This window comes from Diplotaxodon limnothrissa, linkage group LG10, assembly GCF_057381915.1.
Source record: "Diplotaxodon limnothrissa isolate DT_005_m linkage group LG10, D_limnothrissa_male_GT1.1, whole genome shotgun sequence".
NCBI lineage: Eukaryota > Metazoa > Chordata > Actinopteri > Cichliformes > Cichlidae > Diplotaxodon > Diplotaxodon limnothrissa.
This window is the reverse complement of record NC_140605.1, coordinates 34,692,648-34,796,222: the sequence shown is the minus strand read 5'-3', so window position 1 is coordinate 34,796,222 and position 103,575 is coordinate 34,692,648. Positions and strand designations below refer to the sequence as shown.

At 43.3% G+C, this 103,575-nt stretch overlaps 6 protein-coding genes across 11 annotated transcripts; 4 read left to right on the top strand and 2 right to left on the bottom strand.

The window, feature by feature from the left end:
* Positions 1-4,214: 4,214 nt before the first annotated feature.
* Positions 4,215-6,003, top strand: LOC146624812 (uncharacterized). The gene is made up of 2 exons (XM_085364155.1): positions 4,215-4,570; positions 5,220-6,003. Exons 1-2 carry the CDS (start codon positions 4,215-4,217, stop codon positions 5,491-5,493), a joined length of 630 nt encoding a protein of 209 aa, XP_085220281.1. The 3' UTR covers positions 5,494-6,003.
* A 10,062-nt stretch (positions 6,004-16,065) lies between these two features.
* siah2l (seven in absentia homolog 2 (Drosophila)-like) lies at positions 16,066-42,027 on the top strand. 2 transcript variants are annotated; one of them, XM_085364751.1, is made up of 3 exons: positions 16,066-16,627; positions 38,034-38,213; positions 38,804-42,027. In XM_085364751.1, exons 1-3 carry the CDS (start codon positions 16,181-16,183, stop codon positions 39,173-39,175), a joined length of 999 nt encoding a protein of 332 aa, XP_085220877.1. In that variant the 5' UTR covers positions 16,066-16,180; the 3' UTR covers positions 39,176-42,027. The 2 variants fall into 2 exon arrangements, with proteins under 2 accessions (XP_085220877.1, XP_085220876.1); XM_085364750.1 differs by lacking the exon at positions 16,066-16,627 and adding an exon at positions 22,629-23,141.
* Positions 42,028-45,255: 3,228 nt separating this feature from the next.
* On the bottom strand, positions 45,256-49,801 carry rbmx2 (RNA binding motif protein X-linked 2). Its single transcript, XM_085364154.1, has 6 exons — positions 49,742-49,801; positions 48,788-48,903; positions 47,724-47,775; positions 47,522-47,651; positions 46,023-46,206; positions 45,256-45,935 (listed from the first exon to the last, which is right to left on the bottom strand). The coding sequence occupies exons 1-6, from the start codon at positions 49,744-49,746 to the stop codon at positions 45,526-45,528; spliced, it is 897 nt and encodes a 298-aa protein (XP_085220280.1). The 5' UTR covers positions 49,747-49,801; the 3' UTR covers positions 45,256-45,525.
* Positions 49,802-50,071: 270 nt separating this feature from the next.
* ap4m1 (adaptor related protein complex 4 subunit mu 1) lies at positions 50,072-70,548 on the top strand. Of its 2 annotated transcripts, none has more exons than XM_085364749.1 (16): positions 50,072-50,364; positions 50,864-50,922; positions 51,135-51,220; positions 51,643-51,749; positions 51,873-51,969; positions 53,151-53,261; positions 54,463-54,540; positions 55,066-55,128; positions 55,339-55,405; positions 56,373-56,426; positions 59,036-59,142; positions 59,485-59,576; positions 63,001-63,045; positions 63,550-63,600; positions 65,376-65,493; positions 66,581-70,548. In XM_085364749.1, the coding sequence occupies exons 2-16, from the start codon at positions 50,865-50,867 to the stop codon at positions 66,770-66,772; spliced, it is 1,326 nt and encodes a 441-aa protein (XP_085220875.1). In that variant the 5' UTR covers positions 50,072-50,364; position 50,864; the 3' UTR covers positions 66,773-70,548. The 2 variants fall into 2 exon arrangements, with proteins under 2 accessions (XP_085220875.1, XP_085220874.1); XM_085364748.1 differs by having other exon boundaries at positions 50,861-50,922.
* Positions 70,549-70,987: 439 nt separating this feature from the next.
* Positions 70,988-93,294, top strand: LOC146624808 (arrestin red cell). 4 transcript variants are annotated; one of them, XM_085364745.1, is made up of 17 exons: positions 70,988-71,196; positions 80,395-80,425; positions 81,422-81,482; positions 81,627-81,671; positions 82,581-82,678; positions 82,766-82,864; positions 83,886-83,945; positions 86,147-86,214; positions 86,584-86,719; positions 86,791-86,875; positions 86,961-87,033; positions 87,244-87,381; positions 87,463-87,546; positions 88,329-88,352; positions 88,584-88,660; positions 88,771-88,825; positions 89,331-93,294. In XM_085364745.1, the coding sequence occupies exons 1-17, from the start codon at positions 71,174-71,176 to the stop codon at positions 89,416-89,418; spliced, it is 1,245 nt and encodes a 414-aa protein (XP_085220871.1). In that variant the 5' UTR covers positions 70,988-71,173; the 3' UTR covers positions 89,419-93,294. The 4 variants fall into 4 exon arrangements, with proteins under 4 accessions (XP_085220871.1, XP_085220870.1, XP_085220873.1 ...); XM_085364744.1 differs by having other exon boundaries at positions 89,328-93,294; XM_085364747.1 differs by lacking the exon at positions 88,329-88,352.
* A 3,610-nt stretch (positions 93,295-96,904) lies between these two features.
* Positions 96,905-99,479, bottom strand: taf9 (TAF9 RNA polymerase II, TATA box binding protein (TBP)-associated factor). Its single transcript, XM_085364153.1, has 7 exons — positions 99,387-99,479; positions 98,668-98,749; positions 98,381-98,517; positions 98,061-98,195; positions 97,902-97,983; positions 97,696-97,809; positions 96,905-97,460 (listed from the first exon to the last, which is right to left on the bottom strand). Exons 1-7 carry the CDS (start codon positions 99,420-99,422, stop codon positions 97,303-97,305), a joined length of 744 nt encoding a protein of 247 aa, XP_085220279.1. The 5' UTR covers positions 99,423-99,479; the 3' UTR covers positions 96,905-97,302.
* Between the last annotated feature and the right edge of the window lie 4,096 nt (positions 99,480-103,575).

The following is a 103,575-nucleotide window of genomic DNA, read 5'->3' as shown; positions in this document are numbered from 1 at the left end:
TATTTTGTTAAACCCCTTGAATTAAAAAAAGTCGAAAAACTGTCAAAAGCCCGTGCTGTAGCATAAGTTTTACATGACTGCACAAGAACATTTTCCAGCTATTCAAAGTTAATGTTTTATATTATTATTGGCAATTTAAGCAAATATATCCTGTACATTATGTCTTAATCCACTATTTATTTATTTATTAGATTTATTTTAAATTTAATCGCTTTACACAAATCATGGTCTCAATACAAAATGAAAACGTTGCGATTATACATAAAAAAAAGAAAGAAAGAAACCCCCCTCCCTCCCCACCCGAGGCTCATGTAAAGAGAAACAGAACAAAACAAACAAAAAATGTACGTCACACATCTGGAAAATACGTTTTTATATAGTCAATAAATGGGTTCCAAGTCGCAGAGAATTTTTGTTGTGATGAGAGAACTCCAGTGGCAAAAAGAAAAGCTCCTCCTTTAACCACTGTATGTATGAAGGAGCCTTATCAGACTTCCAGTGGAATAGAATGAGTCTACAGGCAAGCAACGTAGCAAACGCTATGGCATTTTCCTGAGATTTACTAATTTCATATTGAGGTGGCATAACTCCAAAAATGCCAATGAGGAAATGAAGCACTAAATTTTGCGCACTGAGATAATACTTTGAATATATTTCCCCAGTAATTATCCAGGTTCGGACAAGACCACATCATGTGACCCTCATTTGCTGGATTATGTCCACACCTGGGACAGGCAGGATCGGCTTCTGGGAAAAACTTTGAAAGCCTCTCTCTTGTATATTGAAGACGATGAAGAATTTTAAACTGAATGAAACCACGGCGAATGCAAAGGGAGGAAGTATGTATACGATTCAAGCAAGATCTCCACTCATCATCAGATCAATCCACCCCAACGTCTTTTTCTCAATTATTTTTAGTTTTTTCCCAAGTAACAGGCCTTAAGCTCTGCATCAGTTTGTATATGACGGAGAATCGCCTTTTGCCAAAAGGATCCATTTCCAAAATGGTATCCACTTGATTTTTAGGAGGTAGGTAGGGGAATGAAGGAAACGATGTTTTTGCTAAACTTCGTATTTGCAGATATCTAAACATATGTGAGGTTGGTATATTGTAATATCTCATCAGAACATCAAAGGTGTTAAAAGTTTCTCCTGAAAGTAAATTGTAAAAAAAACTTCAAACCATTATTGTGCCAAATTTGGAATGCTTTCTCTGAAACGGATGGCAAAAAAGGGTTAAAAGCAACAATGAAAAAATGACTAACCTGTTGCAAACAGAAGCACCTTCTGAATTGAAGCCATATTCTAACAGATGTTCCTACAACTGGATTTGTTATTTTCTGTTTTTGATTTCGAGCTACGGATGAGGTTAGGAGGGGAAGTGGATTAGACATCAGTTCCATTTTTACCCAAGCCTCACCCTCGCTGTTCTCATAAACATATTTCCAGTGCAATAATTTGGTGATATTAGCCGCCCAGTAGTGGCAACCCTAGCCCACCAGCCTCTTTTGGTACTTTTGGTAAGTGTCAAAATTATGAATCCGCACCTCCATCATTGTGCGGGTTATATTTATTCCCGAATATTTAAACGTTTCTTTTTCTAATTTAAAGGGGAAGGCAGAGATCTTGCTCTATGTTATTAATAGGGAACAGTGGGCTTTTCGATTAGTTACATTTGTATCCAGATATGCGTCCAAAGTGATCTAATACCTTGAGCAGTTTAGCGACTGATGCAGTTGGATTAGATTTATACAGCAATAAGTCATCTGCACACAATTATACTTTGTGCATTGTCCCACCCCTAGAGATTCTGGCAACCTGATTGTCCTCCCTAAGAGCCATAGCTAAAGGTTCGATTACTAAGTTGAAAAGATAGGAAGATAAACTACAGCCTTGCCTGCAGCCTCTACTAAGCTGAAAATTAGCAATTTTTATACTTGTATTACAGAAATATAATTAGATTTTACACACTCTGGCCTTGATCCAACCCATGCAAATTACATTAGTGCAACAAAAATGCTTAATCGGAATAGAAAGCCATTTATTAATGTGGAAATCCTTCCCATGATTATTTTAAGTTCATTTAAAGAGGTTTTTTTTTAGTGTTCAAAAAAGTCTAGAGTCTGGTTACCATAAAATGTTAATGGTTTTAAATTAACTTCCACTCCATCCTATCTTTACCAGGGTTGCAGGGACCTATCCCAGATGTGATAGGGTGAGAGTCAGAGTACTGCACAGTAGTGATGGGATTTCCGGCTCTCTTTAGAGAACCGGCTCTTCAGGTTGTTTTATTGCTTTATTGATTTATTATTAACAATAATATAAAATTATGCACAAAAAGAATTACTAATGTAAAAAAAAGTGGTTTTATTTATATATGTTTATATATAAATATATGCGGTGGTCCCTAGAGACAAGACACGTACAAACTCCAAAACACATTTCTAGCATGAACTGAACTTCCAAAGCAGAGCTACTAGATCACTTAAATTACACAATTGAAAGCATGTGTGTGTTGTTTGTGTATTTATACACAGGCACTCATATATATTCAAAAATTAAAAAAAAAAATGTTCATTTACCTGTTATTACCACACACCAAATCTGGTCGTTGGTACTTGCTGGCTTATGTAGCCACGAGGTAACAAAAGCTCAACACTGCCCCCTAGCATCGTGGAGCACCTCCGTTGTGTTTTGTTTTGGAGTTTTTACATGATTTGAAGTTTGTACGTGCTTTGTCTGTAGGGGCCACCGTAAATATACTTTTATTTATTCACTCCATATAAAATGTAATAAATAAATCATATAATACAAAAATCAACTATTCACATTTCAACTTTTAACTATTTTAATTTTCAGCTTTTTCCTTTTAAACTAATTTAAAGTGAAACAACACAAAACACTGCAAACCACAACACAATTAAATATAAATTATAATATGAAAACAAAAAGAACATGCATATTCTCTGTCATATGGACCTGCATGAATAAACTTTCTGAATCCTTTATCATCTGCAACCGAAAATAGTTGTGGATGATTACTATACCTTTCTAATGTTGTTGTCCCTGCCTCTCTTTCTCTCTCTCCCTCCCTAACTACTGCCCCTCCCCCCTCTGCCCAGCGCAAAGCACAAGACTCACGTGCGGAGTGAAGCGGGAAAAAGTGCGAGAGAGAGAGAGAAAAAAAATCCACAGCTCGCGTCGTTCACGTCAAAGATTCGGCTCTAAGAGCCGTTTCGTTCGCGACCGACACATCACTAGTGCACAGGTCACCAGACAGCTTTAATCCTCCATCCACTGATGCTTATCACTGAACATCCTGCCTGCCAGTACTGCACAGCGTCGGGATTTTCTTCAGAAGACGTTCCAACGTCTCTGTTTGAATGTATATATAGAGAAAGGGCCCAGAGTGATGGCTCTAAACACAAACCTGTACTATTGAAATGGTTGATGATGCATTTTGTGACCTTAAAGTCATCATTTGGTTTCTTTAATGTGAGGTTTTACATGAGTTACTATATTAGTGTAGTATTATTACTGCACAAATCACATGAGCACAGATGCAGGACATTGACACTGTGAACACATAATTTGCTCAAAGATAATAAAGTATTCGGATTCTTTGCTCATGGTCTAATCTAATAATAAAAAATAAAAAAATCCATCATATGACTTTTTCAAAGTCAGCAGACTTCACCGACAGCATAGTTAACTTTGCTTTGCAGCATCAGTACTTCTACATCTTAATGCGCAATTTTTATAATTAATTATCCCATTAAATTGCAACTGTTTTACTTTTTCCTCCATTTCTTTCATTTACATGATGATATAATATAAATTTCTTATAATAAACATTACCAAAGTCTTAAATAATGAGGTCATGTCCAATAATCCCTGTGAGCTAGAAGCTCTCAACACTCAGTTTCAGGCACGTTTTCGACTCTTGGCTCTGTGTGATGTCACTGTGAGTGAACATCCTTAATCTGAAAAATTCTAAATCTGTCATTTTTGCATATTTAATGCAGCAAAGGCCCACATTTTAATTCAAACTACTTCCTTTTCTCAACCTAACCGATTAGTTTTAGTCCCTAAATAAGTGATTAAGAATCAACTAGCTAGCCGGTCGTCACGCTACAAGAGCGTCTCTCAGCATGGGCCCGAAAAAAGTTCTGTCAGCCGAGGAAGGAGACGATATTAAGAAGTCGCTGGAGTTTATGACAGAGCAGATTTCTACTGTCAAACTGCAGCAGAAAGCCATCCTGGACCTGGTCGAGGAAGTTAAGGCTCTCCGCATCCAGAACGCCGAGAAGGATCGGCGGCTGGCGTACCTGGAGAACAGAGTGGCGGATTTGGAGCAGTACACCCGGATGAACGATGTTATCATCACGGGGCTTCGCATCAAACCCCGGTCATACGCCCGGGCGGTCGCCACTGACAATGTAGGAGGGCCAGGAGAGGAAGATGTCAACTCCACGGAGCATCAAGTGGTTACCTTTCTACGGTCCAAAGGTGTGGAAGTGGATTATAACAACATTGAGGCTTGCCACCCTCTACCCCGAAAAAATGACAGTGACAAACTGTTAGGCGGGGCTGTGTGCAGGCAGGAATAGGACCCAAGGTGCAGACTCCGGAGACAGACGTGAACTCAAAAAAGGCTTTAATTCTGAACGCAACATGACATAACTTGAAAAACTCAAAATAAACTTACACCGGTGGACAGACAAAACACACAGCAAAATAAACGGTAGATCGCGACACAGACACTAAGAAACACAGGGCTTAAATACACAGAGGGAGCAATCAGGGAATGTGTAACAGGAGGGAAACACAGCTGGGGCAAATCAGGCCTAACGCGACAAGGGGAAGCAAAACCAAACACATTAACATCAGACATGGACTTTCAAAGTAAAACAGGACACGCATAACGCAGACTGAACAAAGACACAGGCTCATAAGCAGGCACTACAAAGGGAACAGAGACGTGGGAACAGGGCAGACACAAACACTGACTGGATGTGGGGATACAGCAGAAAGGGGAGACAGCAACATGGAACACAGACAGAAAACCAGAACACTAAAACTCTAACCAAACCCACCCAGAGAACCTAAACTAAGAATAATCCTAAAACCCATAAAGCAAAGCTAGAATATAATGAAATAACAAAATCAAAGAACCAAAAACACAAAAACACTGGGTCAACGACCCAGGGACCCTAACACAAACCAGCCATCATTGTGAGATTTGCAAACAGAAAACAGAAAACAGCACTGTTAAAACAAGGAAAGAAACTGAAAGGATCCGATGTCTTCATGAACGAACATCTGATAAAAAGAAATGCGGACATTGCCAGGAAAGCACGTTACTTGAAGAAACAGGGAAAAATTCAAAATACATGGACCACCAACTGCAAAGTATTCATTAAACTCAATGGAACACCGGAACAAGCCAAAGTGTTGGTCATCAGAAATATGGAAGAGCTGGACAAATACTGAGGTCAACTTACTCTGGAGGTATGAATACACATGTGACGTGACACACAACACAACACATGGCACAGTCCAAAAGAACTTCATCTGCATCCGGCAACAATATCAACATGACTCATTGGAATTCTCTTTATGATAATCTGGAACTGAGAACATTTCGATACACAGACCATAATGTTCTAGACTTAGAAAAGGATATAGACCCGGAAAATAATTTCTTCTACAACATCAGCTGTAACTGCTGCTACTTCACTGATGAACAGTTTAAGCACACCATCAACACGGAAAATAAATTATCAATAATCCATTTTAATAGCAGAAGTCTGTATGCCAACTTCAACAATATAAAGGAATATCTAAATGAGTTGACAAATCCATTTGGAATTATTGCCATTTCTGAAACATGGATCAATGCGGAGAAAGGAATGGACTTTGGACTGGAGGGATATGAAGTGAATTTTGTAAATAGAAGGAACAAGAGTGGAGGGGGAGTAGCTGTGTATGTGGATAAAAACCTAAACTACAAGGTGGTAGAAAGTATGACAACTGTAATTGATAATTTACTAGAATGTATAACAATTGAAATTTATAAGGAAGAAGAAAAAAATGTAATAATTAGCTGTATATATAGAACACCTGGCTCTAGTATTCAAGTATTTAATGACTTCATAGAGGAAATATTCTCTAAAACAAATCAAAAAGTTATGTTTATCTGTGGTGATTTTAATATTGACCTGTTGAATCCAAAAAAGCATAAAATGAGCGACGAATTCCTAAACACTATGTACAGTTTGAGTTTACATCCTAAAATAACCAGGCCTAGCAGAATTACACCACATTGTGCCACCTTACTTGACAATATTTTCACTAACAATATGGAAAACAACATTGTGAGCGGAATATTAATTAATGACATCAGTGATCACCTACCAGTTTTTGCAGTTTATGACACTAATTATAAGAAAAATCAGCATGAAGAACAACTGAGATACAGACGTGTAAGGACAGAAGAAACTATGACTGCATTTAAGAACGATCTATTAAATCAGGACTGGGACAATGTGTACAAAGAAGCTGATATTGATATTGCATATGGCATATTTTTAAGAATATTCATGGAGTTGTACGATAAAAACTGTCCAACAATAAAATACAACAGAAAGCACAAATATTCAGATAGACCATGGCTCACTAAGGGTTTACAAAATGCATGTAAAAAGAAAAATACACTCTATAGGGAATACCTAAAACAAAGAACAAAAGATGCTGAAGATAAATATAAAAAATACAAAAATAAGTTGACCAATATTATACGTGTATGTAGAAAGGAGTATTATAGTAAAATATTGAACAACAATAAACATAATATGAAAGGAATATGGGATGTTTTAAACGGTATCATTAAAAATAATTCTGGACAACAAAGTTATCCACAATACTTTATCGATAATGGCAATATTATGGAAAACACTGCTGATAAGGTCAACAGCTTTAATCATTATTTTGTAAATATTGGACCAAAACTGGCAGAACAAATTCCTGAGTCACTGCCATCAGTAGACTGTAGTGAAAACCTGATTGATAGGAACCCTAACTCAATGTTCCTCACATCAGTGGAGGAAAAAGAAATAATTGACATTGTACACATGTGTAAATATAAAACATCTACTGATTGTAATGATATTGACATGAAAATCGTCAAGAAGGTCATTGAAGGAATTGTAGGACCTCTAACATATATTTGCAACTTATCATTTCAGACGGGAAAAGTGCCAAACAAAATGAAAATAGCTAAAGTTGTGCCGCTGTATAAAACCGGGGATAGACGCCACTTCACAAATTACAGGCCTGTTTCTTTACTACCACAATTCTCCAAAATCCTAGAAAACCTGTTTAATAAACGATTAGACAAATTCTTAGATAAATATAAATTACTCTCTGACAGTCAATATGGATTCAGATCAAAAAGATCAACATCTCTGGCATTAATCGAATCAATTGAGGAGATTACGAATGCTATAGATCAGAAACAGTATGCAGCTGGAGTATTTCTGGATCTCAAGAAAGCATTCGACACAATCAATCATCACATATTAATTAATAAACTGGAACGGTATGGGATCAGGGGGGTTGTACTGCACTGGTGAAAAATTATTTAAGTGACTGGAAACAATTTGTGAAGCTGGGTGTCCATTCCTCATCATGCTTGGACATTGCTTGTGGTGTTCCACAAGGCTCTGTACTGGGTCCAAAATTATTTATTATTTATATAAATGATATTTGTAAGGCATCTGATATATTAAAATTAGTATTATTTGCAGATGACACAAATATTTTTTGTTCTGGGGGGAAAATAAGGAGCTGCTGGATACAATTACTTCAGAAATGTGCAAAATTAAAAAATGGTTTAACAGGAACAAACTATCGCTAAATCTAAGTAAAACTAAAATTATCTTATTTGGGAATTCCCTTAGAAATGCACAAGTGCAGATTCATGTAGATGGTGTGGAAATTGAAAGAGTACTTGAACATAAGTTTCTTGGTGTGATTATAGATGATAAATTAAACTGGAAGTCTCATATAAATCATATACATAACAAAATTTCAAGAAGTGTCTCAATCTTGAGTAAAGTAAAACACATTCTGGACCACAAACACTCCACATTCTCTATTGTTCCCTGATTGCACCGTATTTGAATTACTGTGCAGAGGTTTGGGGCAATACTTACAAATGTTCGCTATCATCAATCTTTATATTACAAAAAAGGGCCATAAGGATAATCCATAAAACTGGTTACAGAGATCATACAAATCCACTATTCTTAAAATCAAAAATTCTAAAATTCACAGATCTGGTTCATTTTCTCACAGCACAAATTATATATAAAGCAATAAATAACCTGCTTCCTGACAATATTCTAAAAATGTTTTCTAAAAGGGAACGGGGATACAATTTGAGGGGGGAATTAAATTTAAAACATCCTCGTATCCGTACAACATTAAAATGTTTTTGCATCTCTGTGTGTGGAGTGAAGCTGTGGAACAGACTAAGTAAAGATATGAAGCAATGTCCAAGCATGGCGCAGTTTAAAAAGCGGTTTAAGGATATGGTTTTTACAGGGTACAGGGAAAAGGTAGAGATTTGATAGGGTGTTCTTGTCTAATATTTTCATGTGTGTGCGCATGCACGGGTTTGTTGGTATGGGTATATATATATATATATATATATATATATATATATATATATATATATATATATATATATATATATAATTGTAGGTTGTGTATCCTTGAGGTGTTAATGGGGTTATTGAAAATGTGTATATGTGCGTATGTGTGTATATACGTATGTATGGATAGATAGAAACATATACGTATAGACATAAAAAAAATACACATGACATATAATGTAATTGCAAGGAGGTATTTCTGTAGTCTATTGATACTAGATAGTGGAAAAGGGGTGGGATTAAATAAGCTTATGCTTCTTCCTGCTCCTTTTTGAACATAGACGTTATTTGGAGTTGTGGTTGCTCGTTTTCCTTTTGTTTGCTTTGTTCATTTGTCTCTTTTAATTCTACTTTTTTAATACTTTTTCAACATGTTCAAAATAAAGATTAAATCAATCAAAGATACAAAAGTACCAGTGGTGTCCTGAAAAACCTGCAGTCTCCCACAGCTCCAGCTCCATAATTTATTCTCGTGGTAGCTTTACATGATTCAAAGTTTAAAACAATCCATGATAATCTTATATGGGCCTGAGAGCAAGGCCCCCAGGTTTGTCTGAAATAAGCTGTTTTAGTTTCTCCCCATTTAAGGCAATCCTTGCTTTAAGCCAGCTTTCTTTTGATTGGCTGCCCCTCATAAAAGAATCTTAAATAACAGGTGGGCGGGGCTTCTATTATCACTACCAGAGCTGTGTGCCTGATCTGATCATATAAGGATATTCTGCCCTTATGACATGACAGAGCACAGTGAGGAGAAAGCAGTGTGAAGCTGAGTGTTCAGAGCAGCGTGAGGGTCACAGGGGTTACCGCCCATACGCTGATGTCATTATTAGTAAGGCTGAGCAGAATATACAGCATACAACACAAAGCAGAACATGCACAAGACGCACGGTGTGAACGAGTCTGTCTGGTCTGTTAGTTCCAGAAAACTTCTTCATATTTTGTTTGTAAAACATTTTTTACATTTTAAGGTCCAATTTTCAATCCAAACAATGTTTTGGTCTCAGAGCTTCTCTTCTGCTCTCACACTGATGTCTCAGAGAATGAAACGAATCATAGAAGCAAATGTTCACTGTTTAATGAACAAAGACACAGATGGTTATTAATAAAGCCTGGGAGGTCATGCTTACAGGGTGTAGGGCTTTAAATATCAGTCATTTTAAAGGAATATTCCAAAACTTAAAGCTTTTGTTTATCATATTATTTTTATATTTTAGGGCACTTTCAGTGTGCCTCTTTGAATCCAATATGATGGGCATATATAAAGTATTTTTGGACACTTTGGGAATGAAACAGTGAACTAATCATAGATAGAAATCTTCAGATTCACCGCTAATAAAATATCACTTGGAGCGATTTGTAATGGAGGAGAATGGAGCGTGTTCAGAGGTTCAGCAGCAGCACAGAGATCAATATCATTAATTCTCAGCTATATCACCGTTCACATACAACACTGAACACTGTTTAAAAAAGCTCACACTTTCCCCACTTTAAGAAAACATACAGTAAAACCCTGAAATATCAACATCAGTAACAATAATGAGAAAAACACTCACTGTGTTCATGGTTCTGCACTTTAAAAATACCTGAAGTGAAGCTGAAAAGGGGTTTTACCTGGCAGGATGAGGAGAAGCACGAGAGGCGCAATTGATCCACTGCAGAGGAACTTCATCTCGTTCTGATAACTGTTATTGACCCGGCAAAAACAGTCTATTAGTAACAGTGCAAACACACATCAGAGTCCGACCACAGAGCAGGGAGGAGGAACCTCACTGAGACAGAGAGAGAGAGGGAGGGCTGATGATGCAGGTCAGTGTGTTTGCTGTAGTGCGGTGGTCCCTGTATGGGGGCTCAACAGTGTCACAACAACTTCTGATTCCTGCTAACCATGTTGGCTAAAAATCCTCCTTAAGGTGCTATGATGACATTTTTGTTAACATGTTACAAAACCTTCAAACATCAGATTAACAATTTGTAGCTCTTAAATATAATTTTGCACTTTTACTGATGTTACAGTTACACTTTGTATTGTTGGGTTAACCAACAACATTCTCAGAATGTCTCGTGCAGTTTACTGATTCATTTATTTATCTTTCTCTGCTGTTTTTTCCCTTTAACATCATTTTTTAAACTGTTTTCATTTTAAGGTGGCAGAGGTTTGGTTTTATTCAAACTATAAAACAGACATCCAGGTGAAAGAAAACTAAATGGTGTCAACCAAAATGACAAATTCCATCCTTCCAAACAATAATCCACAAGCCAGCGATCAGTGTCACACGAAGCGACGTCCAGGATGAGCAGGATGGAGGAGCTCAGTGCATCGATCACATCTCCAGCTTGTCTGACAGTTTGTCCTAAATGTGCGGTTACATTTAAAAACTCATCACAACTTTAATATTTCAAGAACCTCAAAATCTGCTGTGTGGCGTGTGAAACCCACTTTGTTGGCCCACATGTGTATTTGGTGTGACTCGTGTGGAGAGCCGACTGAAAAAATAAAGTCTGAGAAGTGATGTGATGACATCAGGAGGAGATTAGCGGATTAGCAGGAATTAAATTGGCAGACAGAGACGTGGTGATGAAGTCAGAGGTTAAAGTCTGTTCTTTGGAACAGAAGTAAGGAAAAAAGCAGCATATTGTCCAGTTTGGTTTGTGGTTTTCTCTTTGTTTACCAGTGACTCAGTGGAAGTTTAAAACAATGATGTCAGTTTCTACAGAAACATCTACAATCTTCCAGTTTGTGCTCCACTGAAATGATCACAGACGATCGTTCATGTGAGCCCCAGAAAGGTTAGTGCTCTGATCTTTGGTAGTTTGTATTTCATTTCATGAAATGTAAGAGGGTTCATTATAAAACAGCTGAATACAGCAGCTGATCTAAAACCTGAAACATTTCACATTTAGTTTTACTAAAGAAGCTGCAGATCAGGAGTGTGTCTGACATGTTCAGTTTTCATACTCCAGCAGTAGGTTTTAAAAAGCACTGCAGAGATCTCCCAGCTGGCTTTGCTCAGCGTTTTTGTCTTCTCAAGCTGCTTTTGTTGAGCGAACTCAAAAGCATCTGAAGGTTAATTGAGCTGGGACGCTGCTGACAGCTAATTCTTATAACTCCTCCTGGAAAATAAAAGTAAAAGCCTTTCAGGTGGGCCGAGGGCCAAAGCCGGCCTGAACCGGCCAACAGAAACCAGTTATGGAGCCAAACTTTAACAATGCGCACTGATACTGGGAGCAGGTGTTACCAGACCAGTGTGATGGAAGGCTCAGGTATCCCTCCACACAGTCTGATGTGCCAAAGTCCAACTCACACCTGAGCTCACAGAAATGATCTTTTTTTCTTTTTATCAGTTACAGTTTTCATTTAAATCAGTGAAAACAGGGTCAACAAATCAATTTAAAACCTTAATACCTCAAAGCTCATAAATGTGAATAAAGATGTGAATTTATACATTTTCCTCCTGTGCTTTACAGCTGGTATAAATCCTCATGTTATGGATTAATGGGCAGCACGGTGGTTAGCACTGTTGCTGCACAGCAAGAAGGTCCTGACCATCAGGCCGGGGTCTTTCTCTGTGGAGTTTGCATGTTCTCCACGTGTTTGCGTGGGTTCTCAACATTGAAAATAATGATTTGGACATAAAGGTGAATTTATTTATTTATGTAGTTTATTTTTCCAATATTCAGCATATACTGACTGAAGTGCACCATCTTGTGGTGCAGCTTGGTATTACATGTCAGTAGAGTTCAGATAAGATAAGATAAGATAAGACAGTGGTGCCCAAACTTTTTATGCTACCCCCCCCCCCCCCCCCCCCCTTTATTTTAACAAGAAAAATGTTCGCCCCCACGCGCGCACGCACGCACAAACACATCCTCCAACCACACGCGCCCATATTTTGCTCCATTGCGGTTTATTTCACACCTCAAACATTTAGTGAACAGTTAAGCAAATACAAGTGACCTGCTATAAATTACAGGTAGTAAGAAAATAAACTCTTTTACGCTGCGTCCGCACACACGGGTATTTTTGAACACGCAGCTGTTTCGTCCACGTAAACGGCGTTTCGAAACGGAGATTATTTAAAACTCCTTTTTTGCGTTTATGTGTGGACGAGGAATACAGAGTTCGTCACGCAACGTCAAAGGTATGTTTTTTCACGTCACGCTGTGGCCACGTTATTGTTTACATGAGAGGAATAACAGAATGGCAGATAGAGACGAAATGCTGTTAATCTGACTGTCTGCAGGTTTTACACGCAGTTACTGTCCCTCTGTTTACAAAGGCAGAGGCGTCACGCTGTGATTATTTTACTGTTGTTTGTTTGTTTCCTTGCACTGCTGTAACTGGAGCCTCGTCGTCTCGTCTCTGTGTGCTGGACTGTCTGTAGCGGAGATGACAATAAAGTTTACTTTGACTTCGGCAGCGAGCACGCGCACCGAGGGCTCTCGCGCTCACTCGTGTACAGAATTTCGAAAAAACATCGGTGCAAATTATGAGTCTGTATCATGATGTCTGCTGTTTTCGTGTTTGTTGTTTTGTTTTTATTTTGTTTTATTTTGCGGGTTGGTTATAAGACGCTGCTCCAGCCGGTCAGAGACTCCCCGCCGCCCCGCCCTCTCCTCCCTGCGCCGCAAACAGCAGGCGCACCCCGCAAACGGAGGGCGCCCTTACTCCCAGCAAATGGGCGATAGAAAACCGATCGGTGCCTGTGCCATTCCCAGTATGCGCTGGCTGATGTCGGGGCAGCATGAGTACAAGCATTTTTTTATTTTTTTTGCCGATGCCCGTGATGCCTCCCCGGGCAACCGCCCGTGTCGCCCGTATCTAAAACCGCTACTGCTTTACTGTATAAAGAGCAAACATCTCCAACATGTCAGGAGCAGTGAGTCATTACAACAAGTGTTTGTGAACTAAAGATCAAGAATGTGGGATCCTGTTTGTCCGTGATCTAAACAGCCCAGCGCTGCTCCCGAAGACGGGGAAACTGATCCTGCAGGGAGACCTCCCTCTGCACCTGTGCAGGTGAAACCAAAGGGCAGATTTGCTTCACCATATTTTCTAGTCTTTGTCTTAGAATGAAGTTGGTTTGGAAACATGTTCAGCGATGCTTCATCTCCTGCTTTGCGTTTGTGTGGGAGCCCCGTGCTGGCAGTGTCCAAGTGTTGTTTTTATTTTATTTTTTTCCCTTTTCATACCGCGACCCCCCGCAATGGCTCGGGGCGGGCCCCACACTTTGGGAAGGTCAGAGATAAGATAAATCAAATTTTATTTGTCTCACACACACAACCATACACAGTATGACATGGGGGTGAAATGCTTGTAGCTGTACAATGCCCGACCATTAAATGACAGAAGAAAAGTTTTACAATATTTACAATTTACAGTTTACTACAAAATTTACAAATTAACTTCTGAATTTACAGTAAAGAATGTGCAAATAGCAGAAGAGATTATAAAGTATTATAAAGATTATAAATTATAGGATTATAGGAAATGTGTGGTGATGTGTGGGAGAGTCCAGTCTTACACCTGGTTCAGGGCCCGAATAGCCTGGGGGAAGAAGCTCCTCCTCATTCTCTCTGTTTTGGCCTTAAGGGAGCGAGACCTAGATGACCTTTATTAGTCCCACAGGTGGGACATTTGTTTCCTTACAGCAAAAGTGCAAAGTTATGTAGCAGAAATTAGAAAACACTGGAATGCAATAAAATAAAATACTATATAGAATAAAATGGAATACAAATGCTATAACTGAGTAAGAACATACTAAAGTACAACTTTGTCAGAAAAAGAATTTCACATATAGCAGTCTTATTGCACATGTGTGGGTTGATTTTGATGATTTTATAGATTTTTATGATTTTATTTCAACAGAATGTAAAAATGTTCTGGATATAAAATGAAAACTGTAGTTTCCTTATTTGGAGTTGTGGCTGCTCGTTTTCCTTTTGTTTTGCTTTGTTCATTTGTCTCTTTGAATTCTATGTTTTTCAACATGTTCAAAATAAAGATTCAATCAATAAAAAACTAGTTTTCTCAGATTCTTTTGGCAGCTTTGCTTTGGAAAGTTTAAAACTATTTTTAAATGTGGAAGTTTTGCGGGGGTGAGATGGAGACGGATGATCTGCTGTGTCAGTCCCCAAAGGGAGCAGTCGAAAGACAAAGAATAATATTGATTCCTATTATCGATAGCTTCACATTTATATTCCCGTCTTTCTCTATCAACAAAATAAAAACTACTGCTGCACAGCAGCTGTAAATATTCTCTGATTTTTATACTTTTCTCACCATCTTGTTGCTAAGATTTCAACTGTTGTTCTAAAGTCGCTCATTTGGGGAAATAAATATGAAAAGTTTTTCTTTCTTTCGTCCTTTATACAGTTTCAGGGTTTTTTTGTTTGTTTGTTTGTTTGTTTGTTTGTTTTACCTTCGGTGGAGTCACTGCTTATTGAAGTGAGAATAAATTCAGATTTGGTTTCTATAAATTCAAACACATCCACACATCTGGTTTGTCTTTGTTGCTCCACTCCACAAACAACATGCTGACACTGAAACGTGTGCAGCAGCTTTAATAAAACAAGTCCCGAGCCTAATGTGACCTGCACGGTCTGCTGTGACATGAACACAGAGGAAGGAACATCTGAAGCTCATCTGAGAGCTTTTGTGTCTCCGTTTATTAACATCCGCTGGATTTGAAGATAATGAGGGCAAAGAAGGCGGTCGTGTCAGTCTAACATCCAGCAGAGGGCATCAGCGAGTTTCAGGTGATTTGAGCAGGGAGCGTAAACTTCTAAATTAAACCCTTTTTGGTGTAATTGAGTCATTCATTTACAAAAAGAAGCATAAATATTGGGTGGTGGGTTTTCAGGGATGAAGGAAACTGCTCGTGCTTGAGTTCTGTTAATTCTTAATTTATTACAACTGTTTCCGTAGTTGTTTAACTTTGTAGAAGATTATGAAACTCACAAAAGTTTGCAGCAAACAGGAGACTGTCACTTTGGCCACCAAGCAGGAGCAGCCCAGCGCGGCTACAACAGGTCAGCTCTGCTAGGACCGACACAAAAGCCGTTTCCGACCACGCTGAGGTGCTTAATTATCATGATTCATCATTTTAGGGGGAAAAAATCCCACAAAAAAGTGTTTTGCTCAGTTACAAAAAGAATAAAACAACAACAAAAAGCAAAGAAGAGAAAAACATTAAATTCTCACTTCATTCATTTTTTTTAATATTTATAATTAAATAAGTTTCCAATATTCTCTCCTGTTCTATTGTATATATTTGTTCTTTTATGCGACGCTGTTTGTTTTTCTTTTGCTTTCAAGCCGAACACGATTCCACTCTCTGATTGGCCGAGCGGCTTGTCAATCTTTGACGTAGCGGCCAATGGCAGGAGCCGACAGGCGATACAAACTAGCAGCCGCCATGTTGTGTCTCCGGGGGCCTCGAGGGACGTCCGGTAGTAAACAGTAGATGACGGTACCGCCTGTTCGGCAGCTCTCAGGAACGGGACCGCAGCTGGAAGCTATGAGTCGTCCATCTTCAGCCGGAGGTGGGGGACTCGGGGCCGGGAAAGCAGGCGGAGGGAAGCACGGGGGAGCGGCAGGCGCCTCTGTTGCCGCAGCGGCCGCCGGCGTGAGCTCCGTGGCCGGGTCGGGGTCTGCTCCCCCTTCCTCCACCGTGTCCATGCCGGCTACCGGCCTCGTCGGACAATCCTCGGAGCTCACGGCGCTATTCGAGTGCCCGGTATGCTTCGACTACGTCCTGCCGCCTATCCTGCAGTGCCAGGCGGGTCACCTGGTCTGTAACCAGTGTCGTCAGAAGCTGAGCTGCTGCCCGACCTGCCGAGGCCCGCTCACCCCGAGCATCCGGAACCTGGCCATGGAGAAGGTGGCCTCCACACTGCCGTTCCCCTGCAAGGTAGACCCACAGACACAAACCGGCCCAGCTGATACTCACACACTACATCACAACTCTCTTCACTTCAGTTTGTGCACAACTTCCTCCACGCACACCTGTCACGTGACGTCATCAGAGCCAAACTAGAATTTCGATTGATTTTCCAGGAAAACGTCTGACACACAGTCAACGGAGTTAAAGGTCAAAGGTTACTCCAGAAAATTGTGATTTATTTATTTATTTTTTACGTGCTGAGTTCACTGCCTGTAGTAATAATCGGACGTTGAAGCATCACTGCTTAGTTCACTGCGTGCAATCAGTGAAGGAAAGTCATGTCACAGAGTTCATTATGTAATATAGAAAGAGTATTAGGACGACATTAAGAAAAAATATGATTGATCAATTTGAGAATAAAACCAAAATCTCAAGAAAAAAGTCAAATTAGTTATTTTGTAGAGGATTTGTTTGCTTTGAAACATCTTCCTATCATATCTTGTGATAACGTCCATCCTCTTTGTTGCAGGTGTAATCATCGATATCCTGGCATTTGTTCATTGCCATTTCATTTTGTACAAATTTGGCCAACGCTTCCACGATTGTGTGTTTGTTCTTTTGTTTGATTGGTCTTTCCTTTCTTTTCAGTGTCCTTATGCCTCCCACTGCACTGTGTTCATGTCCTAAAGGAACTAAAACACATTTTAAAGTACACATTCGCAATATCATTTGGTTTTATTCTCAAAAATATCAATGATTTTTATTTTCTTTATGTGGCCCTAATACTCTGTCAGAGTAATACAACCAGGAAAGTCCAGAGTCTGTTTAGTTCAGTAACTGTAATAAACATAGTTCAGCCAGCAGTGATGAGTCCACTGATTAATCAGGACTCGTCACTCTGCTGATTGTTTCCTCTGTTTGTCTAAAACCTGCAGATAAAAATGGATGACTGGTGTTTTAATCTCCTGCATACCAAAGTGACTGTAGAGTGAGAATCGTGACCAGGTTTTAAATAACATGTCCAACAAGTGTGCAGCTGTCCACATACCTTTGGCCTCGCAGCGTGTCGACTGATTGGAGCGGCGGCTCTGGTTCCATTACACGCACATTAAAGTTGAATTGTGTGTCGGCGGCTGAAAACTGAGTCCTGACTCTGACCCTGAGGAGGAAGAGGAGGTCTGATATGGACACAGTTTCCAACCTGCATAGTACAGAAAGACTTGATACAAACTGAAAGTAGATGTTTCACAGCTCGCTCAGCTCAGCAGGCTGGTTACAGGACAGACTGCCCTCTGGTGGTGTTTTCATGCAGTGCACGTGACCTCAACAGAATATGTCCCCAAGAGTTTAGGGGAGAAAACATTAAATTTAGCTTAATTTGAGTTTATTGAAGCTGTAAGTGAAGATCATGCATAAAATTTGGCTGGTCGACGAGCGTTTCGTCATCATTTAGATTTCAACCCACGAGAATCTCCTCACCACTCGTACACGTCCTGCTGCCCTGTAATCATGTTGTGTCGTTATACCTCCTGCAGACAGCAGGCTCATGCTCATTTGTTTCACTGTTGCTGTTAAAATATGTTTTTTGTTTCTGTTGTGATGATCTTCCTTGTCTAATGCTTTTTGGTAAGTGTCTGCAGGCTGGTGTAGATGTCAGCCATACAAATCATTTGGTCACAGATGTTTTGGGTTTTTTCAGGGGAGGTTTGTGTTTTGAAAAGCCCGAAAATTCTACGTAGGACCCAATATTTACTGAGCTGTTCTCTACAGTAGGAGGAAGAACTGCAGCCTTGATGAGGTAGAGAGGACATGAAACTCTACATATAATGGCTGATTTACACCACTAAGTCCTGCTCTCACACCTGACATATATTACACTGTCTGTGAAGCCGGATTTAAGAAATAAGTGCTTAAAGTTTTAAAAAGATGTTTGGTGCCATCTTCTGTCCGTACAGAATGTGACGTCATGTGGTTGGTTGGCTGGTTGTGGCTAACAGACTAACATTAGTTTATGTTAGCTAAGTCGTGACAGTGATGCTATTGGCTTTCTGAATAGCAGCATGAGGTGTAAACATCCTGTAGTCTGGGTACAGAGCTGCCAATAATGCGCTCTGCAGTCAGACTGTGGCAGTTTCCATACCAGACTGTGATGCCGCTGGTTAGGATGCTCTCCATGGTGCCTCTGTGGAAGGTGTTAAGGATGGGTTTGGGGAGGCAAAACCTTCCTTAGTCGTCTCAGGAAGTGCAGTCGCTGCTGAGCTCTTTTTGTCACCGATTTGGTGTTGCTGGTCCTCTGTGATGCAAACACTGAAGAATCTGGTGCTCTTCACTCTCTACTGCGACACCAGCAATGCTGAGCTGGAGATGGACAGCCTTGGTCTTCCTAAAGTCAACATTGAGACATAGATTATTGTCCTTGCACCAAAGTGCCGTTGCACATCCTCTCTGTATGCAGCATCATCATCGTCCCTGATGAGTCCCACCACTGGGGTGTCATCTGGAGACTTGATCATTTGGATTGTGTTGGAGCTGGAGGTGCAGTCGTGGGTCAGCAGCGTGATTAGTGGGCTCAGCACACATCCCTGGGGGGTGGAGGGCGTCTATGCTCAGTGTGATGGTGTTGGATCTTATATTTCCAACCTGTACTGTCTATCAGTGAGAATGTCCAGGATCCATTTGCAGGTGGAGGTGTTGAGTCCGAGCAGGTCCAGCTTGCTGATCAGCTGTTGGGGGATGATGGTGTTGAATGCTGAGCTGAAATCAGTGAACAGCATTCTTATGTGGGCGTTGCGTTGATCCAGGTGTGATAGAGCTAGGCAGAGTGCCAATGAGATCGCATCACCCATTGATCGTGATATGCAAACTGTAGTGGGTCCAGTTTGGGGGGGAGCTGCTTCTTGATGTAACTCAGGACTAGTTGCTCGAAGCACTTTGTGATGATTGGAGTAAGTGCTTCTGGGCAGTAGTATTTGAGCTCCGAGGCTGTAGCTGTCTTTGGCACAGGTCTGATTGGGGGGGGGTTAAAGCACTGTGGCACAACAGCTTGGCTCAGGGACATGTTGATGACGTCTGCTAGGACAGCGGTCCCCAACCCCCGGGCCTTCGACCGGTACCGGTCCGTGGGTCGTTTGGTACCGGGCCACGAGAGTTGAGGCTCAGGTGTGAAATGTCTGGTTTTCAGGGTTTTTATCGGTTTCAGTGTTATTTTGTTATCGTTTTTATCGTTTACTCGGTTTTTCTGGGTCTTTTCACGTGTGTTATGAATAAATCTTCTTTTTTTCAGTACCGGTACTAGTTTCATTTTGTTGTATTTATCCGCAACACCTTAAAGGCCGGTCCGTGAAAATAATGTCGGGCATAAACCGGTCCGTGGCGCAAAAAAGGTTGGAGACCGCTGTCCTAGGACATCGGTCAGCTGGTCAGCACAGGCTCTGAGCACACGTTCGGGTATATTATCTGGTCCAGCAGCTTTGTGTGGGTTGACTTTAGCGAGAGTCCTTTCACTCGGGCCGTGGACAGGGACAGCACTTGGTTGTCTGGCGAGGGGCTGGTTTTCCATGCTGGCTCATTGTTTTGAGTCCCAAACCTGGCATCGAATGTGTTAACTGCGTCTGGTTGAGAGGTGTTTGGATGTCCCGCCACATTCGCTGAGAATCTCCTGACCAGGCAAAGAGATCACTGACTTTCTTTGAGCTTGATGTCCTTGGTTTGCTTGGTTGAAGTCCCCAGCGATAATGAAAAAGCCCTCGGGGTGGAGAGATTGCAGGTCCCTGACGGCCTCGTACAGCTCCCATAGCGCCTCCTTAGCATTAGCGTCAGGAGGAATGTACACTGCCACAATAACGATGATTTTGAACTCCTGCAGCAAATGATAAGGCCTGCACCTCACTGCCATAAATTCAACACACGAGCAGCCCCGCATGCTTTTTCAGATGTGGGATCACTTTAGTGCTGCAGCAACGAGTTAATGTTAAACTGAGGATGTACTGCCCACTTTGCCGTCTGTCTCTCTTTAGCAGTAAGTTGTCTTTACAAATCGGATGTGGCATGCGCTGCGTCAACGCTAACTAGAGCGAAGAACCCAAAATTTGCGCCGCGCTTGTGAGTACACAAGCAGATCGATCAGTCCCAGTATTAACACTGTACACTAACACAGTAGCTTTATTACAAAATACTAAAACACTGGTTTGATGAGTAGGAACTTTATTGTATTTAAGCAACTGCAGAGAGCAGCAAGGATCAACTGTCAAGCTAGTCATGCACATTTCTGCTGATATACTGTGTGCCATGGTTTTCAAATAGGGCTGCCACGATTACGTCGACTATCAAAATCGTCGACGACTGATTTAATAGTCGACGCGTCGTTTGAAGGTTTGTAAGATCCCAAAAGACGCAGGAATAAGTAGCAGGATTTAAGAGTGTAATAACGGACTGTGACAGAAGATGGCAGCACTGCGTGTACAAGGATGCCAGCTGCCATTAAATATATATTTCTCTCATTTTTACTGGTGACTGGTAGGAGGTAAGCTGCTGATTTCTCCAGGAGGTGGTTGTGTGTGAAGAACGTATTTGGCAACATTCAGTCGTTGGACAAACAGGAGGAAGTTCTGTGTAACTCCTTGAAATACAACAAGATAAATACACAATCTAAACTGAGGCATAAACATCAATCTTTACTGTGTGTCTTTGAGGCTTTACGTTTAGTGTGAGCCAGTATATCAGCACTCTGACGTTTGCTCTGCGCTTTGATGCAGAGCTTTTGTGCTGCTGAAAACAAGATGGTGTGATGATGTAGACGTTATTTAATCTTGGCAATAATTTTACCGTCCTACCTGAAACCTGTCAGGTCAGTTTTACTGGCACATGGACATTTTTATAGACTTTTGGAAAAAAGCTTTAATTTTCATGTTTTTAAAGCTTCTACAGTTGATCTGACAGTGGTGCAAGATGAACAAATCTGAGAAGGCTTTGTATTCAGAATGATTACAGATGTCAGGAGTGAATCAGCGCTTTGTAGTGGTTTTCTTTGTGGATGTGAATCCAGCAAACAGCATTTTGCATTGAATTTGTTTTAAAGAGCTGTCAGTGAGGAGGCAGACACCAGGAACAGACTTCAGGCACATCAAATAATAAAATCAGTCAGGTTTTGCCTGAAGTGTCGTGGATTTTTGCTAGGACCAAGTCTGTTTACATTATACATTTACACTGCTATGCTGATGACACCCAGCTCTATCTGTCCATGAAGCCAGATAACACACACCAATGAGTTAAACTGCAGGAATGTCTTAAAGACATAAAGACCTGGATGGCCGCTAACTTTCTGCTTCTTAATTCAGATCAAACTGAGGTTATTGTACTCGGCCCTGAAAATCTTAGAAATATGGTCTCTAACCAGATTCTTACTCTGGATGGCATTACCTTGGCCTCCAGTAACGCTGTGAGGAACCTTGGAGTCATTTTTGACCAGGACATGTCCTTCAACGCACATATTAAACAAATATGTAAGACTGCGTTCTTCCATTTGTGCAACATCTCTAAAGTTAGAAATATCCTGTCTCAGAGTGACGCTGAAAAACTAGTTCATGCATTTATTTCCCACGTGTGGGACTAATAAAGGTTATCTTATCTTATCTTATCTTATTACTTCCAGGCTGGACGACTGTAATTCATGGGGATTCAGTTTTCAGGCCCCTCTTCTGTGGAACCAGCTTCCAGTTTGGATTCAGGAGACAGACACTATCTCTACTTTCTTTGTATTACTGTAAGGTCTTTACCTCACAGTATAAAGCACCTTGAGGAAATTGTTGTTGTATTGGTCACACACTGTGTCACCAGTGTGTGAATGGGTGGATGACTGCATGTGTAAAGCGCTATACAAATACAGGCCATTTACCCTTTTTACCAATATGTTGCAAAAGAAATAAAATTGAATAGAAATTATTTTATTTCTATATTCACAACAAAACAAAAGAGTGAAGACAGAGGTCCTGTGTTTGGTCTCTCTCACACACACACACACACACACACACACACACACACACACACACACACACACACACACACACAGTGCATGCAGAGCAGTGCTGACAGATGCTTGGAGGAGGAGGATGGCACTCGGTTAAGCGATACTCCCCTTTTATTCTCTCTCTCTCTCTCTCTCATGTTTCCCCGCCCCCACTGTGTGTGTGTGCGTGTGTTGTGTGCGCGCACACGCTGCAGTGTCTCAGTGTCGGTTGGAGGACGCACGTTTTTCTGCTGCTCAGACAGTGAGAGGGAGAGCTCCGAGAGACATTCACTAAAAACCAGAAACAGTGATCGAGTGTGTGTCGGTGTTATTCACCGCCGGTCAGTCAGACGGACGCCACACAGCTCACTCAGTGTGTGCGTGTGTTTAGGCCCTGCGTGTTTTGTTTTTTCGTCACCACAGAAGAAGAAAACAGCTGCCCGTGTTTTCTTTTCTGCTGCTGCAGCAGGAGAGAGAGAGCGGGCGAGCGAGGTTCAGCTGCATTACGGCTGCGTCTGTTTGATCCGACAGGTTCTGGTACGTTTACCGATCGATTATCGATTGATTTGAGTCATCAGGTTGGTTTGAACCGATGTTGATGTTTTACCGCCTGAACTGGAGACGAATGCTGTTGATCAGAACAACGTATGAAAATGTTTTTGTTTGTCAAAGTAATCGATTACCTGATTCATGTTGGTGGTGCAGCTGTGGGTCTGATTGATTAATCTGCCAGTTAATTTCCTCATTAATTAAAATGATAATAAATGTGTACAGTGAAGCAGCAACAATGAGTATTTGATTGTCGATTGTGTTACTGCTTGTTGCTCTTCAAGCCAAAAAAAGCCAATGAAAAATATTTCTATTTCTACTTCCTCCCATGTTAGAGACGTTTCACTGTTTTATGTTGTTTGTACAGCATTTGTGGTTTGACTCGGAGGCTCGGTGTTTTCACAGATTTAAAAAAACAAATTTACAGCAAAAACAGTTGAATTAAGCGTTACACTGAGGTGGCTGTTAGTGTGAATCGGCATATAATAATAAATAAAACATAAATAAAACTAAACTGAATCAATTTCATCTACATTAGATGGAAAACAGCGAGCACGTAAGTCTCTTTTGGCTGCTCCGGTGTTTCTTAAATGGCCCCCACATGTTTTGGTTTGGATCTTCCTCCACTTGATCCGGACTTGGGACCAGCACTCGGAGTACTCTCGTGACCCGGATCTTGTATTTGTGTCCGGGTCTCAAACTGGTATGCACAGTGAATGTGTTAATCACTGCAGCAAAGAAAACGCTTCATTCAAAAATGCTGTAAAATCACTGAGTGTCTTTGGGCAGTTTAAACCCAGACGATGAAACGTGAAAATAATTGGCAGATTAATTAACAATTAGAATAAACATTCACACTGAACCACAGGGTGGCGCTGCTTAAACAAATTGGGGGGTAGCTGACGTGTGACGTTGGACAGCAAACATTTTTAGTTTAAAATATTTACAAGTTCTTTTATTTAATAATTAAAAATAATATAAAACATTTTATTCTTTCTGCCAACAAAGCTCATGTTCATACCCTCTCAAACTAAACACTAAACCTGTGTTTTGAGTCACAGTGTGCTACGATTTCACCACAAAAACATTAAAAAAGTTATACATTTAAAAGTGTATGAAGAGTTTTCAGTAAATGAAAACGGTGCCTAACTGACTCTAATATAAAAAGAAAGAGTGTTGGTTTGTTGGTCTCGGTGTTGGTGTTTTGGTTGCTGCCATGTTGGACTGTATTTGGACAACAGGGTGTTACGTTAGCAACTAACGTTAGCTAGCCTGGCTGTAATGGTGCCTCACAGACACAGGATACCTGCTAATTAATGCTCAGATACTGTAGAATTTAAGATAAGAAGAACTTTATTTATCCCGAGGGAAATTCTTTTGTCATACACATGCTCAATGCAGCAGAGGAATAAGATATACAATATGTACAATAGAATACAAGTATACAGTAGGATAGTGCAAAATATAATATCAAATAACTGTAGCAAGTAACAATATAACTATTGTTACTTGCTACCATATCTAGTAGAATTAGCCTCACACGGGCCTGTTATTGGATCATTGCATTAAAAATGCTCAAATAGACTCACACAGCACAGAGATCCAGTCCAAGGATTCTGCAGTTAGCTGAGGTGAAGCCTAGCAGCAGCTAGCACCTGTCTCATCGTCCACCTGTCAGGAAACTTAATGCAGTTAGCAATAAAGACCTAAAGTGTTTCTGCAGCAGGCTCTTTGTATGTGTTTATTTCTATAGTCTATCAAGATCAGCAGCATCGCTATAGCCGGCCTGTCGCTGTGATTTTTGCTAATTTACTGCTGGCAGTGGCTGATGTGTATCTGGCCTTATATTCACAGACCATGTCATTTCTTTTTGTTCTTTGATAAATCACAACAAAAACAGCCATCATCACTGAAAATCACTCAGATTTTTATTTTAAATAGCAATATGGCTCTATAAACTCACATGGTGCGTGCGGTGAAGGCTAACGCTGCTCAGGCGCCGGTTTCCACACAGATTCCTCACAGTGAGAACAAAACCATGGAAGCAGCCTCCCAAACCAAAGGATGCTGAAGCACACTTTACAGTCACAGGTGAGGGTTTGAGTCTGAACATGAGATTTGTGGACAATTAGAAAAATATTTGTATAAAAAAAATGTCCCCATTATTTAATCCAACTAACATGAGGTTGTTTCATTTATCAACGTTGTTGATAATTAATGTGTGTTCTTTGTTTCATACTTTGAAATCTTTTACTGAGAAGAATAAGCAAGATGTTTGAACCCATCAGCTTGGTTTTATTTCATGGTCCTTTGAAGTTGATCATGAAAACAGAAGAGGTCTTTTTTTTTTTTTTTTTCTAAACGCACCATTCTGTTAGAAAATGTACTGATTAATAGCTTTACTATGGTTTTGGATACTTGGTGTGACTATAAAGGTGCTCCTGTACTGTAAGCATGTATTCAAACCAAACTCATTGTGTTTGTTTTCAAGACTCTGCAGTAAATCTGAGAGCTCACACTAAAGCAGACTGAGGCCAATCGTCTGACTTGGTGAGTTAAACAGAAACCAAACATGGTCAGACGCTCGTCCGGTCTCTGTCCTCCTGTGAACTTCTGATCACTCTGCTATATGATCTCCACGTGGCTCTGCAGTCTGTCTGAACAGCTGCTGCTTGTTTTGTCTGGTTCAGTATGGTGAGCCCAAAGGGACAAAAGACTTGAGAAATCAAAGTTAAATTTAGAGTTGGAGCCTCTGAGTTTCCAGGACAAATTTCAAAGAAAGGAATTGCACACATGGAGCATGTGCAGAAAAACTTTAACTAAAGTTTTGATTCTGACTTGTAGTGTTTAAAAGAGTGAGAGACTTTTATGCTGGTGAGCTGTCGGCTTCAGCAGGAGTCAGCTTTCGTCATTGTCCATAGTGATGAGTTCAAATGTCTTGTTTTGTCCACCCAACAGAACCAGAAAATACTCACTTGTCTTTCACAGAAGACCAAAGAAACCTGGAAATATGAGCTGAAAAGATCAAAAACAGTTACTAGAGTCGACTAATCAGTAAAATTGTTGCAGCTCTAGCCTGTGCCGATGCTGTGCCCAGCCTCCTGCCTACCTCTGCTCAGAGAGTTGGCTCACTGGCGCTGCCTTCTGGGCTGGCATCACCGCCATGGGGTTGGTTCAGCTAGTGCTGCAGGGCTGACTGCTAACACCGTACAGCAGCAGCAGCATGGGTCAGAGGTCAGGGACAGAGCCCGTCGACCTGTCGGACGCACCAAACCCCTGCCGGGCAGTCAGGTGAGTCCTGAATGATGCTGGCGAGCTTTAACGTACGGCTGCGTCAAGACAGATTTTCAGTTTATTTTAATTTTAAAACACATCATCACATTTTGTTTATGGATGCCCAGACATAATTCAATTCAATTTTATTTATACAGCGCCAAATCACAACAGCGGTCGCCTCAAGGCGCTTCATATCGTACAGTAGATCGTACAATAATAGATACAGAGAAAAACTCAACAATCATATGACCCCCTATGAGCAGCACTTTGGCGACAGTGGGAAGGAAAAACTCCCTTTAAACAGGAAGAAACCTCCGACATAACCAGGCTCAGGGAGGGGCGGGGCCATCTGCTGTGATTGGTTGGGGTGAGAGAAGGAAGACAGGATAAAGACATGCTGTGGAAGAGAGACAGAGGTTAATAACAGATATGATTCAATACAGAGAGGTCTGTTAATATATAGTGAGTGAGAAAGGTGACTGGAAAAGAAAAACTCAATGCATCATGGAAATCCCCCGGCAGCCTACATCTATTGCAGCATAACTAAGGGAGGATCCAGGGTCACCTGGTCCAGCCCTAACTATATGCTTTAGCAAAAAGGAAAGTTTGAAGCCTAATCTTGAAAGTAGAGATAGTGTCTGTCTCCTGAATCCAAACTGGAAGCTGGTTCCACAGAAGAGGGGCCTGAAAACTGAAGGCTCTCCCTCCCATTCTACTTTTAAATACTCTAGGAACAACAAGTAGGCCTGCAGTGTGAGAGCGAAGTGCTCTAATAGGGTGATATGGTACTACAAGGTCATTAAGATAAGATGGGGCCTGATTATTTAAGACCTTGTATGTGAGGAGCAGGATTTTGAATTCTGGATTTAACAGGAAGCCAAAACAGGAGAAATCTGCTCTCTCTTTCTAGTCCCTGTCAGGACTCTTGCTGCAGCATTTTGGATCAGCTGAAGGCTTTTCAGGGAGTTTTTAGGACTTCCTGATAATAATGAATTACAGTCGTCCAGCCTGGAAGTAATAAATGCATGAACTAGTTTTTCAGCGTCACTCTGAGACAGGATATTTCTAACTTTAGAGATGTTGCACAAATGGAAGAAAGCAGTCTTACATATTTGTTTAATATGTGCATTGAAGGACATGTCCTGGTCAAACATGACTCCAAGGTTCCTCACAGTGTTACTGGAGGCCAAGGTAATGCCATCCAGAGTAAGGATCTGCTTAGATACCATATTTCTAAGCTTTTCAGGGCCGAGTACAATAACCTCAGTTTTATCTGAATTAAGAAGCAGAAAGTTAGTGGCCATCCAGGTCTTTATGTCTTTAAGACATTCCTGCAGTTTAACTAATTGGTGTGTGTTATCTGGCTTCATGGACAGATAGAGCTGGGTGTCATCTGCATAGCAGTGTAAATGTATGCTATGTCTTCTAATGATACTGCCTAAGGGAAGCATGTATAATGTAAACAGAATTGGTCCTAGCGATGAACCCTGTGGAACTCCATAACATAATGTAACATGTGTCATGTTTTAAAGAGCACAAAAACTTTACACTTCCTTGAAACGTTTGTTGAGTCTTGTTATGAATCAAACGCACCTCACGTAGTTCAGTTTGAGGCAAGATGGCTGAAAGAGAAGCTCGATCTACAAGTTGCAGTGATGCGTGTCCATGTGTCTTTCACGTCGTAAACATCTGACTATACTAGAGACAAAATCTGAACAATGTCCTCTGAGCGAGCGTTTGTTACACTAAACAAAGTAGGGAATGAACCAACACTGAGCTTATGGACTGTCGTGTACACCAGAGCTTTTTAAAAGCTTACTGTAAAGTTGTGCTGCACGTGAAGCCGGATTGCAACAGTTCTCGCCGGTATCGCTGAGCTGCGTCTGCACGAATTTCCTCGCTCGGTGGTTGGATCCTGTAGCGTTGGTCGTCCTTTTTGTTGCAGTCTTGCGTCTTTCCGCCTTGAACTGTGAGGTCCAGTTCATGTGTTGCTTCACTGATCATGGTCGCAGAGTATAAGCGGGAAATACCAGCTGCAATGCAAAGGGTGAAGCTGGTGTTCATCCAAAGGACTGGGGCCTCGCTGCAACATCAGTTGAATATGTCTTTGGCAATTAACGCATCTGCAGAGGTGCACCTTTTCATGTCAGAGCTAATACCATACCAGTCGCATCGTTTTTTCCTCACAAGGTCTTGAAAAGACCACGAGCATCATCTGATTCTGCAGCGTACTGGCGGTTACATCGGCCTACAGACCAACTGCTTCATTCGACTAAATCTAAACCGCAAGTGAACTAAAGAAACACTTCTTTCAACCAGAGGCAGGAAGACTGTCTGAAAGTATCTGATAAGGCAATGGAGGTTAGTTGATGTGCTTTAGCTTACTGCAAAGTTGCGGCTGTGAGAAGTGTCGGTAGAGCAAAGGTGCTATGGCGTATGTCTTAGTCTAATAATAAGGTGAAAGGGTCTCTTCTTGACTGCAGGTGTGCTGTGGGTTTACAATGTTTGAGCATGACTGCTTTAGGAGGCTTTATCAATGTCTTAGGATGTGGCTGCATCTCTCATAGAGATAATCACTGAGGTATACACATTTTCATAACTTCTAAGATATGTGCAGAGTTTGATAAGCTTGTCAGGCTCCTTGAAGAGATGACTAAAAATAAAAAAGAATAAAGGGGTCTAAAAATAGGCTTTGTTGAAATGGAGAGACAAAAGCCACCTTTGTGAGGCGAATGACAAATCCAGAGTTGGTTAAGCGAACCAGAGTCCCAGCTCGTATTCAGATGCCGTTCACTGTGCACATATGTGTCTGTAATCACAAGCAGCATCCTCAGGCAGGTGGTGAACAGCCGGCAGGAATACCAAAACCATTATCCTGAACCACAGCGCCCTTCATCGTCTCACCAATCCCAACAGAACAGATTCATCAGATCTGCGCCGGCTGAAGCAGCAGCACAGCCAGGAAAGCACTCAGCTGAGCCCAGCACGATCAATACCAATCAGGCTGAAAGGATCAGAGAGGCTGAGCGAGACGTGCTGCTAAACGAGTTGGGGGTAAAGAAGCCTCCCTCCTCTGCAGTCGGGTTTTTATTAGGAACAAATGGGTCCAGTAAGTTTGACTGAGATCGATGATGAAATGAGGTTAATGGATGTGAAGATTTAGCTACCCTAAAAACCAGCCTTGATGGTCGAGGGTGGAGTTTGATACCTCGGCTGCACAGAGCTGGTTTTCTCTTTTATGGCTGACTCATAATCAAAACATGACTCAGCAAATAAAAAAAAAATACTTTAAGACCTCAAAGATGAAATTCATCGAACATAATGAGACACTTATATTTACAGTGCAGCTTTTCACTGCAGCTACCTGAGCACATGTTGGCTTTAAAGGAAATGTGCTGGTTTGAATCACATCTATTTATCTGCTTCACACACAAGTTGTCCGTGGTGTTCCACGGGGTTTGTGCTTCGACCAACAGGTTTTTCATCATCCATGCTTCCTCTGTGAGAAAACCCTGCATACATTTGGTTTGCCCGTAACTCTCAGTACTGTCATGCTTTTAAATTCAACAGTTTACTCTACAGTTTTGGTTTTCCTGTACATGACAGATGTTGATTCATCAGATTCACAGCAGACTAATGCAGAGATGTTCAGCCTGTGTTGGTCAGGACTGCGAGGTGTTTCCTGACAGCAGGTTGTGCCGTCGGAGTCCTGATGAGACGCTGCACAGGTTTTGTTCTAAATCCTCTGCTAAAGCAATCTGGATAAGAGGATTCCTGCCTGCTGTGTGTTTGGCACAAAGTGACAAAATGTTCTGACCTGTTCTAAATCGAGTCCTGAAAATTGATCATGGAAATCAGGTCGTTCTTTTTAGTTCTGCTTAGGGCTGCTCAATTAATCGAATTTTAATCACGATTACGATCTGGGCTTTCAACGATCATTAAAAATGACTGAGCCGATTATTAGCCCCTCCCTCGTGGTTTACTCTCGCGCTGCTCCATGTGGCAAATCAAGCGCACCTCTCTGCATTTCGAACACGTGTCACAACAATTAAGAGCAGCGGTCCCCAACCTTTTTTGCGCCACGGGCCGGTTTATGCCCAGCAATATTTTCACAGACCGGCCTTTAAGGTGTCACGGATAAATACAACAAAATAAAACTAGTACCGGTACCAAAAAAAAAGAAGATTTATTCATAACACACGTGAAAAGACCCAGGAAAACCGAGTAAACGATAAAAACAATAACAAAATAACGCTGAAAACCGATAAAAACCCTGAAAACTATACATTTCACACTTGAGCCTCAACTCTCTCATACCAAACGTACCGGTCCGAGGCCCGGGGGTTGGGGACCGCTGATTAAGAGGACCCGAGGGAGTTCGGAAAGCTAAGCAGAAGTTATTTGGAGAGGAGAGTGACTGCTGTTGGTTGAAAAGAGAGGTAAAAAAAACTTCAGTGGTGTGGAAACATTATGGGCTCGCACAGTCAGAACTCATTTTTCATTTATTTTTTATATTGCAAACATTTGCACTGTTATCAGTATTTGCACACTATTTTATATTATTTTTTGACAATCTTTAAAGTCATTATCCAACACATTGTTATTGTTAAATAAATATCGTCAAATAATCGAGATCTCAATTTCAGTGAAAATAAACGTGATTATCATTTTTGCCATAATCGAGCAGCCCTAGTTCTGCTGATATCTGCGTTTTGGCTTCAGAAGGTGGTGGACATGTTTTCTGGGTTTTGGACAACAGATGAATATTCATATTACAATTTTATTTTTTATTTTTTATAGGTTGTAGTTAATAAATCACAATTTCAACTAAGTAATCATTCCAAATAAATAATCTAAACCCAGGACAAATGAAGAACAACTCATGTAAGTTTATAAATTAGCTTACAAGTTAATAATTCAGAGAGCTGCGCTTGTTACATCTGAACCAGCAGTTTGCTTTAATGAATAGAAGTCGGTTAATGTGGCCTTTGTGTCTGCTGCCCTTTCCAGGAAGCCGCTGCTGTGTTTTGACCCGCAGATCGTAAATATTTAATCACTGAGTAAAGCTCCTGCTGAGCAGCGATCGAGGACTTCGCCTGCAGTGGCTTCATGCCTGCTACATTATTCTGATCATTAATGCTGTCGAGGCTATTTTGTGTCCCTTGGTTATCGATTGTTTCTAGAGTTGAACTGTCTCTTTGGTGGGGTTGCATTGAGATGACATCCATACACCCAAACTCTCAAGTTACTAAAAGCTCTATGAACAAATGGGATGCTGTAATAGTGTTACCCACAGGAAGTGGCTAGTCGGCGTATTCTTCGCCAACTGGTCAACCCATCATAGCATATTTAAGTTTATCACTGGTTAATTTATCATCTGCTCTCAGTTTAGATCCAGGTAACCTGGATACCCCAGAAACATCCATAGGAGGCTTCAGTATAACCTTCAGTTGGGGGGAAAATTCAAACTACGTTACGCAGATTGTCTCTCAGAAATGGGAGTCTGAAGGAAGCTAACGAGCCAGATCTGGTTGAATTTGTCTGAAAAGTCTCATTTCATTGAGAGCTTTTGTTTAAAGCCTGGACTTAGTTGAGAAACTGAGTGAAACTGTCAGTTTGCTGGTTAGTCATCGGTTACTGGAAAGAGGAGCTCTAGTCCTCACAGGCTTGAACTGGACTCCTGGTCATGAGTCTGATGCTGTCTCCTGACCTCGCAGCAGGTTGTGCTGCCTGTTGTAGTAGACAAGTGTTTCACCAGATCTGTGTTAACACAAACAGGAAGTGGTTCGTGTTATACATTAGTGAATAAATGGATGATCATCCTGTTTTCTCCTCCTGCAGATGTGTAGGTGTGCTCCTTATCCATCCTGACAGCCAGACCCTCTCCAGCAGTCGCCTTCCAGACGTTAATCTACTTATCGTGCTGCCGACTGAGATAATGCTCAGTCTTTGACAGCAGTTCTTCAGGCTTAGCCAAAACCGGTTATATCCTATTTTATTAACAGAGCGTGTTTGAGGTTTGTTTATTGTGTTTAGGCAGCAGAGTGATGCTTTACAGCTTAAATGATTACTACACTGGCCAGAATGCCTCAATAATGAGCTTCAACAAAGGCAGATCTGCTGTCAGACATTTTATCCTCACTGTATTATAAGCACACATTAGCAGAAATCACAGCGTCTTGTTTGGCGTGAGAATGTTTCGTTGGGTGGAGACTGTAGCGGCTGAAGCTCAGGAGGCTAAATATGTTCCACTTTATCACCAAAGAGTTCTCTGAGCGTCCTGAGGGTAACGACCTGCTCCCCAACCTTCAAGAACAGCAAAGCTTCAGAAGCTTTTTTTCTTTTGCATTTACACCAGTTGCATTGAATCAGTGGGAATGCTGGTGTTTGGCGTGTCACTGACACTGAGGACAACATGATCAGAGCTGTGAGTTTGGTCCGTTTCATTTTCTCAGCTCTCTCAGCCACAGCAGACCTGCTCCACTCGAGGACCAGAGATCCAAAACAAGCTTGAAACTCCCCACGCCAAACTCAACCCACCTCATTCCCAATGTAGCAAAGCGTGAACGTGAAGCTGTTAATTCACCGGTTGCTCTGCATTCCTCCTTGACCTCCAGCTCTGAGCTGTGCGTGACTCATAACTTAACAAGAGTTTTAACGACTGTTAGAAAAATTAGCTAATTTCTAAATCGACTGTCAGGCAGAGCCAGGACTCGCTGGAGGAGGCTTCCCTGCTTGGACCGCTGCCCCGGTGACCTGGCCCCAGATAAGCGGGAAAAAAAGGATGGATGGAACTCCGACACTAAATATCAGTTACTCCTAAACTTGAATTGTACTTCTGCGTCGGGTTTATGGCTTACACCAGAACCAGAACCCCAGTTTAACCCTAACCTAAAACCTTTTACATAACCTGATGTGCATCTGACTACACATTAGGCCGACACATACCACGGCAACTTGGATGGCGTGAAACGTTGCTGTGTGGGAGTTAAAAGGGTTTTGTGGTTAATGCGTGAGTTGGATTTAGATTTGCTGCAGGAGTCTAAATGAAGTCTAGAGACTGAGGAAGGAACTAAAAACTAGAGATACCACTTTTTTATGTCCGATACCGATACCGATATCATAAATTTGGATATCTGCCGATACCGATATGAATCCGATATAGTGTTTTTTTTTAATCAACAAAACTGTTTTTTAAAATATCTTGCTGCAATTTGCAAGTCTGCAAGTTCATACTCAAGTTTAAAACAACAACTACACTAAAGCTATTCTGTTATACCTGTATGCAAAAAAAATATTTCATAGTTCAGCAATACTGATCAATCTAATAAACTTAAACCTACACCATCCTCCCTATTCTGGTATTTTAAAGAGTACTTAGCGTAAATATTAAGCAACCTAACTAATAGGGTTCCAACTCCCAGCAACAACAAAAATAAATAAATAAAAAATAGGGAACCACCCCTCACGCTCCACCTCATGATGCTTAATCGACGTAATCAACCTTAATTTGATGCAGTGTGAAAAAAAAATGCACAGAAATCAATTATTTTTCAAGAAATATTAAATAGATTCAACATCTTTCTTCAACAAAATTGCAGACTGCACAGATGGTACCTTCCCAAAGGAAAAAGTACTATAGCTTACTAGGGTATATATATTAGACTTAATAGTCACTATATACAGTAATTGACTTCTATTCATTTTACATCAAATTAAAACTTTGGGTGTCAGATAATTATTTATTAAAAGCTCGACATTTTAAATGAGAATAAGAAAGAAAAGTATGTCTTTGTGCCCCCTTTTCCCTGTTCATGCCCTATCGGCCCCCCTGGCTAAACTTTGCTAGATCCGCCCCTGCACAGTTACCAGCCGTCAGCTACGTAGAAAAAGATCCTCGAGTAGAAAGTAATATTAAATACATTCTAACAACAGCTGATCAAGCTTAAACGTGCTGCTGTTGTTCAGCCGCTGGTTTCCTCTTTCTGGTGCAAAGTGGGCCAAAAACAAACCAGAGTCACGGACTCGCGACAGAAAAGCCGATCAGCTGATCGTTAAGCAGTTTCATGATTGAAGTAGCAGCAAGAAGAGGCAGTCGCTCCATATATCCTCGTTAAGCTTAACGCAGGAATGCTTTACAAACATTCAGAGATGGACTTACACACTTGCTTTACTTCTCTCGGGGATAACTTTGTCGGAGATGAAATGCCGGGTTGCTAGCGAAGCTCCAAATGCTATCCAGACCACCGACAGGTCCCGCATGCCACAGCCGCTCTATCACGTGATGCATACTGCTCCGACGTGCTAACGTTCTGAGGTGAGTTACGGCGTGTTGCAAGTTTTGTGAGGTGCTTTCGTGATATTTAATGGATCGGATTACATTTTTTATTTTTCTCCGATATCCGATCCAGTAATTTAGGTCAGTATCGGACCGATACCGATACGTAATATCGGATCGGTCCATCTCTAGTAAAAACTAGAGACGGACCGATCCGATATCACGTATCGGTCCGATACTGACCTAAATTACTGGATCGATATCGGAGAGAAATAAAAAATGTAATCCGATCCATTAAATATCATCAAAGCACCTCACAAAACTTGTGACATGGCGTAACTCGGCTCATAACCGTAGCACGTCGGAGCAGTGTGGTCACGTGATAGAGCGGCTGTGGCGTGCGAGACCTGGTTGAGCATTCGGAGCGTCGCTACCAAACCAGCATTTCATCTCCGAGGAAGTGATCCCAGAGAAGTAAAGCAAGTGTGTAAGTTCATCTCTGAGTGTTTGTAAAGCATTCCTGCGTTAAGCTTAACAAGCGACTGCCTCTCTCTCTGCTGCTGCTACTTCAATCATGAAACTGCTTAACGATCAGCTGATCGGCTTTTCTGTCGCGAGTCCGTCTCTCTTCTTTGTTTTTGGCCCACTTTGCACCAGAAAGAGGAAACCAGCGGCTGAACAACAGCTGCACGTTTAAGCTTGATCAGCTGTTGTTAGAATTTATTTAATATTACTTTCTACTCGAGGATCTTTTTCTACTGCTGATGTAACTGTGCAGGGGCGGATCTAGCAAAGTTTAGCCAGGGGGGCCGATAGGGCATGAACAGGGAAAGGGGGCACAAAGACATACTTTTCTTTCTTATTCTGTCATGTCGAGCTTTTAATAAATAATTATCTGAATCTTACACCCAAAGTTTTTTTTTTTTTTTTACATACAGGTATAACAGAATAGCTTTAATGTTTTGTTTTTTAAAACTTGAGTATGAACTTATACAAAATGCAGCAAGATATTAAAAACACACTATATCAGATTCATATCGGTATCGGACATGAAAAAGTGGTATCGTGCCATCTCTGCTAAAAACCAAAGTCCCTGAAAAACAGACCAGTTCTTGCTTGTGTGAACATATTCATTCATGATGGACACAGAAAAATTGCCCAGCTGATGGGAAGAGGAGGAGCAGAACATAAAGTTCAAGAAAAACTTTGTGTTTGGTGTGAACGTACTGATGGTTCTTAAGTCCTAGAGAAACACTCAGTCATACTTTACTTTGTACTTTTGTGTTGAGTCTACGGAGTATCCTGGTGGCGATCGTGGCTCAAGAGTTGGGAGTTCGCCTTGTAATCGGAAGGTTGCCGGTTCGAGCCCCGGCTCGGACAGTCTCGGTCGTTGTGTCCTTGGGCAAGACACTTCACCCGTTGCCTACTGGTGGTGGTCAGAGGGCCCGGTGGCGCCAGTGTCCGGCAGCCTCGCCTCTGTCAGTGCGCCCCAGGGTGGCTGTGGCTACACTGTAGCTGCCATCACCTGTGTGTGACTGTGTGTGTGAATGGGTGGATGACTGGATATGTAAAGCGCTATATAAATACAGGCCATTTACCATATCCTGAAACCCTTACGCAGAGCTTACTCCATAACCTGACTTGCACTCTCAGTACAGCTAATGTCATGTTGGCACAGCCCACAATTACTGTGATTATTTCCTCACATTTCCAGCTGCTTCTGTCACCATTTTTCACCTTGATCGGCAGAATGGATCAGTTTGAACTGACTAATGTATAGTATGAATGTAATGTAAGTGCTACAGTTGAACCTTGTGTAGGCTACACCGATGTAGAAGTTGAGCTTAAGAAGAGTGGACTATCTCCAAGACTTAGAAGAACTATGGAAAAAGGTCTCAAAGTTTGAAGAATCTTAAAATGAGATCATGCTTTAGCTGAACAAAGTGGCCAATGAGACCTGAGAGGTGCTTCCTGAAGTTTAAAAATCTTCGGGGCACATGTCTGCCCCATTCCAGCACCGCGTTAGTAAGACTGGGAAAGATATGACATTGAACATCAGAGACATGGCACAGATGTCCGTTCTGCATCTGGGATCCTGTTTTCTGTTCAAAGCTACTCTCCTGCATATATTTGATGTATAAATAATGGATCCATATCTCGATGATGTGCTGTGACAGCTGGGTGCAGAGCGTGTACTGTGTGGTGTTCTGGTGTCAAACCACCCAATCAGCAGTCATCTTCTGAACACGCCGTTCTCGTCTGGATGTGTCTTCCCTCATGTTTATGGATGCTCTCCCAGCACGCCGAAACCAGGGGGCGATGTTCAAACGGCATCGCTAACGACATCGTCCGCTTCCCCCGAGAGCCTTCCCGTCTCCCTGAGCTCCTCACCGCCTCGCTGTTTTCATACCTCATTTACTGCCTTCCTCATCACTCCCCCCCCTTCATGCCCCGCTATAAGCTCCGTCTGTCTGTAGTCAGTCTGTTGTTGGAGATGAAACGGGATGAGGGAGGGAGAGTCTCACCGCTGTGACCTTCAGCGTTTCAGAAAATGAAGGAGACAGCTGCAGCCATTACAGTAACGCACTCCTGTCTGCATAAAGGCAGCAGCCATCGGCTGTCTTTATATCCCAGCTTCTTAATTCATCCAGAAAATTTAAATTACTCCTCATTTAATGTCCTCTGAGCCGAGGCAACAGTTCAGACATTTATCAGGAGGAAAAATGTGGAAATGGCAAAACATCAGTACAGAAGCATCAATGAACCGTTGAAATGAAAAGTGGTTTGTGTTGGACCTGGACTAACATAACAATGTTTCAGTTTAGTTTTTAAAACGAACCAAACTAACAATGACTAAAAATATTACAACTTTTCTGTGTTTATTCTGTTTTAAGCACACAGCGTAGTTTTAACTGTAGAAAGTATAAATGTTGTTACTTCCTTAAGATGAGTGTTTACGCTGAACCTGGATGGCGAGGGCCGGATCTCAACAAGAAACCGTACGATGGCAGAAAAACTGTACGTTAGCCAGTGAGCATAACCAGTCTTTGACTCTTAATGGACTTTTATTAAGTATGATCTGAGTGAGTCCATGAACTCATCAAAGCGGTAACACCGGTCATGGCCAAGGGTAATTTTCCCCGTCATGTTACAACATTGAAAAGAATGCAAGTTTAAGGCACTTCCACATTAGTTCAAGTAGATTGTCGGTGAGAGAAAAGGGTCAATTTCCTTGATGTAATATTCATGTGAGATGCGACTTTCCTTCAGCAGCTGATGTTTCAGGTCGAGCGTGCCTCTAACTGTGTTGTGTGTCCTCCCTGCAGTATTCGTCAGCCGGCTGCCCGCTGTCTCTTCACCACAGCGAGAAGCCCGATCACGAGGAGGTGTGCGAGTTCAGGCCGTACACCTGCCCGTGCCCAGGAGCCACCTGCAAGTGGCATGGCTCACTGGAGGCCGTCATGCCTCACCTCATGCACGCTCACAAGTCCATCACCACGCTGCAGGTCAAGATCCAAACTTTGATTCTACAGACACACAGTATGGGGTAGAAACACGGGCAAAGTGGGAACCATCTTTGTTTGCAGCCTGTCCTTCTGACTGTTTCTGCACTTTGGGGCTTTAACACAATGCATCCACAATGAATGTCGAGCTGTCATGTCAGCGTTCCAACCGTTAACCAGTGTAAGGCCCTGCATTCAGTATCAGTGGAACCTCTGAATCAAACAAAAGCGCCGTTTGAAGTAACCAGCAGATTTAACTACTCACCAACTGAACATGCAGGATGTAGTTGGAACGCAGCTAGGAGAGATTTCAGGACATCCTACACATCAGGTCTACAAGCTGCTGAGACAAACAATGTAAATTATTAAGGAATCCTCAGCAGCGAAACAGAGAAACACGGCACTGTGTAGAAACGGGATCACAAGTGTTCTTAACTGTGTGACGTTCGTGTAAGTGAACGTTTCACCTTTTCTGCTCACGTCTCTGACACCACAGCACTTCTTGGTTCTTCAGCTTGTTTTCCTCATGATTTCAGGTGTGAAGTGTGAAAACGTTGAGTTCTTCCTAATCGGTACTTGTTTCCGTGCTGCAGGGGGAGGACATCGTTTTCCTGGCGACGGACATCAATCTGCCGGGCGCCGTCGACTGGGTGATGATGCAGTCATGTTTCAGCCACCACTTCATGCTGGTGCTGGAGAAGCAGGAGAAGTATGAAGGTCACCAGCAGTTCTTTGCTGTCGTGCTGCTCATCGGCACCCGTAAGCAGGCCGAAAACTTCGCTTATCGCCTGGAGCTAAACGGCAACCGGCGCCGGCTCACCTGGGAGGCCACGCCGCGCTCCATCCACGATGGCGTGGCCGCCGCCATCATGAACAGTGACTGCCTGGTCTTCGACACCTCCATCGCCCATCTGTTCGCTGACAATGGTAACCTGGGGATCAACGTCACCATCTCCATGTGCTGACGGAGCCGAGGGGAGCCTCCTGCCGAGGGAGGAGTTAAGGAGGTGCAGAGTGCACCTGCTGACAGCCTCAGTTGGAGTCGTTCGAGGAGTCGGCTCAAACAGTCAGCAGCAGCCCTTTGACCTCTGTGGTCAGCTAACGATGGACGTGGGGCAGAATGTCCTTTGGTTACCTGTCTGGAAACGAGGGCGTCACCTCGAGCCTCCAACACTCTCCTCGATGGAGGAACGGTCGGATCTGCTGGTTCGACCGCAGCCAGGACGTCTGGCCTGGTTAGAGATTAAACTCCCGAGGACTCGGTCCTCATTGGTGGAAACAAACACTTCTCTCTGCCGAAGCGGCTCCCTCTTCCTGCGTCGGGTTAATCGGCTTCCTGTCAGGCCGGCGTGTTCACAATATTCTGCTCTGCAGTTCTGGTGCTATCAGACTGAGTTTACGTTCTTCACCAGCAGAGGCCAAATACACCACGACTGTTACGACATTCACAGTTAATGGTTCAGGAAACGCTCTGATAACGTTCACGTCTGATTAGTTGTTTACAGAGAGATTCTGAACATGCAGAGTTCAGCCGTGGCTTCTTTATTGGTTAATGTGCAGATTATTTATTGTTTTGGCTTTTTTGTTGAAAGGAAGTGGAGAATGTAAAGATATTTGCTTTAGTATCACATATAACAAAGAAATCATCCAGTGATTATAGGACAGAGCGGAAAATGAGTCTAACCTTGTTGCCAACAGACCAAAAATATTCAGGAAATATTATTCAAGGTGAATTTGACTTATTTCAATAATCTCTGTGCACTGAAGGAGTTGGTGAAAACTATCTACATGTCCATAGAGGTGAGGCATGTGAACATGTTTATTTCTGCTGTAACGTTTTAGTATGAAAGAGGATAAATGTCATTTTAAGACTGGAATTTAAAGCAAAATGAGGAATTAGACACTTTTAATCCGAGGAAAATGTTTGTCTGAGTCGTTAGTTTTCTTTGTCACGTGTCAGTAAATTAAAAACTGTCATTCTCATTCTCATTGGCTGTTTCCTCACACTTTTTTAAACCTTTTTGATAAACTCAGTAAAGAAAGGGCCGTGGGTCGGGCTGTCAGCTGTGTTTTTAATATGCACGTATAGAAAATGATCTGCAGGTTAATCCGTCTGTGTTCATAAAAAACAAATACTGTGAAAAAGCTCCACAGACCTGGAGTCAGCTGGTGGAAGAAGGCTGCCAGCAGTTCAGGTAAAGCAGAGTAATGTGAACACCAACATTCTGACTGAGAGGTTGCCGGTTCAGATCCCTGCAGCTGCAGATGGTGACTGATGGCGGGTCTCTGACTGGAGGTCGGCCTTTGACCTGAGCTGTGCTCAGTTAATCCTCAGACTTTCTTTAATCTCTGATAAAAGCAGTAAAATGGAGGAATAATCCTCCCGTCCCTCCTCCTGCAGTCCGTTTAGCCGCCAGCGCCTTACTTTTCTACCGCTAACCACCTCCTCCCATTCACCCGCTTTCTAAAGGGGCCTTGGTGCTGATGTGCTGCTTCTGGGAAACAGAAAAACGCAACGATGTGTTCAGAAGAACGGAGAGCTGCTCGTCTGCTCAACGCCACAGAGACACGACCGACACAAACTCGTGTATTTATGTGGAAATGTGGGTTTTAAAAACTAAATTCCTTCTCGTGAAACCGTCATAGCAACTGACCAGAAAGATACCTCTGACCACAGACATGTCTGTAACTGAACCGCAAAGCCCTCCGAGCTCAGCGGCGTTTCCTCTGTGTTCATGAAGATGAAGAAAAGTCCAAAATAAGCCGATTTCTTCCCATCATTCATCCAAGTGTCTCATCCAGCTCTGGATTTTCTTTAGAGAGTAGCTTTGTATGATTCAGAGTTACGTCTTATTCTGATTGGCTGACTTCTGCTTTTGAGCTGTAGTCATTAGATTTCTGTGCTTGTAGAAAAACACACCCGGCTCCTTCGTACCTGCTCGATGATTATCGTGTTTCTGTGGTGTGTTATGCTTGACTGGTGGGTCGTGAACAGAAAACTGCAAATTTGAGCTTATTTGTCATAAAACTTGTCACATCCCACATTTCCAGAGTGGGCAGGAAAAAGGCTTATTCTAATATGACTGCTGTATGTGCACACAGTAGAAACACAGAGCAAACACTGCTGTCTCTTTGTCTCCAGGTGTGGTTACCTCGACACGAGTGTCCCGGTTTCAGGGTCCCGTTTTTCCGTTTGCGGATCATTTTGTGATTTTTCAAAGTTCAAAGTTCAAAGTGCTCGCTGCAGTTTGATGTGAATCTTTGATCACAAACAATGAGAGCAGGAAACATTCTCCCAGTGTTGGAGTGACGAAGAAACCTTTTTACTCTTCGGATGAAAGCACGTTTACTTCCACATAGCAAAGAAGTTTTATGGCACCATAAGAAAAATGCTGACTGACACACACACACACACACACACACACAGTGCAAAAGTCTTGAGCCTCCATCATGTGTTCATATTTGAATGAGGGTTTTCCAGCCTCTGAATGCCAACAAAGAATCAGACTCAGTTTTAACAGCCTTGGAAATGAAGCATGAGGACGCACAGGGAGGTCCACAACCCGGGACGCTCGTGTCCACAGACACACTCAACAATAATCACTTTCACGCCGACTTTCCATGAAATATTTTGAGATATTGTAAATGAAGCTAAAGGGACAGTCTATTTTCTAAAGATTTATTCCTCCCACTCTTTGTTTTCACACGTATTTGTGCTGCTGTTTGAGATTTCCAGAGTACGTTTTCTACGCTCACGGTGATGTTTCTGTTGTAAAGCTCAGTTTGTGATGTTTCTGTAATAAACAGGTTTGTTTACGCTGACCTTCATGTTGCTATTCCTCCTTCCATTAATAAACTGAACTTCTCCTCATCGTTTGGAGTACACCAAAATATTTTAACATTTCAGTTCGAAACCATCAGTAAAAAAATGAGCATCAAATTTTTTACCATATTTGGAAAAGAGGGTGGTGTACGTATTAAACTGGCTTCACTTTGAACTTAGGCTGATGCTGTGTACTTTCAGCTAGAGACACGATTTAGTCTTTAAGAAAATACCAGGACACCAAATATTAAAGTTGTTTTCATCTTTTTCACATTTTTTGCTGCTTTTGCTCAAAGTTTAGGCTTTTTTTTGTTTTATTTTTTTAATTTTTTTTTAGGTACCTGCTAAGTGCCAGAAAGACACTGTAGTTTGAGGACGTTCCCTCAGGAGCAGGTTCAAGTTCTCTCTGAATCCATCCTGTGACCATATTTATGACACAGTAACAGAAAAAGAAACTTTTGTGCAAAAACTCGCAGTTCAAAAACTATTTTGATAAAAGATACGATCTTGAATTTGGAAGGACTGGGTCACAATCCAAATTTCACAAATTTATTTGCTCCAGAGTGACAGGAAGTGGAGATGTTGTCATGGCAACAATTCTGAGGACTGAAGCTCAACTGACAGCTGAGCTTATTAGAATCTGACGGAGTCTTCAACAGGCACCTTTACTCAGTTTAGCTTACAGCAGCAGTTTCTTCAAGGTGCTTTGTATTGTAAGGTGAGGAGTCTACAATAATAAGGAGAAAACCCCCAAAATCAGACGACCCTGATATTAGCAAACACTTGGCAACAGTGGGAAAGAAAAACTCCCTTTTAACAGGAATCTCCAGCAGAACCAGGCTCAGGGAGGGGCGGGGCCATCTGCTGGGGGTGAGGGGAGGACGACAGGACAAACAGCCAGAGATTAATAAAAAGTTTAAGTCATGTTATCATCCATCCTTCCAAGTACAGATGGATGATTCAATGCAGAGAGATCTATTAACACAGTGAGCGAGAAAGGTGACTGGAAAGGAAAAACTCAGTGCATCATGGGAATCCCCGGCAGCCTACGTCTATTGCAGCATAACTAAGGGAGGATTCAGGGTCACCTGGTCCAGCCCTAACTATATGCTTTAGCAAAAAGGAAAGTTTGAAGCCTAATCTTGAAAGTAGAGATAGTGTCTGTCTCCTGAATCCAAACTGGAAGCTGGTTCCACAGAAGAGGGGCCTGAAAACTGAATCCCCATGAATTACAGTCGTCCAGCCTGGAAGTAATAAATGCATGAACTAGTTTTTCAGCGTCACTCTGAGACAGGATATTTCTAACTTTAGAGATGTTGCACAAATGGAAGAACGCAGTCTTACATATTTGTTTAATATGTGCGTTGAAGGACATGTCCTGGTCAAAAATGACTCCAAGGTTCCTCACAGCGTTACTGGAGGCCAAGGTAATGCCATCCAGAGTAAGAATCTGCTTAGATACCATATTTCTAAGCTTTTCAGGGCCGAGTACAATAACCTCAGTTTGATCTGAATTAAGAAGCAGAAAGTTAGCGGCCATCCAGGTCTTTATGTCTTTAAGACATTCCTGCACTTTAACTAATTGGTGTGTGTTATCTGGCTTCATGGACAGATAGAGCTGGGTGTCATCTGCATAGCAGTGTAAATGTATGCTATGTCTTCTAATGATGCTGCCTAAGGGAAGCATGTATAATGTAAACAGAATTGGTCCTAGCACTGAACCCTGTGGAACTCCATAATTAACCTCAGTGTGTGAAGAGGACTCTCCATTTACATGCACAAACTGGAGTCTATTAGATAGATATGATACAAACCACTGCAGTGCAGTACCTGTAATACCTACAGCATGTTCTAATCGCTCTAATAGGATATTATGGTCGACAGTATCGAACGCTGCACTGAGGTCTAGCAGGACAAGCACAGAGATGAGTCCACGGTCAGAGGCCATAAGAAGATCATTTGTAACCTTCACTAAAGCTGTTTCTGTGCTGTGATGAGCTCTGAAACCTGACTGAAACTCTTCAAATAAACCTCTGCAGATGATCTGTTAGCTGTTTGACAACTACTCTTTCAAGGATGTTTGATATAAAGGAAGGTTGGAGATTGGCCTATAATTAGCTAAGACTGCTGGGTCTAGAGATGCTTTTTGAGTAAAGGGTTAACTACAGCCAGCTTGAAGGCCTGTGGTACATAGCCGATCATTAGAGATAGGTTGATCATATTTAAGATCGAAGAATTAATTAATGGCAGGACTTCTTTGAGCAGTTTTGTAGGAATGGGGTCTAAAAGACACGTTGATGGTTTGGAGGAAGTAATTATTGAAGTTAACTCAGAAAGATCAACTGTTATGAAAGTATTGTAATATCAGTGGCATTGGATTTGGTATTTTCTCTAATGGTTAAAATGTTATTTTACTAGTTAATGTTAAAGGAATAGTTGGCTCAACAGCATTTTTGTCAGCCTGGAGACGAACCTGATGTTCTTTTCATCAATCACTGATGAAAAGAACATCAAGATATTGGAGCTTTACAGAGGCCCGTTTTGTTGAAGAGCAAGTTCTACCAGGGACTCACGTACTTGTGATCTGAGGCATTTGTTTTCAGAGGACCCAGTATCCAGAGTCCTTGCACAGAAGGTGTAAAATTATTAACATGATCAATCTCTTTGCGAGTTCAGGTAGCTGCTCTGAGCTGTGGTGGTACACAGCTACAAGAAATCCTTTAACTTAGTGACAGCACTTTCAGAAAGTCGTCTGCTGTGATGACGTATGTTACCCACTGCTGTGGAATCCATTATTGTAGATTTTAATGTTATTAAGAAATAAATGAGGGCTTCAGGGATTATTATTAAATGATGTTCAGTTTCTATGGCACAAATGCCAGAACAGGCTCCAGAGTAGACCTCATTACTGTAGTATCTCTACATTAAAATATGTGCTTTGAGGTGACTGTTGGTGCTGCATCAATAAACTAATCGATCTAATAGATTAAATGTACTGTTGATGTTATTTTCCGCATTTACACGAATGTTTAAATCTGCCATTGAAATTATTTTTCTGAGCAAAGCACAAAATCACAGAAGTCTTTTTCATTTATGCGACTCTTTCCAAATGTAAACAAACTGAGGCATCATCGTGATGTCACCAGGACGGGCTTAAAATGAGTTCATGCCAAAACTAGAAATATTGATTTATTGTAAAACAAACATCAACGTTTTGTCAGACAGACGTGTGGACTTCAAGCTTTTCACGTAAAGTTTAAACAGAAGCTGAACTTCAGACTCGCTGTGGTGCGATGAGCCAGCAGTGACACCAGTGCTGGGCTGAATGTTTCAGAGCTCACACAGGAGCCAGAAGCATTTTCATTTAGGAATAATGCATAAAAGGCTGACATGAACGAAATATCAAATGAATATCTAAGAATGGACTAAAACATATTCATCTGTGTTGATTTCAGCTTGGATTTAAACATGTCTGTCTCCCATGTTCTTCTTCTACCTCCTCCTGTCATCGTCTCTGTCTCTCTCCCTTCGCCTGTCATCTCTGTCCCGATCTGCGTCTCTTCTTCTTTCTCTTTCCGTCTCTCGTCTTCTATCATTATCTCTGCTTCTGTCATTCTCCCTCTCGTGACCCCTCTTCTTTTCTTCCTCTCTCTGCCGATCTGCGTCTCTCCTCCTCCTCTCCTCCTCTTCCTCCCCTCTCAGTCTCTCGTTGTGTCTCGCTGTCTGTCCATTCGGTTGTCCTCCTGGCTTTGGCGGCGGCCCTCTCTGGTTGTATTTGTCGTACCCGGCGTCCTCTTTCTCCTCTTTGACTCTGACTGAAACAGGAGGTGGTGATGAAGAAGAGGCTCTGCTCTTCCTGTCCTTCTTCTTCTCCTTCTTCTTTTTCTTCTTCTCTTTCTTGTCTGAAACAGAGAGCGCAGAATGAAGATAAATAAAAATCCACCTCATCTTGTGTCAGGCGGGTTTCACACGACAGGATGTGACATCACCTTTCTTGGGCTTCTTCACAGGTACGGCGTACTGCTCGTCATCCTCAGAGGAGGGGGAAGACTCGCCGACTTTGGGAGCGCAGCCCTCCTCCCTCAGATGCTTGGTCACGTCGTCGATGTCCTCGCCGTCTTTGGGGGGTCGGTAGTCTTTGACGTGGTCAACGCGAATCGTGCGACCTTTGATCTGACAGCACAAACCAACAGTCAGAGATCAACTCTCACTGGAACCTTTAAAGTCCTGAAGTCAATCGAACAACCAGCCACCGCGTCACAAACAGCTGATAGTTTACGTACATTAACTTCAGCTTCACACGTTGAATATTTGCAGACTCACACTTGACAACAACATTAACAGGAATTAAAATTCATCGTTCAGTCTCTGAGCCAGGGCTGAGACTGGCCTTTACTAACTGCCTTCATATGAGTATTTAAATAAGTCTGTCATCTGCTGCCTCACATCCATGTAGGAAAATGAGGTTCATGATTGTTTCTCTAGTCTGACATCATGATCTGGCTTCTTTTAATAGAAAAATCAAAGTAAAAACACTCCCAGGAAAAAGGTTTTCTGTCAACACAGGAGCTCGAACCCTCTGGATGTTTCCGTTTTCTGATAATTTGCTGGAAAAAAATGACAAAAAAGAACTGCATTCTGGGTCATGTGACCATGTGGGATAGATGTCGGCTCACAACAAGCTCGAGGACATGAACGTTTAAATCTACATGAGTCAGGTGGCTTATCATGTAGCCACGACTCCTTCAGGGCCATTAAAACAACATTAGTGTTCACCTGCTCCTCATCATAGTTCGGACAGACCACGCTGATGACACAACTTTACATCCGAAATTTTACAATTTCTTAAGAAACCTGGATCATCATCTCTGCAGCTGTTCCCTGTAAAACTCTAGTAAAGTGAGTAAAAGGGATGAAGCACAAAAAGGCCCCGCGTGCCCGATACCCTCGAAAAACCTTCAGGATCTAAAGTCGTTCTGTCAGTGTGAGAGCGAAGTGCTCTAACAGGGTGATTATGGTGCTACAAGGTCAGGCTTTGCAGCGGGTTTCTAGGACGTCCTGATAATAATGAATTACAGTCGTCCAGCCTGGAAGTAATAAATGCATGAACTAGTTTTTCAGCGTCACTCTGAGACAGGATATTTCTAACTTTAGAGATGTTGCACAAATGGAAGAAAGCAGTCTTACATATTTGTTTAATATGTGCGTTGAAGGACATGTCCTGGTCAACAATGACTCCAGCATTTCTTAAATCATTAAACTGTAGTTTAACTTTATTTGTGTCATCTGGTGGCTGGATAAATACAGCTGGGTATCATCTGCATATCAGTGAAAGCAGATGTAGTGTTTTCCTGTGTAACACAAACAGTATCATTAGACACACAGGACTCTGTGGACCTCCATGACTGACCTCTGTGTCAACAGGAACAAACTGCAAGCTACGAGTCAGACGAGATTCAGAGCAGCGCAGCAGAGTGTGTCCTTTCACCTTAATGCTGTTGAAGTTGTCGACGGCCAACACGGTGCTCCTCTGGTCCTCATAGCAGATAAAACAGAAACCTTTGGACTTTCCGGTCTTCTTGTCACGCACGAGGTTGATGTTGACGATCTCTCCATACCTGACAGGACAAAGTGAATCTTGGTGCTCCCCATCTGTGAGTAGTGTAGTTAAGAAATGATGAGGTACTTACTGAGAGAAGACACAGATCAGGTCTCCTTCAGTCAGCTCGTATGGAAACCCTCCTGCAGAAAACACAACATCCAAAACGCTGCTTATTCATTCTCCAAAAACCTTTCATTACTTCATCACTAATGTCAGCAACATAAACACTGCAACAACACAAAACATCCAGCAGATGCACACAAAACAACACTGCTGTTTCCAGTATAAACACCTTTATTAAAGCTGAAGATACCATGGTTGGTAATGGTTCAGAGTGTTTCATGTAAAAGGAATATTTCCAAAAAGCCAAGTCTTCATCAAACCCCTTCTCCAGAGGTGTGACTATGAAACAGCATTTGTGGTTTTTAAACTAGCTTCACTTTGGTGTTACAAAAGTGGTTCATTATTACCACCTCAGTAACTTATGCTTATGACGCACAGCTAACCTGCTCCAGAGCACGTGATGTTCAAGATTATAGGTCAGCTGGTAGGAACTCACCATCACCTGACCAATCAGATCTCTGAACAGCAGCTTCACCATCGCTGGAATCACTCAGAGTACAGATTTTAAGGCGGTCTGAGGGTTTTTGTATTCGATTTTAAGTGGGAATTTTCCACACAGACTACACGATCTGAGATGTCTCATGGATCTTCCAGATTGAGTGAAGTCATTTTCCAGAGATCTGATTGGTCCATAGGGACCATTTTTTGATACCCGTCGATCATTTATCTGGAACATATGAAATATCGGTCTATGAAAAACCTCTTAAGCTCACTAATACATGACACGTGGAGCTTAAGCCGATCAGGAAGAGTCAAAAAGTTTGTGCTGCAGAGACAGAAACTTTGAAGCAGAAATGACAACCAATGGGAGCACAGGACATCCCTGACTGACCAAGGACCTTGGCAGACTGGTGACCACCTGTCAGCCAAGAGGCAAAGGATGGTGAATGATTCAGTCATGTGAGGATGTGGCTTCTAAAGAAAAGCCTTTACTTCCTCCCAGTTTACATTTTCCCCTCAACTTTAAACTAATGATTATTTTCATTATCTGCTCATCTGTGGATTATTCAGTTTGTCACGCAGTCTCACCAACAAAGACCCAGGCGCTGTCTTTGTACTCGCTGTGCCAGGAAACGGACTCGTTGACCCCGAGGCTGGCTTCACGCTCGTTCAGCTCGTTTATCAGCTTTACCTTCGTTAGAGGACTGAAAACAGAGAGAAAACAAAGTGTTTCCTTTTCAGAATCCTGGTTCATAATCTGTAATTAATATGTGACAGTCATCTGCTTTCATCTCGTACAACCCAGCGTTTAAGTTTTATTTCTGCAAGGCTAAATTTGAGGATTTGGAGAAGAAACATGAGCTTAATCATATGAGTTTATAATAAAAAGGCAAAAATATAAAAAGACATAAGCCATAAACAGTAAAATATAAAAGAAATGTAATTTAAACCTAAACATAAGGCACAAACAGAACTGATTTTAAGACCACTGATTCCAGATATGTGGAGCGCAATGACGTCTGTTTCTACAGACCAAACTCCATTCAGATTATGACTGATTTAAAGCCCCGTGAACACACTGACAGGAACGCAACACGGGTGTTTGTGCTCTGTGAAGCTCTGATTCGTTTTTATTTTAGTGAGCTAACACACATCCCGCAACGGTAAAGAAAATCGCCTATCGCCAAAACAGGAGGCGATGATCACCTCTTCAAACTCTGGTCCAAGCTTCATTTTATGCTATTTTACTGAATGCCGAATTGAAATAAGGCTCCTGTAATTGTATAATAACCGCAGAAAGTGTGTCTGATTATTTTATGGGGAAAAGTTGGTGGAAAATAAACATAAAATCTAAGGTTTTCTGAATGGATTCTGGGAGACGAGATTGTACATGAAGAAGTACTCAAACAATCTTCATGCTGGCGCTTTTGGTAGCGAATAGTCATTTTCGAATGGCTATAATCATTACCGAATAGTTGTCATTGATCAGTAAACGATAAAAAAAACTTAAATTAAACGCTTAATAAGAAAATAATTACTTACTTCATGATCGACTATACGGTTTGTACATCAACGCTGTGCTGAAAATGGCTAATCTCAGGCAGAAACAACTTCCGTTTGAATTTCCGCCTCTGCTAGTGCTGCCCCCTGCTGTTAGGATGTCTTTAAAACGAGCTACATTTACACGGCTAAATGTCTAAACTGTCATTAGTGTGAGTGACACTAATTGATATTGATAGAAAGACGATGTAGCTATAAAGGCTATTTATGGGGTTACATTTCTAAATATTTTAACTTAAATTATCCTCCCGCACTGCTGGCGGCGCTGTGCGCTAATTGCGAGGTGATGACGCGGTTTGTAAACACTAACCTGTCAACTGAGATGCTCTTGTGGTGTGTGTGTGTCAACTACCCGGATAGCCGGGATCTAGCTTACAAACGAACTTTTTTAAATTTTAATTTCACCTTTTAACATCTTATTTTTGCCGTTTTGAGTTAATAAATGCTGGGTTAGCTCACTCGAGTTCCCAGTTACGATCAGTAAATTAGCTTTCCTTGCCAGTCATGGCTTCCTAGGGATTAAAAAAAAAGGGTTAAAAGAAACCTTTTTACTTTTTTATTTATTTATTTATTTTTACATCTGTTTCCCCGGAGGCCATCTGTGGGTGAGTAAATCAGTAACTGCTATTAACCTCAGCTTTACAAAATGAGCGTGAAAAGCTAATTTCCGCATGCTAATGGCTTTAGACTGAGGTCGCTTACAGTTTCCGTCATTTTAAAATATTCTTTCACTTCTTCTAGCACATGCACGCATTAAAATCACATTTAAGGGTTTCTCGGATTATTTTGGTTCTAAAATCAAATTCGGCATAAGAATCATTAGAGCTGATTAAGGACGAAATATTTTATTGTCACCTGGGTGTTTGCATGAGGAGCTCTGAGGCTTCGATCTGCCTGAGGAAATCAAATCGTGGCCTCAGGTACTTAAAGTCTCCTCTTTAAAAAACAAACAACTTTTTCCTGATTGTACTTGATTTTATCTCCTTTTCAGTGTTTTTATTTAGTTACCGAGTTCTGTCACTTTTTGTTTGCAACATAATTAATTCATATAAGTAAATAAAGACGATTATTATTTTCTCATTTCTCCTGTGTGTCTCTCAGCAGGATGATCTCTCAGGTCTTCATCTTGTCCTCGAAGGGGGACCATCTCATTTATAAAGACTGTATCCTTCTGTTCCCACAGCTGGAAACAGCTCAGGACAAATGAAAGCTGTATGAATAACTGTATTAGTCCCCCATTAAGTAAACTTGAATTGTAAATATATTTCGGCAGTGCCGGACCTCCATACTGTCGGCTGTATGGGGACAATTCTGAATCTGAAAATGTGCTTTATTTATTTTGTGTGTAAACATCAACCTTGACCTGACCCACCAGTCCGTGGAGGAGCTGGTAACGACATTGTCAGTATTTTCTACGAGAAGGTCACGGCGCTGACCGGAGACCAGCCTCCGGTCGTCATGGTAAATAAATTATGGCTTCTTTTTATTGAGACACGCATACCTGCTGATTAATGCTCAGGACCATCCAAACACACAAAGTGGAGCTCAGACTTTTTGAAGGGTTTGTTAGAACAGTTAACCTGACAGCAGTTAGATTATTGGTCCGTGTGAGTGACTCGGACTCCACATGATGTTCTGGTGTCTGTTTTGGTTCATTTTATGTGTTTCCATGACGTGGTCAGCGTTCCAGCTGCAAAAGCTGTTGCAATGCAGCAACATCTGCTCTCTGTCCGGACTTTGTCCAGTCAGCTCATAATTAAAAACATTTAAACCAACAATGAGCAGCTTGTTCTCAGATTTCAGAAGAAGGAGTCATTATGTTTGATTATAATGCCAGTTATTTTCTCCTCATGTCTGGTTAAACATCTTTTGTTTTCCTGCAGAATCATAAGGATATTTACTTCGTCCACATCAGGCAGGGAGGACTGTACTGGGTCGCCACGACCACGGCGGGCTCCTCGCCGTTCACCATTACCGAGTTTCTCAACAGGTATGAGGTCATCCGTAAGCTGACTGCTTGTGTTTGAGGATGGCTGTGACCTCAGACAGTTTGAGGCTCTGCACCTGATGGTGTTACAGCTCCTGAGCTGACTGAGCATGCTCTTTGTTGCAGGTTAGCAGCTCTGGTTAAAGATTACTGCGGCAGCCTATCAGAGAAGTCGGTGCAGATGAACTTCGCCCTCATCTACGAGCTGCTGGACGAGATCGTGGTGAGTCTCCGTGCTGCCACCCTTTTGGCTACAGGTGGTGCTGTAAAGTTTTAATATATGTAAAGAAGGACGTAGCCTCAAACCTGCACTCTTACAGATATCCACCTGGGGAAGACTCTGGTCTGATTGTGAAGAAGTCTTTGTGAAAATGAACGTATCGCACTTTTTCTGTGACCTCTGTTAATGCTTCACTGATGAGTTCATGATCTCATTAATTTCCCATGAATTTTCTTCCAATTATCCAAAGTCGTTTTTCACATCGGACAAACTTATATGAAAGTTTTCCCGTTGGTGTGGAAGCAGTGTGGAGCTCGTTATCGCTCAGGTTTACAGCGAAGAGGTAAAAACATGAGCTGTGGGTGGAGCAGCATGTTTTCCTCTTCTGTAGTGCAGATTTAGCACCTCCTGCTCCATCTCTCTTAGAGGGAAACAAGCATTTAGGCTACGCTCACTCTGCTCAATTCAGATTTTTTTGTCTGCTCGTTCACACTACAAATAAAATGCGACAGCAAACGCGCTCTAGTGTGAACGCTCAAAGCGCCGCATGCGCAAAAGAAGACGTCACACACAACGCGCTCTGTTTAGACCCAGACCAACAGCATGTGTGACTGATGGCCTTAATATAAAGAGTTCGGACTTCACGTTTCCCAGTTTTTGCTTTAAGTTATTTTGTTATTTACATAATAATGTAAATAACCTAATAATGATCCTTATTGCTGTTTTAGAGGAGCGCTGCTTCAAAGGATAGCTGCAGATTATACAGTACAAATAAAATGTTCACGTTTCTCCAACGTTGTCTTCCCAACAGTTTCACTGACATCTACATTGGATGGTCAGGAAGCGTTCGCGATGTCTTCTCTGGCGCTGATAATCGGCGTCTGTCTTGTGTCAGTGACGTAAAAGACGCATTTAATGCGACGTGACCGTCAAACAGCAGTCGCTTTCTGAAACATCAGATATGTATCGATTCAGTACCACATACGAAAGTGACCCAGATCGGATTTGAAAATATCGGATTTGTGTCGTTCACACTGTCATACCATGATCGGATAGATGGTCGCAGAGGGTCAAAAAATCGGCTTTGATGCGCTTTCGCCTGCAGTGTGAACGCAGCTTTAGTCACATTTTCGTTTGATGAACCTCTGCTCGTGTAAACACCGTCCTCTCCTTCTGTCTGTCAGGACTACGGTTACATCCAGACGACTTCCTCTGACGTCCTGAAGAACTTCATCCAGACCGAAGCCGTCACCTCCAGGCCGTTCAGCCTGTTTGACCTCAGCAATGTCGGCCTGGTACGGTAGCACCGCCTCGCTTGCTTGCTTTGTTTTCTTGACATTAGCTTCGAGGGGAACCGCAGCCATCTGTCCTCAGGAGGCATCAAAGTCACATTTTTGTTTTCAGATCATTCAAGGTGATTTGGCCCAGAGGAATAAGAACTGTCATAGCAACAGGATTAAAAACAGGAGTTTCGGCTGAATCAGGTGTTCAGGACGTTTGCTTCACAGTCAGAGGCTTTGGGCTTTTTTTCTAAGGCAGCAGAAAACAAATATGTGAGCCGAGGTCCGTTCGTGCTTTGTAAATCTGTCCTTAGACACACGGATGGATGTAATTTCCTCCAGCTGTCTGGTCTTAATGAGGCTCTGGCTGAACTGCAGACGATGTTAGAGTCGTCTAACCTGCCGAAGAAAATAATCTGAGCCATGTTTTTAAGGTCGGTCTTCTTGGTTCCATAATGTCTCGACACAACTGCCTGTTTTGTTTTCTTCCTCCAAATTTTGAGGCTTTAAGGACGGATTACTCTGTCAGCGCTGGGCTCCTCCTCAAATCTGTGACCTTAAGTCCGTGCACCCAGGGCTGGACGTTACGGGAAGACGGGTTTGACCTCCTCAGTGCACGACTCTTATTAGCTCTGCTGCTGAATACAAGTTTTTCTTGTTGTTTTATGTTTCTGAGCACTCCTGGTTTCCCATCAGCCCCTGTGTCTGGTTTTTGTTAAACATCCAGGGAACGCGTCTGTGCCGATAGTAAACTGGGCTGTAAAAGTTAATTATGTCTTGTCTTCAGTCTGTTTGACTGTTAGCAGCTCTGTGAGTTAGTAAGGTTGTGCTCGTCTGCCTCAAGAAGGCAAGTTTGATTTATCGTCTTCACCTTTATTTTAGAAAAGAGAGTTTATTTGAGAGCAGGAGCATCACATCACCAAGATTTACTGAGCAGTGGCAGCAGCGATGATCAGACACCAGGAGAAACTGAGGGTATTTGGGGTGGAGGCGGGTTGCAAAGCAGCTGGCAGACAGGCCCGCTGTAAAGTTTACTGTTTTAGGGGAAACACTTGTCTGTTTTTGCCTTTGAGAGCTAACTGTGCTGGAACAAAGACCTCAGAGCCTTCGTGGAGCTTTAATGGATTTTTATTTTTAGTGTTCATTCTGCAGTCAGCTGACAGTCTGCATTCACCGCGTTGTTTACCTTGTTTTTCTTTGTTTGCTGTCGTTGCAGTTTGGAGCAGAGACGCAGCAAAGCAAAGTGGCTCCAAGCTCTGCAGCCACCAGACCAATCCAGTCCAGCAGAGAGCAGGTAAAACCCGCACACCTGTGGGAGGGGAACACCTGAGCGAGAGGACGCCGACAGCCTGACAGACGAGTGAAGAACAAGCTGCTCTCGTTTCAAGTCTGTGGATGATCTGTGGGCTCGTTGCCCTGGAGTGGGCTTTTATCTTTTAGATAAACAAGCCTCAAAAAATGAAGGCGATCTATATTCATATACATGTTTTTGTTTCTGGTGTAAAAATGTTGATATTCTTTCATTTTTCCAAGAAGATGAGCTGATTAGTTTAAGACGAAGGTTAAATCAACATTCAGAACGCCTAAAGCCGAGGGTGAGGCAGTCGTCGTTCACCGAGATATGAGTTAGTAAAAGTTCAGTTAGGTCCGTTTTTATGGGAACGGATTTGCTCCGTTTTACAAGCAGGTTTGGAGGTTTGAAACTGACTGTCAGATTTCAGTAAATAGTCTGGTCCCAGCTGGACTGAAAACTTCCTGGAAAAAAACAGAACTTTTCATGTCCTGGCTTCTGATCATCTGGTCTGTGTGTGTTTTCCAGGGAGGGAAGAGCGAGATATTTGTGGACGTGATTGAGAGGATGACGGTCGTCATCGGCTCCAACGTGAGTAACATCAGCGTGAGAAGAACAGTCACACCCGAAAAGCTTAAAAATGGCCAAAAGTGTTTGTGGTTCAGTTTCAGACTCGCAACAAATAAGACTGAATACTCTGAGGAATGTGTTAGTGTCAAAAACATTTAATTACAAAAGATTTCTGAGGTGAATCAACCAAAACAGAGAACTTTGTGCAGAGCTGTTGGGTTTGTGCTGCAGGGACTTCTGATGAAGGCAGATGTGGAGGGCGAGATCAGAGTGAAGTGCTACATGCCGAGCTGCTCAGGTGAGACAGCTCAAAAAGAGGTTCAGCGAGCCACCAGGTGGTGTCTATGGAGGGTTCAGTCAGCTGGTCCCGTCCACTCAGACACATCCGTTGTCAGATGTGTCTGAGTGGATGCACTGAAACTGGATTTCCAAGGATCAGCAGTGGTAAAGAAAAGATGAAGCATCGTATGTCCTCCAGTGAGTTGGAGGATTTAAAGTCAGTTGATGCTCGCCGTCGACTCAGTTCCTGGCGACCGATTTTACTCGTTTAAACGAGAGGAAACAATCAGTCTTCAGTTTTGCTGAGATGTGAAGTCGTACCAGCAACTTCCCATCAAACAGAGAAACGCACAGCCAATCAAACACAGCTGTCATTAAGGTTGATGATGTCATAGGTGGCGCACGCAGCAGCCAGTCCAATGAGAAAAGGCTGCGTCTCGTTTATTCTGACTGGTGTTGATGCACTTTTTGTTGTTGTGTTTATTATTATAATGTGAACAAACGCGTCATAATGAGCCAATAAAGGTAAACGTTGAACTTTGAGCACAGGTCAGGTTTCCTCAGTCGCAGCTAATCGTCACACTCAGCAGCAGTAAAGACATCACAGCATGACAGCAACGACAACACTGCTAACTTAACCTGAACGTGAACAGTCCAGGTTCATGTTCTCGTCCAGCAGAACCGCGACCCAGTCAGGAACCATCTGCTTCATGAATGCTGCTGTTCGCTCCCTACACAGAAGTTCGACTCCCCCCCAGTATCTTCTAAAGAGAAGTTTTCGTTTATTTCCTTGTTTAGCTCTCCTCATATCTGAATTAAACTAATCCAGCAGCACCGAGTGAACCAGTACAACAAAAATGTGCATTACAATATCAAAATAAACGTCTTATACGTTAATACTTGTGATTTGTTTCTTTGTCTCTAAAATCTGAAGCGATGTCATCTTCTCGTCTCAGTTTGGTGTGTCTGTGCCGTCTCTTTAACAGAGATGCGAATCGGACTGAACGAAGAGTTCAGCATCGGCAAGTCTCAGCTCAGAGGTAAAAACGCACAATCACATCGCAGCCTTTCATTAGTTTATTGTATTTATGTTATGTTGTCATCACAGAGTAAATAGAATAGAATAGAATAGAATAGAATTCAACTTTATTGTCATTGCACATGCACAGGTACAGGGCAACGAAATGCAGTTTGCATCCATCCAGAAGTGCTTTAGTGATATAGATATATTACAATATATATTAGCAATAATATAGATATGTGAGTATATTACAGAAATGGGTCTATTATGGTATGTTATAATGTACACGGTATGAAGTATGTTGTGAATATTCTATAACTATAAGTATGTACAGGCTGTAGTGAGTACAAGCTATGTACAGGATATGAACAGGATATAAATATGAAAAACTATACAGAATATGAAATAAATAACTTTACAGAATCTGGGATATACAGCTATACAGAAATGGGAACTATGCAAGTTGTAAACAGTTGTAGGATTAAAGATTATCGAATGTACAGAATGATTATTTACACAGAGCTATACAGTAGTGCAGTTAAGATAAGTGAGGGTGTAGATAGTTTCTACAGAGGCTATATAAAGTGCTAGTGGTTGTGAGTGGTGGTTCAGTCCATGTTATTATTGTGTATTTGAGGGTACAGTTGTCCATTGTGGGTGTGTGTATGTTCAGTCCATGAGTTTAACGTGGGTCAGATGTCAGGAGGCAGAGTTCAGGAGTCTGACAGCTGTGGGGAAGAAGCTGTTCCGGTACCTGGTGGTCTTAGTCCGGAGGCTCCTGTAGCGCCTCCCAGAGGGCAGGAGGGTGAAGAGTCCATGTGATGGGTGACTGGGGTCTTTGATGATTTTCCCAGCCCTTTTCAGACACCGCTTCCTGTAGATGTCCTTTATGGCAGGAAGTGGTGCTCCGGCGATGCGCTGGGCAGTTTTCATGACCCTCTGCAACGCAGAGCAGTTCCCGTACCAGACTGTTGTACAGTTGGTCAGGATGCAGCACATATGAAGTCCACGATCTGTGTTCAGTAGTGAACAGGCAGAAGAAAGGCTGCTATAAGCCCGGCCTACAGATTTGACATTAAAACTATTCTAACCTGCGAAGAAGAAAGAACCAGACAAAGATGGACTGCAGGGATGTGAGTTTGTACCAGTGAAGGGGATAAACAACAGACAACTGTGTCGTCTGCACAGAAACAGGATTTAACTGATATTACTTAGATATGAAGAAGAGCAGCCATCCGCTTCTCAGGGTCGCTCACATTCACTCCCACATTCATTCAAACTACACAGAAAGACCCCAGCATGATGGTGGAATTGAACTCAGGACCTTCGTGCTGTGCGCCAACAGTGCTGCCCATGAAGAAGAGCAGTGCTGCCACACTTCTAAGTGACAAGTAATTTGCTTTCAAAGTTTTTCACTATTGTTTGCAGTTCTGTAAGAACTGAGTCAGCAGCAACTATAACCTCCTTAAGCAGCATTACTTTGCAGTGACGGTTTTCTGTGTGACTGTATCAGGCTCTCACATCACTGTGGGGCGGTTTTGGTCCACTCTGTATTCTAGTTGTTCGTTCATGCAAAGCTCTCTCAGGTCTGGACTTTGACTGGACCATTGCAGCTTGATTGGTTTATTTTTCAGCTGTTCTGTTGGAGATTTGCTGCTGTACTTGGGATCATTGTCCTGTTGACGACCCAGTTTGGTCCAAGCTTTATCTGTGGGACTGATGGCCTCACATGTGACTCGAACACTCTGGTATGCAGAGTTCATCTAATCTATGGCGCTGTGTTCTTTTTACAGAGAAGAGGATTTCTCCTACAGCCCTTACAATCTGTCGTGATCGTTGACTGTTAGCATGCTAACTGAGGCCTGAGCAGTTTCTCTGAGCATTACACGCTCTGAGCTCGGGGTGAAGTCCTGACAGGACGGTCTAATGCTGCAGACCAGCAAACTGACCTTACAGAGGTGATCACACTCAGTGGTGTGATCAGTGATTATCAGCACCCGGGTCAGACTTTCATAGTTATTTGTGTTTCTGACCTGATTCACACGAACTGTAATACACCTTTCATGCTGAAATGTTGCAGCCGTGTTTTTGTTCAGCGATCAAATCAAAGTGAAGTGTGAGTAGAAAGACAAAGTGAGCCGTGCACGATGTCCGTCCTCATAAACACAGAGCAGCGTTAAACGTGCTTCATCCTGTCGGTGTTATTAAAAACAGCACGGCTTCATTTCCTGCTGCTGTTTGTGTCGTTGCTTTTCACAGATGCATGTGTCTTTATTTTGGTATTTATTTGCTTATTAGCTTCACGGTGGATTTAAAGGTTTGAAAGTCGGCACGTACTGAGCGGGGCTGGTTAAAGAGTCCGGACTGCGGCTGGCGTCAGTTTATGGTTATGACTGAAAATGTTGGAGCGGATCTGAGCAGGAAGTCGGGAGACTCTGGGAGTCCCCGAATCCTGAAAAGTCTGGATTCAGATTAGTCGGTGATGTTTTTCAGACAACATCGTGACCCAGTTTTTTTGTGGGTCATGATGTTGGATCCACATCTGGATGGACTCCCATCACTAAGGCGAGAGGATGTGCAGGTTAAAATGAAGGGTGTGTGTGACCTGCCGTGTTTGTTCCTGTTCAGGTTACGGAGCCGCCGTTCGGGTCGACGAGTGCAGCTTTCACCAGGCGGTGCGGCTGGATGAGTTTGACAGCCATCGGATCCTCCGACTGTGTCCCAGCCAGGGAGAGGTGATCCTAATCCTACAGTATTACATACAGAGAAACCCAACAATCATATGAACCCCTATGAACAAGCACTTTGGCGACAGTGGGAAGGAAAAACTCCCTTTTAACAGGAAGCGACAGCTTTGCCTGCAGGAAGAGAGCTTGCTCCTCAGCACCATCAGAGTCAGCATGAAGGCGCTGCCTGAGCACTCACCTGTTGTAGTTTCAGGGTTACGTCAGCAGCGCGCTCTGGTTTCTGTAACACACTGAAACGTTTCACTCACATCATCAAATCAGACTGAACTCTGAGCGTGTGCAGTTTGTTTCTCGACTGCTCCTCATGCTCTTCATCTCCTCCTCTTGCAGCAAACTGTGATGCAGTACCAGCTCAGCGACGACCTGCCGTCTGCGCTTCCTTTCCGACTCTTCCCCACCATCGAGAGAGACAACGGAGGAAGGTAGGACCTTCAGACACATCGACACAAACTACATGAGGTTCAGAAACCTGCAGTTCCTCTAACGTCCAGCAGAGGCTCCAGCGGTGCACTGTCTCCTCAGACTCCCCAGTTAAAATGTGGCGTGGCCTCCTTAAACGATTCTCATAAAACCTGTAAGTTAAACGAATACTATGCCAACATGAAACAGGTGAATGCTGAGTGACGGACACATCGCTCACTCAGCAGCTGGTTGCAGGGTGAGGGTTGTGGTTGCACAGTTGTGCCAGCAGAGGGCAGACAGTCTGAGCAGGTGTTTCACCTCCTGCAGGCAGGTGAGGTTTGATCTGTGAAAGGGTGAGCTCCGGCGCCCCCTTTCAGGTATATTCGCCTGATTCTTCACCCGTTTGTTCACTCCAGGCTTCCCTGAGCTCAAACTGACATTTATCAGCCATAAAGGGAAAAACGTGCTGGAAAACAGGAAGCAGGCTGCTCCAGCAGTTTTCAGCCTACACCCTGTTAACAGGCTTTCTTCCATCGTTTCCTGCTGCTTTAGTGCAGCTCGCCTTCTATTCCTGTGGCTGCGGCCGCCAGCTTCATCCTTTATAGCAGGTCGGCAACCTTTCTGATGATGAGTGCCATCTAAAGTTTCCTCAGAGGTCAGTGTGCCATATGACTGCATTATCAATAAATTTAATAACGCTCTATAGTAACAGTTACACACTATATAGATCAACTTTACAGAATTATATTTGTTCAGATGTTGGCAGCTGTCAGCGAATAGTTATCAGCTACTTTGAAACAAAAAAAGACTTTTTATCCATAACAGCAAATGAACTGAACAACAGAAAATACAAATGCTGTTTATGGCCTCCTCACAACAGTGATAAGAAAAGTAAACTGGGCCAATATGTTTGTTGATACAGAGACACACATGTTACTGTGATCTCTGGTCTCCGAGTGTCCAGCATTCAGAGGCTGCCTGAGGACTCATGTGAGAGAAAACCTGCTCACACAGACATGTAGAGCCAAACACTGTCAGTAAGGCCTCTGCAATGTTCTGAAGACAGGTAAACCTGTCAGGTAGTGACGTCCAGCAGGTGAAAGCTTTGAATGAAAGCCAACGCTGTGGTGACAGTGATGCACAGTCTTGTTGGTATATGTATGATTTCTATACATTTTACGTCAGATAAAAACTTTGGTTGTAAGATTCAGATAATTATTTGTTAAAAGCGAGACATTTTAAATGAGAATAAGAAAGTATGTCTTTGTGCCCCCCTCTCCCTGTTAATGCCCTGCCTGCCCCCCTGGCAACACTTTGCTAGACCCGCCCCTGCACAGACAAGGATCCTGGTGTTATTTGTCTCTCAGAAACACTTCATAACTTCAACTCATCCATGTCACCTAAAAGGTAAACCTGTTTCTCCATCACCTGTTCAGCTCTGATGATTCAGTAAGGACATCTCCTGGTTTCATGTTTCCCTCTCACCACATATCCAAACCGACATCATGACCAGCAGCTTTACAGCTGTGGCTCCAGCAAACATCAGCTGATACTAGAAATTAATATTAAATAAATTCTAACAACAGCTGATCAACGTGCTGCTGTTGTTTAGCGCGACATCAGCTGGTTTCCTGTTTGTGGCGCAGAGAGAAAAGCCGATCAGCTGATCATTGATCAGTTTCATGATTGAAGTAGAAACAGAAGAGAGAGTGAGAGGAGAGGCAGCTGTGCAGCAAAGACAGAGTAACTCCAGCTTTGTGTCTTTTTCCATTCGAGCTGAAGTCCGGCACAAACGGTTCCTTTCCACCTCAACACGAAACGTGTAATATTTTCTCTGAATACGAGACGATTCTGTCTTTTTACGGGACGGTTGGAAACTCTACTAACTGACCTTAGGAATAAAATAAAGTTCACTATCAGTAACGTCATAGCACCACCCACCTGTATAGAAACTCCGTCATGCTAGCTAGTAGCAGTACGAGTTATTGCAACTGACTGTAAAAAGTCAGCATAACGAAAATAAACTCCATGTAAACTTAGTTTATATCTGACCCAGAGACAGCAGGTCATAACTTCTTACCTGAAGTTCAGTTCACCTGACACTCGGACCAGCGGCCGCTTCAGGTCTCTGCTCCTGCCTCCCCTTCCTCTCATCCACCTGCTGGCCTCTGTGGAAGCTCCGTGATGCCACCACCAAACAACTGACTTATTTTTACATGTTGACCAGATCCTGACCAATCCACCACCTCTCATTGTTTATACTGTTACCAAAAAAAAAAAAAAAATCACCATCGGGCCAGTCCAGCTATGGTTGTGCCATCAGTTAACCCAGGGTTGCCGGCCCCTGCTTTATAGTAACAACTGCAGCCTCAGTGTGAGAGCTGTGAGCACAAAACTGTCCATCATCAGGCTGACAGCAGATTTACCCAACAGGGCTGTGCAGTGCTGACTGTCACACCGTAACCATGTGACTGTATTTGGATAAGAGGGGGAATACTGAGCCATCATTGAATCCCAGAGAGTGGATTCTGTTCATCATCATCATCCTGGTGACTCTTCAGTCTCAGCTGACTGCAGCTTTCCAACCTTATAAACTCCACATTTGCATAATGAGTGAAATAACTCCACTGATGAACAATGGTGCCGTGAGCTCAGTTTCATGATCAATAATATGCAAATGATTGTTGATCATATCAGCTAAAGCTGCCTAACTTCAGTTTGCAGCATCCCATCTGCAAACTGATGCTAAAAAACGTCCAATTAACATCCCAGAATTTCACCAGACCTGGAGCTCAGACTTCCTGAAAGGTCCGTTGGTCCAACAACCCGACAGCAGGATTATTATAGAAATGCTCCAAAAGCACCGACGCGCCCCTGATGGAAACTTTAACCCTTAATGCAGTTTAAACACATGAGTTATAAAATACAGGTGTGAAATGATGAGCAGAGAATGAAGAGTTTGTGTTTCAGGCTGTAAACATGTTTGTTTCTGGTGTGGGGACCCACTCACCGCTGTAGCCTCTAGTGGACATTAGAGGAACTGCAGTATAGGACTCTAGCTCCGTAGCTCAGGAACGTGTATTTAAATTGTAACTGAACTTAAAACTGAAGCATAGAATAAACTGATTATTAAAGCTCGTTAACCTAAAGTTAACCTGCTGACCTGCCAGCCTGTCTCTGTGTCTCTTTCATTTTATCAGCGTACAAGAAAACCTTCTGCAGTAAAGTCACATCACAGTTTACTGGCAGGCTTTGTGTTTCAGTTTTCGGTGACTAAAACTTCTCTGTTTATTTTATTTCTTTAGTTTTGACCTTGGGGAGATCAGCTTGTTCACTAACATCACACAGGAGCTCACAGCTTTACTCGGCACCATCATGGTTTTGTTGTAGCTGGTTTTATTAACTCTGGGACGTTCTGTGTGAACGAGTTTCTCCTCTCTGCAGGCTGCTGATGTACATGAAGCTTCGCTGCGATCTACCACCAAAGAGGTCTGTTTGCATCCCACATATTTGCACAGAAAGCGCTTCAGGTGGAAGCAGCAGACATGTTTGCTTGAGGCCGTCTGCAGGTGCAGCAGGTGTGTTTGAATGATTCACGTGTTGGAAACGACACCAGCTGCTGTCGGCCAGACGCCGCTTTAAAGGGCCAGCGCACCAAATTAAAAAGGAGAGTTCAATCTGGGGAAGCAGTCAGCAGGGGCTCACACAATCCAGAGGCATGATGGGAAGTGTAGGATCCAGTCTTTTTAGAGTTTGAGGATATGGGAGTCTCCTTCCTTTCTTCTCAGCTGTTTAAGATAAAGAAGGATTATTGTGATCTGAGGAGGGAACCGAGCAGAATAATGCTACTTTGACTGAATCACTGCTTTGGAGAAAAAGCTCTAACAGCTTTTTTACGATCACTGTAAGCAAAGCGAGGACCGAGCTGAGGCGTCAGTGCAGCACTCGGGTGATAATGACAGATGATGATGACGTCATTGTTTTGTTTTGCAGCGCCGCCATCAACGTGTGTGCCACCATCCCCGTCCCCAAAGGCTCCGTGAGGTGAGGCGCTGCCATTCAAACCAGCTGCTGCTTCTCATGGAAATCAGTCTGTATGTAAACGCAGCGCCGGCGCGTCGATTTCAATGTGACTCAGTTGTTGTTGTTCTGCCCGAACAGGAAGCTTAAGGCCAGACGAGAGTTCCTCGAGCCTGTGAAGAAACCGCGGCTCTTCTTAGAAGTGTTTTAAATAGAAAACAACATTAGCAAAGTAGGAGGGGCGGTTCTTATTTGTTAAGGAAAGTCATGGAAATCAAAGTCAGCGATGTGTGGAGGGCCTCGAGACACAGTCCTGCTGCGCAGTCACAGGTGACGTACAGGCAGCAGGGATGGTGTTGGTTTAGGTTCTCACGTCATGTGAAGTCCAAACCAGTAAAATCATAAAGACATCAATTTACTTAAAAGCCTGTCAAACTCAGCGCAGATCACATGATCAGATCCCTGTAATCCACTGATCAGAAGGATTACAGGGCCGCTTTTTAATCACTGTGCCGTCATGTCAATGAAACATCAGGGATACTGATCGTAAGTCAGGTTCAGAGGGCCAACAACGAGACAAACCCTAAACAGGAACGCTGTGACAGGACACTTTGCATTTGGCTAGTCTCAGTGTCACTGCTGCTAGCAGGAGGTGATACCTGGACCCTGTGGAGGGTGCACAGGTAGTCCAGCTCTTTGCTGTGTCTCCCAGCACAGGCTCAGGTCCTTAACCATCAGCAGGACCGGCATCTGCTGCTTTGTGTCAGAGCGGCACACATCCCAGCAGGTCGCTGATGCTCAGAGATCAAGGTTCTTTATTTGTCACATGCATAGTTATATAACTATGCATGTGACAAATAAAGAACCTTGATCTCTGAGCAAACAATCAGAAGAGGGTGGCCCGAGGGCTCGACGTCCTCTGGTGCTCAGTGCCCAGCACCGTGGAGCCCGACTTGCACTGAACCATAGAATAACCACAAGCTCCACACAGAAGAGTCTGGCAGCATTCAGGCCGCGGGGCAGAGGGGTCGTGGTTTCTCGCTCCATCCAGCCGTAAATCTTCCAGCAGCAGGCGTGAGCTGAGGTGGTTTCTGTACAGCTTGTGTTGATGTGGCAAACTCGCAGCGATGAAGTTTTCATCACAAAGTTTTAAGAAAAATGTTTCAGAAGTTTAAAGCTTTAACCTCCTAAGACACGAACTCTTTCACGGCATTTTTAATCTCTCTTTGCTCTTTGGCCTGATTGGGACCCGATGAATGTAAAAACAAAGAATTACCTGACTTTTGTTTTTGATGAAAATGAGATCCACGTATGAGGACATTCGTTTTAAATTTTGATAGAAGAGTGGCAGCATAACGTCCTCGTCAGTGGATATCAGGCCCTTGTAGAGCAAAATTAGTATTTTGGTCTCCAGACGGCTTTGAGCTGCTTGAATCAGAATGAAGTCTCATCTGAGGCCTTGCTTTACAAACTGCTGCCGACAGCTGCGAGTGATTGATGAACGTTGCGTCCTTCCTGTTGGACGTTATGCTCGCCGTGACTGGAGAGCTGAGGTCAGTTTAACGACCACAGAGTTCAGTTATGGACGGAGCAGCATTGTGGAAAATGACGGTTACATCAGCTGAAAGCTGCCGTCAGGATTACCAATCAAATCATGTCTGAAAGCTTCTCCGCCTCGCCGCCGCACACTGAGATTATGTCTGTAACAGCAGCCAGGTGACCTCTGACCTCTGGCGGGGGTGGTTTGCAGCAGGTTGTCAGGTGTGAATGAAGCCGCTCACGTTTGTTTGTTTGCTCAGTTTGTCGCAGGAGCTGAGCAGCCCGGATCAGAGCGCCGAGCTGAAGCCGCAGAGCCGAGCCGTCGTCTGGCAGATCGCTCGCTTCGCTGGAGGGACACAGCTCTCAGCGCTGTTCAAGGTAAATGGCCTGTATTTGTGTAGCGCGTCACACACACTGCTGATGGCAGCTACATTGTAGCCAGAGCTGCCCTGGGGCGCCCGGACAGAGGCGAGGCTGCCGGACACTGGCGCCACCGGGCCCTCTGACCACCACCAGTAGGGTGGAGTGGTGTCTTGCCCAAGGACACAACGACCGAGACTGTCGGAGCCGGGGCTCGAACCGGCAACCTTCCGATTGCAAGGCGAACTCAACTCTTGAACCACGATCGCCCCGTGTGTGGTGACCACATGTCTGGAAATTTGTTCATACTAACAATCAAATACACAAAGTCTTGTGATGCAGGTCAAAATGAAATTTTCAAACACATAAATGTAGTTACAGACGGGCGACACTCAACCGCTTCCTGCAGCTTCACAAAAACGAAGCGCAAACATGGCCGCCATCACAGCAGTGACAAAAACGATCGGGAGTTCCAGTTACACGTTATTCTTCGTGCTTCACGCCCTCTGTTACAGCGTGCTGATCGGTCAGAGATTTAGGAAAGGACCTCCTCCCTCAGTGGCACCTGCCTCCAAACAACAGGCAAAGTGGTCATGTGATCACTGAAATCAAGATGGAGGATGGTGCAGTGATGTGTCTAATCCTAAGAGACGGTTCAGGTTTTAGATTTGTGCTTTGATTGAAGGAAACACAGTCCAATTGGAAAAAGCCTGAACAAGTATGGCGTGTTTTCACATGACTGCACAGTCCCGTGAAAACACGCTAATCTGATTCATTACCATCAATGTGATTAAAAAGTTCCAAGAAAACAGAAATATTAATAGAGGAAACGTTTAGCTTTACTTCCGTCACGCTGGCTAAACGCCTGCTCACACGGGCCTAAAGGCTGGTAGTGACCGCCCGGCAACCACCGGTCGCTAGGGACAAAAATGAATTTACCGAGAGGTTTGCGAATGTTTGTGCGAATCTCCAGACAGGTGTGAGGTGATACTGAAAGCCTCGGCTGCCTATAGTTTGTGTGAAAGATAACAAGTTATCACATGAACATATAAATTATTAACTAACGAGCACCCCCACCCCTCACCTCTGCCCCCCCTGTTTTCAGCTGGAGGTCCCCAGCCTCAGCTCGGCCTCTATGTTGGAGGTCGGTCCGGTGGGTCTGAGCTTCGAGCTGCCGAAGATCACTGCCACGGGGCTGCAGATCCGCTTCCTGCGCCTGTCGCCCATCCAGCCTGGCCCCTTGCAGCGTTGGGTCCGATACGTCACCCACTCGGACTCCTACACGATCCGGATCTGAACATTTGGATTACCTCAGCGATGATCTTACTGACTGATCACAGGACTGGAGACGAGACACGTGACATCAATAACGCAAATGTGATTCTCGCTGTTTCATCCTTTTGTGACTCTGTGTTTGGTGGTTTGTGCAGAATCGGAGCTATGTGCTGATTCAGTTGAATCATTTCTGCTCGGTGACCAGTTCCACTTCTCTTCGTCCTCCTTGCATTTAACCTTCTAGGCATGACATAAAGTTGAAATTAAAATTGAGCTTTAGGACACTGTGTAGCTCTTTGTTTCCTCAGGGTGGATGGATGGTGGCGCTGATGATGAGGATGTAGGCATCCTGGAAGTGAAGAGCCAGCTGTTACATTTCCATTCAGGCCTTTATAAACAATCCCTGTTATTAGTTCTTGTGTTCTTTTTGCTCAAGTTCAAACTAAAGTTTAAACTAGTGAATTCCTTCACCTGCTGTTCATGCTGATGTTCAGGAGCTAACTGGTTTAATCTGACATTGTTTGTCTTTGCTAGTCCTAAAGTTTGGGAAAAAGAAGGCAGCGTGACTTCTTTATGTTTGTAAAGACATGCCACGTCTCATCCAAGGAGCTCCTTCAGTTCTAAAACAGGAGAGTCCTAGGTATTTAACCTGTTTGGAGTTGATCCTGACAGTCGCTGGTATGGGTCATTACCATCAGTGGGGGTTGAGGGCGAAACCAGCTTGGCACATGTGACGAAGCCTCTGCGTAGGTCACCGGTCTTACTCTGCAGAAGTCAATGACTTCGTAAAGAAAGCTGTTAAAGCTTTTTCTCCAAAGCAGCGATTCCCAAAGTCAGGAGTGCTGCAAAACCAGAAAATCCCGATCTCAAACCTCCACTCTGATCAAAGTGTGAGAGAGTGAAGCATTTACATGACAATTTTATTCAAAATCAGTCTGTTGGCTATAAACTGCTAATGTTACCCATTAGCAGTTTATATGCAAAGTGTTAAGGCTAACGTGACCCATCTGTCACTAGGACACAAACTTCTCCTGCATTTCAAGTTCACATAAATTAATATAAATATGTAATTGTAGTTTGTAAGTAAATTAAAACTGAATTTCTATGACACCTGCAGTACCGTCACGGCCCACAGGACGAGAAGTCGTTGGCCCCCTGGTGGCCATTAAAAATGGTAAATGGTAAATGGCCTGCATTTGTATAGCGCTTATCTAGTCCATAGGACCCCAAAGCGCTTTACACTACATTCAGTCATTCACACACACATTCACACACTGGTGATGGCAGCTACATTGTAGCCACAGCTGCCCTGGGGCGCACTGACAGAGGCGAGGCTGCCGGACACAGGCGCCACCGGGCCCTCTGACCACCACCAGTAGGCAAACATGGGGTTAGCCCAAGGATATTTGGCATGCAGCCAGGAGGCAGCCTGGGATCGAACCACCGACCTGCTCTGACCTGCTCTGCCACCTGAGCTACAGCCACCCCATGAAAAGAATACAGTTTAAGGCACTTCTGGTTTCACTGTTAGAAAACCAACTTTTGGGGCTTATTCAGGATACAATATTTCTGTTCACAAAGAACCAACTGTTAGCTCTAGATGAATCGAGTAAAGTGTCTGTCTAGCTTCAAATAAACGTGTTAGTCCTTAAAGTCCAATGAAGAACGTTCTGATCCAAACCTCATGTTGTGCAGAAACTGGAAGGAGAGACCGTTGAAAGCAGATGTTGTTAGCACATGTAGGCAGCACAAGAGCTACCTTTGAGCTACCATCTCGTGTTCACGTGGAGGGTCCGCCACATGGAGTGCCATTCCAACCCAATTAGTGTTAAGTGGATTATGAAGCCCTCGAAAACCGAGTGAGTGTTTGGCGATGCTTGATGCGTGACCTGTGACTCCACTCCTCTCGAGCGCGCCGCCTGTTCAGTGTCAAATGTAACAAACCTCCAGATATGAGTGGCGTGCTTTTATTCCCTTGGTAATTAATAAGAACTTTCAATAAAATGGAAATTTTGTTGGTGTATCTAAGGACAGAATTTCTGAAGTAATGCAATTAGTTCAAATAACTATAATTTTATTATGCTTTCCCAGAAGAAGGGAGTGGGGTTTTCCCATTGCTCTTGCTGTGACATCGCCTTTAGTCTGAGAGCAGAGAGTTCATCAGATGAATGAAAGTTTCCTAAAATGCACCGAAGCCAATAAACCAACAGACTAAGCCTGGAGTGAAAGTACGCAGCCTTAAGCATCAAACTTTAACTGATATCAGTGTGTTAATAAGATTAATAGAAATATGGTATAAACACCATGTTTCCTACGGAGCTATCTGCTCTTTACAACAAGCTAACAGTGGGTATGTGTTTGATATGTCAAGAAATTAAACAGGATCAACAGCAAAATCTATTTTTCATTCATCCAGGTGACTTACCTGGATGACCTCATCGAGACCATTTTTTAATTTATTTTGGGATTAAATGTTCTAAAAGTGACACATGAACAAATTCCTGCGTCGTAAGAAATAAGTTGTTGCTTTATTGTACGCCTGCATTCGTGGTTAGAAACTTCAATGATGAAACATCCCAGTTGATGCTCGGTGTTCTGCAGCTGATAATATCAGAAATTAGTTACAAAATAGTTTGAAGTTGTGAAATGCGTGTTAAGTCTGGAACGAGGTGACAACATCTAATCTTTAACTGCACAAGCTGCAGGCTTAACTTGCAAATGTCCTGCAATGATGTCACAGGGCAAACGCCTGCATGTCCTTTTACAGCGCAAACACTGTTCCTACAGCGGCTCAGAAGAACATTAACATCTATGGAGGAAATATGGAAGCTCGTCTTTAACACTACATTTAAATTTCAATCTAATAACTCAAAACTAGGGTTAGCCTGACACTCGGTAACTCAAGAAATGTTGTTTTAATAAGTCCAAATTTGAAGACAATAGCCCAAAATTGTGATTTACAGATTAAAGCCTGAAACCGTGTAGTTTATTGGTCAGGCACTCGGATAAGCTGAGGTGAAGCCCAGCAGAACAGGTTGGAAAAATGAAGCACGTGTCTTAAACCCGTGTTCTACCTGAAGACCAATAGATGGCGATGACTGTGGTTGCATAAAAAGACCTCCAGTCTCCTAGAGGCTTGTCACATGATGTCAGTCTGCATTCCTCCAGAGTGGTCTGCAATATTGGAGGTGATACACATTAGGGCAAAGTATGTATTCCCTCAGTAGTTGGTGACGGTTCCTGGAGGTTGTTAGCGTATGCCTGGTGAAATCGGTTGCAAGGAGCACGCTGCGACAAAAACGTCTTTGTGGTTGCTTCGGTTGCCTGTAGTTTGCATGGAAGATGCCAATTGTGGGCAAACGCTTTGCTAATTACTGATGTGGTGACGGTGAAACCTGAAATAGTGCGATGCAAATCAGAGAAGGGTCGCCTTCAAAGTACAAGTGATGGCTCAGAACCACGCCGATATGTGTCAGAAGGCACAAATTCCACTTTGAAGGTGAATCTTCGACATTTCTATTTGTGTTGCTTTTTTCACAGCTTTGCAGACACACGGATGATTGCAGCAACTTGCTAGCAACCAAAGCAATCGCTGATGAGTTGGGGAATACACTTTTCGCTCACGACCGACCAGCGGTTGCCAAACGGTTGCAGACCAGTCTGTAAGGACATCACGTCTCAAATGACGGACAAGTTAAAACCATGTGGTTGGTGATCATGTAGACGTCTATGGGAAAAAGTCATTCGGAGTTTTTGGGCTCCGCTACTTGTTTTGTATCTTTTTAAATAAAAAAATTACGTCTGTTTGGTACTTTTGTCATACTGTGTTTCCTGGTGTGTTATTGGGAAAAAACATCAGCTACAGTAAAGATCAGCAACTCCCTGATTTCTGTATCGCTTCATAATGTGGAGGACTCCTGGGGGCTCCTGAGGATCCGGGAAACCTGAAGCCTTGTGGGTAATACGGCCCTGGATTGCGGTGAACCTTAAACATGTCAGGCTGTTTAATGTGAATCATCTCCTGCTCTGTTTACCATTGACTGGCCGGTGGTAGCAGCATGTCTGCGCTGCACCGCAGTTTAGGAATCATTTATGCCAAACTATGAATGGACCTTGAAGTAGCAGTAAACCCTCGGTCAGCCTGTAAAGCAGCTGGATTAGCCCGCTGCTGTTTCATTTCGCAGCGGGTCCTCACAGAGACAGCAGAGCGCACACAAACACGCAGAGGGGAGGGGGAGCTGCTGCCTTTGCGGAAGCCAGTGGAGAGCCGAGGCGGCGCTAAATCAAATTACCATACTAACTAGTTCTCTGTGCGCCGATGTGAGGGGAACAGCCTGAAGAAAAGCCTCCGTTTTAAAGTCAAGACACCTACGAGTCCGGCCTCATTTTGTTGGGATCTTCCTGCCGTCCGCCTGCAGAGGAGATGGGGGACAAGGCGGGCACCAGGTAGGACGGCTAGGCTATAAACGGCTAGCTGCGGGTTAGCGTCGGTTCTCACGCACTTCGCTAGCAGTCGTGCTAGTGGCCCAGGCGGAGGAGTTTCTCCTCTCAGCTCGAGCATCAGAGATTTACCCGCTTAATTAGCTAGACCCGGGCCGAGACCAGCGAGCGAGCCCTCTGGTTCTGGTCCGGAGCTCTCAGAGCGATGACCTCGTTTGCAGGAGGCGAAGTTAGCACAGCAGGGTGGGGTTAGCTATCCGCGGCTGTGGTGGAAGGGACGGCGTTCCAGCGTCCGCTCAGAAATCTGTCAATTTTCAACATCCCGCTAACGTTTCCGTTTGACTGAAAAGCACACCAAAAATGATCAACTGTTAATGCCCACCGCTTAATCTAGCACAAAGAAAAAAAATCGGCACCATATTCGTGTAATTCTACACCACATTTGGGTGTTTTAGAGAGGAATTCCCACGGTGTTTGTCCAGTAAAAGACCGCTGAAACCTTAGTGGGCGGTATCGACATGTAACCTGCAAAACAGCATTTTAACTCGAGATTTGTTTAAATTATGGAGCTTGTTCTTGTTCGATTCAGTTCCAATGTTTACAGTCAGCTTTTATGAAACGTGAAATATTAGTGTTGTTTATTCTCGTTAACCAGGGGCGAAATGTTAAAATGAAGTGTTTTTGAATGGAATTTGGTACGGAGGAGCGTATTGGTGGGCTATTTAGGTTCGCTTACCTCCATCACGGGCTTATTTCGGGTTTCTGGTACCGCAGGTTCATGCCAGTTAGCTGTAAATGTGTTTTAAAGAGGGTGGAGGTTTCGTTTTCGGACATTTGTGAGTTCTGGTTCCTGTTTCGGGTCGATCTACTCGGTGTGTAGGCACAGCACAACGACACAAAGTGATTGTGGTTTCTATAAAGCTCAGGATGCCCCCCTTCCCTTGTGTGTTTACACCCCCAGTTAATTGGGTTAGCACTGCTGTGGATCAGCGTTCCTTCCCGTGTTTTCGCCTTTATTTCTTCTTCTGCAGATTCCGATTAACAGAAGAGACCCAGAGGGCTTAACTGCATTAATCCAACACACACAAATAAGACTAATGATGAGGAATAACTGTTATGTTTTTGTGCAGCTCATCAGACCCCGTCCTGTTGTAATGTGGCAGGAATACAGGGCCTTTAAAGTCAGGTTCAGCTCTTTCCTTTACTCCAGCACATGTAAGCTGCTGAAAATGACATTAAAGTGCTGACTGCTTCAGGCTGTTTACATCCACATCCTGCCTGTTTCTCCTCTGTGAGGTCAAGGTTTGTTGGATGTACAGCTTTCATGCACACGATCCGTTTCCTCATGTGTAGCAGCTTTTTGCTATAAAATGCTGATCATCGCCGCTGTTTTTGATGGATTTTCCTCTAACTGGGGGGGGGGGGCGAGTCAGCCCAGCCCATTCCACTTGCAACTTAACTTTCTTTCCTGCCAGTTACTTCCTGTTAGGAAGCAGGTGGAAAACTGGGAGGAGAGGAAACGGGCAGGAGGAAAGACCAACGTCATAGCTGTTGAAGAAATGGCTCTCACTGACATTCACGCTCGAGCTGCTGTTAACAGATTATACATCGAAGCTGCATGTCGAGTGGCTCTGTGGCACTTCGCCTGTTTGCAAAACACCAGCCAGCAGTGGAAAGTTTTTCTCTTTGACCTTTCACCTTTTGTACTGACAGCTGTGAAGCTTCTCTCCTCGAGTCTTGTACGACTAGATTAGTAAGTGTGGCTGCGAGGTGTAGCGACGAGCCCAGCTAGAACCAATCACATCCTGATATTTTGTCTGTGTGTTACATTAAAGACAAAAAGGCCTCTCCTTCAGAGGCCACGGCTCAGGAAAACTGTTATTTCACGCTTTGCTTCCAGTTGTTTACCGTGTCAGGTGTTGCACAGCTAAAAGAATCCGTTTTAATTGGCTGTTGTATTGAGATCATCTTCAACACCTGTGTCAAGGACGTGAAGCCGTCACGCTTTACCAGACTCATTCACAAAAACAGCAATTTTATGTCACAAAACACGTGAGCTGCTTGTTTACAGCTCGCTCAGCTGCTTAGTTCTTGCTGCTGCATGACTTTGGTGTTCCTAATGTATTTAGTCATATCGGAAATGGTGCGTTGCATAAACTCGACCCTGTTTTCATGTAAGAGTCGCTGGTTTTGTAAGAGGAGTCTGGTGCTGACTTTGTCCCTTGTTGCCACATTTTTCGTGTAAACAGGTTGGCGTGCTCTCAAAGCTGCAGCTGTTTTTGTGCTCAACGTGAAGTTTAGATGTCTGGAATTATTGTCACAGCTCAAACGTCTAATTATTATTATTCATGTCTGGTTGTTGTTTTTATTACTATCAAAAATGGCTGACCCAGGCCTGACCCTCTTCATGCTGCAGACACAGATGAAAGTAGCAGTGTGTATTTGCTCTGCATGCAAATGCAAGCAAATCATTTCTTTTTGAAAAAAAACAAAACTGGTTGTGTTATTTTTAGCTGGAAACAAACAGTGATGCACTTCCTGTTCTTCATCCTGCTTTTAATTTGTACAAACGTACGAAACACCGACCAGGTGTGAAATGTCGTACATCGGCTGGAGATGTTCACACGCCCAGAAATCGAATTCAAAACCAACTAATATATACACGACCGCAGGTTTCTTACTCAGGGCGTCAGACTGTGCTCAAAGGCAGAGGAAGAGTCCGACTCGATGGCCTGTATGAAGCTTTAACATGTGACCTCAAAGTTGGTTCGTTCAGAGCGCCGCTAAATACACGAATGTTTCTAACGTCGGGTTTTTTCAGGGTAAATGTTAAAAAGGACCAAAAAGCCGCAAAAAGTCCATTTTTGACCTGCCAATGATAAAAGCTGATCAGAAATATCAGGAAATGAAGAATAGCTTTAATGCTTACATCCCATGTGGCTTTTTAAAGCTCCGCTTCGTTCTCCAGGCGTAAATATTTAATGGGAGACATAATTGCAATATTTATTTATTCATTTTGAGGGACTTCCTGCGGCCTGAAGCTCCAACATTGGAGCGACGCTGATCGATTTCAGATTAATCAGAATAGAGGTTTTGTGTTTTTTTTAGAAGCAATGAAGAAAAATAAGCTGTGACTGTTTCAGGCCTTAGTGGCTCCATAAAGTGTCCAAATTATACATTTTTAATTCATTTTATAAACAATAAAATGATTCTTATGTCACATAAACGTGAATTTGGTGATAAAAATAACTGTTAGCTGCAGAGCTGATTGAGCGCTGAGGGGATGGAAACAGCAGATACTGCAGTACTTTTTCCTGCTGGTGTAACAGGAGCAACTGATGCTGGATCAGGACATTTAAAGGAAAATAATCCTCAACACAAAGCTCAGATATTCACTTTATTGTTGAATATTTTTTGACAAAAACGTCAAATCTGACTCTCAGAAAATGACACAGACGGTTTGTTGTGTTGGCGTTTGTGTCTGAAGCTCAGTTACAGGTCTGTAGTTTAATACCAGCCGCAGAAATCCCTCCCTTTCATCACTTTTCTCCCCTCATTCTGCACTAATTTTAGTTTTTCTAGGAGCAGTTGTTCGACTAATTGGCTGATTACTAATGAAAACAGTTGCAAAACCGCCCACAGTTTAGTCATTTAATCTGAATCAGCAGTTTGAAAGAGGAAGAAAACAGCCTGGAGATGAACGTCTAGTTTGAGTCTTGCAGAATAACTTCCTGGTTCCTCGCTCAGCTGCAGAGTTTAAAATTTAACTTTCACCCTGTTTCGTTGCTCCGGTGGTCAGACCAGTCTGAGTCCTGCTTATCTGCAGCTTCATCGTTACAGACTCAGCTGAAGGCATCGGCCTGACAGGAAGGGCGGGCTGAACTGCCACAATAAGAGCCTGCTCGTGCGCTTTGTTCCTGGGATTATTTCTGCTGCCACTAAACTGTGTGTGTTGGGTGTAAATCCAGAGGAAGGTGTAACTGAGGCTGGCATGCATGTGAAGGCAGGCGGCCCTGAAACGCGAGTGTCTGTGGGCGGCAGGCGCTGCAGAGGAAGTGCAGCGACGGTGGCGTCCGGCAAACATGAGGAAGTTTTGTCAGAGTGTGAAACGCAGCGAGCATCACGCTCCTGCCGCTCTGAGTGTTTGGCTAATAAACAGCACGAGACGCCGCCGCTCACTGAACTGTGACCGAGAGGAAACCTGGTTTCCTCGTGTTGCGGTCCGACCTGCTTCCTGTCCTCCACCTGCTTGTACAGGTACTGCAGCGGCTGTGGTCACGCTCGTGATTTAAAAAACAGTCATTCATGGAGCATGAATTTGAATTTGTGTCGTTTGGAGCTTTTTAAAGCTGCTCAATTTTGGTTTGCAGTCCTTTCCCCTCCCAGGAGCTCGCTGGTGATGCTGAGCCTTCTCCAGCATGATGCTGCACCATGCTGCAGATCATCAGATGAAGATGTAGGGTTTATGGCTGCAGACTCCCAGCTCTCAGATTGGTGCATGGAGGCGTTCTAAGCCCATCGCTCTCCCGTTTCAGCAGCTGAAGCTCCGAGTGTTCTCTGGTTACAAACAATTAAGAAGAGAAAATCTGCACTCAGACTCTTCAAATCATCTGAAATGTTTTTAACACCAGAAGCTGGGTAACACGATCCCGTTGTCACATGGCAACAGTTCATGTTCAGACATGAAGCTTCACGTCAGCTGTTTGTCTGAGCGAGCGCCGTCCCTGCAGACCTCCCCCCTGCAGGTGGAAGCGCTCGCTGCGACGCTCTCCTGTTTACGGGATCTCTTTCCCTCGACGCCAGCTTCAGCCTCACGTGGTCGTATCATCCGCTGCTGCTTCTCTCTGTTTCTGACACAAATACAAATGAGAATATTTGAGTTTTGGGGCCACACTAAGTCTCACTGATGGGTTTGAAGCTTTGCTGAAACATCTGCGTGTATTCATTTTAACCTACTCATTAGTGCGTCATCCTCCTGGTTTATTAATCACACCAAAAGTGAGCTGTTTTTAAATTTCCTGTTCATATTAAACATGAGCTCGGTGTCTGCAGCACGCTAAACACCGCTTGTTTTTTTTTCTACTCTGGGATCTGTATGAAGTCACAGAGAAGCACAGAAGCCCCACCCACTGTCCAAAGCATCTGTTTATGCTTGGAGCCAGGATGAAGGGGGTTGTTTGCCCCTCAGCTGACTTCCAGAAGTTAACCAGTCAGATGAAAGCTTGTTGGAGGGTGAACTAAAGGGACTGCAGCAGGCTCAGAGTAAAGAGGAAGGATTATTTCTGAACTGTGACTCATGTAAAACTGCTCTGGTGCAGTCCCAGAATAAAAACGTGGAAACGAGCCACAGAGGTCCCTTTACCTCGTTCAGCCACAATAAGAACCAGCAGTTTAACATGAAACCAACATGTCCTCCAGAATGTAACCATTTCTACCCACTGACTGCAAAAATAATAAAAATAATATGAAGGTGCCTAAATTATAAAGACCACAGAATAAAAATGCAGCGATCGCTGAATGAATCGCAGGAGCTGCAGCGACGCTCAGCTGAAGCACTACAGCTGGACTCCATGATGGACGAGTGTTTCTGCTCAGCCTGGACACAAACACTGTCGCTGTAACTTCGTCAGTCCAGGAAGCATTTCAGGACGAGGCGTGTTTATATCTGCGCAGCAGGGCCCTTCATCACCTCAGATTTAACGTTGGAGTCGAGAACAAAGCAGGCCTGCTGTTCGTTAAGGTTAGCAGCTCACAGGGACGTTTACGACTTCATCCTGCGAGGACTCGAGCGAGTTTCTCCTCCTAGTTTCTCTGCCTGCAGAGCTCAGAGTTAAAATACTGGTCCATAACACACTCCAACCACAAGCCCACCGTCTGCTCCTCAGCAGGCTTCCAGAAGCTGACCAATTAGAAGAAAGAATGATGCAGGGTCTTACAAGTTATCCAATTCTTACAGCAGCCCGCAGTAACCAGCTGATGGGCGAGCAATGAGCGGCCATGACGCTAAAAGGAGCCGTGGTCCCAGAGGTCCACTGTGTGGTTCAGCTGACACACAAACTCAGAGTTTAAGGTGGAATTAAAGGTAAAGGCAGCGAGCTGAAATTAGCAGCAGCTAAAATAAGTCGATGAGCTCCAGCCGTGCTGCTGTGATTTGTAATGGTTTGAGAGGCGCTGGCAGGCTGCTGCCATCATTGTGGTGTGATCTGGCAGCCCTGTGGGCCTCTCTGCAAGGTGCTGATAACTGGTATTGGCACAAAGTTTGGAAAACGTGCTCTCAGATAATTGGGATGGAGGGTGACCCACTTAGCTCCAGCTTGTTCCTCCTGCTTTTAGTTTGTTTTCTGACGGTGAAGTCACAAAAATGCTCCTGAAAGGAAACAAAATGTATTCATTTATTTCATATCTGAAGCCTCACTGAACCAAATAACTTTATTAGTAAGAAGCAGCAGACGAATATGGGCAGAAGTGACAATTTAGACTCGTCAGCAGTCCAAACACCATCCGTGTCTTTAAACAGTCGTGTGTGCAGCAGCAACAAACACACACTTGAGTCTTTTTTTGTTGTGCTTTCCTGGGACCACTTCTACACACTGACCTCATTATTGGGGACTGTGGCCACCAACATTCACCAACGGGAGCAGGAAACACGTGAGCGGACGCAGGCCCATTATAGTCCTCACACCCTGCCATGTCTGCCCCCTTCCTCCTTTGCAGCGTTTGCGTCTCGTCGAGTCATCGTTCCTGAAAATTAAATGAGATTTCTTTGGGCTGGATGTGCAGAGGTGCCGACACAGGTGGACGTGTGAACCGCGGCGCCTGCCTTGGTTCCACCTGTTTCCTGTTTGAAGTGTAGAATAATTAGTTGATTCTGGCCTAAAAAGTCACTTGGAGCGTTTTGTTCTGAGCAGTCGAGCTTTGTTTTCAGCAGGTTTGTGTAAATACCAGGAGAAAGAAATGCACCAGGTTTAGGCTACGATTAGTAAACAGTCTCAATTAGTGAATCTCGCTCTTGTAAAATGTCAGTAAGTGAAAATAAAAGCAGAAACAGCTGATGTCTCTGACCTGGGGTAACTTTCTGTGCATGAATGTGCAAAATGACCACAGTGACTCTAATTTATTCATATATGGTAACATTTTAAATGCTTTCTTCAACTCTGTTAAATAAAACAGTTTCTGGATTATTAGTCTGACATCAGTCGCCTCTGGCTTCGAGAAGCTGTGACCATCCTCTGCTGTGGTGTTTGAGGGTAATCGATAAAGAAAACGATTGCTGTTATCGGCCCTAATTGGGAAGCAGATCTGGAACGGCGTGGCCTGAAGAGGCGTGGAGCTGAGCTGTGCGTGCGGTTCATATCTGCAGCTCATTACGACGTGTTTTTGTTCTTTCTGGATTCAAAGCTGCAGATTAAAAAACACCACAGTCGTAAATAAGCCTCGAGCGCCAAAAATCGGAGCCGCAGAAACCTGTAAATCAGTTTTAATTCATGCTTTGAAGTGATCTAAATTTAACCCGAGTGTGGAAAGCATCAGCGGCTGTGACAGGAAGCAGGAGCTGCTGTGAAGCAGGACAGCAGCGCCTCGTCCTGGCAGAGGATGATGTCTGAGGCGGCGAGGGCCTGGAGGAAGTGACGGCTTCATACAGATGCTGAGAGCCTCGGTGCTTCCTCACACAGCTGCTGAACTGTGGGCATGTTTGGTTTTCAGGCCTTAAAATGAGTTCAGCTTTTCAAGGTGTGTTGGCACCTGTGGTGGTTTTTCATCACATCACTTGACTGAAAAGACTCCAAACGGCCATCTGCTGTCAGCCACAGAGGCCACGCCCCTAATTTCCAAACTGGATGCAGTTCAAATTGATGAGTTCTAAAAACATTTAGCTGCAGTTGTTATGATGAAGAAAATGAAAAGTTAGAGATTTTAAGACCTTGCGGGGTCTGACTGAGTTCTGAAGCCTCAAGTGGACATTAAAGGAACTGCAGCGGCGTCCTTTTCCAGCTGACTGATAAAATTCAGCAGCGTGAAAAGCAGCGTAACACACGGGATGTGGCATTTCTGGTTTGCACTGTGGGAGGACACCAGAGTGGGTGGAGCTTCATCACTGTGAGCAGGATGCTTTTGGCACTTCCGTCATTGTCCGAGGTTAAACTTTGGTCCTGCTGCGGTTTGTGTTTGCAGAGCAGAACGAAGACCGCGGTCACAAACTGAAGGTTTAGTCCATCTGTGCTCTCTCTGCAGGTTATTGTCAGAAAAGCCGCGGTTCGCCACACCTTTCAGGGTTTTCCATTAGGTCATAGTACCAGCTACTTTTTTAGCGATCTGAGCAGGTGGTAAAATGTGATGTCATCAGACTGCATGCCTGGCAAGTAGCATCACTCAGTGAGCATCAGGTTCACCAAAATCAAAACCGCCATCTTTGAAACCCGGCAAAGCTGTGACGACAACCAGACACACCCAGTAGTGCTGGACTGCAAGTGATCCGGGGCGGCGCTGATCGAAGAGGGGCCGAAGTTTACTTTGGTTTATTGACATCAAGATCGTGGGTCCAAGCTGCGCCTGGGACCGGTTTTGGGAGATTAGTTTTTCTTCGATGCTTCTCTTCTCTCTTCCACCACTTTTTAATATCAGTTAGGAAATGGGCAGTCCGCTGCCACCTTGTGTTTTGGCAGTGAAACTGCAGCCACGCTAAAGCCTCACTCTTTCAGCTGCGGCTCAGGTCTAGACTCAGTCCTGGTGTCGGTGTGTTCAGCTGTTCTTGTAATGATTGTTGAGATCCTGCGGCGTGTTTCTGGTGGTTCAAAGGTTTGTAAAAGTTTCAGTGGCATCGCGCAGACTTGGACTCGAGTAGTTTAAGTGATCGTGTTGGTTAACATCCACCTGTTTCCCTCTTAAAGCAGTGCGGTGACATCCCATAATAACCCTAGGTCATGTACACTGTTTTTCATCAAAACCACTTCCCCCCCCACCCCCAACCATCGGTTTCAAACAAGGCCACTGTTTATTTCGACACAGCAGGAAGCTGCCACACTTCCTCGGGTTATTTTTCACAGAATTGTCTCACCCACACGCTCTCGATGAGCTGCAGCGGGTCTGAAAACCTGTTTGAATCGACCGCAGCGCTCTTCGTTTAGCGACAGGGTTCAGCCAGAAAAAACGAGCTAACCTTCTCTTTCTTTCCTCCTCTCTGTCTCCTCTTCCCAAACCTCTCAGAGTTTTCAAGAAGTCGAGCCCCAACTGTAAGGTGAGTCCACGAGTTTGTTCTGCAACATCTGACACTGTGAGGAAGCAGTAGAAAGCACTCTTCTCCCTCTGCCACCTAAAACATGAAGCTTTGTTCATACTGACCCTTCAGATCGCAGCATTTCACTCAAACACCAGAGTAAAAACCACAATCATAGAATCAGGGCGATTAAAAGCAGATATACAGACGTAAGGGCAGAAAAACGAGCTGCCAAAGGGAGCGACGCAAAGCACTCATTATGTGACAAAGATGAAGCAGGCAGAGCAGCTCCACAGTGAAGTCAGGTAGTAAACTGGGACGTCACCAGTGTGACCAGTTCATCCAGTTTTAGTTTAAACATTTGTTAAGAAGAGAGTCGAGATAAAGATTAATATTCAGTGTTATGCAGTCGTTCCTTTACTGTTGCCTCTAAATTCACTCCCTGTCAGAAGGTTGTGGTTCAGTGTGGTTAAACACTCGGGCAGATCCTGCTTTACTCCTTTGATATAGTTACATTTTTCTTTTTTAAACTTCCTGTCGATGGGGAAGTTTAACATGAGCTCACACGCTGCATGCTGTTAGCAGATTCTGTTCTTTTAGGACTTCGATTAGAGAGCGTCCCTTCTCCCGGACTTCTGGCTTAGGGGTCGCTAACTTCCAGGTTGGTCGAGAAATAACCTGGAAGTTAACCTGACACTGGTCTCCACCTGTGTGAGGTGTTTTTACAACGTCCTGCAGCAGCTCTCTGGAAGGTTGGATGCTGTAGCCAGTGACCGCCTTTGTACTCCAAACCAAAAACCTTCCATTGTTGTACTTGGAAACAATACAGAGAGCAGCAGTTTATAAATAAGTTATTAACAGCACATCGTCTGCAAACGTGTGCACAGAGCTGGTGATCTTTGTGTGGGGACCAGGAAGAGGTCAAAGTTATTCCAGTAGGATTTATCCAGTTTTCACTGAGCTGTTGTGATCACACATCTGGATTAAATAAACTAATCCTGTGATTGGTCTGTGCAGTTGACGGTTTACTTGGGAAAGCGAGACTTTGTGGACCACCTGGACCACGTGGACCCAGTCGGTGAGTCTGGACTCGTTTGTGTTTGTTTTGGAGTTTTTAGGGAGCACGGCTGCTGTGGTGCAGTCCTGTATTTACAGGAGTCAGAGATCCTGATCAGGTAAACCGGTGACCTTCGTGACTGTTTGTCTTCCTTCCTGCCAACAGATGGCGTGATCCTGGTCGACCCAGAGTACCTGAAGGACAGGAAAGGTAGGCGAGAACACCTGCACACATGTACAGGAACACACTGAGACTTCACTGCAAGATCTAAACGTTAAGTCTATAAAGCAAATGTCTCATCAGCCAATCATGTGGCAGAGTGTGCTGAAGCCAACTGTGCAGCGACTTTGACTTGTTGCCGTGTGTAAATAAACGAGAGTAAAAGCCTTGCGCTCGTGTTGTTTCATCAACTTCCTGCTGACCTTTCTGTGCAGAGCTGAAGCCTTTGATTAACGACTTCCTGTTTATTTCTCAGCACGTTCATTTATTAAGGACACAAACGTCTCATTTTTGTCTGTTTACTGTTAAACAACTGTTTCAGAAACGTTGAATACAAAACAGGCAGAATGACCTTTGTTTACATAATAAGCAGTTTCTGGACCTCTGACTGTGTGTCAATAGTTGGAAAAACAGGTAAATTACTGTTTGCCTGAACGTTGTTTTTAATGTTGCTACACAAACATCACCCAACAAAACCCAGAACGCAGCTCAGCTCTTATCCTGCGTCTGCTTTTCCACTGCTGGCAGTTTGTGCTGTGCAGATAATCGCTGTGAGCTCTAAACAACCAGTTTATCACAGTCTCTTACACTCGTGGACCTGCGTGATGTCACAGTGAGATGTCAGAAGTCCTGTTGTTCAGTTGCAAAGGGCAGCCAATCAAAAGCATGATGCCTCAAAGGGGGAGGAGCTTCATCTCTGTCATGTTCGGCATGAGCTGTAAGGTTATTTTGAAGTGTGGCTCATGCAGAGCAGCAAAGGTCCACTTCACCTCTTCTGTAACGACGCTGTTTTGCTGTGTCGATGATTTTTAACAGTTTTAATGTTTTATTGTTGAATTAAACCTGATTTTAATGAATGACTCATTTAAACTGCAAACAGCCTCTTCTTCCTCCCCACAGTCTTCGTCACGCTGACCTGTGCGTTTCGATATGGACGCGAGGACCTGGACGTGCTCGGTCTATCCTTCCGGAAGGATCTGTACATCTCCACCTTCCAGGTGAGCTTCATCAGCCTGCGCCTGAGCAGACAGTTGAGTACTTTTAAAGGTCGGACGTTCTCACTGTCGTCTCTCTCTCGGCGTCAGGCCTTCCCTCCGGTGCCCGAGGAGCGGAAACCCAACAGCCGGCTGCAGGAGAGGCTGCTGAAGAAGCTCGGCCAGCACGCACACCCCTTCTACTTCACCGTGAGTCACTGCTCCTCCTCAGGGCTCCGTGTGTGGAGCTCGTGGTGAAGACGCCACGTCTTTATATGGTGTTTGAAGTGAAATGCGCTCCATGTGAGTCTGTGGGCACTGACTCACTGCTGGAGCCCCTGCTGGTGATTAGAGGAACTGCAGCTGCACGGCGCACTATCGAACCTTTCTGCACCGCACGTGTGCAAGATGTATAAAATATGTAAGAAGAAGAACGGAGCTGTTTAACCAGGTGGGAGCTCAGGGCCTCGATGTAAACATTTAAAGATGAGCATATTGATCTTTGCCATCAGTTCATTAGCCTGTGTTTACCCAGCATCCATTAGTGTCTGAACGCCGTCTGCTGTGGCCTGAAAAAGCAGATCATTTATAGCCCGCTGACCTCGTCTGTCGGCTCTTTCCTCGGGCTGCTTCAGCCCGGCGTCAATATCAGGACGAGCGTCAGACGTGTCTCGTGATGTTTGCTGATCGCCAGCTTCCTGAAATAAACAAGGAGATGCAAATGAGGAAGACTTTGACTTCCTGTTAGACTAGAAGTGACACACTGAAGGGCGTTTCCATCGGAGCGCAGTTCCCTGTAAGATCAAGAACCCTTTGAGGAACTCAGGAAGTCGCTCATTACACTCATTTGTTCTGGCTTCCTCCTCCTTCACATACGGTGGAAATTTAATTTCACTTTTTTACCTTCCTGGAACTTTTTGGTTGAAAGGGGTCATCACACCTCCTCAGCAGGGCATTTATGAGGGAGGACGTCCTGCAGCTCTCAAACTGTGGCGTTTACTCTTAATGTGCACAGATTATTTTACTCGATAAAGCACGTCTGAGAAAATATCTGAGCTTTATGGGAGCCTCGGATTCTTTACGAGAGTCGAGCTGAGCCAGGGCTGCTGGGAGTTTAAAGGTCGGCGCTCTGTGGGAAGCTTCATAAAAACGGGCTCTGAGTTTGTGGTGTGGAAACAACGAATGAACAAACTGTGATTCTGACGTTCTCGTTCTTCTTCTTGTTTTCCAGATTCCTCAGAATCTCCCCTGTTCAGTCACTCTACAGCCCGGACCCGAGGACACCGGCAAGGTAACCGAACCCCCCCAGCTGTGAAACGGCAGAGCACGGATGTCGTAAATTAGCTGTTCCCAAACGTCACGCCTCAGTTTGAAATATAAATCTCTGTCTGGGTCCACCCAAACCCACCTGCCCGAGGGGATTTACAGGCCGGCCTCAGGGGGTCACATAGTAAATGTGAGGGTTACGTCAGGAAGGGCATCCGGTGGAAAATCTGTGCCATTCATCCGCTGTGGCGACCGCTGCGAGTTCAGGGAGCAGCTGAAAGCACCGCCTCCTGCTTCTGATCGTTAACTCGATGCTTTAACGATGAGTTCAGTCTGAAACTGAAGGACGAGAAGTTTTCAGGTCCAGTAAATGATCTCAGAGCTGGAGCACCATCTCTGATCTGATTGTTCTCTGTGGAAGTCTGACGGAGGGTCTCCGCCCTGTTCACGTTGCATTCAGCGCCCCACCCTGCAGCTGTTTCAGCAGGACAATGCTCACGCCCACAGGGTCGGAGCAGAGCGGGCTCTCTGGGTCGGACGGCGAGCCACGCACGTCCCAGTACGCTACATCGGCACAACCAGTAACTGCTGCACCCATCTGGTTCCTCCACAGCAGGTCAGCAGACGGGTGGATGTCCAACGTCACGTTCAGAGGAGGTTTAAATAGATTTTAAAGACGTTTAACAGCAGTCAGATTTAAACCCCACAGTCTGGTTTATTAGATCAGGTTCCTTTAAAGACTTGATGGAATTTAAACTGAATTATAAAACCTGGCAACTCAATTCTTATTTGCGAAACGAGGAAAAAACAATCAGACTAACCAACTAGTCTGAAACTAAAACACTCAGATTTTAAGTCACAGCTGAGGGAGAACAGTGCATTGAGTGGTCCACGCTGTTCGGCATTTATCAAAATCATAAATCGTCCCGACATTTTTTTTCTTCTTCTGCTTCTTCTACTTCTTTTGAAGTGGGAAAGCCCAGACCTTCCTCCCTCCACTTCCTCCAGCTTATCCGAGGAAACGTCGAGGTGTTCCAGGCCAGCGTGCCCAGGTCTACGCCGAGCCTCCTCCCAGTAGGACATGCCCAGTGGGAACACGTGACCCAGGCGACAGCCTTAGCTGGCTGCTGTTGATGTGCAAGAGTAGCAGCTCCACTCACAGCCCGTCCACCTTCTGGAGAAAGCTCATTTCTGCTGCTGGGATTTGTCCTCTCATTCTAATAGAGTTCACAAAAGCTAACATGAAAGGATTCATGAAGCGCCATCTGGTGGCAGATGACTGCATAACATTTAGGACACAATAATTTACCAGCACCAGGGATCAATGAAACTTTTAACAGTTAGATTAAACAACTAGTGACAACAGCGGTGATTGGTCCACCAGTTGCACACATCCATAATAATAATAATGATAATGATGATAATGTGTCTTATTATTATAACAGCAGCATAACCTTTGCAGCTGACAGGTGGAGCCACCTGCAGCACGAGATGATGATGCAGCCTTTTACTGTCGTGAGATTAAGAACCTGAATGTGAGACAGGTGTGAGGCTGAGCTCTCCTCCGCTCAGGTTACTTCAGCTTGTACAAAGATGAATATTCAAACCCTCCTCTGTCCTGCAGCTGCGTGTTCGACTCTGAAGCGTCGCCGAGTTTGCGTGCGTCTGCAGACTTCCTGGCTTTTAGTTGTTGATTTTCTGCGTCGGCTGATGTTTCCCCGATCAGGCCCTGAAACAGCGGAGCAGTGGATCTGAGCGCTCGGTCAACTAAACAACTTGTTTCCTGTCAGTGAGGGAACAGTTCCCATCACTGCCTTTTTTCTTTCTGCAAATGCAGCATTCTGATGTGCAGCGTGTCCTTCAGGCCTGAAGACGTGCAGACCTTTTCTTTCTCACACATTTTGGCTCCTGAAACCTATTTTATTCCTGATTAACAGCCTGACGTTCAGGAGCTTCTTCCAGCGTTGACATGTTTGGTTTTAAACGGGGAGTCAGATGGAGTCGGTTATCTGTGAGGAGCGTCGCTGACAGGCTACGATTTACCGTAACGACCGCCTCAGACAGGCCGATAAACACGCCGTTGATTTTTAGCTGAAGCTGTTCCAGCGTCTCTCGGTGTGTTTATAAAACGGGAAAAAGCAGGGCTGCGCTCGCAGCGCGTCAGCACAGTTGAGGCGTTTTTATAAACACGGTGGCGCTGAGCTGTCCTCTCTCCTCTTCCTACAGGCCTGTGGTGTTGACTTTGAGATCAGAGCTTTCTGTGCCAAGTCAATGGAAGAGAAGATTCACAAGAGGTGAGTTCAGACCTGCGGGAAGCTTCACTCAGGAGCTGCGTGGAGTTCAAACCCAGAGTAGAAATAACTGAGTGGGGATTAACTTTGGTCGTGTAAACATGAACACCCACCAGTGGAACAGGAAATAAAAGGTCCACTTTAAAGCTTTTGCTGTGTTTCATTGCAGTCCAAAGCCAGCCTGTACCCCAGCAGGCTCTGTGCGGGGCTTTTATTTTGTAGACTCACAGTACAGTAATCTACCAGAGGCAGTAAAATGTCAGACTCAGTGTTTACTTTAGGACAAGAGAGGCTCTTCTGTGTGTCATACTGTGAGCCAGCCTCCAGTGAACGCTAGAGGAATCACCGTGCTGAAGCCTGTGCTGTGTGCAGGAACTCGGTGCGTCTGGTGATCAGGAAGGTTCAGTACGCTCCGGAGAAGCCTGGTCCTCAGCCGATGGTGGAGACCACCCGCAGCTTCCTGATGTCCGACAGGTCCCTGCACCTGGAGGCATCTCTGGACAAAGAGGTGCGCAAACAGCCCCGATACCCACAAACCAGTCCTTTGTTTTTATGCTAATAATGGTGTTCTGTGTGTAGCTGTATTATCACGGCGAGCCCATCAGCGTCAACGTCCACGTCACCAACAACTCCACCAAGACCGTCAAGAGGGTGAAGATCTCCGGTACGCATCTCTCAACTCTTTTTCTGCGCTTCTCTGCACGCCGTCCTGTTATCACAGTCACACCTCCTCTGTTTGTCTTCCGCAGTGCGTCAGTACGCAGACATCTGCCTGTTCAGCACTGCCCAGTATAAATGTCCCGTGGCTCAGCTGGAGGCAGAGTAAGTGTCCCTGTCCCTGCATGCTGGTGTAACTGGTTTAAACCAATGTTAATGAATGAAAATGTGATAGAGTTAACCAGGCTAACCGATCTGAGCTGGTTTAAAACCAGTGACAAAAGGTCATTGATGTTCACACCTGTTTAATGAGATTGGTGGAGGGGCGGGGTTTACCTGAACGGTTTGCCTGACAGCAGCGTCTGGTCTCCACAGCGACCAGGTGTCGTCCAGCTCCACCTTCTGCAAGGTGTACACTCTGACCCCGACACTGGACAAGAACAGAGAGAAGAGAGGACTCGCTCTGGACGGGAAGCTCAAACATGAAGACACCAACCTGGCCTCATCCACCATGTAAAACACAAACACACACAGGTGTAACACACAGGTGTGTTTGCATGGTCATGTGACCACAGTGCTCCGTGTGTGTTTCAGTGTGAAGGACGTCACCAACAAGGAGGTCCTGGGGATCCTGGTGTCCTACAGAGTCAAAGTCAAGCTGGTGGTGTCCCGTGGAGGGTACAGCAACACACACACACACTCTGCTGACATCACTTCCTGTCCTCTCCAGCTCACTGTTTCCTGTAGCTGTCATCAGTGAAGTTTGGAGGTGTTTTTATCTTCCAGACGTCACTCAGTGAAACGCCTGAGGCCGAGCTGCACCTGAACGTTTCCTACGCAACGGTCTGGCGTTTGTCCACGTTTACATGGAAACGCCACACGTGTGAAGCGAGTCTCGGGATCATATTTGACTTAAAGACGTACAAAAACCACGTGAATCAGTTTGAAGCTTAAACACGGCCAGAGCTTGAGCTCAGACTCCAGTCAGCTGAGGGAGGCTTTACAAAGTCATCCTTTCACAATAAAAGCCTGTGAGAGTTTGAGTCCTCAGCATCTGTCTAGGACCGTAGTCCTTTATCTACCGTCTGTCTCGCCATTGGACTTTAAAGTCACATGACTTGTGATATTTACTGAGGGCGGCTGGAGGTGGTGCTAAATTGAGCAGCTCTTCATTTTTTTTCACGGTTGGTTTAAAGACGATTTTCTCATTTTTCGGGTGTTTTATTCAGAAAGAGCTGCAGGTGCAGCTCGGCCTCCACTTCCTGCTTCCTGCTCCACCCTGTTGGCTCGTTGCTGTCGTTGCTCCTCACTGTGTTTGCTTCCACTGTAGGTTTTTGTGAACCTGTCGCCTCCTGCTTTTCATTTCACCTCCCTTCTCTGTGTTTTTTGGCGTTTTGTGTGGCTCCGCCCCGTCCCCCTCTCCCCCCTCCTCTTCTGTGTGCCCTCCCCCCTCCCTGCAGGCTGCTGCGAGGCTTATTGGAGAGGTAAATGGGACTGAAAGCCTCAGTGTTCATGTGGGGGAACCACAGCCTGGTGTTTAATGTTAACATGGGTTTCTAGGTGGTTGTTGTCACTCAGTAGTCAGTTTGCTCTGAAGTGAGTTAATTATCAGCTGTGGGGCTTTAACGGGCAGATTTATCAGGACATTTTTAACCTGTTGGAAAAAGGAAGGAGGCGGGGTTTGCTGCAATGACGCCGTGCTTCCTATTTTCCAGGGACGTGTCGGTGGAGCTGCCCTTCATCTTAATGCATCCTAAACCTCCGGAGCCGCCGGCGTCCCGCCCGCAGTCAGGTGAGTCTCTGCAGCCTCGTATGGTGAATCCTCGTATGCGGATTCACCATGGCACTGAGCATCAGTTTCCATGGAAACGGCAGCGTGACATGCTTGTGTGTGTGTTTCAGCTGTGCCAGAAACTGACCCGCCCATCGACACCAATTTGATAGAGTTTGAAACAAAGTGAGTTTCCAGACTTCTGCTGAGTTTTATTTTACATACAAACAGAAACCATGGCAACCAGCACTAACATAACGTCACTGATTAAACTGAGCATGTGTGAACTACAGCACGCCATAACGTGGAACTGACTGACCCTTACAAGGAGCAGCTGTCGGTGTTCAATACCCGAAAGTTTAAAAATCCTAAGGAAACAAAAAACGTCTGTAAAATGAATCCATGGACGTGAACGGTTTCTCCTGTGAGAGCTGCGAGACGTGACGAGTGGATCTTGAATCTGTGAGCGCATCATTAATGCTGAAGGGTTAGGAGCTACCGTCTGTTTCAGGAAATGACAGCAGAAACATCTGCAGCCGTTTGCAGCAGCGGCAGATTCACAAACCCGGCGTGAGGTGGAAAACTTCACAGATGCTCAGTTCACACATGTGACGTGCTGTTGGTGCTGGATTCAAACAGGGCTGTATGGAACCTTTCACAATAAAACTCGTCCTTTTCATCCTTCAAGCAGCATCTCGCAGGACGACGACTTCGTCTTCGAGGACTTCGCCCGCCTCCGGCTCAAAGGTGTTGTGGACGACAAGGACGAGGACTGCTAGGAGCTCGCCAACCCCTTCATATGCTCGCTTCAAAACCACAACACACACACACACTCACACACTGTTCACATTCCCCAGGGATGGATGAGGGTATATTTGGACGGAGGCCTCGGAGGGGCTTGGTGGTGTTCTTCCTCTCTTGCTTCAGCCATTCGTCATGCCACCTCCGCCATTTTTCCGCCGTCTTCTCCATCTGTTGTCTCTTGTTTCTCTTTTTTGCTAGAAATTCTAAATGTTAAGCAGCTGCAGGACAGATGTTGGCACTGTGGATGGGAACCTCTGCTGCTTGTCGTGGGCGGGGCTTTGAGATAGAAAGCAGGAAGCTAAAGAATCAGCAGCGTTCGTCCGCTTTGTTTTTGAATGTTTCCCGACGATCACCGTCCTGTACAAGCAGAATATATATTTGGAAAAAAAATTGTTCGGTGGTGATCGCCGCTTTCCTTCGAGTAAATCCTGTAGATAGTTTTTCTCGCGGTGGCTGCAGCGAGAGGAAATACATGTGCACACAAACACACACACTCAGAGAAGTCTTACAAGCGACTGAAGTTCGATTTCACCAGCATCCGCTCTCCTCCTGCTCCAACTGTCGTCCATGTTCAGAAACGTTCGCCATGTTCTGTCGGCTTTTTTTAATTATTAAAAAAAAACATTCCAGTGCGGACACTTCATTCAGATCCCAGAGATCATTTTGCAATCCTGCTTTTTAAGAAATTACATGAAAAGACGACAACCAAAACTTTATCCACCCTCTCCGTAAGTGGAGCTAATTTAACTCTTTATTTTGGTTTAATCCTGTTAAAGCTCAACAGTAAGCTGGTACTTGTCTGAATACTGTTGTTGGTTAAGAGAATGAAGACGTGTAATTGCAACAATGTGACAGCGAACAAATTGAAGCTAAAAACAAAGCATATAAATTTGAGATGGTACAGGAGGCCTGATCACTGAGAGTCACGATTCTTAACTAAAACAACCCAGGATATAAATTTTCTCTGATGGAACTAAAGAACACTCGAGTTTAGTCACACTGGAATCTTTTTTTTTTTTTTTTCCTTGAACTTTGGACTGGATTTGGAGGTCGAGTCACTGGATAGGTTTTTTACCTTTCTTTGATCTGTTTCTGTTTATTTCACTTCCAGATTTACAGTTAAAGTCAACAAAACTGATGCTAAAGTCTGTTTCTCTTGTTGCTTGTTAAAATAGAAACGGTCTGAGACTCGGTGCGGCCGGTTTAACTCGCCATTGTCAGCTCATTGAAGGGAAACTCTGGTGCTCGTTGTTTGGTTTGTTGTCTTCACTCACTGGTCCAAACTCACTTTGAACAAGCATTCAGATGAAGTTAGTATGAAGCTTCACCTCAGAGTTAAGTCATCACAGGAAGCTGTGCTGTGCCTTTAATGTTTCACTGTTGCCAACACGATGATCTTTGAACCTTGGTGACTGACAAGAACTCAGCTTTTTTAAAAAGAAAAATTGTTGGTTTAAAACGTTTGGGCAAACCTGGGATGTGTCAGTTTAGAAACACTGCGTGGTGTTATTTTTCTCTAATTAAGTTCAGGTCTTACATTTTAGTTTCAGGGGATAAACCATTAAATATTTTGCTTAGTAAATATAACTTTAAAATTAATATTAACTTTTTAATAAAATAAAACAACCACATATTCTTATAATTTCTAATCCTTGAGAGCTTCTCTTTATTTTATTGTGTAGATTGCAAAGATACATTTTAAATTAATGTTGTCACCATTTTCTTTTCTGGAATTATTTCCAATCTGGTAACAAATATTTCTGTGGCCTTTACTGTTGTTTAGTTTGTACTGTGATGATACAATATTTGGGGGTTTGTCCGGGATTTGGCAGTTTCACAGTTATTTCTAGACCATCAAACACAGATTACTTAAATCCCACTATTGTTTTGTTTGACACATTGAAAGATGCTGATGACAGTGAACAGACTTACTCACTTTAATGTTGACCTGTTCAAATTTGACTTATTTCCTGTGAATGTTCGTATTAAACATGGTTGAAGTTTCTGATAGCCAATTGGTCAATGACCCGTAATCCTGCAGCCAAATGCTCAGTTTTTTTGTTTTTCCTACTCACAGTCTGTATGATGTCACACAGAGCAGATGTCCCTATTATGATCATCTCAGGACACAGAAACCATCTCATGTTCTGACCAGAGGCAGCCAATCAGAAGAAAGTTGTCTTAAAGTGGAAGTGAGAGCTCAGTACAAGATAAGGATTATTTAGAGCTTTGAATCACGCAAAGCTGCTTTGCTAGATTCTCGTAGAGACCAAGGATAAAAATGCAGAGCTGGTAATGAGCAGTATTGATTCACTTTGAAATGTTTTTCACACCTTTATTCTCGGTATGTGACCTTTTTTTTTTCTCTTAGAAACAAAACATAATGATCTAAAAATGAAACCATAAAACTATTTTTTAAAGGTTGATGCCAAAGGAAATGTTTAAACTTGAGAAGCTGAAGTTGTTTAAAATAGTCCAAAATGAACCAAAGCATCAAAACAAACATGCATGAAAAGACCACTAGGCAGTCGTGTTGAAGACAAATGAACTGAAACTAAAGGCTGTGCTGTGTAGTACCACGATAGTGCTGTGAGTCTTTGCTGGACCTCGATTTCAAATCTGGTCCAGAGTTTGGATTTAGGTGTTTTGGCGAGTACCCGGTCTGTGTGATGCTTGCCATAATGTCTACAAAACAGGAAGTGATTTCTGCTGGTGGGTCGGACAGGGAGCAGCTTAAAAGTAGCTGCACATTGACTCTCTGCTTCATCTTGTGGTCAAAAGTGCAGCCATGCTGCTCTTCTTCACGTTCTTTTGAAACTTAGCTCATTTTGGAAGCTTTTAAACAGTTTTTAAAGCACATTTACTTACAGGAAGTAACTTTAGGGTGCCATGAGAAACATGACAGCCAAAATGAACCAATCAGCACCAGTGTTTCCGTTCTAAATCCACCTCACCACCTCACCTCCACCTCGCCTTACCCTCTCAAGACCATCAAACCATTTAAGTGATCTCTTTTCTTTCCTCCATCCAAACTCGGACACGATGTGAAGGACTTCAGGTTTTAGACGCCAGCTTTCCAAATCTGTTGCTTTTATTCTAGGCTTTATTATCGTTATTATTAATGTTATTTTGTTAATGATTTTTGGCCCCAAATCCCCGTACAGATCAACATTTCAGATGAACACGAGCACTGCACTTTCATTGGACGAAAACCCCGCAGAACTGCAGACGTTTTATTTCAGAAGACGAAGAAGAATGTTAACATTTATTTTTCCCTAAAATTGTTTGTCGGGGTTTCACAACTTGAACTTTGTTTTGTTCAATTTTAAAACTGCCAAATTTCCCTCCTTCCCACCCTCCCTCCTTCCTTAGCTCAGTCAAACGTTACAGCTGCGACCCTAAAACAAGACGTAGATGAAGAAGCCGACTCGGAGCATGATTTGAATTCCTTTGTTTGAAATTTTGTTTCCAAGCAGTGCTGTGAATCGTACGAGCTGTGATTCTGTCCTTATTTTGTCGTGCATATGTGGGGTAACTTTGCTAAGTGTGAAAATATTTTGACAAGTGCCACGCCCCGGCCCTGTGCGATGCTTACCATAATGTCTATAAAACAGGAAGTGATTTCTGCTGGTGGGACGGACACCAGAACAGATAGATCTATGATTATTATGCTTCTGATTATTATTATTATTATTATTATTATTATTATGGTGACTTCTTATTATTCTACTGTATCATCATTGCGACCATGATTATTCTCATAATCATTTAAGAGTCTATTGTTTCGCCATGTATTTTTTATGTTGAGATTTTTATTTTAGTTTTCTTTTTATTAAAGGTAAAAAGAACTAACAGACACCCAGGCTCTGCTTCGCTTTTTTAATCTCCGACGATGAAGCTGTGAACTATTTGTTGGCAAACAATCACATTTATATCTCTGAATAGACACCCGGTAGTCACATTTCTGATTTCGACGAAATAAAGTGGAGCAAGACAACAAAACAGGCTGCAGTTACATTCTCGGAAGTGTGTTTGGAACAATTTATGACATTCTTGGGTTAAAATGTGAATTTATTTATTTTTTTCTGTAGAGATGACAGGAACTACAAAAAACACTTGGTCAGCATCAGGCTTTACTGTGAAGAAAAAACCATGATGGGTTTATGAAGACCGAACGCTGGTTTTATCTCGAGGGCCATTTAAGCGAACATTCAGACCGGGGAAACTAATCCAGCCAACAGTCGCCTCAAGGCGCATGCTCAGCAGTGTTGGGCAAGTTACTTTGAAAAAGTAATTAATTATAGTTACTTTTTTGAAGTAGTAACTAGTAACTGTTAGTGAATGATTTACAAGATTCTAAAAGTAATTAATTACTTGAAAACTAACTATTGCGTTACTTAAAAAAAATGTTTGACCCTCTGGGGTCCAGGATATAATCTGATGTTTCCTCCACATTTTCCCTTAAAAACTATTTATTTGCCTTGTTTGGTCTCGTTCTTTTCAGCACAGCCTCACGTGTCTGAATTTACAGTTGTTTTCATTTTGACAGACTGTACTAACACAATTGATCTAAAATCAGACAAAAAACATAAAATCTGGGTAGAAAGTGATATTTTTTACTGTAACAACCACAAACATGTTTATTGATCATATTTCATAACTTTAAATGCAAATATAAATTGTCAGTTTATATTTGTGTCTCCATGTGTAAAATCATACGCACAAGTTTTGCAAACAAAAAAGTTATTTGCAGCCATTTACCTTTGACCCTTTTTTAAAAAAAATAATCTTTTCAAACTATTTACACAATTTATATTTTTATATTTATTTCTATTTACAGAACAATCAGCTGTTCTTCAATAAGATGCCACAAATTATTTGTGCCACTCCAAACATTTCTGTCCACTATAAAGCAGAACATCACAGCCTGATACCTGCAGGTCTGACAGCAGCAGGTGTATCACTCCTGTTTCTACCTGGAGACAGCAGTCGCCTCAATGTTCTGACACACAACACAAAACTATCCACAACACTACACACTAACTACACACTGCAAACACGCTAAACATCACAAATCTCTCACATCTCAAAACTCGCTCTCTCTCTTTCTGCTGTCTCGCTCTCTCTCTTCCTAAACAACCAAATGTCATGTTGCCAAATCATTTTTTGATTGGTCGACATGGTGCATTTTTCCACCAACACAAACGGGCTGTTTTATGTTTTGTTTTTTTATTTCTTGCTCATAAGCAGAGCGTGCTCGCTGCGCTGTCCTTAGACAGTAAACATGAAACTATTGAGGAAAAACACGCGTATATATTGTTTATCATGACTCCCTGAGCTCCAGGTGTTGTGCCAGAAAGTGATCGTGATTGCCGCCCGCGGGAGCGCGCACACCTGCTTGAAGTTGTAGCGCCCGGCCTACTTACATAGGCTGTATAAAGTCCAAATAAATGATGTTTAAATAAAACATTCCCAACTTGTGCTAACTAAATACAATACAATAAGGATAATGGGAGGTTTAAGTTTGTTCTTATGCTCTAATACACAGGTCTCGAACTCCAGGCCTCGAAGGCCAATGTCCTGCAGGTTTTGGATGTGTCCTTGATCCAACACAGCTGATTGAAATGGCTAAATGGCCTCCTCAACATGTCTTGAAGGCTGTATCCCTATTCAGGGTCTGCAGCCTTAAAGGCCGCATTTTAAGGCCGATTACGTCACAGCGGCGCGCCGAAGGCTGTCCCAATTCAAAGGCTGCTCGAAATGCGGCCCTCACATGCGTCCTTCATTTCCCTGAATTTTAAGGATGTGGTGGTGTAGACTTAGTGGCCCAACATATCCCAGAATGCATAGCGCGGCGGTGCGTGTGGATAATTTTGCCGAAAAAAACGGCGGATGAGGGGCAGCCGAAGAGTGAACTTTAAGTACTGAATATTATGTCACTTATTTATGTGCAAATGTTTAATAACGAAGAACATTAAAACATTACTGTTGGCCACATGTCGGCAAAGTTATGTGACATTAGTGACGTTTGTACTAACTTGGTTTTAAAGCCTTTACTTTAAAATATACGCCGTTCAATAGCTGAGCTTAATCAGAGAATGATCAAAGCTCATGTAGAAACAAACAAATGAACACAAGATTTTCTCCTTCATCTCTGTCAAACAAAGCTGTATGACACGTTTCCAGCTGTTAGTATCATGGTTGCTAGACCGCCCATTTCACAAGCCTCGCACTTCCGGCCTTAGCGGTCTTTAAGTACGCGGCCCTTGTGGACCGTTAAGGCTGCAGACCCTGAATTGGGATACAGCCATGGACAGCTACTTCCGTGCAACTGATATAAGATGCGGTAAGCTGAAGACAGCTTCAACCGTCTGTTTGTTGAAAAATAGTAACATGACCGCATTTTCTTAGTTAGTAACGGTAACGCCGTTGTAACGATAGAAATAGTAATTAGTTAGTTACTCGTTACTGAAAAAAGTAACGCCGTTATTCCCATCCCTGGTGCTCAGTAACATCCAAACTAGTCTGATACCACATCAGCAATATTACTGGTCAGATAAATGCATTTAAAATACCCCGACATGAAAAACAAAATCCAGCCGAGCGCTAAAGTTTCCATGTGAAAATCTGCACTTTACGTTCATGCTCTTAAAGAAAAAAAAATAAACCAGCATATAAGGTCTGACAGGAGAGAAGTCTCAATTATTTTAATGTTCAGTGTCTCTTCCAAGGCTAAATTATGCTAAAGGTGACTTGAACTGGGTGAAGATCATTTTTTTCCCTGATAAAACATACTTTTCATCAGAATACATTAAAGCAGAATAGTCCATGGCAAACTGAATTACTGCATTTCCCCCGTATACATCTTAAAACATATCATCCAGGACCCAATAAAAACTAAAGCAACACAACGAAAGTCACAACTACAATGTTTGAACAAAAAGTAGAGGGCCCATGATAGAGCCCTGTGGAACTCCACACCAGTAAGAAAACACAACCCCCCCCAATGTGGTCTCTTTATTACATTTTTATAAATCAAGGGGGGAGTAAAATAGTTCAGGTCGAGCCTTTAAAGGCTTTTTAAACATGTGTACTCATGTTTTCTGACTAAAGTAACCATTTTCAGAACTATATAATTGTATGCAGTCTATTTTAACATGCAGTTTCTCATTAAACCACAAAACTGTGTCTGTGTCACAGTGAAGGATCCCTCCATCCTTCTTAATCTGATACTGTCAAACATCCAGATGCCGTTACCAAAAAGTACTTACACCACAATATAAAGAAATGTATTATATTTAAAAAAAATAAAAAAAATAAAAGAGTATCACCACTTTGTAGTTGTTCAGGATCAAATTATCAAACAGTTTGTGTATACGTCTGTAAACATAATTATTTCTGCTGTAAAGTTTTAACATGTGAATCTATGAGGAGTGACTCACTGTTGGATATTAGTGGAATTATTGGTTTTCATCAATTTCATAAAAATAAAAATAAAAAAAAAAACCACAAATGTTTGACTTAAATGTTTTAGGGATTTTTTTTTCAGAAGTGAACATTTTTCACTACAGGACTCAAAAGTGAAACCTTCAGATATATAAGTTAAAAACTCTTCTTGTTCTAAATGTAAATTTTGGGTTCCAACAAACAGACGTGATCACATCTTTTATTCATTTTATTGAGAATCACTTCACTTTTCCTTCGCCCTGCAGCTTTGAACCCACCGTCCAGCTTCAGTCCCGCTGTGAGCAGGCGTCGTGTTCCTCTCAAACAAACTGTCAGGAGCCTCCTACAGTCTCTACTGAGATTATTTTTTATAGGTCAGTACAAAAGTGGCAATGGCGGCATCGCATTCAGCGTCATAAAGCGTCGTAGTCGTCGTCGTCTTCATGCTTCCTCTTCAGCGACTCTCCGCCGGAGTTCTGTGACACCATGTTGGTCGTAATGAGGATGTTCTTGGAGCCAATCAGAGATGGGTTGATGAGGACGTTGGAGACAGCGGGTGTGGATGGCGTTGCTATGGGGACAGAGCGAGCATCAAGGTTTTTATATAAGTAAACTGTTCATTTAAACATGATTCTGTTTGGCCATTAAAATGTTTCTCTGGACAGATTTTTGTCCGTGTGTTCAGGAGTTGGTGGAAAACTTTTTAACAGTTTCTTCCACATTAAAGTGTTTTTCACAGGTATTCATACGTCTGACTCTTGTTCCATCAAAGCATGAAGCAAAAAATAAAACGGCTCTGTTCTTACTGGGTTTGGTGGTGGTCGTCTGAGAGGGCGGCGGGATCTGCACAGTGAACCTCTGACCCGTCAAAGACACTGGAGTCCCGACTTTAGTGGTGACCGACTGCACAGACGGCGTCCCTGAGGAGGAAATGGCGCTACGCTTTCAGCATCCAGAATCGTACTTTAATACTTGGATTTATAAATCACATAATGATAAAGCTGAAACTCACCGAGCGTGGGCGTGGTCGGCCTGCTGGTGACGGCGCCGACACTGAGGCGAGGCACCGATATCCTGTTGGCAGACGACGACACCTGGAAAATAAACTGTTGGTAACCACAAACAAAGACAACGTGAAAGCTGAGGATGACCACGAGAGGTTGTGTCTCACCTTCTTCTGTATGGACTTCAGTCTGTAGTTGGGGGCGGTCAGACAGTAGCGGTCTGGGGGCAGCCGGGGGCCGGTGTAGGGCTTGATGAGAGGGAGGGGGGTCTGGTTCTTCTGCCTGGCAACCTCCAACAGGAACTGGAAACACAGAGAGGGTGAAGCAGTTATCAGATCAGCCCTGTCGCTACAGTCAGCTGGTTCCTGTAGAGTGACGGTCTTAATGATCAGAATAGAATCTGCAGTCTCCATTTTCCTCACTGACATTCTAGACCCCTGACGAACGAATCAAGAAGCGAACGTTACGCCCATCTGTGAAGACTTACATCTCGTGGCGGGGGTGAGGTGAACGACTGATCCATGCGGCACTGGATGGCCAGTCTGATGTCGTCGGCGTCCACGTTGGACTTGTTGGCGTGTGAGGCGTAGGTTTTGGCATCTTCGATGATGGTGGTCACGTATCCTGTGGACACAAACAACAACTGAGTTGTTCAGAACAGCTCCTGCATGATTCGCAGTTCAGAATAATCCTTCTTTGTCCGAGAGTGTCAGAAATATTCAGTCGGGATATCAGAGCATTGTTCCCATTGGCTCTGAAACAGAAATAACTTACTGTAGGTGAACTCCAGCATCTGGTTGATGACTCTGGGCTCATACTCTGTGATTCCCATGTCCTTCAGGATCTGGATCATCACCTACAGAGGAAACGAATAACTTAAAATCTCAGTGCAACAAACTCAAACATGCTCTCAATTTTACTTTTCCCGCAGATTTTTACTGCATCTCCCATTTTTACTCTCTGGAAAACTGTCAGGATAAAAGAAGCTGGATAAATAAATTATCCCGGAAACGTGGTGCTGGAGCGAGGTACAGCGTCCGGCCTTGTCTCGCAGGGTGCACCAAACCAGGGTATTTACAAACACACCATAGGGTGACAAACGGCTTCACCAAAGCACCAACAGCTCGCGACTAAAGGCTAGGCTAGAGTGCGGCTGCTATTGTTTTGAACGGCAACGTTGCTAAGCTAAGCAGGCTATCATGTTGCACAACTGCAAAGGGTCACCAATTAATCAACACAAATCCAGCAACAAAGTTCACCATCAGACAATAAACGGGAGAAGAAACTCCCCAATGTGAACCAAATTTGCACCAAAACACCGACAGGCTCGCAGCTAGGCTAGCATGTTAGCCGCTATTGCTTTGAGTTGCAGTGTCGCTAGCTAAGACAGGCCAGTCTAGCTAACGAGCAACGCGGATGCATTAAAGATTATCGAGCAAAGCAAAAAGCTCGACTCAAACTGTACAATATAAATGAAAAAGCTCGTTTCTGACCTGAGCATCTTTCGGGATTGTTTTCGGAGCAGACATTTTAACTTCCCTCGCTGCGCCTTTGCTTCCTCTTCTTCTACTGTTTCCGTTCACAGCTGAGCCATTGACCGAATCCGGAAATGAAAGAAAACACAGGAACTGCAACTGCTCCGAGTTAAAAGCTTTCAAAATAAACCTCAAATTTATAAATCAGAAAAATCAAGATTTTATTAATTTCTTTTACAACTAACACCTGATGTCTCGTATTATGTAGACAAATTTAATTAACAAAACAAGATAAGTAATACGAAACACATAATAACACGTTTTAATAAACTTCAAAGTACAATAAAAGTAAGTCATTAAAGTTGAGCAAATCTAGGTTTTTGATTTGTCTCTTATTCCCGTTTTAATCATTTTGCTTACATCACGAGATAAGTTTATCATTGATTTAAACTGATGTTTTTTCTACTTTATGTCTTTTAAATATGACAAAGTTCTACCTCTAAATATTCATGGTTTAAACTTTTGAGTATCTTTGAGGTTATAACTACACAGTACCTGCAGGGGGCGCCACAGGAAGACATATTGAACTCTAAAGCCTGCGTGAAAAATAAGCTACAAACCAAAGTTATCAAACTAAACCAAACATGTGGAAAACATCTAAAAATGTAATTCACTGAAATTAAAACAAGAAGAATCTCTGAAACAATCAGTCTGCATTTTTCTTTTATTTTTGGCTGCTTGACAAACAAAAAATTAATCAGAAAATTAACACTTAAAACTTTTTAAATGGTTGAATATTTCTATGACACTCTTTTAGGAAAAATCTGCTGAATGAAATTAAATTAAACTGAAAACTATAAACTATTTTTTATTGAATCTCACAAACACAAACTTCTGCTTCTTTTTCATTTGCAGGTTAATTTTAGTGACAAATAACACGAATAATAATAATAATAATAATAATAATAATAATAATAATAATAATAACTGTGGCACAGTGACTTGGAAATAAGAAGAAAAACTTGATGACGAGATAAGAAGAAGTGTTTTCTGAGAGGTGATAAAAAACGTTCACTGTCACTCACCTCTGAGACTAAAGAGGAGTCTCTGCAGGTTTCCAGGTGTTCCTAAATACTTGATCCAAACACAAGGATGGGAATAACGCCGCCACGAGAGGGAAGCGGACGTTACAGCCTGAAGGCCTCGCGGTAAGAAGATGAAGCGAGCCACTGCATGACCAACGCTCTGATGAGACTTTGGAATTCGTCACATTTCACCATCACACTGTGTTTGCTGAGCAAGAAGTAAGACTCTGTTTACATACGTGTACAATAAAATAACATTTATTGAGCTTTAACACTCGACTCAACACGCACCAAATTAAGTCACAGATAAACATTAAATCACAGCTTTATCTGCTGCCTGATAACCCAGATATATCTATGATAATCAGGATTTTTTATTATTTCCCAGGATATTCCGACACCATTGGAGCAGCGATCAAAGGCAACCAGACCTCCACTTTTGGGGTCCCCAATCATCTTACGGCCATTTTTTACTCCAATGAGACCAAAGTTTACATAAATAGCTTGAAGTTGTATTCAGTGATATCTCCAACTGCTGACGGAACCATGAACGCATCATGAGAGTGTTTACTGAAGCATTTATGACCAGAAGAGTCGCCGCCTCCTGGACATTTCAAATTATACAGGTTTAAAGGACTGTAGATCTGTGGCCTCCCACATCGAAGAGGACTCTGAAATATAGACTTGAGGATAATCGCTTGATATCAGCAAGGATGGATGAACATCCGACTCCTCCTACGTCAGCTCTGCAGATAAGAGTCCCAGCGTGGAGCCAAAACACCACCGACACCATCCACAGAGGTCTGGGTCATGGACTTCACCCAGGAGCCATTAGAGAATAAAGCTTTGATATGGAGTCAGATTTTGATAAACAGAGTGATGCTGTGTTCTTCCCACAGCTGAGCTCATCATCAAACACGCTTTTCTCAAATAACCATTCATCAGCTCGCCGCAGACAGCATTCCTGTATTTACCCGCAGCGTTTATGACACACATTCTCGCCATAAAGCCATGAGAACCGCCACACCTCGCCGACTGTACGCTGCTCTGTGTGCATGACAGTGTGTGTGTGTGTGTGTTTAAATGATTAACCTTTACAGTCTCTAAGGCTTGTAAACGAGGGCGCTCATATCTGCAGAAAAACTTCAACAGCGAGGCGGAAATCCTGCCGCAGACATTATTTTAGTTTCATCTCACTGACGAATGAACGAGTCTCTGGCTGTCTTTAGCATGACAGCTTTCCACAGGTAACTGGAGGTGTACTTACACGACGAGCTTTTACTCTGAGTACTCAAAGTGCTTTCACACTGTTTTCTCCGTGTTAAGTGTGAAATGCTGAACAGCTGAGCATCGCTGAAACACCACCGTCTGCCCGAGTGCTGTTACAGTGTTGAACCACAAAGAACTAAAACAGCTCTCACAGAAAAAAATCAGTAATGAGCATGTTTTACAGTGACCTTTGACCTTTGTTTGTAACGTAGCAGTTACCACACTGAGTGTATAAATCCCTCGAACCTGCTCTCATTATAATATATAAAAATATAAGTTATGTTACTGAACATTTTTTGTCAGTTCAATTAATATAATCATGATAGTATGGGCAAAACATTAGGAACACCTTGCTGCGTGAGCCTGAGGCTGCAGGCGTTTCTTTGACTTGTAGCATATTTTGCAGTTTGTTTGTCGCCTGCTTCCCTTCTTCCTCCAGCTCGCTTCTGCAGTGTTGGGGAGTAACATGTGTTTAAAATACAAAATATGAGTAACTGTATTCAGTTACCGTTTAAAAAGGTGGTAATCAGAATACAGTTACTTTGTTGAAATAAAGGCGGTCTTTCCTGTTTCATATGTTCGGCTATGCCGTCTCTATTTTTGGTGATTCCACGCCGGTGGAAACCCAAACACGCATTAAGAGGCTCTAATGTCTGTGTCTCAATCTCGCGGCTCATGTCACCTCTACTTGCGGCTGCACAATGACGTGAAGAAACATTTTTAAAAAGTGTTATTCAAAAAAAGATTTAATATGAAGGCAATAGGCAGAGTGTTACAGGCATAGCATGTATGAAGCATGTAAATATAATAATAACCACTGACGAGCCCAGCTGTAAGTAAGCTGTTAAGACTCGACTGTACGCTGTGTTCATGTTTTCCTCTGAAACAATAAGTTCCGTTGCAGCAGCCTTTCAACGCCTCTCTCTGTCTCTCACTAGCAAACTTGACCCAGACAACAAAGTAAAGCTAGTTTTCAGCTACAAGCCCGACACGAACCTGACGTATCAGCCAGAGGTCCCTTTACTACGGTTCGGAGCCGCGGACCTGTTTTATATACGCGAGGAATAGTTTTCTATACGAGATCTCAAAGTCAAAAACCAACAGACTTAAAAACTCCTTTGTCCCACACGCCATCAGACTGTTTAACTCCTCACTGGAGGGGAGAGGGAGGGGAGACAGGGGGACAAGGGAGGGGGGAACAACTGAGTTGTAGGTGCTTTTCTACACTGTGCAATATTTGTTTTTTGTTTTGTCTTTTTTTTTCTTATATTCGACTGTGCAATAATCACTGTGCAATATACTCACTCAATCCTATTTATCCATATTGTATATTCTGTATCTATATATGTGTATATATGGTGTATTTATGCTTATATCCTTACTCTCATTCCCCTTAATGTATCTGTAACATGGAACTTCTTACGGTGCTTTGCTACTGAAAACTGAATTTCCCGGAGGAACCCACCCGAGGGATTAATAAAGTTTCATCTAATCACTGCAAAAAGTGCAGCCTTACCTAATGTCCACCTACTGTTACTCATTTATATTAAGATTTAAACATCTGGTTGGTGTTGGTGTGGAGAGTAACCTTTAGTAATAGTAATAAATCACACAGCAATGGGACATTCATGTAGTTGTAAAAAGCATGATAATATATTAAGTAATCCAAAGTATTCGGAATACGTTACATTTTGGGGCATGTAATCTGTAATCTGTAGTGGAATACATTTTAAAAGTAACCTTCTTAAAACTGCTCATCGACTTGTCCTGGTGTTAAAAGTCGCGCTCAGTCACAGGTGCAGTCTGGGTAAATAGTGGTGGAGGGGGTGAGGGGCAGGAAGAGCGGGCCGTTA

Excerpts from the sequence above, each read along its gene's own strand:
- LOC146624812 (XM_085364155.1), top strand. The coding sequence starts at position 4,215 with ATGACAGAGCAGATTTCTACTGTCAAACTGCAGCAGAAAGCCATCCTG. Across the intron at positions 4,571-5,219 it reads CTACCCCGAAAAAATGACAG|CAAACCAGCCATCATTGTGA; the intron begins TGACAAACTGTT and ends GGGACCCTAACA.
- siah2l (XM_085364750.1), top strand. The coding sequence starts at position 22,671 with ATGCAGAGCAGTGCTGACAGATGCTTGGAGGAGGAGGATGGCACTCGG. Across the intron at positions 23,142-38,033 it reads GTTTGATCCGACAGGTTCTG|TATTCGTCAGCCGGCTGCCC; the intron begins GTACGTTTACCG and ends TCCTCCCTGCAG. Across the intron at positions 38,214-38,803 it reads AGTCCATCACCACGCTGCAG|GGGGAGGACATCGTTTTCCT; the intron begins GTCAAGATCCAA and ends TCCGTGCTGCAG.
- rbmx2 (XM_085364154.1), bottom strand. Across the intron at positions 47,652-47,723 it reads CTGATCTGTGTCTTCTCTCA|GTATGGAGAGATCGTCAACA; the intron begins GTAAGTACCTCA and ends TTGTCCTGTCAG. Across the intron at positions 46,207-47,521 it reads ACAACTTCAACAGCATTAAG|ATCAAAGGTCGCACGATTCG; the intron begins GTGAAAGGACAC and ends TTGTGCTGTCAG.
- ap4m1 (XM_085364749.1), top strand. The coding sequence starts at position 50,865 with ATGATCTCTCAGGTCTTCATCTTGTCCTCGAAGGGGGACCATCTCATT. Across the intron at positions 54,541-55,065 it reads TCCAGTCCAGCAGAGAGCAG|GGAGGGAAGAGCGAGATATT; the intron begins GTAAAACCCGCA and ends TGTGTTTTCCAG. Across the intron at positions 63,601-65,375 it reads GTCCCCAAAGGCTCCGTGAG|TTTGTCGCAGGAGCTGAGCA; the intron begins GTGAGGCGCTGC and ends TTGTTTGCTCAG.
- LOC146624808 (XM_085364744.1), top strand. The coding sequence starts at position 71,174 with ATGGGGGACAAGGCGGGCACCAG. Across the intron at positions 88,353-88,583 it reads CTGCGAGGCTTATTGGAGAG|GGACGTGTCGGTGGAGCTGC; the intron begins GTAAATGGGACT and ends CCTATTTTCCAG. Across the intron at positions 88,661-88,770 it reads GGCGTCCCGCCCGCAGTCAG|CTGTGCCAGAAACTGACCCG; the intron begins GTGAGTCTCTGC and ends TGTGTGTTTCAG.
- taf9 (XM_085364153.1), bottom strand. The coding sequence starts at position 99,422 with ATGTCTGCTCCGAAAACAATCCCGAAAGATGCTCAG. Across the intron at positions 98,196-98,380 it reads CCTCACCCCCGCCACGAGAT|TTCCTGTTGGAGGTTGCCAG; the intron begins GTAAGTCTTCAC and ends CTGTGTTTCCAG. Across the intron at positions 97,984-98,060 it reads TGAAGTCCATACAGAAGAAG|GTGTCGTCGTCTGCCAACAG; the intron begins GTGAGACACAAC and ends TTTATTTTCCAG.